General features: G+C 34.1%; 13 protein-coding genes, 2 long non-coding RNA genes, 1 other non-coding gene and 2 pseudogenes across 17 annotated transcripts in view; 13 read left to right on the top strand and 5 right to left on the bottom strand.

Annotated features, from left to right (window-relative positions):
• LOC108991005 (protein S-acyltransferase 24) overlaps positions 1–5903 on the top strand; it is an 11181-nt gene extending 5278 nt beyond the window's left edge. Inside the window, exons 3-13 of the mRNA XM_018965146.2 lie at positions 277–389; positions 896–975; positions 1103–1266; positions 2308–2446; positions 2541–2640; positions 3334–3391; positions 3611–3688; positions 3776–3874; positions 4159–4237; positions 4342–4490; positions 5255–5903. Of these exons, the coding sequence (XP_018820691.1) occupies positions 277–389; positions 896–975; positions 1103–1266; positions 2308–2446; positions 2541–2640; positions 3334–3391; positions 3611–3688; positions 3776–3874; positions 4159–4237; positions 4342–4490; positions 5255–5683 (1488 nt within the window). The 3' untranslated portion in view covers positions 5684–5903. The remainder of the gene's footprint in view (positions 1–276; positions 390–895; positions 976–1102; positions 1267–2307; positions 2447–2540; positions 2641–3333; positions 3392–3610; positions 3689–3775; positions 3875–4158; positions 4238–4341; positions 4491–5254) is intronic.
• Positions 5904–24826: 18923 nt separating this feature from the next.
• Positions 24827–27492, bottom strand: LOC108991007. The gene is made up of 2 exons (XR_001996091.2): positions 26963–27492; positions 24827–25095 (listed from the first exon to the last, which is right to left on the bottom strand). It is a non-coding gene; the product is annotated as an uncharacterized LOC108991007 (long non-coding RNA).
• A 3827-nt stretch (positions 27493–31319) lies between these two features.
• On the top strand, positions 31320–32809 carry LOC108990998. The gene has a single exon (XM_018965141.2). It carries the CDS (start codon positions 31538–31540, stop codon positions 32594–32596), a length of 1059 nt encoding a protein of 352 aa, XP_018820686.2. The 5' UTR covers positions 31320–31537; the 3' UTR covers positions 32597–32809.
• A 3211-nt stretch (positions 32810–36020) lies between these two features.
• On the top strand, positions 36021–39193 carry LOC108990997 (heparanase-like protein 3). Its single transcript, XM_018965140.2, has 9 exons — positions 36021–36369; positions 36898–36934; positions 37042–37225; positions 37313–37461; positions 37669–37899; positions 37985–38174; positions 38268–38393; positions 38513–38612; positions 38697–39193. The coding sequence occupies exons 1-9, from the start codon at positions 36118–36120 to the stop codon at positions 39054–39056; spliced, it is 1629 nt and encodes a 542-aa protein (XP_018820685.1). The 5' UTR covers positions 36021–36117; the 3' UTR covers positions 39057–39193.
• Positions 39194–39553: 360 nt separating this feature from the next.
• Positions 39554–41899, bottom strand: LOC108990999 (annotated as a pseudogene).
• Positions 41900–45094: 3195 nt separating this feature from the next.
• LOC108995637 (protein SRG1-like) lies at positions 45095–46801 on the top strand. The gene is made up of 4 exons (XM_018971228.2): positions 45095–45363; positions 45651–45898; positions 46049–46376; positions 46565–46801. The coding sequence occupies exons 1-4, from the start codon at positions 45121–45123 to the stop codon at positions 46799–46801; spliced, it is 1056 nt and encodes a 351-aa protein (XP_018826773.1). The 5' UTR covers positions 45095–45120.
• A 3430-nt stretch (positions 46802–50231) lies between these two features.
• Positions 50232–51595, top strand: LOC108995642. Its single transcript, XR_001996894.2, has 2 exons — positions 50232–51041; positions 51147–51595. It is a non-coding gene; the product is annotated as an uncharacterized LOC108995642 (long non-coding RNA).
• A 5208-nt stretch (positions 51596–56803) lies between these two features.
• On the top strand, positions 56804–61336 carry LOC108995641 (annotated as a pseudogene).
• A 1668-nt stretch (positions 61337–63004) lies between these two features.
• On the top strand, positions 63005–64824 carry LOC108995600 (protein SRG1-like). Its single transcript, XM_035689308.1, has 4 exons — positions 63005–63400; positions 63601–63848; positions 63946–64273; positions 64357–64824. Exons 1-4 carry the CDS (start codon positions 63134–63136, stop codon positions 64591–64593), a joined length of 1080 nt encoding a protein of 359 aa, XP_035545201.1. The 5' UTR covers positions 63005–63133; the 3' UTR covers positions 64594–64824.
• Positions 64825–65271: 447 nt separating this feature from the next.
• On the top strand, positions 65272–67347 carry LOC108995640 (protein SRG1-like). The gene is made up of 4 exons (XM_018971230.2): positions 65272–65589; positions 65967–66214; positions 66579–66906; positions 67022–67347. The coding sequence occupies exons 1-4, from the start codon at positions 65386–65388 to the stop codon at positions 67256–67258; spliced, it is 1017 nt and encodes a 338-aa protein (XP_018826775.1). The 5' UTR covers positions 65272–65385; the 3' UTR covers positions 67259–67347.
• Positions 66141–72317, bottom strand: LOC108995599 (arogenate dehydrogenase 1, chloroplastic-like). Its single transcript, XM_035689304.1, is given in 4 exon segments — positions 66141–66222; positions 68778–69674; positions 69677–69776; positions 71998–72317. Coding segments are annotated over 4 exon segments (1329 nt in total). The 3' UTR covers positions 66141–66210.
• A 16573-nt stretch (positions 72318–88890) lies between these two features.
• LOC108995636 (protein SRG1-like) lies at positions 88891–91581 on the top strand. Its single transcript, XM_018971227.2, has 4 exons — positions 88891–89177; positions 90207–90454; positions 90679–91006; positions 91156–91581. The coding sequence occupies exons 1-4, from the start codon at positions 88917–88919 to the stop codon at positions 91390–91392; spliced, it is 1074 nt and encodes a 357-aa protein (XP_018826772.1). The 5' UTR covers positions 88891–88916; the 3' UTR covers positions 91393–91581.
• A 1668-nt stretch (positions 91582–93249) lies between these two features.
• LOC108995635 (protein SRG1-like) lies at positions 93250–95158 on the top strand. The gene is made up of 4 exons (XM_018971226.2): positions 93250–93645; positions 93846–94093; positions 94191–94518; positions 94602–95158. Exons 1-4 carry the CDS (start codon positions 93379–93381, stop codon positions 94836–94838), a joined length of 1080 nt encoding a protein of 359 aa, XP_018826771.1. The 5' UTR covers positions 93250–93378; the 3' UTR covers positions 94839–95158.
• A 4732-nt stretch (positions 95159–99890) lies between these two features.
• Positions 99891–101948, top strand: LOC108995639 (protein SRG1-like). Its single transcript, XM_018971229.2, has 4 exons — positions 99891–100218; positions 100585–100832; positions 101177–101504; positions 101623–101948. Exons 1-4 carry the CDS (start codon positions 100015–100017, stop codon positions 101857–101859), a joined length of 1017 nt encoding a protein of 338 aa, XP_018826774.1. The 5' UTR covers positions 99891–100014; the 3' UTR covers positions 101860–101948.
• Positions 101949–103045: 1097 nt separating this feature from the next.
• Positions 103046–105944, bottom strand: LOC108995634 (arogenate dehydrogenase 1, chloroplastic-like). Its single transcript, XM_018971225.2, has 2 exons — positions 104763–105944; positions 103046–104298 (listed from the first exon to the last, which is right to left on the bottom strand). Exons 1-2 carry the CDS (start codon positions 105860–105862, stop codon positions 103335–103337), a joined length of 2064 nt encoding a protein of 687 aa, XP_018826770.1. The 5' UTR covers positions 105863–105944; the 3' UTR covers positions 103046–103334.
• Positions 105945–115835: 9891 nt separating this feature from the next.
• Positions 115836–122227, bottom strand: LOC108995630 (pyrophosphate-energized vacuolar membrane proton pump-like). The gene is made up of 8 exons (XM_018971220.2): positions 121846–122227; positions 118993–119567; positions 118527–118906; positions 118088–118174; positions 117666–117996; positions 116699–117109; positions 116506–116565; positions 115836–116402 (listed from the first exon to the last, which is right to left on the bottom strand). Exons 1-8 carry the CDS (start codon positions 122102–122104, stop codon positions 116199–116201), a joined length of 2307 nt encoding a protein of 768 aa, XP_018826765.1. The 5' UTR covers positions 122105–122227; the 3' UTR covers positions 115836–116198.
• Positions 122228–133522: 11295 nt separating this feature from the next.
• Positions 133523–137345, top strand: LOC108995667. 2 transcript variants are annotated; one of them, XM_018971271.2, is made up of 4 exons: positions 133523–133809; positions 135681–135736; positions 135981–136278; positions 136695–137345. In XM_018971271.2, the coding sequence occupies exons 1-4, from the start codon at positions 133740–133742 to the stop codon at positions 137006–137008; spliced, it is 738 nt and encodes a 245-aa protein (XP_018826816.1). In that variant the 5' UTR covers positions 133523–133739; the 3' UTR covers positions 137009–137345. The 2 variants fall into 2 exon arrangements, with proteins under 2 accessions (XP_018826816.1, XP_018826818.1); XM_018971273.2 differs by having other exon boundaries at positions 133525–133809; positions 135693–135736.
• Positions 137346–140188: 2843 nt separating this feature from the next.
• Positions 140189–140262, top strand: TRNAR-UCG. Its single transcript has one exon. It is a non-coding gene; the product is annotated as a tRNA-Arg (tRNA).
• The last annotated feature ends 3917 nt before the right edge of the window (positions 140263–144179 follow it).

The following is a 144179-nucleotide window of genomic DNA, read 5'->3' as shown; positions in this document are numbered from 1 at the left end:
ATGGAAGGATAAACTAGGATAATCATCTGTTTAAGTTACTTATATGTTAAGTTTCATTTCGATTATACTTGTTGGTATGTGCTGTCAAGGACTCTTAGGATATGTGTTTTATATGTAACAACAATTAGAAGAGTAAATGACTGTTGTTTCTTGTATTATAGTTTGGATGATATCCCATGTTCTCAGTTTTATTACTATTAGATGTTATGTTTAAGGCCTGGAAATTTTCTTGACAGCGCATATCAAGTATGTTCTTCATTGTTGACTTGATTGCAGGCAACACATGTTGCAGCTCAATATGGTCAGACAGCCTTTCTCTATTACATTGTTTCGAAATGGAATGCTGACCCCGATATTCCTGATAATGATGGAAGAAGTCCTTTACACTGGTACGAGAATTTTCATTGTTACTTTCTTTGTCTTTTTGCCAAAAATTAAAATCTTTGAATGTTGTGGTCCACGTTCAATTACACTAATGTAATGGTTCACTTAATTTGTGAATGTCATATAGAAACTTCTAGGTTGATTATAGGTTTGGATCCCTATTGACTGGGATAGAACTATACTTTTCCTCCTGTTTTTGGGTGTTGTTGACATCCGATCAATCATGCATCCTTCTTCTCTAGTGTTAACCCATTGAGTTTCTTATGTTGGATTTACCATATATGAAATATGTTTTCTCAATACCATCATTCTTTCTGTTCATGGCTGATGTGCTGTGATGCAACAAGACATTATGTGGGCAACACGGTTGATAAGTTTGGCGTATGGTACTTTAACCTTAATTTGTAGTCCTTGCTTAATCAACTTAAATGTTTCCCATGTCAAGAGAGTTGTGTACTTTCTTATTTATTTAGAGATCGGAAGAATTTATCATTTTATTGGTCAATTTTAGGGCTGCTTATAAAGGTTTTGCAGACTGTATACGCCTTCTTTTATTCCTGGATGCTTACAGGGGCCGCCAAGATAAAGAGGGTAAGTTTTATGATGATTATAAAGTTTCTCCCAGATAAAACTTTCTCTAGTAGATAAGAGGAGCAAAATATACTCTGGCAAATCAATAATTACACTTGCTACTTTTGTTTTCTCTTTGTAATTTCAGGTTGCACTCCTCTCCATTGGGCTGCTATCAGGGGTAACTTAGAGGCATGCACGGTGTTAGTACAGGCTGGCAAGAAGGAAGACTTAGTGGTGACTGATAACACTGGACTGACGCCAGCCCAGCTTGCTTCTGATAAGAATCACAGACACGTTGCATTTTTCCTTGTAGGTGCTCAATAACCAAAAACATTTTTAAATTGGTTAGTAATGATACTTTGACAAATAGTTTCATCCTCGATATGTTTCTTACCAGAGCTGAGGTTTTCAATCTCATCCTCAATCTGTGGCTGAATTGAAGTCCTTTTCACAAGTGTTATAATTTGGCACATTTTCTGTCTGATGCTCTTCTTGGTGTTTGTGGGTCCTGAATTGCATTAAAAGACTCTCCAGAAAGCTAAACTGTCTTGGGTTTTCAGTAAGAATTCTAGTTTTGAGTGCATGAGCGAGGGTATTTTAATACTTTTATGGTTGTCTATACCATGTTGGTGCTATAAACACTTTAGTACTCGGCCTTAATGTGCTACACATCTTGAATGATTTTGTCTCTGAGCTGGTGTCTATGGGAAGTGCACTTGAAAAATTTAAAGTTAATGGAGCTCTTTTCATTCGTAGTTATTATTTATACCGCCGATGATTAAACATCCAAATTAATGGTCCTATATGTTTGCAACAATCTTCCTTTGTTAGTTTGCCGACTCTAGCTATCTTACCTTTCTTATTTTGGATTTTGGGGTCATTTAAAAGCATTCTTTCTGATTGAGCAAAAAAAAAAAAAAAAAAATGACTTTTGGGTCATTCAAAGAGCTTTAGCTATGGAATTGTGAAATACTTAAAACTAGAGTGTATGCTGCATATTTTGGACCTTCTGTTTCAAAGATCTGTCATCATTGCCAGACACCACCACTCTTCTCTCCGTTGTTGTATAGGTAGCTATTGATGCATCTCGTTGAAGTCTCTACTTCAACACTAAAATTTATCACTTTTGAGTTTTGTTTGATTAATCTTAAATCTTAAGTTAGCTTGACTTTGTCTTTATAGATTGTACCTTTACTCTGTCTTTTGAGTTAGCTTAGTGTTCCTTTCTTTTGGTGATTTCTTGAAAAGTATTTAGAGTATTTTCATGAATTGCCTGCAATTTGGCTGATTACATCTTCTATGTTCTGATGAAAAAGGAAGAAGCTTTATGTCTCATGCATTATTTTGCAGGGAAATGCTAGACGGCTCCTTGACAAACGTTGTGATGGTAATGGCCGCCTTGGAAAAATTTCAAAATTAGGACTTGCGCCCATACTGTGGTGTTTAATATTCGTGCTGTTGGTGACCTATACTCATTCTGTCATCATCGGTATTTGCACTGATCTTTGTGTCAAAAAATTAATACTACTGTTCTCATATCATGATTATACTAACCATGGTTTATTTCTTCACTGTGGCTGCAGTATCAAATCTGCCAAAATTGACTGCTGGCTCTGGTCTTTTTGCATGGCTGGGTGTTTTCCTAGCAACTGCTGGGCTAGTTATGTTTTATAGGTGTAGCGGGTATGTTAGTGCTAGAAAATGACATTGGAGCTATTAGACCGGTTGCATCAAGTATCAATTGTTGATGCTGCTCTTTTTAATTCCTTTTATTCCCATGCTTATTGTACATCCTTAAGTTCCTAATCTTATTTATGCTTAGTTTTAGAACATCTCTCTTTCTCTCTCTCTCTGCCAATTATCTTTCTTTCAGCCAATTGTTTCTTTGGTCAATGAATGTGGAATTTAATTGCCCATTGTCCTTTTTTGTCTTATACACAATGATTGGCAATATCTCTGTCCTAAAGACTATTTGCTGAAATTGGCATTCAATGGTGGCTGTGCAACATCATACTCAAATTCTATTTTCTGTGGTGAATTTTCTGTGTATGATGGACCCAAGATAATGAATTAACTTGGCATTAACTATAAAATGTTTCTGCCCATCCTGTAATCATAACTAAAGTTTTGATGTCCACGCCAGATATCATAACTAAAGTTTTGATGTCCACGCCAGATATCATAACTGACCATTTATTTTTTTTGATAAGTATATAACTGAACATCTACTAACATGCAACTGCACCTATATATGTAACCAATGGTGATGTGCTGATAGAATGAGTATTTGTTGTGTATTTATGCAAGCATTTTAGAAAGGAAAGATGCATGGTTTATGTCATTAATTTTTGGTTGATCTTTCCTTTTCCTTTGCAGCAAGGATCCTGGTTACATCAGAATGAATGTGCATGATGCACAAAATATGAAAGACGATGTGTGTATTTTTCTTCTCTCTTTCAGGCTTATTTGCTTTGTATCTGCCACTGATTCAGTCACATTTATATCATTGTTGGTGCTTCTTTGGCCCATAAATTTTATAGGTCGTTCTCTTTGCATTTTCTTCAGCATTGTATTTTTATTTTTCGATGAGAATATTTTTTTAAATATAGTTTCTTACAAATATGTGGATTCCTTTATGTTTATTTTTTGCTAGGAACCATTGTTGAAGATAGAGATAAATAACCCTGCTTTGCTAGCTGGAAATTGGTCTCAGCTCTGTGCAACGTGCAAGGTGCAACTCTTGCTGACTTTGTTAGCCTTTGTGACACTTGTGACCGTGACCATTTCTTAACCTGATCTCCCTTTTCACTGTCATTAGATTGTCAGGCCTCTCCGTGCAAAGCATTGTTCCACTTGTGATCGTTGTGTTGAGCAATTTGACCATCACTGCCCTTGGGTATCCAATTGCATTGGCAAGGTGCTTTGACATTGATCAGTCATTGAGTTCCATGTTTGTCCTTCCATTGGGATTTTTCTGATCAGCTCATTAGCTCGATTTATGAGTAGGGGATTTCTTATCATGGGATTCTGTCCCCATGTCACTGCTTAATGTGATGCATGCAAGAATGATGAAGATTTTTACTAAATCTTAGTATTGTGCTTTTGATTGTCACAGTTATTTTTCCTTTGTGTGGGCATGCAGTTGTCCTCCTTATTGATGAACTTTGTCTGATTTAATTATTTATCCATTTCTGGTTCCAGAAAAACAAGTGGGATTTCTTTTTGTTCCTTGTTCTAGAAGTTTCGGCCATGTTGATTACTGGTGCAGTTACTCTTACAAGTATGTGTATGACTTGGTTTAAGGCTTGAAGTTGTCTTGAAGTTACTTTTTCCAGATTCTTTCTTAGCGTATTCTGCAGAAAGAAAATAATTTGATGCTTGCAGGACTTTTGACCGATCCAGTTGCCCCTGATTCTTTTGGAGCTTGGATCAATTATGTTGGCACAAATCATGTCGGTGCCATGTCATTTCTGATTGTGGAGTTCTTCCTCTTCTTTGGTGTGGCAGTTTTAACATTAGTACAAGCTTCTCAGGTATGTCGTTTATAGGATCCTATTTTCATTACTACTTACCAATGGTGGTGCTTCTGTATTACTGGTTTTAACATATTTCCAACGAGTTCTAGCTCTAATTGCATTTCCACCTCCATAAGTAGTAGGGCAAAACTTATGGGCTTAAAGACCATTGGGTGTGTTTGACTTGCCAATAATTTTTTATCTTACTATTTTAAATGACCATGTCATTTTCTTACACTCACGCCCGCACACGCATAAGCTCAGCGCAGAGTTCAACATTAAAAACATAACAACATTCTTCTTCACTTGAACAAAAGAAGACCTTTCTCTTAGTTTCCTCCCAGCTTTTCTTTGTTTAGATATAGTCTGGTAAGTGATTATGACGTCTCTCTCTCTGAAAAGTAGAAAGTGCTGTACCTAAATAGATATGATATTAGTTCTAGAGGAGTTTCTTTCATATACATCCTGTGTACGTGGGCTTCACCTATTGCATTTGATGAATAAAATTTTTACTTATAAAAAAAAAATGATATTAGTTCTAGAGGAGTGCCAGAGCCACAAAGAGAATACACAAAAGTAATCCCATGAATTGATATGGCTTCATTTGATCTGTTAGATCTACTTTACAATAAATGTAACGTTATAATTTGATAGCCACATCAAGTCACGTCATTTGTGTAAAATTACTTTTGTATAATTCTTTTGTGAATAGAGTATTTCCCTTAGTTCTATGCTTCGTTTTGTAAGCAATTGGTATTGAATCCTTTGTTCTTGTGCTGCAGATATCGCGCAACATTACAACGAATGAAATGGCAAATGTAATGCGCTATAGCTACCTTCGAGGCCCAGGTGGTCGGTTCAGAAACCCCTATGATCACGGGATGAGGAAGAACTGTTCAGATTTTTTGATCAATGGCTACAACGAAGATGTAGAGTACATTGAAGAGTCAACTCATTCTGAGGGGATTGGAATGGTGCATATGACAAGGAATTCTAACGCACAAAATGGGGATGCGGTTTCCCATCAAACAAATGGCAATGGCCATGTTGTCATCAATGTAAATTCTACGAACAGCAAAGCCCATCATGGCCATGTTCATTCTTCTCATTGCAGCCATAATAATCATGGAAAAGCTAAAACGGATGGCATCCCCGTGGGTTTGGGTCTTGGTCTTGGACGGACCAGTACACGCACTGTTGTAGGCTCATGATGTTGATGGTAAGCCTGCATAATTCTGAAATTTGTGTTTGTATTATAAGTATACACCAGGTTATAGATTCTGTAATTCAATTTATTGTTGCCCGTTTTGCCATGGATATAAATAATTTTAGAAGTGGATCCTCAATTACACCTGAGCATGTTTGGTTGATTTGAACGTATAGCATTTGTTAATGAGACATTCTTCCAATTCAAAAATTTTGTTCATACGAGGCACATATTTGTCACCATGCAGTTTGATTTGCATGATTCTGTGAGGGACTTGATGTTTCAATAATTCACAAGGGTGCATTTGACCTTATTTATGAATATAATGGGTCCCATAAATTATAATAAATAGTAGTTCTATACTATTTCTTCAATAATATTATTCCAGACAGTCGACACGTGCCATAATAAATAGTAGTTCTATATAATGGGTCCCGGCAACTGTCATCACCACGGCCAGGAACTGCGGGCGTTTGGAACGGAGGAAAATCAAAAGGGAAAGATGTGTGGTTTCTTGATGATGAACTTGGAGGACTTGGTAGTTCTGGATTTGATTAATTAGTAGGTGGATCATGATCATGACTTGGTAAATGAGGCGGAAAAATGCTATTTGAAGGAGTTTGAGAGTAATTCGGATCATAGTCTAAAACGAGAAAATAGAAAATAGATTCTAGAATTAAATTTGAGAAAATAGATGAATATAATGTCATATCTTTCAATTAGAAATTTGGTGTTATAATTCTTAATTGTGTATATCGTTTGGATTGAAAAAGTCAGAATATTAGATTCGGTTGATGAAAGTCCAAAGCTTTATTTGCCTTATTATTTGTGCCCTAATCTCATTTTAAATACGTGCTTTACGAATAATTTTCAGATTCTTGTCATATTATAATTTGATCTTTTCTTTTAATAGTTTTAAAATCTAACATAAAGTTATACATATTAACTTAAGATAAATTTAGTTTTATGGAATTTTTTTTGGCTATAACACTTCTAAATATATGTGAAAGGAAAATGCTACTATTCCCGTTGAAATTTATCATTGGTATTTATTTATTTATTTTTATTTTTACTTAATGATTAAGAAAATATTTTTTAATAATATTGTGATTTTTTTAAAAATATTTAAAAATGTTAAAAAATACATGTAAAAAAAAGTAAAAAAAAAAAAAAAAACACAAAACAACTAGCGGGAGCTCCCTATGAGAGTAGCACCGCATATATATATATAAAACCATATAAATTGATCAAGAGATCATCAGGAAACAAAAATTAAATTAGAAATTATTATAATATTGATAATCTTGAACCGCGGTATCGGTAATTAAGTGTTGGCCTGGGACTTGGGAGCATATCATGATCATGTTAAAGCGTAAGATTATTGATGATTGGGGCATAACTCACAAGAAATTCAAAAAAAAAAAAAACTCAATAAAAAACGGAGAAAATTCAATTAAGGAACCAAGTAGTAGTCTCTAATTATATAAGGAATATAATCGACGATATTACTCGTACATTCGTGAACTTATGGAAACTAAGAAACAAAGATTAAATAGCAAAATAAAAATACTGAAACCTAGACTGTAGGCCTGCACACTGTCCAACCCGTATTGGTTTTGGACCCCAAAAATAAAAAAAGAAAAAAAATAGAGAGAGAGAGAAGCACTGACCTGACTTTAGTTGGGTCAACCCGTCTGCCAATTTAGAACTTAAAATTTGAAACCAATCTCCCAATTTCTTTTCCAAATCCTAAACATTCATTCCTCCCATCTCATCCCTCATTTCTTCTGCACTGTAAAAACAATCTCCTTTCCCTTTAGCTTCTGTTGCTGCGCTTTGAATGGTCGAGTGAATTTATGGGGCTTACTGTGGAGGACTTCTTGAACGAGTGCCAGAAGTCTGCGTTGACGCCCGCATCTTCCTCTCCCTTCTCCAGAATAGCTTCGCCTCCTCCCCTTCCAAACTCGTTGTCGATTAGTTCTTCCACTCTTTCCATTTTCGTATCGTCAACATTCTCCTTGATGGGGATGAGTTGGGTTGCGTGATATTTTTCTTCGGGCTACCAAAATGTTTTAAGGTGAGCTTTGTCGACTAATCAGCCAGCTTGTGATGAATTTCTGGTTGCTTGGTGGACGAGGGCTACGTTATTGGGTCGTGGGGAAGTGAAGCGAAGTGAGTTTCTGGTTGCTTGGTGGACGAGGTACTCCTATATTTTTCTTATTTTCTCTCTATTTGAGGCTGTGCTTGTTGCTTGTTGGAGTTGACGGGGAAGATAAATGGAGTCGACAATGAGGACGAACGGAGTTGATGGCAATGATGGTGATGATAGAGAGAAATTGGGAGGGATGACAGCTAGGGTTTGAGATTTGGGGAGGGATGGAAGACAGTTTGAGATTTGGGGAGTTTTAGTCGGATCGAAATTGACAGTTAGCTGGTTTGACCTGCAAATTAGTGCAACCCGCTTTTATCGGTCCGGTCGGTTGGTACGGACGGTGTGGGTTGACGGCTTTTCTCTGCACAGCCCTACTAGACTGTACCAAATATATATTATTACAGAGCAGCTAGCTAGAGACCGAGCATGTCTCTTATTAGTAACATACACCACTAACCTACAAGCACATTAATGCATTAAACTCTGCAACAGAGATGAATTCAAAGCCCTTGGCTTGCATATATGTTGCATGCACCAAATAAACGTCCCTTAATATTCCTGCTAATTCATTTTAAAACACCTCAAAGCAGACTCATCATTATACCACGAACAAGAAGTTCTTTGTGCATCTTCCCAAACTCTCCGTCTTACAATCATGACCTTTCCTTAAATTGATGTAGCAGTAAGCTCGGGAAACATCAAATTTGTTGGGGTACCAACACGTGCCAGTTTCTCCAGCTCCTTCCTTCCCAACAACCGTCACCGCCACCATGAACTTGGGGTAATTGAAAGCTGGGAGGAAAAGTAAAGGGAAAAGATGTGTGGTTGAATTAGATGGTAAGGAAAGTGGAGGTGGAGTAGTACTAGTACTTGGTGGAGTAGTACTCGATGAAGGAGGTGGATGAGGGCTTGCTTCAGGAGATTTTGGTGGGCTTGATGGAGAAGGTGTTGGGGTATATCTGGAGACTGGTTTTGGAGTTGAAAAAGTGTTTGCTGAAGTTGGCTCGAGCCAAGGTTCGCTCGACATCTCTGGACAAACCGCTCAAGCAAAGGCAAGTTAGAGAGAGTTCGCTTGAGTCCCGCTCGACACTCCGCTTGAGATAGATGCAAACCCTAGTGTTTGCTCGACACTCCGCTCGAGCCAATGTTCATTTGGCTGTTCGCTTGAGTCGCGCTCGACAGTACGCTAGAGCGAAGTACGCATTTTTTGACAGATTAGGATTTCCAGCGCCACTCACTATATATATGTCATATTAGACTTGTGTTGGACAGTTTTAAGCATATTTTGAGAGAAAACAATTGTCTTGTGAGTGCATATTATGTGAGAGAACAAAAAGCCCTAGAGAATGTGAGTTGAGATTGAGTGCTTGTAATCTCCTCTGGTTAATAAAGATTTCTGTAGCTCCTGTGGACGTAGGCAATTTGCCAAACCACGTAAATACTGTGTCATGTTCTTGATTGTGTTGCTTTTATTTTATTTGTCATCGTTGGTGTGTGTACTTTGCATAGTATTTCACAACAGAAGGCGAATGAATAATGCTACTTGAAGGAGGAATAATAGTTGGAGTACTTAGTGGAGATGGTGGAGGAATGCTTTCTGAAGGAGTAACTGGACTAATTGACAGTGGAGATGGCGAAGGAATGCTTTCTGAAGGAGTAGTAACTGGACTAATTGATAGTGGAGATGGCGGATGAGTGTTTTCTGAAGGAGGAATAGCTGAAGTTTGTAGAGATGGAGAATGAGTATTGCTTTCTGAATGAGTTGCTATACTACTTAGTGGAGGAGAAGGATGAATGCTTTCTGAAGGAGTAGTGTACGTACCTGGACTTAGTGCAGATGGCGGAAGAAGGCTTTCAGAAGGAGGAGGAATTAATATTGGAATTATTGTTGGAGAAAGCGTATTATTTGGAGCAGGAAGAACAGGAGGTGGTGGTGGTGGTGAGGGTAAATCTTGACAATTAGGAGATGTTTTTGAAGCAAGTTCACAATACTGCTTCAATAGAGAATAATAGAATGGTCATGTATGGCCGAAATCATTGAAGACACAATCATGGTCAAATTGTAAAATAACATAACAAGAAGAAGGACCTATAGGGCCGCGGCCTTCGGGTGTATACAGTGATGTTAATCTCTCTGGTAAACACATACGTAGCATCAGCATGATCCGATGTTTTGATACACCTTTCAAGCATTTCAGGGTCAGATGGCCCCAAGCACTTTTTGCAGACATGGGGAACAACAGTACTAGAAGCTGGAAGAACATCTTGTGAATAATATTGTCGAGCTGCATGTATTTCATGTATAGTTGTACTGAAGAAGAATGCAAAAAGACAAATATTCATGAATAGCACATCGTGATGAATAATGACTGCCATTAATATTTCTTGACTTTTTTCTCAGAACTTGTAAGCACGTACAAATTATAATGTAATCAACACTAGTACTACTACTACTGCTGCTGCTGCAAAGTCTTAGAGTAAAATAGAGAAAGCAGAGTTTGAATATTCAAAGCTATATTACTTAAAGTGTTCTGATGTGATCTATATATAGTACACAGGTATAACAAATTACATTTGATGCGGAAGTATTTAAAAATTAAATATGAACAAGATAAGAATCCCAAGAATCACGGCTTTGCTTCTTTCACTCTGCACGGCAATTGAGGAATTTGTTTTGTTGAAGACTCGGGTGCTCCAGGTTGTTTTGCTGAACTGCTTGTTGCAGTTCCGTTTGACTCGGTTGCTTGAAGTTGTTTTGCTGAATTGCTTGTTGCAGTTCCGTTTGATGCTCCAATACGCCCCCTCAACCAAATGGGCAGCTCTTGCACATGCAGGTTGTGTCGTAATAAATTAAATCGAGCAGCAGCCAGTGGCTTGGTAAGAAGGTCTGCAAGTTGGTCTTTGGTGGACAAAAACGACACATAGAGTTTCTTCTGTAAAACTTGATCTCGTGCATAATGAAAGTCAATTTCAATATGTTTGGTTCTGGCATGGAACATGGGGTTTGAAGACAGGTAAGTTGCTCCAATATTGTCACACCATAGCTGCGGACAGTGAGGGAGCTTGAGGTCAAGATCATGTAGTAGGGACTGCAACCATTGAATTTCTGCAGCAGTGTTGGAAAGTGCTTTATACTCAGATTCTGTACTGCTGCGTGCAACCGTTTTCTGTTGCTTACAACTCCAGGAGATCAAATTGTTTCCATGAAAAATACAATAAGCTCCAACACTTCTCCTATCATCATTATCTGCCGCCCAGTCGGCATCACTAAAACCATGAAGTGAGTGAGTAGAGCTGCTGGAAAAACGAAGACCAAAGGAGATTGTTTGTTTGAGATAACGCAAAATCCGCTTCACAGCTAGCCAATGGGGCACCTTGGGGTTATGCATAAATTTACTAACTCGATGGACAGAGAAGGCAATATCAGGCCGTGTAAATCCCAGGTAATGAAGTGCACCGACAGTGCTTCGATAGAGTTGCGGGTCTTCAAAATCACTTCCCTCGAATTTTGAAAGTTGGCAATTAGTGGACATCGGTGTGGAGCACGGTTTGACCTTGTCCATTTGGACCCTGCAGAGAAGATCAGCAATATACTTCCTTTGTGTGAGAATGAGATCGGATCCATCATACAATATTTCGATGCCAAGAAAGAAGGATAATTCACCCAAGTCCTTAACTGGAAGAGCATGAGTCAATTGAGTGATAAAATTAGTAATTGCTGCGATGCTAGAACCTGTAACAATGATGTCGTCCACGTAAATAAGAACTACCAAATAAATAGGACCTTGGTTAAATATGTAGAGGGATGTGTCTGCCTTGGATCCGCGAAAGCCATAATGCTGCAATTTTTCCGTTAGTTTTGAAAACCAAGCACGAGGTGCTTGACGAAGGCCGTAGAGACTTTTACGTAAGCGACAAACATGATGTGGAAAATCTGGGTGTTGGAACCCTTGAGGCTGCTGCATATATACTTCGTCATGGAGGTCGCCATGGAAGAAAGCGTTTTGAATGTCAAGTTGGCGAAAAGGCCAACCTTTGGATGTTGCTAGAGATAAAACAAGGCGAACAGTGCTCGGTTTTACCACTAGGCTGAACGTTTTCGAGAAATCGACACCAGCTTGTTGGTGGTACCCCTTGGCAACCAGGCGAGCTTTGAAGCGTTCGATATGGCCATTTGCATGGGTTTTGATGCGATATACCCATTTATTTCCCACAAGATTTTGATGAGGTGTTGGTGGAACTAAATCCCAAGTTCCATTTTTGATCAATGCATTGAACTCGTGGTTCATTGCATCACGCCAAGAAGCATGCTTGGATGCTTCAGTAAACGAAGTTGGTTCTTTGAATGGTGAGGTACAATCTGCGAGTAAGCATGTTGGTAAGGGATACCTGACTAAGCCGACGAAGGGAAGCTTTGGCTTTAGATTGTTGGTTTGGGAACGGGGTTATGATGCGCCGAGGTGCAGCTAGAGGATCTGTTGAAATATCTGAAGCACAAGTGGGAAGTTGAGCTGGAGCAGTGGGGATATCTGTGATCTCGACTTCCGGTAGACAAGTAGTTGGGTCCTGATCAAGGGCTGTTGACAGTGGATCAAAGGAACAAGAACTATTACCTGCAGAAGGGGTGAGTGGGCGTGGAAGTGAAGGAGTTAAAGACAAAGGCAATGAAGCATTAGGCAGTGGAATGAAGGTACGGGTGGATTTGCAATTTTTATAAGGAAAGAATGACTCATAAAAAACAACATGCCGGGATACAAATATTTTTCCTGTAGATAAATCGAGACACTTGTAGCCTTGATGTTAGAGACTATAACCAATAAAAATACACGTTTTCGACCGAAAATCAATTTTATGCTTATTATAAGGGCGTAAATTTGGCCAGCAAGCACACCCAAAAATTCGCATAAAATTGTAGTGAGGTTTTTGTTGATAGGCTTTTTCAAAAGGAGATTGATTTTGCAAGATTTTGGTAGGCAAACGATTGATAATGTAAGTGGCAGCCTGGAAGGCATCTTCCCAAAAGGATGTAGGTAGGTGAGAGTGGGCTAACAACGTAAGACCCATTTCCACGATTTGACGGTGGCGACGCTCAACAGAACCCATTTGTTCATGTGTATATGGACAAGAGAGACGATGTTGGATGCCAGAGTTTTTAAAGTAAGCATTTAGTCGACGATACTCGCCACCCCAATCAGTTTGAATTTTTTTTATTTGGGTCTCAAAATGGCGTTCAACATATTTTTGAAATTGAAGAAAAATGGCTTCAACATCATATTTGCGTTTTAATGGAAACAACCAAATAAATTTAGTATAATCATCCAAAAAACAAATATAGTAACGAGAACCATAACTGGAAATAACCGAACTGGGTCCCCAGACATCAGAATAAATTAGTTCCAAAGGCTTTGTAGAAACATTAGGAGAAGATGAAAAAGGTAAATTATGGCTTTTAGCCATCTCACATTCAGGACAGACAGGTTGTCTTTTATTGTATCCAACAGGAATTTTATTAGCATGCAGCACATGATTGACAGTGCGAAAAGAGGCATGGCCTAAGCGACGATGCCAATCAGAAATAGAAACACGAACACCAATGAAAGCGGTAGAAATAGTGCGTTGGAGAGGCTGGGAAAAGCAATACAGCCCATCCTTGCTATGGCCTTTATGCAGGATGTTCCCCGAGTAGTCCTTAATCAGAAAAAAAGAATTGTGAAACTCAAAATAAACATTATTATCTTGAGTAAATTTTTGAACGGAGAGTAGATTTTTTGTGATTTGTGGAACAACAAGAATTTGATCAAGCACAAAATATTTTGAAGGGGTGGGAAGAGAGGCAGTGCCTGTGTGTGTAATAGTCAAACCTGATCCATCACCAACTTGTATTTGATCGGTACCAACATACTCGTCCGTTCGGAGATTGAGATTATGCAGATTATTTGTTAGGTGGTGAGTAGCGCCAGTGTTAGCATGCCATTCTTGATCAGATACTTGCTGAGGTTGGCCAGTAGAGAGATTTGCTTGTGCAGGTTGACGTTGTGGGGGAGGTAGAAAATGAGGATCGTACCGTTTGTAGCATCGAGATGCTGTGTGACCTAGTTTTTCACAAAGTTGGCACCAGAGATTAGATGGGGATGGAGGACGAAAAGGAGAATTACCTCGGCCTGAACCACAGTTACGCCCCCTGCCACGGAAAGGTTGAGAGCTACGTCCTCGGAAGTTGTTGAAGGAGGGAGACTTAGCGGCAACATGAGCAGAGGCAATTATAGAGGGAACCGTTTGAGAGTGCTGCTGAATACGGGCCTCACATGTGAGCAACATTGAGTAGAAATCTTCTAATGGCATAGTGGTGTCACGAGCAGACACAGTGGTGACAAGAGAGTCATATTCAGGTCCAAGACCAGCAAGAATATATGTAATAATGTCATCACATGTTAAGGGATGACCAGCAAGAGCGAGATCATCAGCCAAGCGCTTAATATGCAGAAAGTATTCACTATCCGTCTGGGTGGTTTTACGTGCATTGGAAAGTTGGGAGCGCACATGAATGGATTGAGCTCGTGAGTGGGAAGCAAAGGCAGAGGTAAGGGCCTTCCAAACTGCATGTGAGGAAGTGCAATGTGCAACTTGTGCAAGAACTTCATCAGTGAGAGAAGCATTGATGCAGCTTAGAATTAAATTATCCTGAATTTCCCATGTGTCAAACATAGGATTTGGAGAGCAGGTGCCATCAGCAGCACGTAATTCTTGTGGTGGTGGTTTGAGAGTGCCATCCACATAACCAAAAACTTTTTGGCCTTTCAAGTAAGGAAGCATAGTAGCTTTCCAAGTGAGGTAATTGTGACGGCTAAGTTTGGTGATATTAAGAGAGGAAGTGGGACTGAAGAGAGGAAGAGTGGAAGTAGACATGGTGAATAGAGGAAAACAAAGATGTGGGATCGTTAGGCTGATACCATGTAAAGTCTTAGAGTAAAATAGAGAAAGCAGAGTTTGAATATTCAAAGCTATATTACTTAAAGTGTTCTGATGTGATCTATATATAGTACATAGGTATAACAAATTACATTTGATGCGGAAGTATTTAAAAATTAAATATGAACAAGATAAGAATCCCAAGAATCACGGCTTTGCTTCTTTCACTCTGCACGGCAATTGAGGAATTTGTTTTGCTGAAGACTCGGGTGCTCCAGGTTGTTTTGCTGAACTGCTTGTTGCAGTTCCGTTTAACTCGGTTGCTTGAAGTTGTTTTGCTGAACTGCTTGTTGCAGTTCCGTTTGATGCTCCAATACATGCCAATATTAATATATATATATATATATATATATTCGAGTACTTTATAATAATTTGTGTATGAGTGCAACTGTTGTTCAAATTTCAAAGTTATAAGTACCACATGAAATACAGCGATCGAAGCTTAATTTTAGTAACTGATCGTAGCTAATATTATCAATTTGAAAGTTAGATATAATTGCCAATAATTAGTGCATATATATATATATATATATAAATGCGTCAAAGGGAGGTAGGTAAAAACCATGTTAATTATCTCAATTTGAATTTTGATTTTATTTCTGTTAGATAATAATAATAATATCAAACAGTGCTTATCTAAAATTAAAAGGCCTATTATATCTTTATTTATATAAAGTGGCTATGAAATTCTTGTTTTAACAGATTTTATTATTTTTTCGTTAAAGTTAATGTCGTCAGACTAATTCGATCTGTGGTCTGGGTTACTCTTATCCACTTTTTTGAAATCGTTCTTTCAACTTCCATAATTTTGCCTCAAATAAAGTTCAATGAACAAATTCTCCCAACAGAGACAAGGTTACAAGAACCAATTTTGCTAAACGTTAATGGTAGAAGCAGATTCTTTCAACAAAATTAGAAAAAGCTAGCTTCTGCAAGATTCGTGCTCTCATTCCTCTATTTTCCTTTTAAGTTTCCCTTCAACCAAACAAAGCATATGGGGAAAGAAAGGAGGAGGAGAGGGAGAATGAGAAAAAGCGTACCAGAGAAGCCTGAGCTAGCTCATCCAGTTTTGACAAAGGCCGAATATCTTTGCGCTCCTTGGGCTCATGTTTGTGAAGTTCGAACCCTCGCAACTTTTTCAGCGGAGTCTTCATGGCTTCTATATCCTCCTATCCCTGTAACGAAAAAACAACTCACTCAATCAAAGCGTCTCTCTTTTTTTGTTCCTGTATTTCTCCGTGAGCCCTGAGAATTTTCTGGTATTAGAAAGCCTATGAAGAAGAAGAAGAAGAAGAAGAAAGAAGCTCGAAATGGAAGGAGAATTTCCTCTTCAACTCCATTCAAAATATTACATCAGGAACAAAGAGAAGACCACCACAGATTTTTAATTATTATATTAACAATCCCTTAATTTTTATTAACCGCTAATACGACCCATTCCTTAGAGCATTCACATCCGATTCCTTAAATTTTTTCTTAAATTTTAGCTAAAAAGGACACTCTCTATAATTTTATCCTAAATTTTACTCATTTTTAAAAAACCTTCTACATCCCATTCCCTATCCTTTCTCTATTCTATTAAAATAATATTCTTCTATTATTTCTTTATTACTTTTTTCTCTCACTTCCATTTTCAAACTTAACTTCTTAATATTTTTTCTTATGTTTTGAACTATTATTATAGTGAATATTTTAAACAAAAATTTAAATTATTTTTTTAAGGGTTTAATAATATTTTTAAAATTATTATTTTTATATTTTAGTAATTATTTAAATTATTTTTAAAAATATTATTTAAAAGTATAATAAATATAAGAATAAGAGAAAATGTAGTTGATTGAAAAAAGAATTTATTTTATTTATTTGAATAAAATATTAATAAAAAATGATTTAGGGGATGAATAGTAGTTCCCTATATTTAGGGAATCACTGTTCATTTCTTAAATCAAAATTCTAAAATAGGAAATGGGATGGGAGGAGGTTTTTGAGCTTTTCCCTAAATTTTTCTTTATAATTTAGAAATAATAGTGATATAGGGAATGAGATGGGGATGCTCTTAGCACTACTTTGAATGCAATGTCATTAAAAAAGCAATTATAAAACTTTCTTTTTGTGTAACCAATTATTTTATTTTTAAAAAAGCATTTAGCCTTGTAAACAAAATTTAAAGTTAAAATTTCCAATGTCATTATTTAAGTCCGTTTGTTTTTGCATATGAGATGAAATGAAATTAGATGTGTTAAAGTAAAAGTTGAAAACAATATTATTATATTATATTTTTTAATATTATTTTTGTTTGGAGATTTTAATTAGTTGAATCATTTATTTTATTTTGTGTGAAAATTTAAAAAATTTATTATGATTATATGATATGAGAATGATTATCTTAACAATTTTAATTTACAATTTAACACTATTCAAATTGAAAATAATATATTCAATGCATTTAAAGTGCTAGGGCATATGTTGAATTGGACGATAATACTGGAAAGCTAGCTGCTACTATGTTTGGTGAAGTAGCAGAAGAGGCATTTGGTTGTTCAGAAGAGGCATTTGTTGCAACTCCAAATCAAAATGGGCTACTAATACCAAAATAATGTGCAAGGAATATTTTTTTAGATACAGGAGAGAAAGTCGTATTGTAATCGATTTCTTCTTTTTGAGTGCATCCCTTAGCAACAAGTCTTGCCTTGTATCTCTCAATGTTGTCCAATGAGTCTTTCTTTGTCTTAAAAACCCATTTACATCCAATGACTTTTGCACCATTAGGCAACTCAACATGATCCTAGACTTCGTTACTCTTCATAGAATTTATCTATTCCTTCATGACATTATACTATAATTCTGATCATTTGCAACTCAAGGCTTGTGAAAAGGACAGGATTATTTTCGACTCCAATGTTGTAGTCAGATTCTTGCAGATACACAATATAATCTTTCAGAATTGCTGATCTCTTTGGTCTAATAGATCTTCTTAATGTTGTACCATCATCTTATTGAGAAGTATGTGGTTCAACTCGTTGTTTAAAAGTTTTTGGCAACTCTTAAACTACCTAATATACTAGAATGTCGTTAGCAGCTTGTGGAACTTTAATGATTGGTTGTTCAACGCCAATTTATAGTTGAAGGGTGCTGTGAACAATAACCGATCTATCACTTGAGGTGGAAGGTTGAGATTCTGAATGATCATTCTCTGAAACTATGTTCCTGGTTTGATCGCTTCTACTGATCAAGACATTTTCAAGAAACTTTATTTTTCTTGATTCCACAATCCTAGTGTTGTAAGATAGACAATAAAATCTGTAACATTTCGACTTTCAGCATATCCAATGAAATATACACTAATGGTCCTTGGGTTCAGTTTCTTCTCTTGTGAATTATAAATTCTCATTTCAGACGGGCATCTCCAAAAGTGCATATGTCGCAAACTCGATTTCCAACATTTCCATAATTTAAATGGCGTTTTAGGAATAGTCTTGGTTGGAACTCGGTTTAATATATGTACTGCCATCTTAAGTGCTTCAACCCATAAGGATTTAGGAAGATTGAAACTGTTAAGCATACTCCGCACCATATGCAATAATATTCGGTTTCTTCTTTCTGCTCCATCATTCTGGTCCAGTGAATCGGGCATGGTGTATTGAGCAACAATCCTATGCTCTTGAAGAAACTTTGCGAATGGCCTAGGTGCGTGTCCATCCTCTGTGTATCTACCATAATATTCTCTACTTCTATCTGATCTCACGATCTTAATTGCTTGTCGCATTGTTTCTCTACTTCAACCTTAAAGATATTAAAGACATCTGATACTTCGTTTTTGTTATGGAGCATGTAGAGATACATATATTTGGAGTAATCATCTAGAAAAGAGATGAAGTATCTCTAACTATGTGAGTCCATGTCTGGACTACATATATCAGTATGTATGATCTCTAATATATTCGAACTCTTATTGGCATATTTATTTGACTTGTTAGTCTGTTTTCCCTTTATGCAGTCCACACAAGTCTCAAAATCAGTAAAATTTAGAGTATTAAATTCTCATTCATTTACTAATCTTTTAATTCTTTCTATGGAGATATGACCAAATCTCCAGTGCCATAATTTAGAGGAATTCTCATTAGTAACACATCTTTTAGTGCTAGTGTGAACATGCATTGAATCATAAGTGACATTGTTTTATAAATTAATGCAGTAAATACCATCAGACAAAATATCATTCCTAACACAATTAGATTTATAAAATAAACTGAAAGATATTTCTAAAAAATTAAAGGAATATCCAAAACATACAAGCCTTGAAACTGAAATCAAGTTTCTAGAAAAACTTGGAGTATAAAAGGTATTTTCTAACTCTAAAACAAAACCACTACTTAAAGTTAAATAACATGTTCCTATAGCTTCCACATGCAAGCCCATCTTGTTTCATGATAAGATACTTTGCTCACTGCCAACTAACTTCTTTAGGTTTTGCAAATTCTTTGTCTGCAAGACATTTTTGAAATTTGACGCATTCATTCTTCATGTGTCCCTTCTTTGTATAAAAGAAACACTTGGAATCTTTATTGATATTAGTTTGAGGAGATATTGTACATTTCTCTTTCTGATTGACTTGAGATTTGCCCTTCCACGCATTGTCAGGATTGCACTTTCTCCCAGTTCCATCACGAGTCTCCCTTCTTCTTGAACACACATGGTCATGAGTTCATTGATTTACCATTTATCCTTATATGTGTTGCATGAGATTTTGAAGGGTCTGTACTGGTGCAGAATGGTGTTCAGGATGTAGTGCACCAGGAAGGATTCCGACATTTCAACCTTGAGTTTCTTCAATTGAGCCACATTGTCCCTCATTTGCATGATGTGCTCGCGCACACCTTTCACATTGGTGAGCCTTAGGAATGAGAATTTCATAATTAGGGTGCTTGCTAGTGCCTTGTCTGAAGTGACAAATTGATTATCAATGACTTTCAGCAAGTATCGAACCTTTTCATTCTGATCAACAGAACTACAAATACTAACAGAAATTTTAGTCTTAATGAATATCATGCTGAGGCGATTAGATCGCTCCCATCATTCATAAAGCGTGATGTCCGCTAGTGAGTACTGTGGTTCATTTTTCCTAATAACATAATCTATGTCCATCTATCCTAAATACCAAGATAGAGATAAAACGAGGCTCTGATACCAAATGCAAGCTTAATAATGATTCTATACGCATAATTAAACACTTAAAAAGAATCGAAAACTGAAATACTCAATAAACTGTACTTTTGACCATTGATGCTTGTTCACACTCAGACGTTGTTTCTCTCTCGTTTTGGCACTTCCAAAACTCTACTCACTTTATTTAGATGGTGTAAGACTGAATGAGATTGAGTGATTGAGTTTGGAGACCAAACTGTAGTATTTATAGCCAAGCTTCCATCAAGCTTTTAGTGGCTACGTGTCAAGTGTTCCACAGTTTCAGTTGATCATGGGAAATGTTGTAACTACTCTATGAATGTGGTGGAGACTTGGAGGGAAATTGTGGACCACTTCAAGAGCTCCCAAAAAAAAGAGGAGCTTGAGACCCGTTCCTACCAATGGTTCTCTGTGAGAAACGGTCAACAAAAGGTCCACCAAATTTCTTGTCGTTTTCTGGGAAAAAAATCCAAGTTATACTCACAACCCTAACCTGACCAAACCAGGGGTTTACCCTAACCGGACCAGATGTAATCACTGTTTGTCTCTGACACATACTCTCTCTAGTGTTTTTTTGCCTTTGATTTTAGGAAACTTCTTTAGCATTAATGGAGATGTTTAGGGTGAGCTCTGTTGAGAGCACCATGTGGTTGTGCTGTCTTATGGAAGCTTTGACGATGGAGACTGTTCTTACTACTAGGAAGCCTCTTGTTTGCCTTCTCATAATAGTATAGTTTTCTTTTCTTTTTTGGCATGACTTGTTTCCACTTAACTGTTTTTTTCTCCTGATATATATTGCTATGTTTTTGTCCCTTTCTTCTTAACAGAGAATTATTGTATGCAACTTAAATTTTCATCCTTCTGTTCTGCTTTTAAAGTTTTCGTTCTTGTTTAATCTAGATATAGCTTTGTATGTTTGGTATTCACGTTCCACTCCTTTTCCCTAATTATTGGTTGAGCAAATCTAAGCAAGGATTTGTTGAGAAATTGAAATTCTAGCTTTCTTTCCTTGGTGATTACGTATTATGCTTTTATCCTAAGTTTTGATTGGTTTATTTTGGCTATAATGGGAGATTTTTCAGATCCTTAGATTCGTATTTGAGTTATTTTCTAAATGTTGGAAGTATTTAATATGTTAGCTTTCTTGTTTTTTCTTTTCTATAATTCTATAATAGAATTCCGCATTATATATTTCTAACTAAATTGAACCATTCTATGAACCATTCTAATTTTATAATGTATGCTGGTGGTTATAGAATTCTTCTGTTATTCCTCAGTAGGCCACACTGATTTTTGTTTTACTAGGGTTAAGCATGGATTACTTTAGTTATTGATCATGACTTCTCTTTCCCAGTTTTGAACAATCCTTCTCACTTTGGCAATTTTAGTGCTTCCCATATATGTTGTCTCCTATATGTTTGAGATATCTCAAGTATCACACTGCGATTTTATACCTTTTCGAACAAAGGGAAATGGCCTCAGAAGAAAAATGAAGGCCTAAGAGTTGGATGGTTAATTTTTATTGGGCACTGCACTATGTGTGTTTTCCTGGATGGGAATTGAGCATCTTTTTCTGGGCGAGCATATTTTTCTAGGCATACATCGAAATTACATTTGCATTTGTTACTCTTTATTTTTTGAGGGTTGCTAGAGATATAAAATAATCCCACAAAGGGATCTCACACACTGATGTGACACACTGTTAGTATGCCATGTCTCCTCTCTCTCTCTCTCTCTCTCTCTCTCTCTCTCTCTCTCTCTCTCTCTCTCTCTCTCTCTCATGTCTTTCCCTTCCTCCCCCTTGCCCTCTTCGTTTCCCAACCCCTCACTAACGTCACCGCTGCAACCTCTCACCAACGTCATTGCCGAATCTTCCTTGCCCCTCACCGACTTCACTGCCACACCCCTCACCTTCCTCGATCCTCGCTGACGTTTTCCTTCACTGCAGCCCAGTCATCTTCCTCGCCTCTGTCACCATCACTTACGTCGAAACGTTGTCGTTGCTGCTACACCCCTCCCCCCTCACTGATAGGTACGAGACCTCTCTCTCTCTCTCTCTCTCTTCTCTCGGTCGGGTTGAGGGGGTGGGGAGGGGTTGAAAAGGGAGAGGAGGGGTGAGGCATAGGGAGAAGGAGAGAAAAAAAGAAGAAAAAAAAGAAAGGGGAGACATGGCATACTGGTAGTGTGTCACATCAGTGTGTGAGATCCTTTTGTGAGATTCCTGTGTGTATATAGTATGTTTCTTATTTTTATTTTTTGCAAAATGGGCACCTTCTTCACTAATTCCAACCTCGGTCGTGCTTTGTTTTCTCTTTTTAACGATAGGGGAGACTCTGAAAAATGGGAAAACTATATTGAAAAACGTTGGTTTGTGTTGTTGTTCCCTCCTGTAATATACTTCTATTAAAATTGCCCTCATACTTTATCTATACCTTTACTTGAAGATGTAAAATGTCCCTTTAGATAAGCCCTCTGCTGCATGATATAAGCGGTGGTATTTGTTTATTTATTTGTTTTTTGCATCTCTTACAAGCTGTCTCGTGACCTTACCTATGGATTTTTCAAACTCGACCACTACTGAATGAGTTTAGTGCTTTGCCAAAATTGACTGCAACAAATGAGAGGTAATATTTATCATGCCACATGTACTTTTAATATTTGTACTTGTGGGTACTATCAATGAAGTTTCTGCTTGCTACTTTCTGAAGGTTTCCTTTAGAAGAACTTCACATGAGAAGGCAACGTACTGATGTGGAGAACAAAGATGATAGTGAAACAGAAAATGACCAGGATGATGAAGATGATGATGCTAATGATCAGCATGATGATGCAAGCGACAAGGACTTCTCAGGTGAGGAAGGAGAGGATGAAGGAGACCCTGAGGATGATCCTGAGGCCAAAGGCAATGGAGGAATTAGTAATGATGAGGATGAGGATGAGGATGAGGATGATGATGATGATGGTGAGGATGAAGAATATAGTGGGGACGGGGATGGGGATGGGGAAGAAGATGATGAAGAGGATGAAGAAGAGGTTCCCCAGCCACCTTCAAAGACAAAAATGCTGTGGACAACCGGGATGCTTCCTCGCCTCGGCCTCGCATCCGACGTGGCAAAAAAACAAAATGGCGTCGTTTGCTTTTTATCCTGGGTTTGGGTCTTCCAGGGTCCTCGTTTGTTCGATCCATTTTCATTTTCCATACTTTCTCTTCTCCGAAACACGATTACCTTTCATCTTCTCTGAATCGCTCTGTCTTCTTCTTCTCCATCCCTAGATTTCTTTTTCTCCAAGCTGCAACCTCACCTCTCTTTTCTTCTCCGAAACAAACCAGGGGTTAGTGTTTCAGGGCTTTCTTCTCCATCACATTCATCGATTTGTCTCCATCAACCCACAAACGAACCCACGAACCTCGTTTGGCCTTCTCACTTCTATGCCCAATTTGCAGTATACCCAATGGCACATAGTGCAGCCCAGGATATTTTTCCTGTTATTCCTGGAGACACAGATTATCGAATATTTTCCCAAGATTATGGCAACATTCCTGGGCTGGATATCATCTTTCTCCTTGGTGGTTATTTTTATCATACCTCTTATGATACAATGGAGAGACTATTATCCGGAAGCATCCATGCACGTGGAGAAAATTTGTTCAACCTAATTAAGGCCTTCACCAATTCTTCTAAGCTACAGAATACCCATGATAGAGAATCTTTTGCCACTACTTCCAATGAATATACAGACGAACGGGCTATTTTCTTTGATTACTTAACATGGTTCATGATATTCTATTCAAGAAGAGTTGTTGTGGTACTTCACAGTATTCTTGTTGCCATCTTCCTTAGTGTTCCCTTCATTCTGTGTTTACTGTATTTTGGATTGCGTTCTTGATTTGCAATCTTATGTGATTTTACAAGAGGAATGCTGTTCCATTTTGCTTGGATTATACTTGCAATTATTTTCCCAATTCTTCGGCTACCTTCAAAGCCAATAATTTTTCTAATCTCTTGAATTTGTGAACCCTGTACAATCTCTATGCAAACTGACAGCAAACAAACGTGGATCCTCCTCCCTCGACGACGACCGCAACAACCAAAGGAAATGGAAGAGAAGCTCTCGCACGAACGTCCCAGCCACAGACCACCTGGAAAAGAGAAGCTTGGGATCGAGAGAGGCTCAGACAAAAATGGAGACCCATTTTATTTCATTTTCCGCTTTCTTGGTTTGTTTTTGCTTCTTTTTTTTTTAAAATTAAAAAAAGCTGACGTGGCCATGCGGGGACGCAACCCCAGTTGTCCCTAGAAGAACTGAGAAGAGGAAGTAGCAATTAAGTAGATCTTTATTCTTTCCCATTCGAGTCATTGCAGATCTGTGTAGGGCGCAGGGTAGAATTTATCGTTCTCATTGGATATCTATTCTGGTGTCGAGTATGTTACGATTCACGAATGGTTTGTACATTTACATTGTTCTTTCTTGTGGGAAATGAATTGCTATTCATGTATTTTGGTGAAAGTTGGAACTTTCATCTGGGTGCGTAAATGCCACATTGCTATGGGTCTGTTTTGCAGTGATGCATCAATTTAACCAGGTTCGCGCACCTCGAGATAGAGTGTGTTTCTAATTAGTGCTCAGTTGTCAAAGGGCAGGCTTGGAATGCACCCTAGGTTCAGACATTCTGGGGTTGGATTTTCATGCTGGTGGTTCCTCAGGACCACCTCGTACACGGGTCGGAACCTTCCCATGTTTTTTTTTGTTAACTTGTGAAACTTTGACGTCGCCTCGCAATATAACAAAGAAACGTTTATCATTGATAATCCCATCAACTGGGAAAAGAACAATGATAAATAATAATAACTATAAGGGATGATGAACGCCAATAATCAATAAGGAGAAACAACCAAAGTAAGTGAATTTCTTCATCGAGTTTAAAAGAAAAGCTGGTGACATTATATAAAATATGGATTTATTACAAACTTGGAGAGTTTCAAACTTTCTGGAGTATGCTGCTTCAGCCTTCGGGGGGCGAGAACAGCCATTCCTTTAAGGTGTCCGAGTCCAAGCTTTGCTTCATCACCAGGAGATCTTTCACATCACTGGCAGCTAATAATCTTTGCCTGGGATAACGTGCAAAACATGCAATAATGCATTATTAATACAGGTAAAGTCACTCATCATTTTGAAAGTAATATCTACAGATGGGGGAGATTGTGGCAAATGTAACTAAAGCATGGAATGCAAGTTTCAACTACCTGTATTTGTTTCATAGAACAAGATTATAATTGACAACGAGATAAATCACTCAACAACCATACATTAATGTTGAGTCTGTTGGCCTTCTCTTTCCCACAATGAAAAAAAAGTACAAAACATGCAATCATCTCACATATTACTATTTCAGTTACCTCAGATGAATAGAAATATATAAAAGATATATAATAAGTTCATTCATTAAGTTATACATTTCAAACAAAGTAGGGTATCTAGACGTGGTACAAACACCCAGGCGCCCCTAGGTTGGTTGCAACATAAAAGTTGGTCGAGATCCAAGGATTTGATACCATTTTCTGCTGAAGGAATGGGTCGTAGGGGATGATTAGATAACCGAAATCAAGGCGAGCAGTAAAGGATTAACAAGGGTTATTTTGAACAAGGACCTGTCATTGGTCATAACAGAGAGAAATGCATACAAAGGCATGGAAAAGTGATTGTTGGCATACAATGTTGCAACTAAAGCATTTGGAACCATTGAATGGCTATTGCCCAGATGCAGATGAAAACTCTGTATCAAGAATGGATTACACTTGCTGAGATCTGAAACTACAGCTAAGAAAGTCTGCAAGTCCTCAAAGGCTATTAAAACTAGAACTAATATGGGCTCACACACAAAGCTCTAAGATCAGCATTAGACAAAGGAATTCATGACATTCATGAAAATGAAAATGAAATAGGAGACTAAACACAAGGCAAACATTACATACTTATAGGTCACCAGGAGACTAAATACAGGTCAAGCATTATGTACTTATAGGTCACAGTATTGCATTATATTCACAATGTAGGAATATGATTACGCCGGCACATTAACATAATCCGTTGGCAGAAAAATAACATCAGAACTGACTTACATGTGCAAACGGGAATTGATTGTCCGAGACACCTATAATTGAGAAATGAAGCTTGTGTAGAAGAAAAAGGTGGAAGAATTAGACCCAGTGAATAAACAGAGCAAGGATAATGGGTCACAGACTCACAAGACCAATGATGAAAGCTTGAAAAATATTGCCATAGATGAAAAGTTAATGACAACTATATCAAAGAGACTACAACCGCCAAAGATGTAAATCACGGCATTCAAGAGGTGGTTCAAACATTTCGTTTATGGGCACTTGGCATACCATACTAAACTTAACTCAACTAAACCTTGATCCCAACTAATTGGGGTCGGCTTTTCCAATAGTCAGATTACTTGCGCATACCATACTAGACTCAGCTAAACCTTGATTCCAACTAATTGGGGTCGGTTTTCATGTTCATAAGATGGAATAACAGTTTGTTGCTGGATATGAAGCAACCGCGACCCTCTATCTGGGTCTCCAGACCAGCAATGCAGAAAATATATGATACTAAAGCATGACATAGACGAAGTCACCTGGGCATGTCATATAAATGAAAATAAGATGTATACAAATATCAAGACTTCCTGCTACAATATTGAGTTGTCATATACAGGATAATATGTGAATATGCTTGAAGATTTCGGTTTTCACTCCCCATATCCATTTCCCAACCTGTTTTAGAAACCATAGCAATCTTAAAATCGCAGTCTACAAATTTTATCAAACAAAAAGATCTCCATCCACAGGCAAAGAAACAAATACCCACAAATTCAACCAGGAGGAAGATAAATCACCACATGAAAAGCCACAAAACGAGAAATTAACACCCAAACAAGAAAAGTAACAGAAAAGAAAAATCGCTCACTACTGCAGCTCCCGAACTTGGACTTGTCCGGGCCGTCGAAGAGGTGGTTCTTCCTGGAACGGGGCCAGAACATCGGTGACAGGGCCCGTGTCTGGAAGCCGCAGATTAACCTTGACCTCCATGAATAAGCTGCTCCAGTTCCGAGCAAATACAAATAAAGGAAAAAGAAAGAAAAGATATTGACTGCTATATTGGGGGGCCTTTTTTAGATTATTGGGAGGAAAGGCCGATGCGGTGGGGGACGGAAGGGTCTTTGGAGTGGCGGTCGAGCTGATGGAGAAGAGTGGCTGCTCCAGTGGCTGCGGCGGCGGCAGTGGTGGCGGCGGCTGGGGCATGTTTGCGGGCTTCGTCGAGCTCTTCCTTGTCTTCGATCTGGAGTTGGATCTTGCTGGGCTTTCTTCTCAGCATTTTGGGAACGTAAGAAAGAAATGGCACTACCTTCTGTTATCTGACCCGAGTACTCGTTTAGTTTTCCTCCAACCTTTACATTCACTTTCCTCTTGCTGATAGGGTTTTCTCTTTCTCTTTCTCTTTTCTTTTTTTTTTTTTTTTCGCTGGCAGTATTAATGGCATTAAAAAGATAACGATCTTAGATTTAGTTTAGCTAAATCTAATTTCAAACTTAATCTAATATTTAAATATTTAATTTTTAAAATTTTAAATTTATATAAATTTAAAATTTCTTTATACGTGATATTCATAATTTTTTTTAACTTAACACATCTTTATATGTGAAATTCACAATTTTTTTCAACTTTATATAAAATTACTAAACTCATTTTAACATCCAAACACATTTTAAACAATACGTTTAGAACTTAAAATCATCTCAATTCATCTCAACTCATCATTACAATCTTTTTAAATTTCAATATAAAATATAATAAATAATTTAATTTTTTCAAATCTCAAAATAATAATAATATTAAAAAATAATATTCTAACAATATTTTATCATCTCAATTCAATTCAACTCAGTTCAACATCCAAATGTAACCTAGTTTAAATGGACCACACATAACTATTTCTATTACTCAACTCATTACTATTTATAAAGAATTGAGATCATCTTAACATCTAAACGCAAGTTAACAACATTGGCATCCAATTATGCAAATTTTTATTAAAATCTAATTAGGAAATGGGTATCTTATACTGTGCATAATCTAGTTCTTTTGCATTCCATATTGGGGTATATATAAATTTGAGTTATCTATAAAATTAGTTTAGAAGATAGATAGGCTACAATATTCAATAACGATAAATGTTTTGGCTATTAAAATTTTTTACAAAAATAAACTCATAAACTCACATGTGTTTAACTAGAACGTCATATCATAACATTATTTTTACTATAAAATAGATTTAACGTATCACGTAAAATCATGTCAACTTGTGAGTTTACTTTTATAAAATCACTTTGTACATTTCTCTTCAATAAATTTGTTGGCATACCATGGCTCCAATTTGTTTAACTATTCTAATGCAAATCAGTTTTACCTCATCTTGTGCATATTTTTCCTTATTAGCTGTTTTAAATCATCCATTGCCTGCTTTAAGATATTAATGATTTTTTTTTTGAGCAAGATATTAATGATTATAATCATAAATATATAATTAAATGTCAGATTTGATCAAGATCAAGGTTGGGCAATGATTGGAGGTTGGGCAATGATTGGTCCAAACCTCGATCCGCTTGTACCATTTGAATGTTTGACAATTCAAGATTGGGATTTAGTTTGGGTTGAGATAGTAATATTGGCCTCCCTATTGGTGTTTGATTTTGTTTTGGGTTTGAATTGTTTGCTCTCTCTTTTCGTCTCTCTCGGATGAATCGTTTAGCTAGCTTACCCACCGATCTCCTGCATGGTAGATGCAATCACAAGATCGACCACCCACCACCTTGGGGCGGAATGGAGGGGGTTGGCCCCAAGTGTCAACCAAGAGAAGGGGCAAAGGGGCGGGGTGATCATCCCAAAATCTATCCACCGAGTGCAGGTAGCACCCTGAATATTATCACAACCAGATTCATGAACAGTGAATTAATTACAACTTTCTATTTTATTTATATTCATTGTTTATTTGTTTTATGAACAGTGAATTAATGACATATTGGAAAAAAACATGAGAGGGAGGGGCAATCTAGTGGTGAAGCTAGTGAGCCGAAGAAGTCAATATTGATCGAGCGAGAGATCATTATAGAAGAACTTCGTGATTTTTTTCTAGGAAGGAAGGAGCCTGTCTTCCATAATTAGCAATAAAGGATAGGGCCCGATCTGTGAGCAGAGGGGGTGGCCTATCCTGATATGGTCAATGAGTTTTATTAGACCATATCAGAGATGGTGGCTGATGAGGACTCCTTCAAGTTCGTTATTTAGGGAGTCGGTATTAATATATCAGCAAACAATATTGCTAAGTCTCTAGGGTTCTCTCGTGTGGTAGGTTCTTACCTTGCACAGCACCCGGCGGTAGGGATAGATGGTAAAGATGCCATCGAGGATGAGGCTCCAGTAAATGACGGTCCAGCGTATGATTAGATTCGTTTGTTGATGCATGACGATTCAGCTCCTCCATATGATAGCAGCAAGGTGATCAAAGAGATTGATTGTTGAGCCTTTTTTGCATGCTGAATTTGATTGTCTTACACAATATCAATCTAAGGAAACACAAAAATGAATTTCTGCATCGAACGAGTTCAATTTATGTTACGGATAGCACAAGAAGAGCCGATTGATCTCCCTCTATACTTCCTCATCTGCATCCGATCTGAGTCACGGTATTTGAGTGGAGGTAGTCTATTGTATGCATTGATGATCTCCAACTTTCTAATTAATTCAGGAGTTGATGTGCTATTGACAGAGTGGATGAAACCACAGATTGAGCCACTTAACAAGATCACTTTTAGCAAGAGCGATGGTCATTTGCAGTTGCTCGCATTAATGTTGCAGCGGCACACGGTATTGGCATGGAGCGCGATCCAGCTTCTATGGATGTTGGTGTAGATACAGAGGTTGCAGCAACTACTAATAGGGAGATGCGATTCCTACTCGATGAGCATCTCATACTTTTGATCCAGGACATGAAGAGGATTATGTAGAGGATCACTGCGCCCATCATGATTTGACTGCAAGAGATTGAGGGACTCATTACTGTGATGCAGGAGGACCTGGATAATCTTACACATTTGTGTTATTTTGTATCAATCTTCTTGTTTTGTATCGAACATTGTCACTTTAATTTCTATATCGTTTTTATTTATTTTTATATATAATTAGCTTGTTTGTTATCAAAAATCAATTTTCTTATTTTACTTACCAAATTGCAATATAAAAAATGAAATTCCCTCGAAGGGAATTTCTTTTAATTGAAAATTTTTATTTACCATAAAAAAACCTTTAATTAATTTTTAAATTAATTATATAAATTTTCTAGGACGACATATATGATACATTTTAATTTACCATAAATAATAAATCCGTATAAGTAAATTTTTCATCTTTTAAAATGATAATTAATGGACTCAAATAATATTTATTTTTAAATTATTTGAATGTATTTCAATAAATTTCTATGAGCATTCAAACAGTTTATAAATCCGTTGGAATGTAAAATTACCATTCGAATGAGATAGCAAGCATCCCCCATCAAGTTTATTTATAACTTCTCACCAAAAAAATTGTTGAATGATTGGCTCTACATTTGAATAGAAAATTCCATACCGTTGAACGGTTTCAAGTTTTGCTCGAATGAAAACCATGCATTCGAAAGATTTCCAACTTTCCCCCATCATAGTTGCGTATAATTTTCTACCACGAATATTATTCAAACAGTTATGTCAACATTTAAATGTGAAATATCATACCTTTTGAACAAGTTTGGGAATGTTCGAACGGTTTTCTTTTTTGAGACGCTATATTTCATCCCAAAAATTCTAATTCAAAATGATATTTTATCTATTCAAATTTGTAAAAAACTGCTTCCAATTTTTGAGACAAAATTTAATTTTTGTCTCAAATAACTATTTTTAGGAATGAAATTTAATTTGTCCTTAAAAATCAAATTTCTTGCAGTGATACATGAACTTACACTTGAATATCAATAACTAAATTTGGTTAGAAGTAATCTTCGGGTCCCTTTCTGATCTCTTTTAAGCCCCATCCCAATTCGAATGAATTCATATTCTATGCTGCAGGCTCAAAGATTCTCAAATGGTATATGCATACATGCAGATCGACGATCTCGCATGGCTTCCCTCGTTCAAGAACAGTTGCACATCTGCATTTGCATGAACATGATTTTAAGTGATTTTCCGACAGTTCTATATAAGGTTTTCACCGCAAGTTATATATTCACAAAGAGTTGTGGAAATTTGTACAAGCAATGGGCGTACTAGATTGTTGAAAGAATACAAACTATATTGAAATATTGTGATACTTTAGTTGGACGTGTTTTGGGATAAAATACATGGAAGAATAACATTTCTCTTAACCCAAATAAAATGGATCTTTGAAGCATAAAACATCAGTTTTCCTGTCTCCGAAGTACTATAAATTCCTCTCTCAGTCTCCCTGCCATATGCCACAAGAAATATTCCCCCATTGCATCCCTCTCAAAACCAGTATTCACACCACAGGTTTTTCCACTTCCATTAGTACCGTGGCACCGAAATCACAAAAGAATACTGCTCCAATGCTCCTCATTCTTGCATTCTTGGTTGTATGGGTACTGACGTGCCAAGCCCAGCTGCCACCACTATCTGGGTTACTCCCGTCTCTGGTGACATTTCCGGGGCAGACCAGAGAGTGCTGGTCACCTCTTGCTAATATATCAGGATGTCCAGAGGAAATTTCTGGCTCACTTGTCAATGGCCAATTCAGCATTACAGGGCCAGTTTGTTGCAAGGCCATCATGGAGATTCCAGATAATTGCTGGAGTAAGATTATTCCCTTCAATCCAGTCTTCCCTACATTGATCAGAAACTCTTGTGCTAGAGGTGCAGCAGTTGATCCAGCACCTAAACGAATTGAACATGTCCAGGCCAGAAAGCCATCTGTTTCAGGGCTTTTACCTTTGCAACCTGTAAATAGAGCTATGAGGCAGTGCTGGTCTTCTCTTGCAAACGTCCCAGGTTGTCTTGTGGAGATTTTAAATTCGCTTTTTACCGGTGAAATTGGTGCTTATGGCGCCGCATGTTGCGAAGCCATTACTCGGATTAGTGACAGTTGCTGGACTCAACTGTTCCCGTTTAACCCATTTTTCCCTTCATTGGTTATAGACTCTTGTGCAGCTGGTTCTTCACCTACAAGAATAGGTCCGAACATGGCAGCCAAGCACTCTTCGCCAGGGCCATCGACATTACCTTTCCTAGGACTGTCACCTGCAGGGCAGTCTGGGCAAGACATTGCGCGGTGCTGGTCCTCTCTTTCGAGCGTAGAAGGTTGCGTTTCTGATATATATGGGTCACTTTCGAGGGGCCAGTTTAGAGGTATTGGTACTGCCTGTTGCAGAGCCATCACTGATGTCAATGACATTTGCTGGCCACAGATGTTTCCTTTCAACCCACTTTTCCCTCCATTGCTCTATAGTAATTGTGCATCGATTGGTGGGGAAGCACGAGCACCTACTGGAATTTGAACCTCCATGACACTAGGAGGCTAAGAGCTGTATTAGGATCACAGTCTTTCTTTCTTTTTCCTCTGTGTCTCCCCTCTCAGTTTATTGAGGAAGATGTTTCCTTGAGTGCGCTGTTCAGGTTTTGTCATCCGAATCTAATAAAATGAACAGATTGCAGTGAGCATTCTAGTAGTTGCATGTCATTCTCGGTATATATGAAGCTTAATTAAATTGCTGAAATTGCAGTGTTGCATGCGTGTGCATAGTTTACTGCATGGTGCGTTTATATCAAAGAATCACGTCTAGAAATGACTCACAGAGACAATCCTGGCCACTCGGGATTCATGTCATGATCATCAGCCTTCTGGCCTGACCGTCACCGACTCACCGGGTCACGACTGCTGGTGTACATCTATGGTCGTGAAAGATCACAAATTACATAATACTCTGAGAACTTAGTATAGTGGATGTGGAGAAGAAGGAAGACAAATGAAAATCAAGGAGAAGTATTGAAATTAGTAGCTCAATCAAAAATGGAGAAAACTCATGAGTAGAAAGCATTAGAGAGAGAGCGAAAAAATGTATGAAGTGGAGACTCTGAAGGAAAAATTAAAAAAAAAAAAAGGTTAAATGTTGATATATTCTTTAAAGAAAGATATATATTTAATGAGTTAGTCTACATAGAGTCCCAAATGGAGACTATTCATGCAAGTCCATACAGTTATGTTTAAAAAAAAATTTAAATTAAAATAATATCTCACTCAGGACTGTAAATAGAATTTATCATATTTAATTTGACTTTTAAAAAACTTTTAGGACCAAACTCTTAAAGCTTCTAAGAAAAAATAAAGCCATGTGAGGAATTTATTTTTTATTTTTTATTCAAATATTCTATGTTCAGTTATCTTTGCGTATTGTTTTGCGCATTCTACTAATGTGATTGCAATGTCATTTTCGTTTAATATAGAATAATTATTTTGATCAATTACATCAATAAAATATATAAAAAAATCTAAAAAAATGACTATACCTAATCGAACTCTTTTTTATTTTCACAACGCAAAGTAATATATTTTAGTATGGTTGGTTTAGGTTTACATTTACATACAAAGATGGCTGGAATAAGGTCCAACAAAAATACAGGGTTGGGCCTCATGGATAAAAAAGAAATGGGCCAAGTAACACAAATTCTAGCGAAACTGAGTCGAGACTCAAAACCACATAAAGCTCATGTATCTGAAAACGAAGGAAGAAGAAAATGTTGCTCCCGAGCCCAAACCACTCAAAGTTTAGGCCCTATCCCGAAAAGGGATTACAAGAACTACACCACAAAACCAGTGCCTCCCCATGTCCAAACGAGGTTACTGAAATAAAATTAAGTCCTATAATTATCGAGTTAGAGTCGAATCTCTCACGCTTATTCCATTAATATTCCTCGATTTGGTGACCTTTATATATATATATATATCTATATTTAGAAAAAGATATTTATAATCGTAAATTGTGTAAATGACACTTAATCGTTTTGAAAAATGTAAATAAAATATAGAATCTACATGAAAAAAATTAATTTTTTAATAATAGATCATATTATTTTTCAAAACGATTACGCAGCGTTTACATAATTTACAATTATACGTAAAATTAATTTATTTATTTATGTCAATGAAAACAAGGTTTGATCGGCTTTATTCGGCCATAAATCATTGGTCTATTTCATGTGAGAAATATGGGATATAATTAAGGGTAGAAAGGGTCAAATCAAAAGGTGATGAATATGTAAGACAAAGATTAGGGTAATTATCCAAATCTTGAGAAGTCCCATTTTGTCTTATTTAATGGTTGTTACCTAATAATATGGTACATAGGTACTACTGCATGCATGGCCTTTTCAAAGAAGATCAAGTCCAATGAATATGATGGTGGGGACCTTTATCGATTGCTACATTTAATGTGTTATTGTCAAATTACGTATACATGTAGTTCTCAATATTTCCCCCATTAAGCAATTATGTCGACAGGTAATTCACTTTCATGTAAAGACGCCATTAAAGCTAGCTAGCTGCTGCAAACTGCAGTTTCTACGAACTAAGCCTCAAGACCAATGTCCCACCACCGTATATATCTATTAGAAATAAGGAGAATTCATAAAAATAAATTCATAAATTGTGACTTGATATAATAGTACGTTAAAAATGCTTTATATGCATCCATTTGGTGGTGCCATGCATGGTCGACATGGTCGGGTTCAAATTTCCTTTAATGAGTAGTGATATACTAACAACTCATCTATAATTTGTCTGCTATTTTTTTATAAAATATAATTTTTTCAAATTTTAGATACATCAAATCAAAACCAAAAAGTAAAATCAAATTTGAAAAAAATATTATTTTATTCAATAATAGTTTCCTTCAATATCTTGATCAATCAAGATGTTTACAAAAATAAAATAAAAAATACCAATTTTATTCCAAAGTTAATCTATTGATCATTTGGAATCAATTACTTCTCGTGCTTATCACATGAATTTAATAGTAATGATCGAGATCACTTAAAAAAAATATATCCCGCAGATTATTCGAATTTAGAAATCTAAAATATAATATAACTGAAAAACTGAAGCATTGCCGTCCAAATTGGCAGGATTAATGCATGGAGTTTTCACTTGTAAACACTATCCATCGATCAGTAAAGGATAATAATAATAATAATAATAATAATAATAATAATAAGGAGAGATGAGGATAATAATTTTAGAAGATCAGTGAAGGGGATTCGAATTGGGGAATTAGTTCTGCATGTCATAAAATATATAAGAGAAATAATTGGATATGGAAATTAGTTGTATTTTGTTATTGAAATTGTTAAACTTTCTAATCACAGGATGATCATAAGCGTACTTAGAATATATATATATATATATATATATATATAGGTAGGTTGGAATTCAACTAAATTTCACCAAAATAGAAGAGAAGACCTTCCCAAGTAATATATATAATCTCTCTGAAAATGACTAAGATAAGGATCCCTAGCTAACGAGAATGATGCCAAGTTATCATATCTAATGAGAAATTCTGATGAGAGAATAATGCGAATTGAGATGATTAGTAATATTATTTTTTATATTTATATGTAAAATAGTTAAAAGATCTTCAAAATGTAAAATTTTTTTTTTTTTTATTATTTCTTTTTCTCCCTCTTTTCATCTTTCTCTTTTTTTTATTACTTTTCTCCTTACTCTTTTGTTTATTTATTTAGTTTTTAAATAAAATAAACAAGAAATTGGGATAAATTGTGGGATGACCAGCCCTCTTAAAAAGGGATTAGATAAAATAAAAATAAAAAGTAGAATGTATCATCTGATTATTTTAGATAAGAATATAGATAAACCATTGAAATGTTGTTAAGAGTCGCGATAAATGTCATTTCAGTGTGCTTATAAATATCTTGCCCGTCTTTTACATTCTTGGTCGACTCCATTTACTAAAACCTCGAGTGACACTTCAAACGGTTCTTTAACTTTTTGTTTCATCTGAGAATGAGTTCTCCGGTTTTGCTTGTGTGGATTGGAATTTGGATGTGTGTGTTTAGTCACAGCGCCATCATTCCTGTGAGCACTCAGAGCGTTGTGGGTGGAGATGAGAGTGCTGAGGGGACTGTTTTTGTTGATAGCGAAACAATCATCGGGAGGACTGATCAAGATTTTGTCTGTGCAACCTTGGATTGGTGGCCTCCTGAGAAATGTGATTATGGAACATGCAGCTGGGGTCATGCCTCTCTGCTCAATCTGGTATCCTTGTGTTTAATTTATACACTTTTTTTTGTCTTGAATTGCATAACTAGCATGTTTGTACGAGCAAAGTGCGATGTTTGATCTTTGCAAAGAGTAATGCGCGTGAATCTTTCATGGTTTGTGGTCTTTTGTAATGTTTCTCTGTTTCTTCTTCTCCTTAATTTAATCCGTTGCCGTTGCCATTGCTGCTGAGTTTCATTCTCTGTTTGATATTGGGATTACATTACATGATAATAACTACGTTTCTTCTATCTTCAATTCTTGTACAGCATCTGTTTGACGTGCAGGCCTACTGTTTTTGTATGTTTGGTTTTAGTTCCTTTTTCTAATACAACACGTCCAATTCTTTTACTGGACGAATGCATATCCACAGATTCAAAGGGCCGGGAAAGATGTTACTTGTCTTTTAGTTGAAGAATATAAATTTTTGATGCAGAAATGTTCATTTATTTCGAGTCAAAAGCGTGTTCTTATTAAATATGAGGAGATCTTGTCCAAATTTTCATTAATCTTTTTCATGTGCAGAATCTGAGCAACAATATTCTATCAAATGCCATAAAAGGTGAGAATACCTTAACATTTGGTGATTTGTCTTTTTATTAATTATGATCATGTATTTCTCTAATCTTTCTGATGGAGTCTAAGATTTACCTTTCAATCATGCTGCAGCCTTTTCCCCCTTGAAACTTAGACTAGGTGGCAGTATGCAAGATCAACTCGTATATGATACAGAAGATAACCAGCAACCTTGTCTTCCTTTTGTTCAAAATTCCTCAGCCATGTTTAATTTCTCTCATGGTTGCTTACCCATGCCTAGATGGGATGAATTAAATGCTTTCTTCAAGAAAACTGGGTACATAACCAGAATTTTTCAATCTTGTTTCCCTCGTAATTTCATTTCTACTAGATGAACGGCCTAAGATCCCATGGTTTGTTTCAGGGCTAAGATTATTTTCGGGTTGAATGCTCTCTCTGGAAAAACTCAACAGCCTGATGGATCTTCGACGGGAGCTTGGGATCACAACAATGCTGAATCTTTCATGCGTTATACTGTCAGCAAGAACTACACCATTCATGGATGGGAGCTGGGTAAGAATAATATTTATTCTTATTTGTTATTTAAATATGTTCTATCCATGCTGAAACACATAAAAGAATGTTTGATGTTCTGTTTTGTGTTCTTTATTTCTTCAGTCATAATATTTTCCAGCTTTAGTACTAATCTGGAAATTGTCTTCGATATTATATTTTCTGGGAGTAGATCATGGGGATATAACTTACCTATTTCCTGGACAGGAAATGAATTGTGTGGGGAAGGAGTCGGAACAAAAGTTCTAGCAGATCAGTATGCTTTGGACACTATAGCTTTGGAGGACTTAGTCCAAAGAGTTTACAAGGGAATTAAACCCATGCCACTAATCCTAGCACCGGGAGGATTCTTTGACGAGAAATGGTTTATGGATTTCATAGACAAGACGACCCCAACTTTGGGTGCCGTCACCCACCACTTATACAATCTGGGGGCAGGTATCTTAGCTCGATCAAACTGATTTTTTGCACATCTTTTGGGTTCCGAATTCTTCAACTTAAAAATTGTTATCTGAAATTACAGGAGTTGATAAGAACCTTGTTAACAAGATTCTGGATCCGTCCTACCTCGACCGCGCGCATGATACATTTAAGAATCTCCTTGACATCCTCAAGATTTATTCAACTAGAGCAGTTGCATGGGTTGGAGAGTCAGGGGGGGCTTACAACAGTGGCCATCATCTTGTCACAAATGCATTTGTGTTTAGTTTCTGGTAATTGACTATGATCTAGAAGTAAAATATCAGGTTTTTTTTTATAATCGATTCTACTTTTAAGCATTTTGTTACTTTGGATGTGATAATCAGGTATTTGGATCAGCTAGGAATGTCATCAGCTCATGACACAAAAACTTACTGCAGACAGACTTTGATTGGCGGAAACTATGGTTTACTCAACACTACTACCTTTGAACCAAATCCAGACTACTACAGGTTGGAGTATTTTCAATTTTAACAGAACATAGAGTCTAAATGCAAGGACGTGTGTTGATACTTTCTGAACTCCTACTAAGAACCTTTTTTTTTTCTGTTTGATGCTCTCTTCATTACAGTGCTCTTCTTTGGCACCGATTAATGGGAAGAAATGTTCTTCCAACTAGATTTTCTGGAACAAAGAAAATACGTGCTTATGCTCACTGCTCAAGAGTTTCTGTAAGTTCCATCCGTATTTCATAATAAAAAACAGGTAAAGATGTTCTATTTTTTGTGATCTGATGAGGGTTCTTCATTATGCAGAAAGGAATCACGTTATTACTAATCAACCTAGACAAGAGCACCACTGTGTATGCCAATGTAGCCTTCAATAGTACTGGGATCTTGAAACAGGAGCACAAGTCTCATAAAAGAAAAACTATTCTGCTGCCTCCACCTTATAAAGGCAGAAATATAAGAGAGGAGTTCCATCTAACACCAAAAGATGGGGATCTACACAGCCAAACTGTCCTTCTAAATGGTAATATTTTAGCTGTAAATTCTGATGGGGACATACCTCCATTTGTGCCTGTATATGTAAATTCATCAACCTCAATAGAGGTAGCTCCATACTCTATTGTATTTGCACACCTACCAAATGCTGATGTCCCTGCTTGTAGGTGATCAAATAAGATAGGGAACAGAAAGGCAATGATTTATTCTTTTTTCTTAATGAAGTTAAGTTTTTATTTTTATTTTTATTTTTTTGCCTTGTTAATTTTAATTAATATGAAAGTTTTTTTCTTTCTTGTTCAGAAAAATACTCTTGTTTCTTCCTTCCCCCCCCCCCCCAAGATTCTAATCCAGAAATGAAGTTATTACAAGGGGTAGTAAATAAACAAATCACTGTATTGCTATCTCTATCCATCACAAAACAGTTTCACAATTTTGTCCAGATACTAGAGAGAGAGGCACTTGATCAAATTATTCTGTAAAGGATTTGTACAGTAAAAGTTAGGGGGATGCTTGTAATGAAAAATCTGGATCTGATGAAGTTTAAACAAGTACCATATTGCATTGAGTCGAAATTACTTCAATTTGGATGCTTCGTTAAAATAAAAAAACCCAAATAACAGAGACAAAGTCAATCAATCTTTTGCCAATTGCCACCCCAGAGTTTTTTTTTTTTTTTTTCAACATCAAAACTGTGCCGTGCACTACAAAATATAAACCCGGGTCCTGATCAGTTTAAACAACACTGGTAAACCTAACTCTGAGCCGAACTCACATCAAACTGGAGGGGATTTGCATTTGCAGAATCCTCTCGAACAGCAGCTACTCAGGTTAGCATATCACATTGACCCATTATTTGTTTCATTTCTAAAACATGGTCTTGTAAAAGTTACACAGCCTATCACCTTGCCAGTTCAAGTTCAAAAAGACTACCTGCCCCCAACTGTAAACATCCGAAACGTTAACATATATCTACTCCCCAATTAGAAGCAGCATAACAAAACCTTTCTCATTGTCATGAATTAGGTCTTACAGCTTGACGAATTTACCCGAAGACTTCATTCACATTAGTCATATATCTCAAGGATATCTTGAAGTGTGCGGAGCTACATATTTATTAAGCAACAAGAGTGCTGGCAGTCGTCGACTCGTATTTCCAGACAGGTGGAAGCTTCTGTCTTTTTGTAGTAGGGAGCGAGCCTGTGAATCCTGCTCTCAACAAGAATCAACCAGAACTTTGAATCCTTATCCTTCCTGTTCCTCTTCAGATGCTTACGGATGGAGACTGCCTTCTTGATAAGATAATACAGATCCTCTGGAGTTTCGGGTGCAAGGCCGTGAGCCTTGAGAATACGGAGGATCTTGCTTCCAGTAACGCTCTTGACCTGAGCGATACCGTGAGAGTCTCGAAGAATCACACCAATCTGGGACGGAGTCAGACCCTTTTTCGCAAAGTTGCACATGTTCTCCTCCACATCATGGAAAGAGATCTTAAGCCAACACTCGCGGAGTTCTCTCGATAAGTTTTGATAGGATGGACTAAAATGATAGTATTTATCTTATTATTAAGTTGTAATTTTGAATGAATGTAAATTATTTATTAAGTTTATCTATAACAATATTAAATTTATCTAAGAGATATTAGAGGTTATTTAGATAAGTCAAAGTGAAAAAATCGAGTCCAAAGAATCTGTATTTATCCAGAGAAGATGTTGATCTGAAATCTGTTATTACAGTGAAAAGTTATCACAAAATGTCAGTATTACGTCAGGAGATGACTTCGAAACCGTCAACAAATTCCTGCTGCAGATTAAACTCTTATCAGATTTGTTTCGTCAGCAGAATCATACTACAATTGGAATTGATTTTCAGATTGTTTATTTAAGGAATCATATTGGTTAGGATCAACAGAGATTCAGGTCTGCATATTTTCTAAAGTACTTTCCAGTACATATTTTGGTGAGAAAATTCATTGAAAAATTTTCATACTGTTTCTATCAGAGAGTGGTACTAGAGTGTGAGAAAATTCTCAAGAGAATTTCTAGTGTTTTATCTCTCTTTTTGAGTATGTGCATACTCCGTGTCGAAATTGAGGTGATCGAGTTCAGCCACTAGAGTTTCAGGGGAAAAGTCAATGTTTAAAGATCATTAGAGGTTCTGGCTACTACTGCGATAGAAGACAAATTGATCATTTGTCTGGTCAAGTAAGAGTGTCAATTGACAAAGGTTTTGTAATTGAACTTTACTTATAATTGATTTTCAAATAATAAAATTAATTTTTTTGGGTTTGGTTGTCCCGTAAGGTTTTATCTTTAAATAGTTCTTTAAAGAGTTTTCATTCGATACCAATCTTGATTTTACGCACTTCGTTTATTTTATGTATTTTATTGTTTATTAAATTAATTACATGTTTGACGACTAATCAATTTGTTGAGTGAATTGGTAGATATTCTCGCTGCGTTACAGGGGTACTTGGATAATTTCAATTGATATCAGAACGTGGTTCACTCATCCGAGTGTGATTCGTGTCCCTGTAGATCATGTCATCGTCATTATATATCCCGTCACACTTTGATGAGGAAAACTATGTTTATTAGAAAGTTCGTATGAAGGTTTTTCTAAAGTCTTTAGATGAACTTGTGTGACATTAATTGATAGGACTATTTGCATTTCATTTTATTAGTCTAGAACATACATTTTATTTTTCTGTTTTTAATTTATGTTTCTGTTTTCAGTTTTTAAATAAGAAAAATAATATAATTTTTTTTATTTGTTTCTAATTTTTTGGGAAATATATGCTTGATATGTCAAAGTTTTGAGTACATGTATTCTCACAAAATAAAATTTTGAATTAATGCATCTCTCTACTTTGTGCAGTTCATTTTGTGCATACTAATCTTTTAGGTCATCTTAACAAAATTCATTTACAAAGTACTGTGAGAAACTTGTGTGTATGCACCTTATAATTAAGTTTCATATTTATTATTGAGATGCTCACCATAGAGAGAGTTCATGTTTTGAATTGACTAATACTAGTTGAACCTAGTACAATAATAAAGAGATATTCATTTGCCAAACATAAATAGTTGATCCATATAGAAAAAGTTGGTGTTATATCATTACGGAAAAATACAAACACCATACACGGATCTATCCCTTAAGTCTTTATAGAAATAATCATGGCTCAAATCATTGTAAAAAAAGATGAGCAACAAAAATGAACATGAAAGAGATTGTGCAAACTAATGTTTGGAGGAGATACTCATATATCTAGGCTCTAGCATAAAGTTTGATTTTTGAGGTAAGTGATAAACTTTTGAGAGCATCTATAAGAAGAAAATACTCATGAATAATATTATGAAAAATATATTGAAGAGAAAAAGAAATCAAGAGTTATTTTTTAATATAAGTTTGTTCACTCATACACTGATATGAATTTTGACATTGATGATCTTATGAGGTGTGAACGTCCATGGTGATTGTTGTAAATAAGAGTGTATTTTATTGAATTTTTGTGAATGATACTATGTTTGAAATAAGATGCATTTAGGCATGTTACTTGCTCCATTGTTTATATATATAAAAATAAAAATTTTGTTAAATTTTTTATTTATTTATTTTGGTTTATATAAAATAAATTTGTAAATATAAAATATATTGAGGTATGGGTCAATGTTGGGCGCTCTTTTACATTTACTACATAAGTCCTAGTGGTGGGTCTCTGTTTTGCTTCTAAATCCCAGGGGGATTCTATCGAGTAACCCATGCACGCAATAGTCACCTAAGTGATTTAAGTGTTTTAGCCTCACACGAGTATATGCTCAGGACTTACCCTCGATATTATTTCCTTTTCACTTGCGGGAACTCATCTATATACACGACACTCTCCATTCTCAAGGCCTATCCCACTTCACACTTATCGGTTTTGTGCTTCTCGTGATTAAGACACATAACAAATAATTCTAATCTACATTTATTCATCACAGTAAAGTTTCTATCTCAATTAAATCATTCTTCTTCTCAAAGTCTAGGGTTCGGCGTATATTTATGGAGATTGGGTTGTTAATTTAGTTATGTGAAGTTGGGTCTTAGATTTTGGTTAGGTTGAGTAGACATTTACACATGATTATATGAAACTATATTATGCATGTATTGAAGATGATTTTTGGTGGGTTATGGGATTATTCATGTCAGTTTTAAACTAATGTCCACCAAGTGTTTGTTTTTATGTCTCAACCAAGCTATTTCATTCATTTTGTCATGATTTTACTTACATTCATGCTCATACATCAGGTGCATTTAATCTATGAAAAGTTTAGACATATGAGAGTTGTTTATTATGTCTTTCTTAGTGTCTTCATCTCCGCTCACATAAATGGTATTTACTATTTATTATCCTATGAGTCTTGTTAGATTAGTGTAAAAAATAGAGAGATTTAAATGTGTTGTTAAGGAGGAGTTGAGCTGAGGGAGAGTTGAATGAGTAAGTGAAGTAAGTGTATTGCTGAAAAGAAAAAAAAAAAAAAAGAAAAAAAAAGAAAAAAAAAGGAGAGATTGAGGGGGAGCAGCAAAATATTGAGGGGGAGAACTAAATACTGAACATGATTATTGATGATGACTAGAACACTATTTTAGTAGATTTACATTACGTCTAAACCTTTAATTTTGTTGATACTAATTTCAAAAAGTATTCTATGTCATTTCTTCTCATTACTGTATTAAGATTTTCTTTACGAGATTTTGGTTTACTGGTTGTTTTTGTCTCAGATACATACTACATTCATCAAATTAGTTTTGTCATCAATCCGCCAAAGATGGAGATTGTAGATGCAAGAAATTCCTCAAATTGACTTTATCACCAATCTATCAAAGGGGGAGATTGTAGATGTAAAAGTTTGGCTAGGACTAGGTGACTAAATAGATAAGTTTTGATAGGATTAGGTGACTAAAATGATAGAGTTTATCCTATCATTAAGTTGGTAATTTTATATGAATGTAAATTATTTATTGACTTTATCTATAACAATATTAAATTTATCTAGGAGGTATTAGAGATTGTTTAAATAAGTCATAAGTAGAAAAATCGAGTCCCAAAGAATCTGCACTTATCCGGAGAAGAGGTTGATCTAAAATCTGTTACTGCAGTGAAGAGTTATCACAAAATGTTAGCATTCCTTCAGGAGATGACTTCGCGACCGTCAGCAGAGTCCTACTGCGGATCAAACTCTTATCAGATTTGTTTCGTCAGCAAGATCCTACTGCACTTGTAATTGATTTTCAGATTGTTTATTTAAGGGATCCTATTAGTTAGGATCAGTAGAGATTCAGATCTACATATTTTCTAGAACATTTTCCAATGCATATTTTGATGAGAAAATTCTCCTTATTTTTCTTAGAGAGTGGTACTAAAGTGTGAGAAAATTCTCAAGAGAAAATTTCTAGTGTTTTATCTCTCTTTTTGAGTGCTGCATACTCCGTGTCGGAGTTGAGGTGATCGAGTTCAGCCACTGGAGTTTCAGGAGAAAAGTCAATGTTTGAATATCATCAAAAATTCTAGCTGCTATTGCAGTAGAAGACAAATGAGTCATTTGTTCATCAAGTAAGAGTATCAATTGATAAAGGTTTTGTAATTGAATTTTATTTGTAATTTATTTTCAAATAATAAAATTAATTTTTCTGGATTTGGTTACTCCGTATGGTTTTACTTTTAAAGAGTTTTTTAAAGGGTTTCTTTTTTATACTAATCTTGGTTTTATACACATAATTTATTTTATGTATTTAATTATTTATTAAATTAATTGTATGCTTGATGATTAACCAATTTATTAAATGAATTAATAAATATTTTCGTTACGTTACATAAATACTTGGATAATTTCATCTTTTATGGCAAAGCTGAGGCTGAGATAGCCTTAACCACGATTAGTCCAAGAAAGTAACGACCAATCGACATATCCATCGTCATTCGACAGCCAGAAAAGCACCTTTTGGGATTCTTAATTCTTGTACAGCACCGTTGACCTCAACAAACACAATATTTTGTTATCTTGCCACCTCAGAGTTCATTCGGCAGAATAGTCCAAGAAAGCAAAGACCAATCGACATATACATCGCCATTCGACAGCCAGAAAAGCACCTTTTGGTATTCTTAATTCTTATATATACAGCACCGTCCTCAACAAACACAATATTCTGTTATCATTATAGCTCTCACCGGCAATTCAAAGACTGTTTCATGGCCGGGACTTTGCTTTCTGCTGAGGCTCTGTCGGCACTGCACAAGAGTGTGGAAGAAATGTCCGTCGACGGCGACTCCCCACCACCACAGTTTATTGTCAAAGAAAGCAGTAGTATTGTTTCTACTTATTCTTCTCCCTCAGTTCCTATTCCAATCATTGACATAAGCCTCCTCTCCTCACAAGATTCAGAAGAGCTCCAGAAACTCAGATCAGCTCTCAGCTCAGGGGGTTGCTTCCAGGTTTCCTGATTTTATTTTATTTTTTCCCTTTTCACTCCTATTCCCTGATATTCTAACAGAAACTAGTAACATGTTTGCTAGCTTGTACTGGATAGAAAAACTAAAAGGCATTAATGTTTTAAGTACATACGTTTATTGGATGTGATAATATCTTGAGATCCTTTGAGAAAATCAGACGAGGTTTTATTGCTGTCTTGTCTAAATCAGGATCATGCTCATCCTTACATAGCTAGCATCTTAATGAGATCTCAAAACATAGTTGAAATTATTATGTGTTTGATCCTCAGGCAATAGGTCATGGGATTCCAAATTCATTTCTTGACAAGTTCCGAGCGGTTGTAAAGCAGTTCTTTGCACTGCCATTAGAAGAAAAGCAAAAGTATTCCCGAGCAGCTGATGAGGTTGAAGGATATGGGCATGACATGGTATTTTCAGAGAAGCAGATTCTTGACTGGTGTAGTCGCCTATTTCTTAAAGTCTTCCCGGAAGATGAAAGAAGGATGAATCTTTGGCCACAAACTCCAAATGACTTCAGGTTAATATGTTTTGTGTGTGCGTGTTTGCGCATAAATTATGACATTGTGAAACTCTATATAGGCTAATTTCTAATTAAACGGGAAAGATCTATCTCTCAATTAAGTTGACTAGTGAGCTTTGACTTGAATTGTTTTTCTTTTTTTGGCAGGGAGATGTTAGATGACTATGCTTCAAAAATAAAGGGAATTACTAATATTATCTTGAAGGCCATGGCAAAGTCACTGAACTTGGAAGAGAACAGCTTCTTGAGCCAGTGTGGAGACCGACCAATAATACAAGCAAGGTTTAATTTTTATCCTCCTTGTCCAAGACCAGATACTGTTCTTGGTGTTAAAGCTCATGCAGATGGATCGTCAATAACAGTTCTGTTGCAAGATGAAGAGGTAGAAGGACTTCAAATTCTCGAAGATGGAAAATGGATTAAGGTTCCTGTAATTCCTCATGCTCTCGTTGTAAATCTTGGTGAACAAATGCAGGTATGTTTAAAGTCAGCTTAATACTGGTGACATGATTTCATTTCAGATTAGCAAATTAATGAATTGAGTACATATAAATATTCCTAGCTATCCAAGGAGATCACAGGGAGACAGAATCTAGAACAGCTAGCCTTTAAGTAAATCGAAAATGGTTGTGAATAAATGAAGTCGTGCATGCATGCTTGCAGATAATGAGCAACGGAATATTCAAGAGCCCACTGCATAGGGTACTGACTAACTCCGACAAGCTGAGGATATCGGTGGCTCTGTTTAATTGGCCGGAGCTGGATAAAGAGATTGGACCTGTGGATCAATTGATAGACGAGAAAAGGCCTAAGCTATATAGAGATGTGACAAACTTCAATGTTATCAACTTAGAATGTTATCAGAAAGGGAAAAGAGCAATTGAGGAGGTAAAAATTTAATTTTTACTTCCTATATATATATATATATATATATATGTACGTACGTATGTATGTATATGGCCTATCCACTGATCTGCTGTTTGGAGCAAGGTGGTGATGAGACTTTTTATGATATTCTGATCATGCTTGTTCATGATTAGTTAAAATAAACCATGTATATTTAGTGGAGTAGTAGTAGTAGTACTCATGTAAAACAAATGTCAGACATGCATTCGCGCTTAATTGGCATTATTAATTTATGAACTTTCATATATGATAGTACGCTCGATCGTCATGTTCTTCCATAACGATCTCTCACAACAAATTAATCATCATGTGTGATTTAACAATGCATAATGATCTCCCTTAATGCTCAAATCCTCAATGCGATCTTCATCCGGGCCATGCATGCATGTGCGCATGTCGTCGCGCGTGTAGTTCAACATCTCCATATGACGTTATAATTAGCTTCATTTTAATACCATTTATAACGTTGCACGAAAAATATTAAACACACCACGATCATCTATCTATAGTACTAATTCTAAAAGGTTTATATATATATATATATATATAAAGTTAATGTTACAAATAAATTAAGCTAGCTCACATAATTTAGTCATATAAATATATATTAATTTACCCAAGTACCCTTGTATTGTATTACCACGTTCTACCAATTCAATTAACAAATAATTGGTTAGTGATTAATAATGAAATAATTTGATAATCATTCAAATATATAAGTAAATAAAGTATGTTACACCAAATTTGATTAGGAATGGAAACTCTTTAAAAAACTTTTTAAATGTAAAACCTTACAGGGCAACCAAACAAAAAATAATAATTTTATTATTTGAAAATCAGTTACAAGCAATTCTCAATTACAAAACCTTTGTTAATTGACTCTCTTACTTGATCCGACAAACGACTCGCTTGCCTTTATCGCAATAGCAGACAGAACCTCTAACAATTTTCAAACATTGACTTTTCTCCTGAAATTTCAGTGGCTAAATCACGATCACTCTATCTCCAACATAGAGCATGATCATACTCAATGAGTGAAAAATAACTAGAAAATTCTTAAGAGATTTTTCTTACACTTAAGCACTCGGAAAGACTCTCCAAAATCTCCAAGGCCAAAATCTCTATAGATCCTAACCAGTAAGATCTCTTAAATAAACAATCTGATAGGAATTTGACTCGGAGTAGAACTCTGTTGACAAAACAAAGCTAATAGGAGTTTGAGTCACACTCGGAAAGGCTCTCCAAAATCTTCAAGGCTAAGATCTCTATAGATCCTAACTAGTAAGATCTCTTAAATAAACAATTTAATAGGAATTTGACTCGCAATAGAACTCTATTGACAAAACAAATCTAATAGGAGTTTGAGTCACACTCGGGAAGACTCTCCAAAATCTCCAAAGCCAAAATCTCTATAGATCCTAACTAGTAAGATCTCTTAAATAAACAATCTGATAGAGATTTGACAGCTTGCAGTAGAACTCTATTGACGAAACAAATCTAATAAGAGTTTGAATCACAGTGAAATTTTGTTGACAAATTCTTCTGACGGATTTTTCTAGCGCCTAATACTTATCTTCTCAGCAATGGTAGTTTCATATTCAAATTTTTCTCTAGATAAAATCTATCTTTTGGAACTTGACTTCTACACTTTTGACTTATTTAAAATACTTCCTAACAACCTCTAGATAAAATCAAAATAACTATAGATAAAGTCAAAGTGTTTTACATTCATCCAAATTACAAAACAAAAGATAAGATAAACTCTATTATCTTATTCGTCATATCCAAACTTATCAATCTAGTCACCTAGTTCTAACCAAATTTTTGCTTCTACAATATATATATATATATATATATATATATAAATATATATATATATATATAATGAGGTTGGACTTGGCACTCATTAATGAAGTTTAATCATTATACTCATTTATTTCTTATACCTTAATGATCTCTAATTAGTACATGATACAATATAAAGGGAGTGCATGATCATCATGAGTATGGTAAAGAATCAAAGATCGATGCTTATATATATAGTACCGTCAAGTGCCGATCGAATTAAAAGCTCCCCATGCAGCTTACTAAATTATATATTTGGGCTTTATATATAATGATTTTAAGAAACAGGGCCATGCAGCTAGTAGCTATAATTTTAAGAATTTGAGTTTTTTATTAATCTTTTTGAAGCATAAACAATATAAAGGCCGTGACACGTACTGTTTTATGTACGTAAGTTATTAACATCGTGACCATATATATAGCATTGTGGCACTCCTGCGTGACATGTAACACGTACCTCGCTCTATCAGTACTAGAGATGATCATCAGAGAAGTAAACGAAGAGAAGATCGAATGCATGAATAGCTGGTTAATTGCTTTGATTTATATATCTTACATTATTGATCTGCCCATACTATATATAGCTCTATAGGGCCAACAAGCTGTTCTGTCTTTTAATTTGTTTTCTTAATTATTTTACGAACACATAAATATATATGTATTATTCTTTTATATATGAAACGTGCATCTGTAAGATATAATTGCCAAAGTTCTCCTAGTTAGTAATTTCATTTATTAATAATAAAAACATAAACCAGAGAAAGACTTGGGCTAAACCGAATGGACTGGGTTGGCCCATCCCCAACATTTATTAACAGAGGCCACGCGCGCAGTTCAAGAATATTTTCTTTTTGATCTATAGATTGTTAAGGAAATTTAAAAAAAAAAAATGAAAATTATGAACAGTACTTGAGTCGACTGATCATCAGGATATTCGATGATCCCGATTTGAGACTTGTGAATATTTATGTATGTATCACATATATAATATATATATATATGTATATTTTAGTAAAGTACTTTTTAATAGACTTGATCCACCACAAATTGATATAATTTTATAAAATTTATTAGATCTATTTTATAATAAAAATAATTTTATAATCTAACGTATGACTTCAAATTATATTAATTGATCTACTGTTTGTTTATGATCAATCCCGATAATGCACACACTCACGTACATATATAAACATATTTGTACAAACACGCGTGTGATTAAAAAAAATATTATAACGAAGTACTTAAAGGCCGGCAAGCTTTGGATCTATTCATCTTAATTTCTTCTTGGTGTATCATTATTATTATATTAATCCCCTACAAAATTATAAACAGGATAAACCAAACATATATATGATCACGATATATATATATATATAATATATATATAGCATGCATCTTGCTGGACCTATATCTATTCTTATTATATAAGCGGCTATCGAGCTGCTACAGGAATGAACAGTAAATTCTAATCCATCCGTTTTTTCGTCCGTTTTTTTGTATTTTACCGGTTTTGATCTTTACAAGTATTTTTATTTTTACTTTTTTCCTTTCCGAGACGCTCTCTCTGCCATTATTCTTCGATTTTAACTCTCTCTGTCTTTTTTTCCCTTACCGAAACGCTCTCTCTTCTCTCTTCTCTCTGTCTGCATCTGCGTCGTCCTTTTTCTCTCTCTGTGCATTGCTCCCAACTACGACTCTCTCGTTCACATGTTCACAGTTGCTCTTCACCTCTCTCTGTCTATTTGACCATCACCGATCGGTAGGGAAATGGAAGCAGCAGAAGCAGGGTTCATATGGATCAGAGAAACAGTTCCAAAGGTCTTCAAAATCGTGAGCGCGAGACTGCCACGGAGAGATCTCTTCTCTCTACTCCTCAGCCCATGGGTTTGCCGCTCTTTTGTCTCCTTTCCCTCTGTTTAGTAATTTTTTGTTTGCTCGTGTTTTTTTTTTTTATTCTTTCTTTATAGTGAAAATTATATCGGTATGTGTTCTTTGGATTTTCGTTTTACAAAGTGTAGATTTTTCTGAAATGTGTTTCTTGTTTGTATGGGGCAACTGGTGGTCAGATCTTTGTTAGAGGGAAAGCTGGAGAGCGATTTGCTGTTAGAAACTCTCTTGCTCAAGCAGTAGTGGAGGGCACTGGAGATCATTGTTGTGAGTACATGACTGGTGGTTGTGTGGTTGTTCTTGGAAAGCGAGAAATGCCTCTATAGCTGGCATATTTTTATTTATACCGAAGCAAATTGAAGATGATGGGATTTGAATCTAAATTTAACTTGTGGCAGAGTGGGTAGAAATGTAGCTGCTGGAATGACTGGGGGTTTGAGTATGAAAGAAACCCATCTGAGTCGCGGCTAACCGAGTTGAACATCAAGTGCTGGACCAAGTACTAAGCCTCTCTCTCTCTCTCTCTCTCTCTCTCTCTTCCCTTTTCAGGTTTTTCTGTATACATGTATTTATTTTTTGTGTGGGTGCATGTGTGTAAAAATAGATGGGGTTGCTCGCCAGGATAGTACCAGCTTAAGTTTGATGTAGAGGAAACATGCTATTTGTTGAGAGGGAAGGTGAAGGCATACCCAAAAGGCTCGTCATCTGAGTTTGTAGAGTTTGGTGCCGGAGACCTTGTGACCATCCAAAAAGGGGACTTAGTTGCACTTGGGACGTGTCTGTTGCTGTGGACAAACACTACAAACACTACAAATTCGAATCAAATTCTTCATCATCTTGAACTTCTTCTTAATAAGTAGTACTACTCCGATTATTATTTACCTTCTGATCTATTCATCAACATATTATTCTTTGAAAAGAAAAAAAAAATTTATATTTACGTGTCTTTGTCTGTTTTTTAGATTTTTTTTTTTCTTCTGCATAGTGTTATGTCTTTAGTCAAAGTTATGTGAACACATGCAATTAGTCAATACATGTCCCCATTCATACTAATCTACTTTACGTGTTTAAATAAAGTATTTAATGTTCCCTTGACCGGTCAACGCAGCTGAACAAAAGAGTACCTTCATTTGTAGGGAATGATTTAGACACCTCCTTTGTTGTTTTTATCGGAGCGCGCGAGCGTTTTAACTTCTCTAAACCCCGTTTGGTTCAAAAGAAAAAGAAAAAGAAAAAGAATTAAGCTTCGACAACCTTATCTTCAAGGCTTACAGCATTTTTTTTTCCGGCAAAAGCATTAATTATATATTGCTTGTGTGTTTGGTAATTAATGACGTCCGTTCCATGATAATTTCCATATTTGAATCCTTACAAATTCATTTCACTTACATTTAAGGTTGCTTTTCTCAGATTTTATGACATCATGCATTTTTAACCAAAAAAAAGAAAAGAAAATACAGCTTCTGCATTGATCTGCATAAAGTCCTCTTCACAGGATCAGCTCTTATCAAGCTGCATAATTTCTAAGCTTTTTATTGACCGACCCCAACATGACAAGGGATCATTCTCTTGTTTTCAATATATCTGTTTTTAGATCAGGTACTTATATATATTATTCTCATGTTTTCATGTTTTTAGTTCTCAATAGATGAATCTTAAATTGTAGGGTTAGCATAATTAGGTCACCAATATGGTACCTAGAAAAGATTGATAAATATTAATATATCGATATATATATATATATATATAATGTGATTTCAGTTACCAAACAACATATAACAAAACATAGGGTGTGGAATGGCTGTGGATCAAAACTGTGGAAATGTCGATGGAAAAAGTAATATATTTGTTTTTGTATGAGTAGCTGGATGATGGATGGATGTCTATTCTGTAATGTAATTTAATTGATGTGATGGATGGCTCAGTATATAATGCATGCTGATGTGATGGATGGCTCAGTATTTAATTGATCAGCGTCCTTTTTATAATGATTTCTGGCCGTTCTCTTCTTCTTCTTCAAACCTTTTTCAACTGAATTAGCTAAGGCAGAAAATAAATACTAATCCTTATAATTATGAACGTTGCTACGTACACAGAATAGTTTTATCGAAATTTTTTATTGAACACTATAAATTTTTTTTTAATTTTTTTATCTTTTCTTTCATTACTTTTTTAACCTATTTAAATATATATTTTTTTAAAAAAATCACATATTTATTTAAAAACACTTACTTAATTATTAAGTAAAAAAAAATTAAAAAAAAAATTAAAAAAATTTCAGTAAAGGATTTCGTCTTGTTTGTTTTGAAAAAATATCTCATCTCATCTAATCATTACAATTTTCTTAACTTCTAATATAAAATAAAATAAACAATTCAATTTTTTCAAATTTTAAAATAAAAATAATATTAAAAAATATATTTTAATAATATTTTATTTTATTTTTTAATTTTAATTTTATTTCATCTCATCTTATCTTCAATTTTATCTTATCTCTAAAAATAAACGAGACATTAGTGTTTTCCAATAATTATATGCTGATCTTTGGAAAGTAATTATATAGTAATAAGTAATAATCATGGAGCATATTTTACTTCTTGTGTTTTTACAATTTGAATAAGTTTTTTTTTATTATTATTTTTAAGAGGAGTGAAAAATATTTAATACATGACAGAGAGTAGGTGCAAATATTCAATGAAAAGAACAGCACGTCTAGCTATAGCCTGGCCCATGACTACTGTTTTTTCTCAGAAATGAACAAGGAAATGGGCCCATGCATATAAAAACGAACATTAGTTGTGTTGAATTATTTGCGTTAAGAATGATTATTTATCAAAAAAATAAATTTATTTTAAAAAATATATAATTTTTATAATAAATAATTAATTATAAATAAATAATTTTTTTATAGTGATACATACAAGTAAAATTGATATTGAAAGAAAATTGATATTAAAAGAGAACTACGTACAGATCATATATAAATTCCTTGAAGATAAACTTTTTCCCCCCAGTCGTACTCAACATACGTAAACTTGAGTTATAGTGCAAATATGATCACGTCCACCCAATTAAGATCAACATGATCATGCTACTAAGCAGCTGAGATAATACAGATATTAATGAGTGTAAACTTATATCAAACTTCTCTTGCGTATATATTACCATGATTATTGCAGTTATCTTATTTATAATTTCTTATTATGCAGTTATGTTATTTATAATTCTTAACTATCTATATATAATTAAGGAAATATAATTTTTTTTATGATGTGATTATGTTATTTATATTTCTTAACTATCTATGTATAGTTAAGAAAATATAACTTTTATTTATAATGATGTTGTTTTTTTTTTCTTCTCTATTGGGCAAACGTCCCTTGGACGTTTCATTACTACTAGTATATATATATATATATATATATATATATATATATATATATAGTTCTTACCAATAATCGTGGATAGGCAAATGGACAAGATTATACAATGAAGAATTGAATAAAATATTGATCAAGAACAGGTCCGATCAACTATATATCAAGGTTAGGTGAGCCGTATACCAAGTATTTTTAAAAGAAAAAGAACTCATGATCATGATCATGATCAAGATCATCAATTCGTTGAGTTTCAAAGCAATTTCTGGTGACGATCATACATGCAGGTTATATATATATATAATACATCTACGCGCACGGCTTATACAAGAGTCAGTAGTACTAGTACTAATTAGTCATATATATATATACCCGGCCATTATATTTATTATGAACATTAATTAATAAAGCAATATGCATGGAGATCATATATTGAAATCGTAACAGTACTCCTGACTATACATTATATATTATGAGTACGTACTTCATGATACTATATATATATATATATATAGATTAAATTAAGTAATTATATATCTGTACAAAGTCAGATATATATATATATATATATATAGATAGTTCTCCAGTACCATTAAATCCTAGTATATGTATAAGGCTCTATCTCTTGTACCAAGTCTCCAAAAAACAATTATATATATATATATATATATGCAATTTTATATTTAGGACTTAATTGCAAAAATTATTAGAATAATAATTTTCTTAATTATTTTTACAAACTGAGGTTATTGTTTTCAACTTTCACAGCAGTGATATCTGAGAATAAAAAAAAAATCGTGATTCAATACCACACAGTTCGGAGATATTCATGATGATCACAAATTAAAAGCCGAAAATATGTCAAATTACTTCAAAGATTAGATCTCATGCATTATAATAATATTAATAATAATAATAAAACACAGAAAACTCGATCCGCTTGATCATCTTGTTGGAAGATTATGAAACCAAAAAAAAACAGAGATAATATATATAATCATTGATCATTAGGCCGGCACTCTTGAATCTCATGCGGTTGCTGTCTTCTCCCTCTCTCGATCGTTTTGTCTTCAACGAATGGGGGGACATATCACATATAATATATATATATATATATATATATATATATATATATATGTATATACACACACACACACAAACAGAAAGGCCATCAGTACATCTGGAAAATCTGAATCGGTTTGGAAAGGATAGGGAAATTAGTTGGCAGGCATCTTCCAAAACCTACCTGCAAGGAAAAGGACTTCTCATGCATGCGGATCAATCTTCATCCTATCTCTAGCAACCTCCATCTTCCAAAACATATATCACCTTCATCTCTTTTTTTTCGTCTCCTTATATATTTATAATACTCATGATGGGTCAAAACAATTAGGATCCGAATTTTATACAAAATAAAAAATACATATCATTAACAAGTTATATAAAAAGGCTTGCTTCGTTATCAATCAATTTCATGTTTTCAACCCCATAACTAATCAAATAAGAGATCAAGACAAATGAAATGGATAGAGGGTCTGAGACATATCCCGACATTTTGGGCATTAAAAATATGTTTTGTCGGTTATCTTTTATCCAATTGCCATTGTTTTCGTCTCTCGAAACACGGAGTTCGATTCCTTGACCCGGTTGTCTAGGGGAACAAAGAGCATTGAAAAATACTCCAATGTCGGGGTGTAATTAGTTTGGTGCGGTCCAGTTTTGGATAAGATTTAGGATCGAATCGATATGTACTGTTTTGTATTTTTCAAAACCGATTACACCCCGATTATCCTCCTAAACCAGTACTTCCGATTTTACAGGTTTCCGGTCATGTCCGGTCTAATTTTTTGATTTTTTTAAATGTAAAAAATATATAATAAAATATTACTTCTTATGATAAAATGTTATTGATAATTTAATATATATATATATATATTATGTTTAAAGTATATGATCAATTATAAAAATATCATCTTAAACTTTTATTTTATAAATTATAACAATATTATCTTATATATAATTATATTAATAACATATGATCAAACAAATTACAATTGTTCATATTTGATATTAACATTTGATATTATTATTTATAAATTATAATATGAAATTATTTCATGTATGATATATAATTATATATATTATATATAAGAATTTAATATATAATTATATATTATATATATAAATATTTTGTATAATATATAAAATTAATTTTTATATATATTTCAACCAGTCCAGTTCGGTCCAGTCCAGTCCCGAAAACTATGGAACCGAAACCGGACCGGATCCGGCCGGTTTTCATGAAATAGGAACCGGTTCCGGACTGGACCAGTTCAAAACGGACCGGACCAGTTCAAAACGGACCAACCAGTCCGGACCTATTTTTCGGTTTCCCGATTTAAATTTACACCCCTACCAATGCCTTTAAAATCACGTGCCTTTTTTATTTTATTTATTATTAACCTTGCAATTTACAAACCGATCCTTGCTCTATAACTATTATAAATTATTGTATAATAGTTTATAAACCTCGTCATGGCCAGACTGTTAGAAGACATTGGTCAAGCTACAGCTCGTATTGTACAAGCTTCATCAGAATAACTACAAGTCGTTTTATATAACTGTCTCCAGCATTCTTTTGTTTATTCTTCTAGTATATTCCTATGTAAATATTCCCTAGCTAGCAGTAGGTAATACCGTGGCTTTGTATAGTTAGTTAGGATTTTCCCATTTTGTATAAAGTGGCCATTTCTGGCACATGCAATGTACACAACAGAATCAATAGAAGAGAAAAGCTTTCTTCTCCATCGACCTGCTCTCTGCAAACTTTTATTCTTTTCTATTTTCTTACATGGTATCAGAGAGCCATTGAGAGCTCATTTTCATGGAGAACACCAACCATCTTCCACCACCCACCTCTTCTCACTCTCATTCAGACAAATCCACAAACACCTCGTCCCACTACCTTAATCTCAATGATCCATCCAATCCCTTCCGCTTAGACCATGGTGATAACCCAGCTCTTACTCTGGTTTCTGATCCCCTCACCACTGACAACTATGAGACTTGGTCTCGTGCTATGCGTCGTGCACTTCGCGCAAAGAATAAACTGGGATTTATTACTGGTTCCATTCTTAAGCCCACTGATATTTTGGATCCCTTACTCGAGCTATGGGAACGTTGCAATGACATGCTCGTTTCCTGACTTCAGAACTCAATCAGCCCCTCTATCAAGTCTAGTGTCATTTTTATGGATAATGCCATGGAAATATGGTTAGACCTTCAAGACCAATTCTCTCAACAGAACGGTCCACGTAGATATCAACTCAAGAAAGCCTTAGCTAGCCTTTTACAAGACCATGACTCAATCAGCATCTACTATGGTAAATTAAAAACCCTCTGGGATGAGCTTTTAATTTATGACCCTCTACCTGTTTGTAACTGTGGCTCAATGAAACAATTATTAGATCGCTATCAGAGGGATTGTGTACTCCAATTTCTCATGGGGTTACATGAATCTTACTCTCAAGCTCGGGACTAAATCATGTTGTTAGACCCATTACCACCTCTTACCAAGGTGTTTTCCCTCATCCAGCAGCAAGAAAGACACCATCTCATGATTCAACCTCCCATTCCAAATTTTGAATCCATAGCCTTCGCCACTCAAAGACCTTTTTACTCTCCCAAGTTTAATCCAAAAACTAATCCTTCTTTCAAGAAAGACAGGCCATATTGCACTCATTGCAAGATCAATGGCCATACCATGGACAAATGCTTTAAACTTGGTAAAGTAGAAATTCCTATCTACACCCAATGCCACTTATCTTGTCACATAGCTAAAAGGTGCTATTAACTGCACGGTTACCCCCCAGGCCATAAATTCTTTTCCAAACCTCAAAACTCCAATCCTCTTGCAAATCAGGTTGCAATTTCTCTTGACTCTGCCTCAGAAAGTGTTAGTGATGAAAATGTGGGTTTAACCAAGCTACAATACCAGCAACTCCTCACTTTGCTCCAACAAAAGGCTCCCTCCATTGTGGCTTCCGCTCTCCACTCCAACATGCAGCCTTCAACTTCATCTTCTAAGATGTCTGGTACATCTATTTGCCTCAGCACACACACACAGTTCACTAACTTCTTCATTTTCACCTTGGATTCTCGACACAAGTGCCACATACCACATGGTTTGTAGCACCTCATTTTTTACCACAATCACCTCACCTGTCTCATATTCAGTCACACTCCCAAATGGGATTTTAGCTAATGCCACTCATATTGGTACCACTCACTTAACCAGTACCATTGTTTTGACATATGTTCTTTGTGTCCCCTCTTTCTCCTTCAATTTAATTTCTGCCACAAAGTTGGCCACCTCTCTAAATTGTTGCTTGTTTTTCTTCTCAAATTATTGTTTTATTCAGGACCTACTTTATTGGACAACGATTGGGAAGGGTGAACTAAGAAATGGCCTCTACGATCTGCTCTGCTCAGACATCTCTCCCTCAGCACTGACCAGTTTTCTCTCCCATTACTCACACCAAGATATTTCAACTTTTCACACTACCACAAATGATGTAACTAGTTCTGACCTATGGCATTGTCGCCTTGGTCATTTATCTTTTTCTAGGTTAAAATTAATTTCTGACCTTATTGTCAAGAACCACATTTCAAATATTAATGACAAGCCTTGCAACATTTGTCCATTGGCAAAACTTCATCGCCTCCCTTTTCAAGAACGTTCTCATGTCTCTACTAGAATTTTTGAAATTATACATTGTGATCTTTGGGGACCTTGTCCCACAATTGCACATTATGGTTCTAAACATTTTCTAACCATAGTTGATGATTTTTCCAAAACCACTTGATTGTATTTACTTGCCAACAAAGCTGAGACCAGAAAATGCATTGAATCATTTTACAATTTAGTGGACACACAATTTGGAGTTAAGATTAAAATTTTAAGAAGTGATAATGATGTTGAATTTCAGATGAGAGATTTCTTTAATAAAAATGGTATTATTCACCATAGAAGTTGTATTGAAACCCCTCAACAAAATGGTGTTGTTGAGAGGAAACATCAACATTTACTTAATGTTGCTCGTGCACTTAGGTTTCAACATCAACATCAACATCAACATTTGCATGGCTGTCCCTTCTGTTGAAGAAATGTCGATCAAGGGCGATGAACCTCTACCTGAGTACATCGTTAAATATTCCACCTTTGGATCTATCGAGTCTTCTCCCTCTTTAGGTTCCATTCCCATTATCAATATCGGTCTCTTCTCTTCCCTATCTCCATCACATGATCATCATCCTAAACAAGTTGAGGATGAACTTAAGAAACTAAGATCTGCTCTAAGCTCAGGAGGATGCTTCCAGGTTATATATATGATCAGTTTTATCTGTCTAATTCACTTCAATTTCTTTTCTTGGATGTACAAGTTTTACATCTTTCTAATTCTTTTGATCAGAAAGATAGCCCCTTTTTTTGTTTTTTGCTAATTTACTCCACCTAGATCCCTTGCATTTCTTGCTTTATCTAAACGGCTGTTGCAAGTACAGGCTTCATTTAGTTAGGTAGATGAGATGAGATGAGATACTATATTTTGTTGAAAGTTGAATAAAATATTATTATAATATTATTTTTATTTTGAGATTTGAAAAAGTTAAGCTATTTATTATATTTTGTATGGAAGTTTGGAAAAATTGTAATAATTACATAAAATGAGATGAGATAATTTAATTTTATATAGTCAAACCAACCCTTACTGTAGATGTCGGTCCATATTTACCCAATAATGCTACCAAACCACTTTCAAATTCCTGTAAAGTTTTTCATCCTCTCTCTCTCTCTCTGGTTTTTCCTTTTTTTTTTTTTTTTGTTTCTGGTATGAACAGTGAGCAGATTCATTCCATGGCTTCTCATGGATCACCCTTCCCACCTTTCCTTTATGAGGGGCGCTTCTAGCCGGTCCAGTTGCATTTAGTATAAAAACAGCCCTCCACTAATTATATGCCATATCAGATATTACACATAATAGAGACAAGGTACACCCATAGAGAATCACAACCTCACATAGCCCTCTTTCACAATTTTCTCCCTTTTGATACTCAGTCCATCTCGTAGCTCACGTATACACGACGCCCACAGTTCTTACTCCCACGATTCTAACGCCCACCTGAGTCCTCAGTCCATCTCTTGCCGACGCCAACCTCTCATTCTAACGCCCACAGTTCCGACACCCACCTCAATCCTCAGTCTTCAACAAAATCATGCTCAAAACTACTCCACTAAACGAAAATCATGCTCAGCAGCCAAAAGCATGCTCCACTCAACGAAAATCAAAGAAGAAGATGAGAGAAATAAGAGAGATTACTTATTGTTTTGTCGTGAAATTATGGGGTCGTTTCACCACTACCATTGCGAGATGGGTTCTGTCGCGAAATAAGATGAGAGCTCGCTGGGCCGAGAGGGGCGGGTCGTTTCACCACCACTAGTGTCGCGAGATGGGGCGGCCGTCACAGAAAGAGGGTGGGCTGAGAGGGGCTTCGATTTTTTTTTTTTTTGGGTGAGGTCACACAAAAGAGAGGGGGGCACAGGGGGGAGATGAGAGGGTATCGTATCTCTTCATCGTATGCATCTCGGTCACACAGGTTTAACTTCTATCCACCTTGCTCCAAACCAGGTTCTTGGCGTCAAACCTCATACAGATAGGTCAGGAATTACAGTTCTCTTGCAAGATGGAGAAGTAGAAGGTCTTCAAGTTTTCATGGAAGACAGATGGGTTAGAGTTCCTATAATTCCCGATGCTCTTCTTGTGAACCTCGGTGATCAAATGCAGGTAATTAAATTAATTTCTTCTTCCTTCCAAATTAATGTTATTGCATGTAATTATATTCTGCTAATTAATTATCATGACTTTTAATGATATTTCACTGAACATGCATATATGCGTATTTTTTTCAAATTAAATAACGTGGTTGCATGCAGATAATGAGCAACGGGATATTCAAGAGTCCGATGCACAGGGTGGTGACCAACACAGAAAAGATGAGATTATCAGTGGCAACATTCAGTGAGCCAGAGCCACATAGAGAGATTGGCCCCGTGGACCTCCTAATAGACGAGAAGAGGCCGAGGTTGTATAGAAATGTGAAGAATTATGGTGCTATCAACTACGAGTGCTTTCAAAAAGGGACGGTTGCTCTTGAAACTGTAAGAGTTTAAGTATGCATGCATCTGGAATTAGCTAGCTAGCTAGCAGCTGGGAATTTCATTGGCATAAAAACCAGCTTCAAGGATAATGTACGTACGTACCATTAATCAAGCTGTGGCTAAATTTGGAATGTTACAAATTACCTTCTTTAGAATAAGTTTTACACGAGAGTAATATTAAATAAAGTCATTGATTTTTTAGGTATTGTGTAATCATAAAATGCGTAAACGTTATACAGTCATTTTAAAAAATAATAAGATCTACTTTAAAAAAATTAATTTTTTTTTTAATTTTCAGAGCGACAAAGATCTTTCTTTTTAATCTATTTTGTTGTAATCAGTATTATATATATAAGCAACTATGTATAAAACTTTATTTTTATTAATGCAGCAAACTTGCCAAGAAAAAAAATTATGTCAAATAATTAGTCTTTATAAACAATTTTAATAGCATATATAACGTCTTTAATCAGAGTATTATATTATGTCATCTATATTTTAAAATTGAGAAATGCTTTAACTACAAAAAAATAATAATAATAATAATTTCATAAAAGTAAATTTCATATGATCCGTTAGCTTTTATTATAAAATAAATTTATAGATTCATCAAATATTTTTGTGATTGCAATTCACTTTTCTTTGAGATTACCCTAAAAAGTGTTTCCATCCTCCAATATTTAATAAATGGATTTTATTCTTAGGACTCTTCACCACACAATATCAGCAAAATAGATCGACATACGTGGTTATCCACTGCATGTAAACCACGTCCATACATACATTGGCCACGTGCAGTCTAACCTGTCAACCCTAACACGTCTAGACTAATGCAAAGACGCAGACCAATTGTCTTCTTCCCTAATCGTAAAGATAACCATTGGCAAAAACGGAGGTCGTACGTTTCTTCTCTGATCAATAATACAGGCAGTACTCCGGCCAATAATACCAACACACGCATATTATATGTAGATATTTTGTACACACACGCCACCAACATATATAACAAGCTAAAAGGCCATAAAAACTTTGGAGCTATTCTTCAAAGAAAAAAGATCGATCTCGGTACAATCACATAACAGAGATCAGATCAACTCTTCCTTTCCAGATTGTTGCTTGTTGTGAGATCATGGAAAGAAGAAAAGAAATTAAGATATGTTTTTTCTTGGAAAGACCTGCATTAGTAGTACTACTGATCTTCATGATCAATCTGATCTGGTTGCTGTATTCGATCTCCCTCAATATCATTCTTTTTCTATGATTCATTAATGACTCAGACGAATCTACAAACCCAAGGCTACCTTATCTGGAAAACGAGCATACGGCCCGGAAAGGACAGGGCATTGCATGAAGTTGGTAGCTAGTGCGCGCATCTTCCGAAACCTACTCGAGAAAAACGAGTACTTCTGATCATCAAGCGCATATATCAATCTTGATCCTTAATTACATGCTATATAGATATATATATATATATCTAAAAATACATTTTACACATTTTTTATATCCAAAAAGCTTCTCATATCCATTTTTTGCAGAACTTAATTATATAATCATATTTCAAAATCTTTTAAAGAATTTTTCATATCCAAATATACAGTACCATATATATTGTACTCATTCTAACAGCACTTATTTACCCTCTGGCTTATTAATAAGGGTCCTATCAGGGGGTCGGTGGCCTTAAGGACCTGTTAATGAGCATTAATCACATCTCTAATACTAATTAATTTGAGCATTTAATGAGGACTATTAATGAGCACTTAAGAAAGAAAGACAGAACTGCAAAGCATTAAATGTTAAACTACATTAAATACAACTAATCAAATTCACATAACGCATTTGATATTTAAAGCCTTGGCATGCACTTTAATTTGCATTTTGGAGCCTACCTGAGTCTTGCTCTATATATTTAGACAATATTTGAGGTTGGAGACTGGAAACAGTACCACCAAAGTAAATCCAACACTACTTTTTCAGCTCAGGGGGCATTAAAGCAGAATGGCTCTCTCTTCTGTTAATGAAGCGATTGCACTCATGTCCAAGAGTGTTGAAGAAATGTCGATCAAGGGCGAAGAACCCCCTCTCGAGTTCATCGTTAAAGATTCCACCTTTGGATCTATTGAGTCTTCTGTATCCTTGGTTTCCATTCCCATCATCAATATCAGCCTCTTCTCTTCCCCATCTTCATCACATCTTGATCCCAAACAAGTTGAGGATGAACTTGACAAACTCAGATCAGCTCTGAGCTCTGCGGGATTCTTCCAGGTTAATTTTGAGTTTTGTCTTAGTTAACTTGAATCCTCTTATTTTCTTCTTTATAAGTAGTTAGGCGTAATAGCTTAGAGAGAGAGAATTTAGAAGAAATGAACAGAAGTTCGTTTTTCTTCATTGATTGCCCTTCTGCATCTAATAGATCTTTCCTTTTGTCTCCTTCCTTTTCTTTTGAATTTGTTTCAATGTTTCAGGCAATTGGTCATGGGATTTCAAGTTCATTTCTTGACAAAGTACGCGTAGTTACAAAACAATTCTTCGCTCTACCAATGGAAGAAAAGCAAAAGTACGCCCGAGCAGAGAACGAGGGTGAAGGGTATGGATATGATGTTGTAGTGTCAGAAAAGCAAGTTCTTGACTGGTCCTATCGCCTTGCTCTTAATGTATTTCCAGAAGACCAAAGAAGGCTTGAGCTTTGGCCCCAAAACCCAACTCACTTTGGGTACTTAACCCCCTCCTCTCATTTCATTTCTTTCTTTTTTCTTCTGAAATTTGCAGACCTGCTTTAATTGATATAGATTTATGAAATTTTCTTGCAGAGAGATCTTTCATGAATATGGAACAAGGATAAAGTCTGTGATGGAGCTTCTGTACAAGGCCATGGCAAAGTCATTGAAGTTGGAAGAGGATAGCTTCTCAAAACAATTTGGAGACCGTGCATTGATGCAAACCAGGTTTAACTACTATCCACCTTGTTCCAGACCCGATCAGGTTCTTGGCCTCAAACCTCATACAGATAAGTCAGGAATTACAGTGCTCTTGCAAGATGGAGAAGTAGAAGGTCTTCAAGTTTTCATAGAAGACAGATGGGTTAGAATCCCTTCAATCCCCGATGCTCTTCTTGTGAACCTTGGTGATCAAATGCAGGTAAATTTCTCCCAAATTTTGTAACTTTAATAATCCCCATCATCATTCAGACATAAGCATTTGTAACTCAATTCATTTTGCAGATAATGAGCAACGGGATATTCAAGAGTCCAGTGCACAGGGTTGTGACCAACTCAGAGAAGATGAGAGTATCAGTGGCAACGCTCAGTGAGCCAGAGCCAGAGCGAGAGATTGGACCTGTGGATTGCTTGATAGACGACAAGAAGCCGAGGTTGTATAGAAATGTGAAGAACTATGGAGCTATAAACTATGAGTGTTATCAGGAAGGGAAGATAGCTCTTGAAACAGTGAAGATTTAAGTATGTGGAAACCGGGAAACAAGAATAAAATCCAACAAGTTTAAACCTTGAATAAAATCCAATAAAAGTTTACTTCTTCCAATCCAATGTGTAAAAAGCTGCAACAAAGATTATCTCTTCCCCTCCCATCTTTGCTGCTCTGAACGTGGTATCCATGGCTTGGTCGAGAGGGAATTAGATCCCTACCATTGTAATGTTGCGATTATGATGGTTAGAAATGCCGGAAGTTTCACATATTTGAAGCAACTCAATGATCAACAAAGTAAGAAGTACGGAATTTTGGACCATAAAGCACTGCATTTGGTCAAGCAGTAAAATAAAATAGAAGAAAAACTAAGAAAATTGACCCTAAAAATAGAAGGCGAAAAATAAAAATCCTCTTGCCTTTTGAAAGCTATTCTAGCACCTGCTAGTCCAACTTCTCAATTTTATTTTTTATTTTTTTTTTAACATTGGACACCACCCAAATTTAGCTTTGACATTGGCAAATTTGGAGAGTGAAATGAGAATTTTATATTTTTTTTTGAAGTTTAAAATATTATGTTTTAATATTATTATTGTTTTATAATTTAAAAAATGTGTATTAAGATTTAAAAAGGTTAAATTGTTTATTATATTTTGCATGGAGATTTAAAAAATGTGTAATGATGAGATGAAATGAAAATAAAATTTTGTGTTTTGCCTTTAAGAACCACCCTTTGGATTTTGCCCTTTGAAATACATATTCTCTAGTGTTGAAGTCAGTCAGAAGAACAGAGCCTAAACATACAGCCTGCTTGATCACAAGGTGATATGGCCGAATATGTCCAAGAACTGGTCATCAATGGCGAAGAACTTCCAGAGAAATATATTCACAAGGATGGTGACGGTGGAGTCTTGGATGTTCCATTGATGGAGGTTCCTGTTGTCGATCTTAGCCTGCTCACTTCTTCGTTGACCAGCAGAGAGGAGCTGGAGAAACTTCGATCCGCTCTAAGCTCTTGGGGCTGCTTTCAGGTCTCACACCTTTTTCTTTTCTGTCATAAAATGGAAGCCTTCGTACCTAAATATATATATATATACACATATTGATCCTATTTTCTCCGTATATCATAGATCATAAAAACCATATTTCTAAACCAATACTAGCTCAAGAATTTCTGTATCCTGATGATTCATATACCCCAATATTATCATAAAAACAGTACTTCTAAGCTACAGTCAAATGAACATAGTTCTTTGACCTATATTTCAGGGCAATTTCAGATATCGATCCGGGGGGTGGGGGGGATTGTACTCATATGTTGTATGAGAGATTATTCGTATCTGTATATATCTTTTTTCTCTGAGTTCCAACCGTGTGCAAAGTATCTCAAAGGTTGATTGTGTTTCAGGCAATAAACCATGGCATAACAAGTTCATTCCTAGACGAACTTCGTGCAGTAACGAAACAATTTTTCGCACTTCCAGTGGGAGAGAAGCAAAAGTACTCCAGAGAAGTTGATGACATTGACGGGTATGGAAATGGCATGATCCTTTCAGCACAACAAATACCCGATTGGTCTGACCGCTTGTATCTTACTGTAAATCCAGAAGACCAGCGAAGGCTGAAGTTTTGGCCTGAAATTCCTCATGATTTTAGGTAACCATCTGCAAACAAATAACAGTTCAAGAAATTTCAGTTATTTAAATGAATGGCTGATGTTCATGATGACTGTTCATCCGTTCAAAGTATCAACAGTATTAAGAGAATAAATTGCTTTACCTAAACAATTATTCAAGTTTTACCTAAACAGGAATATATGCAAAAAAAACTTCTGACTTCAGAAAAGTGTGTTGGAAAAGGCATTATGTGAATACAAAGATGAAAGTTATATAATACAGTTTAGCTTATGTAGTATCTGTTCATCAACTTCATCTGCTTGGTTTCTTGATCCCACGTTTCAACAGTTAAAGAACAAGATGCATGTTGAATAATGTAATTTAATCATTCACAAACACTGCAGGGACCTTCTTCATGATTATACCTTCAAGATAAAACTGATTAATGAAGTAGTGCTTAAGGCCATGGCTAGGTCGCTGAACTTAGAGGATAACTGCTTTTTGGACCAATATGGAAAACGACCAACAATGACTGCAAGATTTAACTACTGCCCAAAATGTCCAAGGCCAGATCTCGTTCTTGGTGTCAAACCACATGCAGATGGATCGGCAATCACTATTCTCTTGCAAGACAAAGAAGTGGAAGGTCTTCAATTCCAGAAAGATAATCAATGGAATAAAGTTCCAATCATTCCTGAAGCTCTTCTCATTAATGTTGGTGATCAAGTAGAGGTAACTAGAATAGAGTAGTATTCAGCAAAAAAAAATATCAGCAAAACAACTAAGAGTAGCTTCTCAGGTTTGAAGTGCCTACTGGGCACACTAACTGGTTCTGTATCATATGCAGATAATGAGTAATGGAATATTCAAGAGCCCACTACATAGGGTGGTGACAAACTCAGAAAGGGAGAGGATTTCTTTGGCTGTTTTCTGTATTCCAGAATCAGAAAAAGAGATTGAACCGGTTGATGGGCTGGTCAACAAGTCACGGCCAAGATTATACAAGAAAGTAAAAAATTATGTAGATATCTACTTCCAGAACTACCAGCAAGGTAAGAGGCCAATTGATGCAGCAAAAATTTAATTTCTGTTATGAAAATCTTTAGTGGTTTGTAAGCAAAGATGATTGAAAGAATTTTTCGATGGACATAATGGCAACAGCTTTGTTATAGACCTTGTGTCTTACCATTTTATCGTGACCCCTTGGCCATTAAATGATAGAAGCGGGATGAATAGAGTTGAATGATGCTGATTTGATATATCTCAAGAAAAGAAGCCTTCCTTCCCCAGTAGAAAAAAGCGAACACAAGGGACAGGGGAGTACGTCCTCCTCCTCCCCCAACAGATAAAACTTGCATCCTCAGCCGGCTCATGTTTCACTGTCATAATCACACTCTCATTAGAACTTGTAGACATGAGAATGACTTGTTGCTGTGGTCTCAGTTTCATTTGGCTGAGCTACCCATCATTTTATCTTTCATCAAAAGCAGTACACCACTGAGGCACTGACGCATATCAACAGTTTGCAAGCAGGATTTATATCCTGAATGTTTGCCTAGTACCTTGATATCGTTCTTTTAATACAAACAAATGCTATGAAAACATTGGAAGAGGAATTTCTCTCAGCCCAATGCATGCTCAAAAGAAAGTTGATGCTTTATGTATAAGTTGATCTAATTTGATCTCTGTTTGACATTTACACACAAAAACTCAAGTAGAGAAGATATTCAAACTTGGCCCAAAAAAAAAAGAAGAACTAACCAGGACAAAGATAAGAACTTCATTCATGTCAGAGCTCACATCAGTATGAATAAGAAACATGTTGAAAGAGCACAACTCTTTCCTAACTTACACCTTAACAATTACTTGGATAACTGACACATCAACCAGATTCCAAAAAATTGAAACCTAAATGGAGGAACAACATATCCTCCAACAAACTAAAATAATCAAAACTTGAGGAAATCAATAAATTTTTGGCAGCTCTATCAAGACTCGTATTGTGCCTAACATTACAGGCCACAATGTCATCTCTAGCCGCCTCCAACCTTGATTCTTTCTTTACCTTCCCTTGTCCTTTTAGTGCCTCAAACTTCAATTAATCGCTTATTACTGGTGCATCCCTTTACCTAAGTTACACATAATTATGGAGGTTCCTGTTGTCGATATTTGTTTTAATTTGCTTCATAAAAGAGTGAATATAAGAAAAAACCAAGCCAATGGCTCCAGAAATTCTGAATGAGATTTCATCCGGCAACCAAATTTTACAAGAAACAAAAATCGAGAGGACAGTTCTAGACAATGGAGAGCAGGATAAGGGGCTAAACTAAAATTTCAAACCAGCTACTAAGAGCACACTATATTTGATAATAGAATGTTGAATCCTCAAATTGGATTTTATTTTCCAAATCTAGGTACCAGCAATGACACAACTAAGGATCTGAATATTGCACATAAAATCTCAAATAACTATATCAGCCACTAGTTACATGCAGGAAGCAATCTAGCAAAGCCAAAGTACTTGAACCTTAAAAATCTCAGGGTTCAAACTTCCAAACCATGCTTTTATTTAATTTTTTTAATTCATGAAGACGTACGAGTACCGCTTGCGAAATGGCAGGAACATGGAACTCAATTCTTTTGGACAGTCTCCAAAGAAGATGCCAATGCAGCACTGCTTTGAGATACTTGTGGCAACACTTGTCTTTCCCACGGAATTTGGAGCTTCTCTGCATTCTCAAACAGTTGCTCCGAAGAACACCATGTAACCGCCCAAAGAGCTGCTTCTTCAACAATTCAAAAGAATGGTCCAACCTCTCTAGCTGTTGCATCGCATTTACATTGTACATGAACAAGCCATAGTAAAGGTCAAAGCTATCCCCTGCAGTATTCTCCACCAAACTCAACAGTGTCTCGCAACCCTTTGTGTTAATTGGTGTTGACTCCAACCCTAACTTTTCCAAAACCCTTCCCATTGTGTGAGTGATGAACTGTGACCCTGCCGCATGCCAATCATGCTCTGCACAAGACATTTCCACCATTCGGCACCCTTCTCGTGCCAAAATATCAAGAAACCGGTCGCACCGTGATACTCTTGATTCCTGACTTCCAACCCTAACCCTATCATAAACAAAAGAAAGATCATTCCACCCATTTTTACCACTCTCGGGTCCAAACATAGGATGTGTGCAGAGAACATCAAAATATGGTGGCAGATTTTGAAGAAACAAACTTCTTGGAAATTCTTTCACAGAAAGTACATCCACAAACAGAGTACTCCTTTTCAATCTTTGAAGCGGCAATGACTTCAGAACTTTCTCAGTAGAAAGAATGGAAGTGAAAAGAAGAATCACTTCTGGATGCTCTTCACAAAGATCATCTGCATCAGAGAAGTAAGAAACCCCTAATTTTTTAGCTATATCAGAGTAGTCCGATCCAGAATACGCGAAAACCGTGTGCCCTTGGCGTGCAATGGTTTTTGCAAGGAACTGACCAAGTCACCAAAGTTTCCAAATCCAACTATTGCAATTTTTAGTTTCGAGTTGTCATCAAAGCGGTCGGAGAACTGGCCTTTGTAATATGGTTGAGCATTATCCCGAGACCTGAAAGTTTGAACTAAAAAGCTTGATGAAAAATCATTGTGAATATTGTATTTCTAGCATGACGCATGCGGCATGCCCATCCCCAAAGGACTTCAAGCCCACTATTTATCCATGCTGATGAGGGGTGTAAACTCAAATCAGAAAACTGGATCAGATCAGATCGAATCGGATCGATTTTATTAGTTTTGAATCGGTTCGGTTCGGAATCGATTTTTAAAATATAAAAATCGGCCGATTCTAATCCGGTTTCGGTTCCGGTTCTGGGATTTTTTGGACCGGACTGGACCGATTGATTAAAAAAAATAAAAAATAATATTTTTATATATAAATTTTATACAAAATATTTTATATATATTAAATATTAATATATATATATATATATATAAGTTTTATATATAATGTATAATTATAAATTTTTATGTGAAATTTTATATATAACATATATATTCATATATGAAATAATTTCTTCTTATAATTTATAAATTATTACATAAAATGTTAATACTAAATCACTAAAAGTTTATAACTAATACTAATATATAACTTATAACTATACCAATAGTCTAATATTAATACTATTATATAGTCTAATATATTAATAAAAGTATAAAACAGTTTTTTTTAAATCAATTTTTTTTTTTTATAAACAAATTTTTAATGACAAATTATGAAATTTACATTTTAAAAAAACCGAAAAACCGGACCGGACCGGAAACCGGTAAAACCGGAAGTACCGGTTTAAGAGAGTAACCGGTGCGTAATCGGTTTTAAAAAATACAAAACCGGTACATTCCGGTTCGGTCCTAAATTTTATCCAAAACCGGATCAGACCGGACCGATTACACCCCTAATGCTGATTGAACAAGTTTTGATGTAATCCCACCAATAGCCAAAGAAAAGGGGAAAACTTTTCACCACATGATCTCAGCGATTGCTAATTTGAACTACTAAAAAACAATAATAAAAAAAGGAACAAAATCTCAACCATCATCTACAAGCCCGTATTTAGTGCATTAGCATTGACTTCATCAAAATTATCTCTAAAATTTGATAAAAAGTACATAATTTTTATAAATCTAAAACTTTTCTAGCCATAACTTCACATTGAATTAGTCATTGAATTCATCAAAATAATAATATAATATTTTTTTTTAATAAAAATATTTTTATTTTTTTTCATATTTTACAATTACACAAATCATATGTTGATTAATAATTTAATTTGATTCTTACATTATTATTACAAGACGGTTGAAGATTAAACGTGAATAAAAAAGACCTTTAGAGATTAAAAGTGAATAAAAAATAGATTTGATGAATGAATAGTAGACCTTCAAATTTGAAGAAACCTATAAATTTACTGTAGCTCAAAGTTTCACATTTATCTATTTGATTAATCCAATGCAGTCCTATTTTGATGAAATTCATCAAATTTTACATTTGGTTAGGCTTTTGATGAAGCTAATACTAATGATCTTATGGCCTTTAACAGCATTGGCAATGGCCAAATCTAAAATTTGGTTAGAATCTCAATTTTTTATTATAGTATTAATTTTTAGTCAGGTAAATCTAATTATTTTAAAATTAAAATAATAATATTATATTATATTTTTTTTTGTAAATACAATTCATATATTTCTTAGATCTGCACGCTTTGTAAAAATAATGCGTCTACTATATCAATATTCGCAATCAATAGAATAAATAAAAAAAAATTGCTAGTGCATGTCATGCATGTTTTACCATTCAAAGTTCTAAAAGTCAATAAATATTAACAACACGGTCCATATAAATACAAACACAGTCCACAAAAATACCAACACAGTCCATATAAATACCACGTTCAGCAGGTTCAAGTATGATGCAACGGGAATCTCCAACAGATGCAACTTGTATGACCCATCCTTCTATTATTACAAATGTGATAGTTGTTCCTGATCTCTGTATTTGGGGATTCATGTATTTGAGGTATTCATGTACTTGGATATTCATTTACTAGGAAAGTTCATGTATTAGAGTAAATGTTAGATGAATTTACAAGCCTATAAATACCCATGTATGCATTGGTACAAAGTAAGCTACTTGAGAAGTAACTCACTTAGAAAAATTTCAGAAATAGTCTCTCCTCTCTTCCCTCTAGAATAGAATATCAGTTTTTCTCCTCCAACATGTCAGAATTAAAAGGAACTCCATACCAATTTTAAGTATTTACAAGTTTTACCTCACAACCAATACAGAAGAAGACAATGCAACACCATTTCGAGGCCAAGCATAACTGTCTTGCGAATTCTGCACCTTTTCAAACAATTGTTTCCTCACCACATTATGCAACTGGCCGAATAGCTCATTCTTCAACGCCTCGAAACTCAAATACAGCCTCTCCAACATCTCCAAAGCACTCTTATTGTATATGAATATCGCGTAATACAAATCAAAGCTGTCCTCGACCGTGTTCTCAACCAAGACCCTCCCAATCGTATGGGTAATAAACTGCGACCCCGCAGCGTGCTTGTCATGCTCCTCGCAGCACATCTCCACCATTCTACACCCTTCTCTCGCAAAAATATCGAGGAACTTCTCGCACCACGAAATCCTCGATTCTTCATCGCCAATTCAAACCTTTTCGTAAACAAAGGCACGTCCGTTCCAGTTGTGTCTAGCACTTTGGGGTCCAAACATTGGGTGAGAGCAAATCACATCAAAATCAGCAAGCAAAAGTTTGAGAAGTTTGTTTCTGGGAAACTCCTTGACAGAAAGAACGTCGATGAACAAGGTGTTACACTTGAGTCGCTAGAGAGGGAGGGAGCTGAGGACCCATTTAGTGGAGATTACAGACGTACAGAGCAAAATGACGTCTGGGTGTTCTTCGCAAAGGTCATGGGGGTCAGAAAAGAAGGAAATGTCGAGGGACTTGGCGGCGTCGGAGTAGTCAGAGCGAAAGTGGGCGAGTACGGTGTGGCCTCGGCGGACAAGGGTGGTTGCCAGCGGTGGTTGCCAGCAACTGCCCAAAGTTTCCGAAGCCAATGATGGCAATCTTGAGATACTGGCTGGAGTGGAAAAGAGCATGATGAGCAGCGAGCTTGAATTCATAGTCAAACGGCTGAGCAGCATCAAGGGCTCACCTGCAGAGTTCTTGGCGACGGCAAAGAGAGAAGATGGTAGCGTGGTGGTTGAAAATGGGCGTAGAGGGCAGAAAGGGAGAGAAGCTTTGGGCTATGTTAAGGGTAATGAAGGTGCTACATGCAGCTAGTGTAAAGGGTGGAGAGAGAGTTTTGGTGGACCTAAGAGAGATGACACTGAATGAATTGACCAGAGAGAGGTTGCAGGCGCACAGAAAGGCTCGTTCAGCTTCATTCTCCAATTGATCTCCGTGGAGCGACGGTGCAATGCAGAGCAAGCCGGTCACCGAGTGTTCGTTTTACGACTATATAAATGTCGTGACCTTAAAGGCAAAAAGATGAAGCAACTCAACTGACAGCCGCCTACAAAGTGGTGGGATCAGATGATAATAAATTATTAAATACGATGTTCTTCGGTACAGCCACGTGTGTATTGCTTTGGTTCGTGAATTACACTGGATTTATCTTTTGTAATAAAAATAATTTTATAATCAAATATATTACATCTCATCAATACACTTTATTTTATAATAGGTTTGGTTTTACAAAATATTTTATAATTAAAACTTTTTTTTATCTAAATTAACTAATAAAATATTACTTTAATTTTATTTATTTGTTCTCTAACTTATTTATTTCCTTTTTTGGTTCAAAAATATTATATATCTCTAAAAGCATCCTCAATGAATTAGCCAAAACTAAATGACACTTTTGATGAATGTAAGAAGAATTTGACTTTTGGCTATTCCATTCACATAAGTCTCCACACTGAAATAACTATTTTTTCATTATATAACAATAAAATAATATAAGATGAATTTGACTTTAGCTATTCATATCAAATTTTCATATTGGATTATCTATTTATTCATTATATAATAATGAGTAATTAATAATTAAAAAATTTTAATTTGGTGGAAAACTAATGCCGTGAAGTATCATATTCTTGGAGAGATAGCCCACAGGATTTTGGTCATCCCTATTAGTACCGTAGCCTCAAAGTCGGCCTTTAGTACCAAATGATGCATATTGGATCCATTCCAGAGTTTTTTGTCCCCTACCACTGTGGAGGCATTGATTTGCACGCAGAATTGGATTAAAGGGACTCAAATTCATATTCCGGATATTCTTGACTTTAATGGGGCAGACGAGGAGGAGGGTGGTGATCAGTCTAGATATGGTAATCGTTGATTTCATTTTATTATTTTGATTTTTTGTCATATTCATTTCATCAGTATTAATTTCAAATTTAATTGTTGTAGCCATGCATGATAAGACGTCTACATCCACTGCAGTATGACTTCATCATATTAGACCCTGACCCACCATTGTCATTTGACATAGGTTTGTACAATTTGTATTGTCCTTTAATTTTTTTCGCATTTATATAATTTTTTGTATCTAATTGTTTTTATAATCTTACTGTCATACGCACATCTCAAGCATTAAATTTCAATTCTAATTCCAAGCCAAAATTCAAATGATATATTCTCAATCTCACATCTTAAATCTTGATCCCCTTCTCATCTTGGTTAGTCAGATTTTAATTTGTAACTTTTTCATTTCTATTGGTTCTTTGTAATTTCAACTTTTGTTTATTGTTTATAATTCTAATTTATCTTCATATTCAATTGTTAATATTTCTGATTTTATGATCTCACGACTCACAGCAGGCAGCACTAAATTCTATTTCCACCCTTAGCCACCCGCCCCAAATCTCACGACTTCAGTGGCTGAATCACGATCTCTCTATCTCCAACATGGAGCACGATCACACTCAATGAGAGAAAAATAACTAAATAATTCTTAAGATAATTTTCTCACACATAAGTACTCGGAAAGACTCTCCAAAATCTCCAAAGCCGAAATCTCTATAGATCCAAACCAGTAAGATCTCTTAAATAAACAATCTGATAGGAATTTGACTCGCAGTAGAACTCTATTGACAAAACAAATCTGACAGGAGTTTGAGTCATACTCAGAAAGACTCTCCAAAATCGCCAAGGCCAAAATCTCTATATATCCTAACTAGTAAGATCTCTTAAATAAACAATCTGATAGGAATTTGACTCGCAGTAGAACTCTATTGACGAATCAAATCTAATAATAGTTTGAATCACAGTGAAACTTTACTGGCAAATTCTTCTGACGGATTTTGCTGGCACCTAATACTTATCTTCTCAACATTGGCAATTTTACATTCAAATTCTTCTCTAGATAAGATCTATTTTTTGGAACTTGACTTCTACACTTTTGACTTATTTAAAACACTTCCTAACAACTTCTAGATAAAATCGAAATAACCATAGATAAAGTCAAAGTGTTTTACATTCATTCAAATTTCAAAATAAAAGATAAGATAAACTCTATCATCTTATTCGTCATATCCAAACTTATCAACCTAGTCACCTAGTTCTAGCCAAAGTTTTGCATCTACAATATATATATATATATATATATATATATATATATAAATATATATATACTAGCAGTGGTAAACTTGCAAAGCACGTTTGCCACATCTGCCAAATTGAATAAAAAAATAAAGTGTAACTTCAAATATTAAAATAGTCTAATGTATAAGAATAAAATTATAATTTATTTATGTTCATCATTTATTATGAAGTTTAAATTATATTAAAAATTTAAATTAATTAGATAGTTTTTTTCTCTTAAAAATGTACAATAAAATTTCATCATTTATTTAATGATGAAAAATTAGTATTTTATAAATTAAAGTTAATTTTTAGTGTATGATATAATATTATTCTCTTAAAAATGTTCAGTAAAACTTTATCTTTTATTTAATGATGAAAAATTAGTATTTTATAAATTGAAATTAATTTTAAGTGTATGATAGAATATTTATATTTTAATTATCTATTTTATGTTAGTTTAAATCAATATTTAAACTTCTACCGTTAGATTAAATCTGAAGATTAAAGATGAAGGGTTGAAATTTAAAACTCAAAAACCAACATTTTTTTTCACTTTTCCTTTCTTCCTCTCTCTCATTCCCCACGCACGTTTGTCTAATTTAGTTAAATAAGAATATTATCATATTTAAATTATGTTAAAACTCTAATTATTTATATGGTTTTAATTTCTTAAAAATATTTAATAAAATTTTATCATTTATTTAATGATAGAATATTAGTATTTTATAAATTAAATTTGATAGTTTATGTATGATATGCTATTTATTTAGTTAATTAAGGATATTATCATACTTAAATTATGTTAAAGTTCTAATTATTTATATAGTTTTAATTTCTTAAAAATATTTAATAAAATTTCATCATTTATTTAATGATGAAAGATTGGTATTTTATAAATTAAATTTGATAGTTTATGTATAATATGCTATTTATATATTAATTATTTAAATTTCAAACTAGTTTAAATCATTGTTTAAATTTCTATTATTAAATCAAATCTAATGACTTAAAATGAAGGGTTGAGATTAATTTTTTAAAAATATTTAATAAAATTTCATCATCTATTTAATTTATTTCAATGTTTTTGATTAAGTTAATGTTTATGTATATTCAAATAAGTATTTTAATCTTTTACAATTAGACTATTTTGTTGTGATGATGTAGAGAGGGACGTGGATTGTGGTATAACGTCTCTGGCATTCACACGGACGAACCAAAAAAAAAACAAAAAAACCAAACAAATATGCAAAAAAAAAAAAAAAAAACTTCTTTACTGTTCATTACTGTTAATGAGTAATAAAAATATAGTTTCTTTTAAGTTATTGGAAGATATATATATATATATATATATATGTAATATAAATCTCTTGAAAAATGATTAAGTGAGGTTGGACTTGGCACTCATTAATGAAGTTTAATCATTATACTCATTTATTTCTTATACCTTAATGATTAGCTATAATTAGTACATGATCCAATATAATGGGAGTACATGATCATCATGAGTATGGTAAAGAATCAAAGATCGATGCTTATATATATAGTACCGTCAAGTGCCGATCCGATCGAATTAAAAGCTCCCCATATATGCAGCTTACTAAATTATATATTCGGGCTTTATATATAATGATTTTAAGAAACAGGGCCAGCTAGTAGCTATAATTTTAAGAATTTGAGTTTTTGATTAATCTTTTTGAAGCATAAACAATATAAAGGCCGTGACACGTGCTGTTTTATGTACGTAAGTTATTAAAAATGGCATTAGAACCGATCGATATATCTAGTAATTAATATCATGACCATATAGCATTGTGGCACTCATGCGTGACATGTAACACGTACCTCGCTCCATCAGTACTGGAGATGATCATCCGAGAAGTAAACGAAGAGAAGATCGAATGTATGAATAGCTGGTTAATTGCTTTGATTTATATATCTTACATTACTGATCTGCTTATACTGTTATTTTAAAGGGTGTGATCACCAAACGGTGTATCCCTTAGAATGAGATTTTCTAACATGGTGATGGTTCTCATAAGGGATGATGTTTAAGGAAGTGTCAATGGACACAATCTTTTGTTTTAGTCAAAAAGTTTTGTCACTTCTTAAGGTTGTGACCTTTGGGTTACCATTAGTTTACCAATGGTTGTGCCCTTTCACAATAGGATGTGTCACTCCTTAAGGTTGTAACTTTTGAGTTACCATTGGTTAACCAATGGACGTGCCATTTGCCAACCGATGCATGATGACCTATAAATAGGAGTTATTGGTGCACAAATTAAAACACTCAATTCCCTTTGTTCATTACCAACTTATGGGACAAATACCCTTACTGGAGTGTCACCATATTCTCATAATTCCACTTCCATTTGTTATTTATTTCTCTACAGTGGTATCAGGCTAGCTTCATGGTGGGTTGACTCTGCAACAACAAGATATATATGTAGGAACAAAGATATATTTGTCAAACTTGAAGATATATAAACAAATAGGAGAGCACATAGTGTATATGGGCAACAATACATACTGCGATGTCTTGGGGCAAGGTACATGTAAGTTCAAAGTGAATGGTTCCGTTATTTTACTTAGTGATGTTCTATATGTACCTAGTATTCGTAGGAATTTAGTATCAATGCTTGTACTAGATAAAAAAGGCTACACAGTTGAGTTTAAGTCTGAAACCGTTGTAATAAGTAAGGGCAATATATCAGTGAAAGGCGTGAAAGATCACAATATGTATATACTAAATGTTGATATTAATAAAATACCTATTTTTTAGTATTTGAATGTGTCTATAGATTGTGCATATTTATGGCATTTAAGATTAGGCCATATAAATAAAAATAAAATGATCAGAATGTGTAAAAGTGGATTAATACCACAAATAAACTCAGATAATTTTGATATATGTGAACCGTGTATCAAAGAAAAAATGAGTAGTAAATCTTTTTCAAAAAGTTGGAAATCCACGGCTTTATTAGAAATTATACATTCTGATGTTTGTGGACCTTTTAAAACAAAAACTCATAGAGGAATGGAGTACTTTATTACTTTCACTGATGATTATTCAAGATATGGGCATATCTACTCACTCAAGCATAAATCTGAAACAATTGAGAAATTTAAAGAATTTAAATTAGAAGTAGAAACTCAGTTGGATAGACCCATTAAAAGTTTGAATAATGATAGAGGAGGAGAATTTAAAGTTTTAGATAATTTCTGCAAATTGAATGGTATAAGACATATTTACACTATACCATATAAACCTCAACAAAAGGCATTGCATAAATGAGAAATAGAATTCTATTGGATATGGTGCTATCAAAGATGGCATATGCTGATCTACCAATACATTTTTGGGGTGAAGCATTATCGACTACTATATATATATTGAATAGAGTTGAAACTAAAGTGAAACCTCTTACACCTTACGAGTTATAGACGGGACATAAACCGGACTTAAGTAAGCTCAAAGTGTGGGGTTGTAAGGCACAAGTGTTTATCCCAATACCACTAAAGAATAAATTAAAAAGTAAAACCTGAGAATGCAAGTTTATTGGGTATGTGAAAACGGAAGTGGCTATAGATTTTATCATTCTGAACAACGATTGATAGAAAGTAGGGATGTCGTTTTCTTGGAAAATACGAATCTTATTACTTATGTTAATCAGATAGATTTATTAAATGATTTAAAGAATCAACAGATCTTTACAGAGTTTGACAATGAAAATTATGATATTATTCAAATCCAGAATAATAAAAATAAAAGAAAGTCAGATGAAAATAAATCTTCAGATATTGATGTTGGAGACAGTGGGAGTAAAAGATCCAGAAGACTATCAATATTATTTTAAGATTATTATGCACTAAATACCAGTTTGAAAATTTTAGATAATGATCTTGAAAATTTTTCTGAAGCAGTCAATAGTATTAATTCAGATAAATGGCTTGAGTCCATGAAAGATGAAATAGAATCAATAAATAAAAATAATATTTGGGAGTTAACAGATCTTCCAAAAGATAGAAAAGCTATTGGCTGTAAATGAGTTCTCAGAAGAAAATTTAAAATTGATGGTAGTTTGGAAATGTACAAAGTAAGGTTAGTGGCCAAGGGATATACTCAACAACAAGGTGTAGACTTTGTGGATATATATTCGCCTGTGGCGAAATTCACATTCGTAAGGATCATCATGTCCATTGTTGCCAGGATGAATTTAGAATTACATCAGTTAGATGTAAAAACAGATTTTCTGAATGGTGAATTAAAAGATTATATATTTATGATTCAACCAGAAGGATTCCAAATTAAAGGATATGAAGAGAAAGTCTACAGGTTGAGGAAGTCAATGTATGGACTTAAGCAATCTTCAAGATAGTGGTATTTGAAATTTCACCAAACCATTTTGGAAATGAGATATGAAATGAGTCCACTAGATCATTGTATATACATTTGGAAAAATGATAATAAATTAACGTTATTATCATTATATGTTGATGATATATTACTGGCAGGTAATTGTCTATATATGATGCATGAAATAAAAGAATTCTTGAAATCTAAATTTGAAATGAAAGACATGGGTGAAGCTGCCTATGTTCTTGGTATAAGAATTTCTAGAGATAAAAATTCAAATCTATTGTATTTAGATCAAGAAAAATATATAGAAAAAATGCTTAAAAGATTTGGTATGGAAAAATATAAATCTTTAAGTACGTCTATTTGCAAAGCTTATACTTTAAATAAAAGTATGTGTCCAAAAGATGAGGAGGAAATAAGTGAAATGCTTAAAGTTCCCTATGCTCAAGCTGTGGGAAGCCTCATATATGCAATGATAAGTACCAGACTAGATATTTGTCATACAGTAGGATTGGTAAGCAGATTTCAATCCATTCCAGGTAAAGAACATTGGCAAGCAGTGAAACGTATATTAAGATATTTACAAGATACCAAAAATTTGAAATTGTGCTTTAAAAACAGTGATCTAGAATTAATCGACTATAGTGATGCTGATTTTGGAAGTGATATAGATAATAGAAAATCTATAACTGGATATATATTTTTATTTGGTGGAACAACAGTTTCTTAGTTAAGTAAGAAACATGGTTGTGTTGCTAAGTCTACTATGGAAGCAGAGTATATTGCTTGTAGTACTGCAGTGAGTAATGTGGTGTGGATAAAACACTTTGTTGAAAGCTTAAATTTGGGTACATCCACAGAACTAATCAATGTGTTTTGTGATAATCAGTCTGTCATTTCTTTAATAAAAAGTGGAACATAGAGTTTCAAGGGAAAACACATTTATGTGCATTATCACTATATTTTAAATATAGTGGAAAGAGGTGAGGTCAAGATGAATTTTGTTTCCTCGACCGAGATAGTAGCAGATCCAATGACTAAAGGTTTATCTCTGGAAAAATTCAGAAAACATGTGACTAGAATATGATTGAGAGAAACTTAGGTGAAACAATCTCTTGGTCAACATGCATAACTCAGCAAATTCTGGAGACGCCTAAAAAATTGCAGTTATGGTGATACCAAAATGAAAATTTTGGTCATTTGTAAAGTCACTGATAAGGTAATCAATAAAAACCTCAGGAAAGACCTTAGGATGAGTACTTGACGAAATTTCAGTGCAGGTTGATTAACCAAGTAAAAGGTTAATCATGGTAAAGTTGCTGGTAAGGTGATTAAGGAAAAACTCAGGTAAGTAAGTATTTAACGAAAATTCAGTGTCATTCACTAAAGTTTTAGTGAAATGTAATTTGATTACCTAAGTAAAAGGTTAATCATTTGCAAAGTCGTTGATAAGGTGATTAGAGAAAACCTCAGGAATAGCCTCTAAAGGAAGTACTTAATGAAAATTCAGTGCAGATCGATACATGTGTTATGTATTCGACTGAAGTCGTCAATTGTGACAGGGGAATGAATAATTGATCCAATCACGAGATATGAATTATTAATCTAGTCACAGAGAATTGATACCGTTCACTATATTTTTTTTTTAGTTAAATGAAGTCACTTCTAATTTGTGATCAGTGAGAGCCGATATGGTAAAGGGTGCGGTCAAATAAGGTAATGACAAAAAAAACGTGCGCACATAGAGGCTTGTCATGCTCTGACGCCGATCTGCAAGAGTAGCAGATGAGAGTTGAGTAGTGGAAAGCTTATATTGGTACCAAGGTAAAATACTCAACTGGATCATCACCGTTTTGTGTGATCAAGTGGGAGATGTTATTCTAAAGGGTGTGATCATCAAACAGTGTATTTCTTGGAATGATATTCTCTAACATGGTGATGGTTCCCATAAGGGTTGATATTTAAGGAAGTGTCAATAGACACAACCTTTTGATTTAGTCAAAAGGTTGTGTCATTTCTTAAGGTTGTAACCTTTGGGTTACCATTGGTTGTGCCCTTTCACAATAGGATGTGTTGTGACATTTGGATTACTATTGGTTAACCAATAGATATGTCATTTGCCAACCGGTGCATGATGGCCTATAAATAAGGATCATTGGTGCACAAATTAAAACACTCAATTCCATTTACTTATCACCAACTTGTGGAACAAATACCCTCACAGGAGTGTCACCATATTCTCATAATTCCGCTTCCATTTGTTATTTATTTCTCTACACATACTATATATCTCTCTATAGGGCCAACAAGCTGTGCTGTTTTTTAATTTGTTTTCTTCACAATGTTAAAGTACTCAATAAAACTTAACTGGAATTGTTATTACTCACGCCAAATTTAAATTTGTTGATGATATAATATAAACAGAATCATATAAAATATGAAAAACGTGTGTTTTTTTTATATATCTTATACGAATTAATTAATATTTTTATCAATAATCCATGCACTAATTAAATGTATCTTAATTCAATGAGAGAAACTGAATATTATATGTGAATCATATAAAAGAAAATTAATCCATTAAAAACTTCAAATTAAATAATGATACTTTACGAAAACATAAATATATATGTACTATTCTTTCATATGAAACGTACATCTGTAAGAAATTATTGCCAAAGTTGCTCATAGTTAGTAATTTCATTTATTAATTAAAAAGAAACATAAACCAGACGGAGACTTGGGCTAAACCCCAACATTTATTAACAGAGGCCACGCGCGCAGTCCAAGAATAATTTCTTTATGATCTACAGATTGTCGATGAAATTCAAGGAAAAAAAAATAAACAGATGAAAATTATGAACAGTACTTGAGCTTACTGACCATCAGGATATTCGATGATTCCGATTTGGGACTTGTGGTGAATATTTATGTATGTATCATATACATATATATAAGTATATATGAGTAAAGTACTCCTCAATGGACCTGGCCACGCACTTGATCACACGTAAGTACTCTATACATATATATATACATATATACAGAAAATTGTTATAAATATAAATAGATTATATAGAATAAACTCATAAATTAATGTAATTTTATAAAATTTGTTAGATCTATTTTATAATAAAAATAATTTTACAATTTAATATTTCACATTAAATCATATTAATTTGTAGATTTATTTTTATATGATATTTTTGTGATTAAAGTATTTTCTATATATGTGAAGCTAGTTAGCTCCACTCTTACGTTAATGGGTGACAATATTTTATATATATATATATATATAACTATATATATATATATTTATGTATAGACATTGCTGCTGAGCTGGTCGATTGTTTATGATCAAATCAATCTTCTGTTCCACACAGCCATCTACAGAGGCAATTGAGGAATGTCTGAAGGAGATAGAACCGAGAGTGACTGAGGTGATGAATACAGAGCTACAGAAGGAATTTACTAAGATTGAGGTGGAGGAAGCGCTAAAACATATGGGATCTCTGAAATCCCCTGGTCCTGACGGATATGGCGCTTGTTTTTATCAAGCCTATTGGAGCATAGTGGGAGAGGAGGTTAGTAGTGCAGTGTTGAATTTCCTTAATGGGGAGCGAGATTTGAATGAAGATGTGAATAATACTTTTTTAGCTTTGATCCCAAAAGTCAAAAACCCATCTGCACCAAGTGATTACCGTCCTATAAGCCTTTGTAATGTGTTTTACAAGCTTGCATCAAAGATTCTTGCAAATAGACTGAAAAAGATATTGCCTGCCATCATTTCCAGCAACCAAAGTGCTTTCATTCCGGGAAGGCTAATAACGGATAATGTAATGATAGCTTATGAGTCCTTGCATACGATGAAAACTAGACAAAAAGGTAGAGTTGGCAGTATGGCTCTTAAACTAGACATGTCAAAAGCATATGATAGGATAGAGTGGAGATATTTGGAGGGAATTATGAGAAAAATGGGATTTGGAGATAGATGGGTATCTCTGATTATGAGGTGCACTACATCAGTGTCTTACTCAATCCTGATCAATGGGGAGCCCGGGAAGATGTTGAAGCCTACGAGGGGGATAAGACAAGGAGATCCCATTTCCCCTTATTTATTTATCCTTTGTGCTGAAGGATTGAGTTCGATGATTAACGCAGCGGATGCTAGAGGAGAAATAAGAGGAGTGAATGTATCAAGAGGGGGAACTAGAATCAGCCACCTACTATTTGCTGACGACTGTGTAATCTTTGGAAGAGCAAAGGTAGAGGAGTGGATGAGAATAAAAAAAATATTGGAAAAGTATGAGCAAGCTTCGGGTCAGAGTCTCAATATGCAAAAAACTTCAATGTTCTTTAGCTCAAATACCGCTGGTGTTTCTAAAGCAATTATTAAGAGGGCAGCTGGGGTGTCCATATGTGGCAGCTATGAAAGATATCTTGGGCTACCAGCCATGGTGGGCAGATCAAGATACAATACCTTTAGAAGTGTGAAGGAAAGAGTGTGGACAAAATTGAGTAGCTGGAAGAACTCATTCCTTTCACAAGCTGGAAAAGAGGTTTTATTAAAAGCTGTAGTGCAAGCTATCCCTACATTTCCTATGAGTGTTTTCAGACTTCCACAAAAACTGTGTAAGGAGCTAGCTTCCCTTTTGACAAGATTTTGGTGGGGCCATAAACAAAATGAAAAGAAGATTCAATGGAGGAGTTGGTCTAACATGGAAGCTTCTAAATGCAATGGAGGTCTGGGATTCCGAGATTTTGAGTGCTTTAATAAGGCAATACTTGCAAAGCAATGCTGGAGATTGCTAAAACAATCGGAGTCCTTGGTGACAAAGGTTATGAAAGACAAGTATTTTAAGAAGGTAGGTATGGTTGATGCAAATCTTGGGTATGGGGCATCCTTTATATGGAGAAGCTTGTGGTCTTCAATGGGGCTACTGAAAAAGGGGCTCTTGTGGAGAGTGGGAAATGGCAGCAACATAAGAATTTGGGGGGATAAATGGCTACCAACTCAATCTTCTCATAGAGTTCAATCATTGATTAAAAATCTGTCTGCTGATGCTAAAGTGCAGCAACTCATTGATGCTGAAGAAGGAGTGTGGAAAAAGAACCTTATTTTTTATACTTTCGATAGGGAGGAGGCTGAAATCATATGTGGTATCCCATTGAGCAAATGGGGTTCAACAGATAGAGTGGTGTGGGGGGAATCCAAAGATGGAAAGTTCTCAGTCAAGAGTGCTTATCACCTAGAACATGAAGTTATGAGAAAGAGGAAAGGGGAAACATCAAAGGGAAGTAGTGCCGGGAATGTATGGAAGATGATGTGGGGGTTGAATTTCCCAAACGTGGTGAAGCACTTCTTGTGGAGGGCAGCTCATAACTTGTTACCTACAAAACAAAATCTATATAAGAAACAAATCACTGAGTCTGATATATGCCCAATCTGTGAGAGGGAAACGGAGACAATATTGCATGCGGTGTGGAGCTGCCCAGCTGCATCAGATGTGTGGTCTGAAGGCAATAGTCCAGTGCATAAATGGGGTGTTTCAGAGCTTGAATTTGTAGAACTGTGGGGAAAGCTTAATGCTAATCTGAAGATAGATGAAGTGGAATTGGTAGCTTGTATCATGAGGAAGTTATGGATGAGAAGAAACACTCTATTATTTGAAAAAAAATTTGATCACCCGAAAGATATCATTCGTGCTGCTGTGCAAGGACTAGAGGAATACAAGATGGCCCAGGACCAGCTACAGACAAATCAGATGAGAAGTAATACTGACAGGAGGATGACTAAATGGGAAAAACTAGGTGGATCAGTGATAAAAGCTAACTGGGATGCTGCCGTGGATGCAAAGAACAATTGTGTTGGAATAGGCGTGGTGGTTAGGGACTCAAACGGGGATGTTCTGGCTTGCCTATGCACAAGATTTACTCACAATAGTAATCCATACGTAGCTGAAGCTCTCGGATTAAGGAGGGCAGTAACCTTTTGTAGTGAAATGGGTTTTTCTGATGTTTTGTTAGAAGGAGACTCCTTATTAATAGTGAATGCTACAAAAAGTGGGGAAGAAATAGGGGTTGATTATGGTTGTATAATTGATGATGTGAGGAGAGTTATGAATGAGAGAATGAATTGGGATGTACGATTTGTGTATAGAGAGGCAAACAACATTGCACACAAACTTGCAAGATTAGCCTTCAATGTTGGAGAGGAGAAGGTTTGGATGGAGGACTGTCCTGTGGTAATAGCTAGTGATATTATGATGAAAAAATTATGTAATGACTGACTCTTGTTGTTAATGAAAGTTGTATTATGTTCAAAAAAAAAAAAAAATATTCAAGCATCCCAATAAGGCACACACTCACATACATATATAAACATATTTGTACAAACACGCGCGTGATAAAAAAATATTATAACAAAGTTTATAAAGGCCGGCAAGCTTTGGATCTATTCATCTTAATTTCTTCTTGGTGTATCATTATTATATTAATCTCCTGCAAAATTATAAACAGGGTAAACCAAACATATATATTAATATGAGATATATATATTATATATAGCATGTGTATATATATATGTCATTTTATATTTAGGACTTAATTGCAAAAATTATTAGTATAATAATTTTCTTAATTAATTTTACAAACTGAGGTTATTGTTTTCAACTTTCACAGCAACAATACTGATCAGAATAATAATAATAATTATTGTTAGATGGAGGGGCGCCCACGTGGGGCTGACCCCCTCCTGCAATATAACGCATTAAGCCATGCGTTATTGCTTTTTAATAACATAATTGAAGGCCGGCCTTTAAGGCTAGTCATGTATAGTTCTTAATTGTATTTTGGCACCATCTGATACATAAAAGAAAACTCTCTCTCTTTTTGTTCTCTCTTGATAAAATATTTAGGCTGTAGATTTGTTAAGTGTTACTCTAATTTTATACTACGTAGTACACTTTCGCCACTAATAGAAAAAGCTTGAGATTTATCAATCTGAAAAAACTTGTAGAATAATTTTATAAGCTGAACTTGAGGTACTTTTTCTGCTATGCATTCTAATAATAATAATAATAATAATAAATCATGATTCAATTCCACACAGTTGATAGATATTCATGATGATCACAAATTAAAAGAAGTTATTAACCGAAAATATGTCAAATTACTTCAAAGATTAGATCTCATGCATTATAATAAAAAATAAAAAAAATAAAACACAGAAAACTCGATCCGCTTGATCATCTTGTTGGAAGATTATGAAACCCAAAAAAAAAAAAAAAGGAGATAATATTATTATTGATTAGGCCGGCACTCTTGAAGCTCATGCGGTTGCTGTCTTCTCCCTCTCTCGATCGTTTTGTTTTCAACGAATGGGGACATATCACATATAACATATGTATATATATGTATATATATACACACACTAGTACAAGAGCAATGTGCCAAAGTTTGCCTAATTTAGTGAAATGGTTATTTTTAAGAAATAATGTGATTTTTATAAAAAAAAAATATAGAATTCAATTAATAATTTAATGCATAGACATAAAAATGTAAGTTATAACAAATATTTTTGTGTAATAATTGTTAAGTATTAGATAATAATTACATGTATGTATAGATTATAAGATTAAAACATTAGCTAAAACAGTAACATAGTCTCATAGATAGTTATGATATCAATAGTTTTAGCAAAGTTGTTTGTGATAAATTTAATACAACTTCAACAAAAACATTAGTTTAAACGGAAGATTATGATTATGTAAAGATTTAGATTTATTACTAAGAATCAAATTATCTATAATTTAAATAAAAAAGGAAACAAACATAACAAAATAACATATCAAATAAAAAACTATCAAGAAAAGGAAAACTATAAAAGAATAGATCAATATCACATATGAGAATTCTTAAATAAAATATTTACCAAAATTTATTTGTTCTTCAAAGCAAGTAGTGAATAAAATTATAAGCATGGACCAACTTATTATATTTTTTAGCATATTTGTTTTTATATTTTTTAGCAATAACAATAACAATACATATTATAACATTTGATTAGCTCAATAACAATAACAATACATATTATAACATTTGATTAACTGACATTTTTGAATTTCAGAGTTATGCTAATAATTAACTATTTTTTATTTAAGTATTCACAGGAACTGCATGAGCCTTTTTATTGGATAGAGACTTTTATGAAATCATATTCTCCTTATTAATTGATAATTTAGTGATTATATATATTCCTAATGAAGATGTTAAAAGTTTAATTGCCTTAAAATATTGATAAAGAAGAAGTATTGATAAAGCAGCTAATTGCTTTAAAATATTCTCTCTTTATTTCATCGACCTGCTTTCTTGGCCATTGAAAATTAATCACCAAATATAACCATAGAAAATAATAAGTATTGCAGTAATAAAAATAAAAAAGAAAAGGTAGAAAATAATATACTTAAAATCATATACACGTAGATGATCAAACAAATAAACGAGAAATGAAGAAATGACAAATAAAATTAAAAAGCAAAATTTTTTTCTCAGAAAAATCACATGTAAAGAATATCAATATGCAAAAGGAAAAGGCTCATAGATAATCTGAATCGGTTTGGAAAGGATAGGAAAATTAGTTGGCAGGCATCTTCCAAAACCTACCTGCAAAGAAAGGACTTCTCATGCATGCGGATCGGATCAATCTTCATCCTATCTGTAGCTACCTCCATCTTCCAAAACATATATCACCTTCATCTCTATTTTTTTCGTCTCCTTATATATTTATAATACTCATGATGGTTCAAAACAATTAGGAACCGAATTTTATACAAAATACATATATCATTAACAAGTTATATAAAAAGGCTTGCTTCGTTATCAATCAATTTCATGTTTTCAACCCCATAACTAATCAAATAAGAGATCAAGACAAATGAAATGGATAGATCAGGGTCTGAGACATATCCCGACATTTTGGGCATTTATAATATGTTTTGTCGGTTATCTTCTATCCAATTGCCATTGTTTTCGTCTCTCGAAACCCGGAGTTCGATTCCTTGATCCGGTTGTCTAGGGGGAACAAAGAGCATTGAAAAATACTCCAATGACTTTAAAATCACGTGCCTTTTTTATTTATTTATTTATTATTAACCTTGCAATTTACAAACCGATCCTTGCTTTATAACTATTATAAATTATTGTATAGTAGTTTAAAAACCTCATCATGGCCGGACAGCAGAGCATGGCTCAGGCTCTCCCTTCTGTTGAAGAAATGTCGATCAAGGGCGATGAACCTCCACCTGAGTACATCGTTAAAGATTCCACCTTTGGATCTATCGAGTCTTCTCCCTCTTTGGGTTCCATTCCCATTATCAATATCGGTCTCTTCTCTTCCCTATCTCCATCACATGATCATCATCCTAAACAAGTTGAGGATGAACTTCAGAAACTAAGATCTGCTCTAAGCTCAGGAGGATGCTTCCAGGTTATATATATATATATAATCAGTTTTTTCTGTCTAATTAACTTTAATTTCTTTTCTTGGACGTACAAGTTTTAGACCAGTCTACTTCTTTGGATCATAAAGATAGATTTTTTTTTTTTTTATGCTAATTTTCAACGCCTAGATCCGTTGCTTTATCCAAACGGCTACTGCAAATACAGGCCCTCGTTTAGTTAGACAGATAGATCAGATGTAAAATTAAATAAAATATTATTATAATATTATTTTTATTTTAAAATTTAAAAAAATTAATTATATAAAAATTTAAAAAAATTAGAACGATTATTAACCCTTACACCAATAATGATATCAAATCACTTGCAAATTCCTGTACAGTTTTTCATCCTCTCTCTCTTGTGTTTTCCTTTTTTTTTTTCTTTTTTTTTTTTTCGGTTTCTGGTATGAACAGTGAGCAGATTCTCCCTGGCTTCTCATGAATCACCCTTCCCACCTTTCGTTTATTGTGGAAGATGATCGTTTGGTTGACTTGTAGGGGTAGCTGCTTCGCTTTTTTGGGTTAAAGAAGTAGTTCGATCTTGCTGCTTTTGAATGCGGGCTTAAGCCCATTCTACTGAAATTAAACTATAGCCCATTCAGCTTGATTGTCCAAGTTCACCTTTCTTTTCTGCCCAATCAGTCCAGGCCTGTTTACCTCTTTTTGCCTTGGCCCAGTTCTTCGCTTACTTTCTAGAGCCCAAACATCTTGTTCAATCTTTTGGATCTAAAACTTTTCCTGGGCCGTGCAACCTTTCGGCCTGGTTTCATTTCGGGTCAGTTTATAAACGGCACAACTTCATTTCTGTCCAGTTTTCTCCTTTCAGCCCCGACTCCATAACTTTCGGCCCAATTGGACTATCTCAAGTCCGATTTGGACGACTTTGGGTTTGATTGATAAAATCTTGAAAAGGAATGAACCGATGTTCGTTTTTCTTCATTTATATGTAAGCCCTTCTGCTCTGCATGCCTCTTAATAAAACTAACCTTTTCTTGTGAATTGTTTCCAAGTTTCAGGCAATAGGTCACGGGATTTCAAGTTCATTTCTTGACAAGGTACGTGAAGTTGCAAAGCAATTCTTCGCTCTACCGGCAGAAGAGAAGCACAAGTACTCTCGAGCAGTCAATGAGTCTGAAGGCTATGGAAACGATGTTGTTGTGTCAGAAAAGCAAGTTCTTGACTGGTCCTATCGCCTTACTCTCAGGGTGTTTCCTGAAGACCTAAGAAAGCTTCATCTTTGGCCCCAAAATCCAACTGACTTTGGGTACTTACCCTCTTTATCATGATGACATCTTTGGTATAACATGAGTATCGAAGACACTGTTGAGCCTGATGATCTATCTATGAAGCTTGGTTGTATTTATAGCTAGCAGCCCAATTTGGGCTTCACCCGTTGTTTTAAAATGATATATATATATATATATATATATATATAATAACGTGATTAATTTGAAAGAGATTAATTTCTTATATATATTTTTGGTGTAGAGAGATGTTACATGAATATGGAACAAGGACAAAGTCTGTGATCGATCTTCTGTTCAAGGCCATGGCAAAGTCACTGAAGTTGGAAGAGGATAGCTTCTCGAAACAATTTGGAGACCGCGTACTGATGCAAACCAGGTTCAACTTCTATCCACCTTGCTCCAGACCCGATCAGGTTCTTGGCGTCAAACCTCATACAGATAGGTCAGGAATTACAGTTCTCTTGCAAGATGGAGAAGTAGAAGGTCTTCAAGTTTTCATGGAAGACAGATGGGTTAGAGTTCCTATAATTCCCGATGCTCTTCTTGTGAACCTCGGTGATCAAATGCAGGTAATTAAATTAATTTCTTCTTCCTTCCAAATTAATGTTATTGCATGTAATTATATTCTGCTAATTAATTATCATGACTTTTAATGATATTTCACTGAACATGCATATATGCGTATTTTTTTCAAATTAAATAACGTGGTTGCATGCAGATAATGAGCAACGGGATATTCAAGAGTCCGATGCACAGGGTGGTGACCAACACAGAAAAGATGAGATTATCAGTGGCAACATTCAGTGAGCCAGAGCCACATAGAGAGATTGGCCCCGTGGACCTCCTAATAGACGAGAAGAGGCCGAGGTTGTATAGAAATGTGAAGAATTATGGTGCTATCAACTACGAGTGCTTTCAAAAAGGGACGGTTGCTCTTGAAACTGTAAGAGTTTAAGTATGCATGCATCTGGAATTAGCTAGCTAGCTAGCAGCTGGGAATTTCATTGGCATAAAAACCAGCTTCAAGGATAATGTACGTACGTACCATTAATCAAGCTGTGGCTAAATTTGGAATGTTACAAATTACCTTCTTTAGAATAAGTTTTACACGAGAGTAATATTAAATAAAGTCATTGATTTTTTAGGTATTGTGTAATCATAAAATGCGTAAACGTTATACAGTCATTTTAAAAAATAATAAGATCTACTTTAAAAAAATTAATTTTTTTTTTAATTTTCAGAGCGACAAAGATCTTTCTTTTTAATCTATTTTGTTGTAATCAGTATTATATATATAAGCAACTATGTATAAAACTTTATTTTTATTAATGCAGCAAACTTGCCAAGAAAAAAAATTATGTCAAATAATTAGTCTTTATAAACAATTTTAATAGCATATATAACGTCTTTAATCAGAGTATTATATTATGTCATCTATATTTTAAAATTGAGAAATGCTTTAACTACAAAAAAATAATAATAATAATAATTTCATAAAAGTAAATTTCATATGATCCGTTAGCTTTTATTATAAAATAAATTTATAGATTCATCAAATATTTTTGTGATTGCAATTCACTTTTCTTTGAGATTACCCTAAAAAGTGTTTCCATCCTCCAATATTTAATAAATGGATTTTATTCTTAGGACTCTTCACCACACAATATCAGCAAAATAGATCGACATACGTGGTTATCCACTGCATGTAAACCACGTCCATACATACATTGGCCACGTGCAGTCTAACCTGTCAACCCTAACACGTCTAGACTAATGCAAAGACGCAGACCAATTGTCTTCTTCCCTAATCGTAAAGATAACCATTGGCAAAAACGGAGGTCGTACGTTTCTTCTCTGATCAATAATACAGGCAGTACTCCGGCCAATAATACCAACACACGCATATTATATGTAGATATTTTGTACACACACGCCACCAACATATATAACAAGCTAAAAGGCCATAAAAACTTTGGAGCTATTCTTCAAAGAAAAAAGATCGATCTCGGTACAATCACATAACAGAGATCAGATCAACTCTTCCTTTCCAGATTGTTGCTTGTTGTGAGATCATGGAAAGAAGAAAAGAAATTAAGATATGTTTTTTCTTGGAAAGACCTGCATTAGTAGTACTACTGATCTTCATGATCAATCTGATCTGGTTGCTGTATTCGATCTCCCTCAATATCATTCTTTTTCTATGATTCATTAATGACTCAGACGAATCTACAAACCCAAGGCTACCTTATCTGGAAAACGAGCATACGGCCCGGAAAGGACAGGGCATTGCATGAAGTTGGTAGCTAGTGCGCGCATCTTCCGAAACCTACTCGAGAAAAACGAGTACTTCTGATCATCAAGCGCATATATCAATCTTGATCCTTAATTACATGCTATATAGATATATATATATATATCTAAAAATACATTTTACACATTTTTTATATCCAAAAAGCTTCTCATATCCATTTTTTGCAGAACTTAATTATATAATCATATTTCAAAATCTTTTAAAGAATTTTTCATATCCAAATATACAGTACCATATATATTGTACTCATTCTAACAGCACTTATTTACCCTCTGGCTTATTAATAAGGGTCCTATCAGGGGGTCGGTGGCCTTAAGGACCTGTTAATGAGCATTAATCACATCTCTAATACTAATTAATTTGAGCATTTAATGAGGACTATTAATGAGCACTTAAGAAAGAAAGACAGAACTGCAAAGCATTAAATGTTAAACTACATTAAATACAACTAATCAAATTCACATAACGCATTTGATATTTAAAGCCTTGGCATGCACTTTAATTTGCATTTTGGAGCCTACCTGAGTCTTGCTCTATATATTTAGACAATATTTGAGGTTGGAGACTGGAAACAGTACCACCAAAGTAAATCCAACACTACTTTTTCAGCTCAGGGGGCATTAAAGCAGAATGGCTCTCTCTTCTGTTAATGAAGCGATTGCACTCATGTCCAAGAGTGTTGAAGAAATGTCGATCAAGGGCGAAGAACCCCCTCTCGAGTTCATCGTTAAAGATTCCACCTTTGGATCTATTGAGTCTTCTGTATCCTTGGTTTCCATTCCCATCATCAATATCAGCCTCTTCTCTTCCCCATCTTCATCACATCTTGATCCCAAACAAGTTGAGGATGAACTTGACAAACTCAGATCAGCTCTGAGCTCTGCGGGATTCTTCCAGGTTAATTTTGAGTTTTGTCTTAGTTAACTTGAATCCTCTTATTTTCTTCTTTATAAGTAGTTAGGCGTAATAGCTTAGAGAGAGAGAATTTAGAAGAAATGAACAGAAGTTCGTTTTTCTTCATTGATTGCCCTTCTGCATCTAATAGATCTTTCCTTTTGTCTCCTTCCTTTTCTTTTGAATTTGTTTCAATGTTTCAGGCAATTGGTCATGGGATTTCAAGTTCATTTCTTGACAAAGTACGCGTAGTTACAAAACAATTCTTCGCTCTACCAATGGAAGAAAAGCAAAAGTACGCCCGAGCAGAGAACGAGGGTGAAGGGTATGGATATGATGTTGTAGTGTCAGAAAAGCAAGTTCTTGACTGGTCCTATCGCCTTGCTCTTAATGTATTTCCAGAAGACCAAAGAAGGCTTGAGCTTTGGCCCCAAAACCCAACTCACTTTGGGTACTTAACCCCCTCCTCTCATTTCATTTCTTTCTTTTTTCTTCTGAAATTTGCAGACCTGCTTTAATTGATATAGATTTATGAAATTTTCTTGCAGAGAGATCTTTCATGAATATGGAACAAGGATAAAGTCTGTGATGGAGCTTCTGTACAAGGCCATGGCAAAGTCATTGAAGTTGGAAGAGGATAGCTTCTCAAAACAATTTGGAGACCGTGCATTGATGCAAACCAGGTTTAACTACTATCCACCTTGTTCCAGACCCGATCAGGTTCTTGGCCTCAAACCTCATACAGATAAGTCAGGAATTACAGTGCTCTTGCAAGATGGAGAAGTAGAAGGTCTTCAAGTTTTCATAGAAGACAGATGGGTTAGAATCCCTTCAATCCCCGATGCTCTTCTTGTGAACCTTGGTGATCAAATGCAGGTAAATTTCTCCCAAATTTTGTAACTTTAATAATCCCCATCATCATTCAGACATAAGCATTTGTAACTCAATTCATTTTGCAGATAATGAGCAACGGGATATTCAAGAGTCCAGTGCACAGGGTTGTGACCAACTCAGAGAAGATGAGAGTATCAGTGGCAACGCTCAGTGAGCCAGAGCCAGAGCGAGAGATTGGACCTGTGGATTGCTTGATAGACGACAAGAAGCCGAGGTTGTATAGAAATGTGAAGAACTATGGAGCTATAAACTATGAGTGTTATCAGGAAGGGAAGATAGCTCTTGAAACAGTGAAGATTTAAGTATGTGGAAACCGGGAAACAAGAATAAAATCCAACAAGTTTAAACCTTGAATAAAATCCAATAAAAGTTTACTTCTTCCAATCCAATGTGTAAAAAGCTGCAACAAAGATTATCTCTTCCCCTCCCATATTTGCTGCTCTGAACGTGGTATCCATGGCTTGGTCGAGAGGGAATTAGATCCCTACCATTGTAATGTTGCGACTATGATGGTTAGAATTGCCGGAAGTTTCTGTTGGAGTTAAAATGAAAATGTAGAGCAAAAAACAGAGAAAATGAAGGGAAAACTCAATCCTGTAATATGTAGGATTGATTCTGGAAATTTCTTGTCTTTTAAATTTCTTCGTTACGGACTATATAAACACACAGATACAAACAAGGCATTAAATGGAAATATGAGTCCCGATACATGTAAATTAAATATAACAAGCTAAATATAGCAAAGCATAAAACAGAACATGCACAGCAGTAATTATGAAAATTACATCAACTTTAATACTCCTCCTTGATGTATTTTTCAGATACATCAAGCATCATTCGAAGAAATTGAAACTTGACTCTAGGAAGTGATTTAATAAATATATCAGCCATCTGTTCTTCACTGGTACAATATTTCAGATTAACTTCACCATTTGCTTCAGCTTCCCTAAAAAAATAATACTTGATTGAAATGTGCTTTGTTCTACTATAATAAACAGGATTCTTATTCATAGCTATGGCTGACTTGTTGTCACAAAATACATCAACTGGTCCTGGTTGTTTCTCACCCATGTCCTCCAGAAGTTTCCTTAGCCAAATAGCTTGACTAACAGCCCTGCAGCAACCACATACTCAGCTTCAGCTGTTGATTAAGCAACTGTTAGTTGCTTCCTTAAACCCCATGAAAAAACTCCTGCTCCCAGATTAAAACAAATGCCTGAGGTGCTTCTCATGTCATCAAGTGATCCTGCCCAATCACTATCTGTAAAACCTGTTAACTTGGGCTATGAGCATGGCTTGTACCAAATTCCCAAGTCTATGGTTCCTTGCACATATCTAAGAACCCTCTTAGCTGCTCCAAGATGAATTTGACTTGGACTTTGCATAAACCTGGACAACAAACTAGAAGCAAACATCAAATCTGGCCGAGTAGCAGTTAGATACAACAAGCTGCCAATTAGACTTCTATAAGTGCCTGCATCAACCTTCTTTGCTCCATCTTCCTTTTTGAGTTTCTCATTAGCAATAAGAGGTGTAGCCACAAGTTTGCATCGAAACATTTGAAACTTTTTCAACATATCTTCAAAATACTTTTTCTGTGAAATAAAAATTTCACCTTCTTGATGAACTTCCATTCCAAGAAATAGTGCATAAGTCCCAAGATCTCAAAAGTGCTCATCATATCTCTTTTGAATTCTTCCATCATCTCTATATTGTTTCCGTTAAAAATTAAATCATCAACATATAGAGAGACAAGCAAAATACCTCCACTTTTGGCTTTGACATAGAGTGTAGGCTCACTCTTACTTTTGCTGAATACTTTTTCATTGAAATAACTGTTAATTCTACCATACCAAGCCCTTGGAGCTTATTTAAGCCCATATAGAGCTTTCCTTAATCGAAGCAATTTGTCTTCTTTTTCTATGAAACCCTCTGGCTGATCAACATATATTTCTTCTTCTAAAACTCCATTCAAGAAGGCTGATTTGACATCAAGTTGAAAAATCTTCCAACTATTTTGAGCTGCAAGTGCACAAATGGTTCGAATGGTATCCAACCTTGCAACTGGTACAAAGGTCTTATTATAGTCAATACCAGGCTACTATGAATAGCCTTTAGCCACAAGTCTTGCCTTGCATTTCTTCAAAGAATCAACAGAATTAAGCTTCCTTTTGTAGATCCACTTAACCCCAATAATGTCCTTTTTGTCAGGAAAGTCTACCAACTCCCATATTTTGTTCTTTTCAATCATTCTAATCTCCTCCTCCATTGCATCAATCCAAACTTTGTCTTTCATAGCTTCATCAAAACTTTGAGGCCCAACTGAAACAAAGTTGCATGATTCATAAATTTCAGCCAAAGGTCTTAACCTTCTTGTGGGGATTCAGGTGAGGACATTGCAATTGAAGGAGATACTGGTTCAGCTCTTGGTGTTACCACTGGACTAACATTTTCTTTATCTTTTATTGCTTCTCTTCTTCCATTCTGATCTTCAGAATTTAATGGCATTGTTTCCAACACTACTGGTATAGAAACAGATTCAGTATTTATCTTTTCTTCATCCCAATTCCAGCAAGCATTTTCATTGAATTCAACATCTCGACTGGTTACAAGTTGCTTTGAATCCAAATTATAAATTCTATATCCCTTGGACTAAGAACTGTAACCCAGAAAGACTACTTTTTCAGATTTCTCTTCAAGCTTGTGCATTTTCTGTGGTGGTACATGAATATAACACATACACCCAAAAATCTTTAAGTGACCTGCAGTAGGTTTTTGACCACTCCAAGCTTCTATTGGAGTTTGATTTGGCACAGCCTTTATTGGACATCTATTGAGCAAATAGACTGATGTGTTAACAGCCTTTGCCCAAAATCTTTTTGGAAGTCCCTTCTCAAGTATCATGGATCTTGCCATTTCCATCATAGTCCTATTCTTTTTTTCTGAAACTCCATTCTGCTGAAGAGTATAGGCAACTGTAAGTTGATGTTCAAGCCATTCTTCTTCACAAAACTCATCAAACTTTTTTGAGTTGAATTTTGTTCCTCTGTCACTCCTCAATATCTTTATCTTGCTGTCACTTTGGTTTTCAACCAGGAGTTTGTACTTCTTAAAGATGCCAAAAACTTCAGACTTTTCTTTAAAAAAGTAAACCCATGTCATTCTTGAGAAATCATCAATAAACAATATAAAATACCTGTTTTGACTCTGAGAATGAGTTCTCATTGGACCACACATATCAGTGTGAACAAATTCCAATACCTTTTTAGCTCTCCGTGCTTCACCCTTAGGAAAAGGTTGTCTGTGTTGCTTCCCTAACATGCAACCCTCACATACAGACATACTAGAATCAAGTAGCGGCAGATTACTGATCATATTCTTTTGATTCAAAACTCTCAAGGCATTAAGATTATAGTGACCAAACCTTCCATGCCAAAGGGTTGTATCATCAAACTTAGCAACCATAACTTTTTGATATTGCCATTGTATGGGAAAATTCTTACAATTTCCCATTTTAATTTCTGCCACAACCTGCTAATGATGTTTTAAATCACAAATGGTACACACTTATTTCTCAAAAAATAAAGAGTATCCATTTTGCATCATTTGACCAACACTCAATAAACTTTGATCAAGACTTGGAACTAAAAGAACATCATTAATAAATCTAGTTCCTTTCTTAGTTTCCAAGGTGATTGTGCATTTTCCTTTTGATTCTACTAAATCACGATTTCCAAGCTTCACTTTTACTTTGACAGATCTATCAATCTTTGAAAACATACCTTCATTTGGAGTCACGTGATTGCTGCAGCCACTATCAAGGAACCATTCTTCACTTTTCTGGTCAACAGTGGCTTGACATGCATAAAACAATTGCTCCTCCTTTTCTTCTGTGTAGTTGGATTGCTGATTTTTATTCTTGAATCTACAATCTTTTTCAACATGGCCAAATTTCTTGCAATTATTGCATTGAGGCTTCCCTTGACGATGACAATCCTTTTTAAGATGATTATTCTTTTTACAAATACCACAAGGAGGAAAATCTTATTTCAAGTTTCTTTTTCTTTGAGAACTTTCTCCTCCTTTTGTTCCACTTTTGTACGTTTTTTTAAAATCTCTTGGTTTCTGGTTTTTCAAGTTAACCTTAGGCTGAAATGCATTCTCTAAAGAACCTTCACCTCTTCTATCAATTCTTTGTTCATGGGTATATAAGGATCCCATTAATTCAGTAACAGAAAGAGTAGAAAGGTCTCTAGTCTCTTCAATAGCAGCAACCATATGGTCATATTTCTCTGTGAGACTAATAAGAATTTTTTGAACTATTCTTGCATCTGTTATTTCTTCTACATAAACTCTCATCTGATTTATGATCTCAATAAGCCTAGAACAATAGTCTTTTATATTTTCAGACTCTTTCATTTTCAGATTCTCAAGTTCTCTTCTTAAACCTTGAAACTTAATGGTTTTAACTTTGAGATTACTTTGAAACTCTTGTTGCAGGATCTCCCAGGCTTGCTTTGAAGTCGTGGCCCTCATCAATCTTGGAAAGATAGCTTCACTGAAAGCTTGATGTAGAGTAAACAAAGTTTTAGCATCTCTTTGTTTGTCTTTCTTGTTTTGGTTTGTTTCAGGGGTTCCTTCTGTAATAACAGTGACCCAATTTTCTACCACATCCCAAAGATCAAGTGACATGAAGAGAGTCCTCATTTTGATACTCCAATAGTCATAGTTTTCTCCACTGAATATTGGAATAGTAGAAGAAGAACTAGGTGCTATCATATCGTCCTTTTTCATATCGAAAAAGCTCTGATGCCAATTATTGGAGTTAAAATGAAAATGAAGAGCAAAAAACAGATAAAATGAAGGGAAAACTCAATCCTCTAATCTGTATGATTGATTCTCTAAATTCCTTGTCCTTTAAACTTCTTGGTTACAGACTATATAGACACACAGATACACACAAGGCATTAAATGGGAATATGAGTCCCGATACATGTAAATTAAATATAACAAGCTAAATATAACAAAACATAAAACAGAATATGCACAGCAATAATTATAAAAATTACATCTACTTTAATAGTTTCACATATTTGAAGCAACTCCAGCATCAACAAGGTAAGAAGTAAGGAATGTTGGACCATAAAGCACTTGCATTTGGTCAAGCAGTAAAATAAAATAGAAGAAAAACTACCCTTCCTTTTAGAAGAAAATTGACCCTAAAAAAAATTTGAAAAAAAAAAAAAAAAAAAAAACATTTTCTTGCCTTCGAAACTTCGTGTCCAACTACCATGCGCCACCCAAATTTTTATTACAGAACTTTTTTTTTTTTTTTTTAATCATTGGACGCCACCCAAATTTAGCTTGACAAAAAGAACCACCCTTTGGATTTTGCCCTTCGAAATACATATTCTCTAGTGTCGAAGTCGGTCAGAAGAACAGAGCCTAAACATACAGCCTGCTTCATCACAAGGTGATATGGCCGAATCTGTCCAAGAACTGCTCATTAATGGCGAAGAACTTCCAGAGAAATATATTCACAAGGATGGTGACGGTGGAGTCTTGGATGTTCCATTGATGGAGGTTCCTGTTGTCGATCTTAGCCTGCTCGCTTCTTCGTTAACCAGCAGAGAGGAGCTGGAGAAACTTCGATCCGCTCTAAGCTCTTGGGGCTGCTTTCAGGTCTCACACCTTTTTCTTTTCTGTCATACTATGGAAGCCTTCGTATCTAAATATATATATATATTGATCCTATTTTCTCCGTATATCATAGATCATAATAAAAACCATATTTCTAATTTTCTAAACCAATACTAGCTCAAGAATCTCTGTATCCTGATTATTCATATGCCCCAATGTTATAATAAAAACAGTACTTCAAAGCTACAGTCAAATGAACAAAGTTCTTTGACCTATATTTCAGGCCAATTTCAGAGATCCGGGGGGGAATTGTACTCATATGTTGTATGAGAGATTATTCGTATCTGTATATATATTTTTTCTGAGTTCCAACCGTGTGCAAAGTATCAAAGGTTGATTGTGTTTCAGGCAATAAACCATGGTATAACAAGTTCATTCCTAGACAAAGTTCGTGAAGTGACGAAACAATTTTTCGCACTTCCAGTGGGAGAGAAGCAAAAATACTCCAGAGAAGTTGATGAAATTGAAGGGTATGGAAATGACATGATCCTTTCAGCACAACAAATACTCGATTGGTCTGACCGCTTGTATCTTACTGTAAATCCAGAAGACCAGCGAAGGCTGAAGTTTTGGCCTGAAATTCCTCAAGATTTTAGGTAACCATCTGCAAACAAATAACAGTCAGTTATTTAAATGAATGGCTGATGTTCATGATGACTGTTCATCCGTTCAAAGTATCAACAGTATTAAGAGAATAAATTGCTTTACCTAAACAATTATTCAAGTTTTACCTAAACAGGAATATATGCAAAAAAAACTTCTGACTTCAGAAAAGTGTGATAGAAAAGGCAGTATGTGAATACAAAGATGAAAGTTATATCATACAGTTTAGCTTAGGTAGTATCTGTTCATAAACTTCGTCTGCTTGGTTTCTTGATCCCAACAGTCAGAGCAAGATGCATGTTGAATAATGTAATTTAATCATTCACAAACACTGCAGGGACCTTCTTCATGATTATACCTTCAAGATAAAAATGATTAATGAAGTAGTGCTTAAGGCCATGGCTAGGTCGCTGAACTTAGAGGATAACTGCTTTTTGGACCAATATGGAAAACGACCAACAATGACTGCAAGATTTAACTACTACCCAAAATGTCCAAGGCCAGATCTCGTTCTAGGTGTCAAACCACATGCAGATGGATCGGCAATCACTATTCTCTTGCAAGACAAAGAAGTGGAAGGTCTTCAATTCCAGAAAGATAATCAATGGAATAAAGTTCCAATCATTCCTGAAGCTCTTCTCATTAATGTTGGTGATCAAGTAGAGGTAACTAGAATAGAGTAGTATTCAGCTGAAAAAAAAAATATCAGCAAAATAACTAAGAGTAGCTTCTCAGGTTTGAAGTGCCTACTGGGCACACTAACTGGTTCTGTATTATATGCAGATAATGAGTAATGGAATATTCGAGAGCCCAGTACATAGGGTGGTGACAAACTCGGAAAGGGAGAGGATTTCTTTGGCTGTTTTCTGTATTCCAGAACCAGAAAAAGAGATTCAACCGGTTGATGGGCTGGTCAACAAGTCACGGCCAAGATTATACAAGAAAGTAAAAAATTATGTAGATATCTACTTCCAGAACTACCAGCAAGGTAAGAGGCCAATTGATGCAGCCAAAATTTAATTTGTGTTATGAAAATCTTTAGTGGTTTGTAATCAAAGATGATTGAAAGAATTTTTCAATGCACATAATGGCAACACAGCTTGGTTATAGACCTTGTGTCTTACCATTTTATCGTGACCCCTTGGCCATTAAATGGTAGAAGATGGATGAATAGAGTTGAATGATGCTGATTTGATATATCTCAAGAAAAGAAGCCTTCCTTCCACAATAGTAAAAAGCGAACACAAGGGACGGGGGAGTACGTCCTCCCCCAACAGATAAAACTTGCATCCACAACCGACCCATGTTTCACTGTCATAATCACACTCTCATTAGAACTTGTAGACATGAGAATGACTTGTTGCTGTGGTCTCAGTTTCATTTGCCTGAGCCACCCATCATTTTATCTTTCATCAAAAGCAGTACACCACTGAGGCACTGAAGCATATCAACTACCTTCTGTTTGCAAGCAGGATTTATATCCTGAATGTTTGCCTAGTACCTTGATATCGTTCTTTTAATACAAATAAATGCTATGAAAACATTGGAAGAGGAATTTCTCTCAGCCCAATGCATGCTCAAAAGAAAACTCAAGTAGAGAAGATATTCAAACTTGGCCCAAAAAAAAGAACTAACCAGGACAAAGCTAAGAACTTCATTCATGTCAGAGCTTACATCAGTATGAATAAGAAACATGTTGAAAGAGCACAACTCTTTCCTAACTTACACCTTAACAATTACTTGGATAACTGACACATCAACCAGTTTCCAAAAAGTTGAAACCTAAATGGAGGAACAACCAAATATCCTCCAACAAACAAAAATAATCAAAACTTGAGGAAATCAATAAATTTTTGGCAGCTCTATCAAGACTCATATCGTGCCTAACATTACAGGCCACAATGTCATCTCTAGCCGCCTCCAACCTTGATTCTTTCTTTACCTTCCCTTGTCCTTTTAGTGCCTCAAACTTCAATTAATCGCTTATTACTGGTGCATCCCTTTACCTAAGTTACACATAATTATGGAGGTTCCTGTTGTCGATATTTGTTTTAATTTGCTTCATAAAAGAGTGTGAATATAAGAAAAAACCAAGCCAATGGCTCCAGAAATTCTGAATGAGATTTCATCCGGCAACCAAATTTTACAAGAAACAAAAATCGAGAGGACAGGTCTAGACAATGGAGAGCAGGATAAGGGGCAAAACTAAAATTTCAAACCAGCTACTAACAGCACACTATATTTGATAATAGAATGTTGAATCCTCAAATTGGATTTTATTTTCCAAATCTAGGTACCAGCAATGACACAACTAAGGATCTGAATATTGCATATAAAATCTCAAATAACTATATCTACCTCTAGTTACATGCAAAGCCAAAGTGCTTGAACCTTAAAAATCTCAGGGTTCAAACTTCCGAACCATGCTTTTATTTAATTTTTTTAATCCAAGAAGACGTACGAGTACCGCTTGCCAAATGGCTGGAACATGGAACTCAATTGTTTTGGACAGTCTCCAAAGAAGATGCCAATGCGGCACTGCTTTGAGATACTTGTGGCAACACTTGTCTTTCCCACGAAATTTGGAGCTTCTCTGCATTCCCAAACAGTTGCTTCCGAAGAACACCATGTAACCGCCCAAAGAGCTGCTTCTTCAACAATTCAAAAGAATGGTCCAACCTCTCTAGCTGTTCCATCGCATTTACATTGTACATGAACAAGCCATAGTAAAGGTCAAAGCTATCCCCTGCAGTATTCTCCACCAAACTCAACAGTGTCTCGTAACCCTTTGTGTTAATTGGTGTTGACTCCAACCCTAACTTTTCCAAAACCCTTCCCATTGTGTGAGTGATGAACTGTGACCCTGACGCATGCCAATCATGCTCTGCACAAGACATTTCCACCATTCGGCACCCTTCTCGTGCAAAAATATCAAGAAACTGGTCGCACCGCGATACTCTTGATTCCTGACTTCCAATCCTAACCCTATCATAAACAAAAGAAAGATCATTCCACCCATTTTTACCACTCTCGGGTCCAAACATAGGATGTGTGCAGAGAACATCAAAATATGGTGGCAGATTTTGAAGAAACAAACTTCTTGGAAATTCTTTCACAGAAAGTACATCCACAAACAGAGTACTCCTTTTCAATCTTTGAAGCGGCAATGACTTCAGAACTTTCTCAGCAGAAAGAATGGAAGTACAAAGAAGAATCACTTCTGGATGCTCTTCACAAAGATCATCTGCATCAGAGAAGTAAGAAACCCCTAATTTTTTAGCTCTATCAGAGTAGTCCGATCTAGAATACGCCAAAACCGTGTGCCCTTGGCGTACAATGGTCTTTGCAAGGAACTGACCAAAGTTTCCAAATCCAACTATTGCAATTTTTAGTTTCAAGTTGTCATCAAAGCGCTCAGAGATCTGCCCTTTGTACTCGTATGGTTGAGCATCCTGAGACCTGAAAGTTTGAACTAAAACCTGATGAAAAATCATTGTGAGTATTGTGTTTCTAGCATGACTCATGCCCATCCCCAAAGGACTTCAAGCCCACTATTTGTCCATGTTGATTGACCAAGTTTTGATGTAATCCCACCAATAGCCAAAGAAAAGGGGAAAACTTTTCACCGCATGATCTCAGCGATTGCTAATTTGAACTTTGAACACTAAAAAACAATAATAATAATAATAATAATAAAAAGGAACAAAATCTCAACCATCATCTACAAGCCCGTATTTATGGCCTTTGAACTTCCTAATGCTGAAAAGATCAGATTTACACCAGACTTACTCGAAGCAACTTCTCTCCAAATTTAACACCAAAGAAAGCGACTGATTAAATAACCCAAAATCGACTTTAACGCGAAACTGATTGTCAGAATTAAAAGGAACTCCATACCAATTTGAAGTATTTACGAGTTTTACCTCACAACCAATGCAGAAGAAGACAATGCAGCACCATTTCCAGGCCAAGCGTAACTGTCCTGCACCTTCTCAAACAATTGTTTCCTCACCACATTATGCAACCGGCCGAAGAGTTCATTCCTCAACGCCCCGAAAGCCAAATCCAACCTCTCCAACATCTCCAAAGCGCTCTTATTGTATATGAATAGCGCGTAATACAAATCAAAGCTGTCCTCGGCCGTGTTCTCAACCAAATCCAACAAGGCCTCATACCCCTTGGTATTAATAGCCGTGGACTCCAAGTTGAACAGCTCCAAGACCCTCCCAACCGTATGGGTAATAAACTGCGACCCCGCCGCGTGCTTGTCGTGCTCCTCGCAGCACATCTCCACCATTCTACACCCTTCTCTCGCGAAAATATCAAGGAACTTCTCGCACCGCGAAATCCTCGATTCTTCATTGCCAATTCGAACCTTTTCGTAAACAAAGGCACGTCCGTTCCAGTTGTGTCTAGCGCTTTGGGGTCCGAACATTGGGTGAGAGCAAATCACATCGAAATCGGAGGGCAAAAGTTCGAGAAGTATGTCTCTGGGAAACTCCTTGACAGAAAGAACGTCGACGAACAAGGTGCTACGCTTGAGTCGCTGGAGAGGGAGGGAGCTGACGACCCATTCGGTGGAGATTACAGACGTACAGAGCAGAATGACTTCTGGGTGTTCTTCACAAAGGTCGTGGGGGTCGGAAAAGAAGGAAACGCCGAGGGACTTGGCGGCGTCGGAGTAGTCAGAGCGAGAGTGGGCGAGTACGGTGTGGCCTTGGCGGACGAGGGTGGTTGCCAGGAACTGCCCGAAGTTTCCGAAGCCAATGATGGCAATCTTGAGATGCTGGCAGGAGTGGAGATGAGCATGATGAGCGGCGAGCTTGAATTCATAGTCAAACGGCTGAGGAGTGTCGAAGGCTCGCACGCAGAGTTCTCGGCGATGGCGAAGAGAGAAGATGGCAGCGTGGTTGTTGGAAGTGATAGAGTGGCGCAGAGGGCAGAAACGGGGAGAAGCTTTGGGCTGTGTTGAGGGTAATAAAGGTGCTGCATGCAGCTGGTGTAAAGGGTTGAGAGAGAGCATTGGTGGAGCTAACTGCTAAGAGAGGCGACACCTACTCTATTGACCAGAGAGAGGCTGCAGGCGCACAGAAAGGGTCGTTCAGTTTCATTCCAAGCTCCAATTGAACTCATATTTATTTAATTTATTGTTTGGACTTTAGTTATTGATTGTATAGATCTGATAAGCGAAATGATTTGTATAAATTTTAAATAGATAAATTTTATATAAATTTTTATTAAAAAGATAAATTTTATTTTAAAAAATTATAAAAATATAAAAAATAACATTTATAATTGTAAGTGTATAAATATTACGTAGTCGTTTTAAAAAAAATTAATAAATATAAGATTTATATGAAAAAAATTAATTTTTTAATAATAAATTTTATTCTTTTTTAAAATAATTATATAACATTTATACATTTCATAATTATATATAATATTATTTAAAAAAATTATTTTTTATTAATAAAAATTATTTTTTTATATAAAATTTATATAAAATTTATCTATTTAAAATTTATACTTAATATTACTTATATGATTATTAAGTGTATTTTTTTTTTCATGATTTTTTTCCGCATTTCAATAAGTTTATAGAAGTCACTATTCAACACATGACTCTGCCTCTTTTATAAAAAAAAAAAAAATATATATATATATATATATATATGTGGTGTCGTGGTGATGAAGCAACTCGACTGACAACAGCCTACAAAGTGGGTCAGATGATAATAAATACGATGTTTTCTTTTCCTACCCTCTCAACCGTATCCAAAATAAATAATTCTATAATAAAAGAGATGGATACAGCCACGTGCTGCAGCTTTGGTTCGTCAATTACGCTCGATTTATTTTGTAATAAAAATACTTTTATAATCAATTATATTACATCTCATCAATACACTTTATTTTATAGGTTTGATTTTAATGAATTTTTTTATAATTAAAACTTTTTGTTTTGCCTAAATTAACTTAACTCTTGCTATTAATAATTTTGCATTATCTTTTAATTCAAATAAGAGAATATACCATGTGATAGATATTTTATTATGCGCATATACATACATATATATAGATTTTGTTATTTATTATTTTCACACACTATATATTATATTATATTATATTTTTTATTTATTTTATTATTCTTAAACTTATATAATTCTTCTACTCATAATCTATATATCATATATTATTTGGTAAAAAAAATAAAAAAAAAAGTTATGTAGAATATATAGAGATGATGAATAAATTTATATATATAAATAGACACACATATGAAGTAACAACTAATTTAAGGATTATCAAAAAAAAAAAAAAAACTAATTTAAGGATTAAATTAATTTATTGTAGAGATAAAGCGAAGTAGAGAGAGAGTAAAAAGTAGAGTGGAATAGTGAGAAATAAAAAAAAATAAAATAAAAAATGGGTAATTGAAAATAAGGAATGAATACCATTGTTGGCAGTGCCTTTATTTCCCCAGAATGAATCACGTGGTGTAAAAGCAGTGTTTATAGCAACAAAGATGTCCTTCTCAACGGAGCATGGGGGTCCTGGCTTGTTGCATCCTCTTACAGTGTTGATGGTAGCTTCTCTATTTTTATTTTTATCTTTATTTTTAAATTTAAAGAATATATCTTTAAAATCATTCATATTGATTTATTTATCTTATTTTTATTCATAGTTATAAACAGTATTTTCTAAAATTTGAAGAAGCATTATTTTAGTCTTCAAACATTAAAAATAATGTTCTCTCTATCCAAACAACTCTCTCACGCGTATTTTCTTGGAAAGTCTTCATCGTTCCTCTCTCTGCACTCTTCTCTTTGACACCAACATTTCTCTTGAAAGTCTCCCTCCTTTCTCTCTCTTCTCTTTGCTCTGCTACACCATTGCCTAAAGCAAAGCTCAAGTGCACCACGGGGTTGTTCCTTCATCAACAACGACATCTTCTCTCGCCTGATACTCGATTTCGTGCAACTGTTTAGAAACCCTAGAGAAAGTGATTTCGTGCAAGCCACTTGTTTTGATTTCACAAATAGTTTTGTATAATTTCCCTTCATATGAAATGTGTGATTTTTCCTAATTATAGTTTTTTTAAAGATTTTTTGTGTGATTTTCTCTGATATTGAACCAAGAATAAAGATATATAGAGTAGTGTAATTTGGTTCTTGGGTTTTTTAGATTGTACATACTACTTATTTCTCGTTAAAAAAAAAAAAACCTCATGAGTTTATATGATGTTTCTAAAAATTTTGGATTTGCTTTTTGTAGTTTGCAAATGAGAATGTATGCTAATTACCTACACTGATTGGTATGATTTGTTTATGTTCTCTGCCCTTTTATTGTCAAAATAAAGAAAATTACTCTATATAATGTGTCTATCATGAGAATGTGGCTTTTTAGATCCTCCTCAAGCAAAACACAGCCTTAGTTTCATGTGGGGTTGGTTGGTTTATCTCTTAGATTGTGGTGGGAGATAGCCTTTTGCTTACCTATTTTTCTTGTTTTTACTTATTCTAATTCAAATTGATCAAAAGAACGGTTCTATAAATGTGACGTGAGAAATCAAGTAATAGTGTTTCGTGGATGGCATAATATCGCACAAAAACATATTGTTTTCCTTTAGGGTAATATGAATAATGATCTCTTCTTTCAACAAAGTGATTCGGAGTGTATATGTATCAAACCATTAAGTCAGCAGATATGCATGCCTTTAAACCAAATTGATCAAAAGAACAGTTCTGTTTATGTATGCCTTTAGACAGATTCACACAAATAAAACGAAGGCATATGTATGTTTTTCCCATGTGCATTGCATACATACTCTGTTTTTTTCATGTATTTATTTTTTTATGTATGGGCTACTGTGGAGCTGCTGCTGTAGAGCTGCTACTATATAGATGCTGCTGTAGAGTTGGTTGACATATGGAGCTGCCAAGTCCAACTTTATATAGTTTAAGTTGTATTAAAATCTAAGTTTGTGGATTTTCTATTAAGTTGATTTTGGTACATGAGGTTTAAGGATAAATCTGTATGAAATTCTTTTTGGTTGGAAGTTGAATGTGTATGGAATTTATTTTGGAGCAGTCGAATTTGTATGCAATTTATTTGGGGAGTTGAATTTGTATGGAATTACATTATATTAAGTTGTGAATTTGTATGAAATTTATTGGACTTGGAGTTGAATTTATTTGAGTTGGATGGTCTATTGAATTTTTTTGCCTTCGAGTAGTGTAATTTGACTTGAATTTATTGGACCATCCCGATTAAAATAGACCATCTAAGTGCTTAAAATAAACCATCCAGATTTATAAGGAAAAAAATTTTAAAAATAATGAATTTTTATTATTATTTGATTTAAATATGCATAATCCAACGTGGGATAAGTTCTTCATATGCAAAATTAATATTCAAAAGATATGATTTTGCATGTGAAGATGCATAAACCACTACCAATGCTCTTAAATATAAATCGAACTCAACTGTTTTTAAAAGTGTGATTGTTTTCAAGAATTCTAGTCATTTTTTAGAAGAGTTCTACTCAAATTCAGTTTGATGAAGTGTTTTGAAACTTGACACGTTTGGACATTGAAAGTGTTTCATCTCATTTCATCTCATCATTATAATTATTCTACATTCTCACATAAAATATAATAAACAACTCAATTTTTTCAAATTTTAAAATAATAATAATATTAAAAAATAATATTCTAATAAGATTTTATTTTAACATTTTTTAATTGTCTAGGTCGTTCCTATATAGTTTCTATTTACACCTTTTAAAAGAATTATACTCAAAATCAGATTGAGGAAGTGTTTGCAGGTTTGTAGCGAATAGGATGGCTACTATAGTGAGACTCAAGTAGAGAAATCACATCTGGTTGCTCCCTTCTACCTTTTTATACTCTTTAAAAATAAAATATTTTCTTTATTTTATAATAGGTTTGATTTTAAATTTTTTTTTTTATAATTAAAACATTTTTTTATCTAAATTAACTAATAAAATATTACTTTAATTTTATTCATTTGTTCTCTAACTTATTTATGTCTTTTTTTTGGTTCAAAAATATTATATATCTCTTGCTATTAATAAGTTTGCATTATCTTTGAATTCAAATAAGAGAATATTCCATTTGATAGATATTTTATAATGCGCATATACATACAATATATATATATATAAATATATATATTATTGTTTAAAATATATATATCATACATTATTTGGGAAGAGAAAAAAAAATATAAAAAAAATGTGATGTGTAGTGTGTAGGAATGATAAATAAAATTTTTCATATATATATATATATATATATATATCTATTTTATTATAATAAGTGGCTATCTAACTATGAAAAGTAATTTTTGTTATTTTTTCATTAACTTTTGTTATTTTTCCATTAAGTCCATTAAGTCTTGTTTTACCAAAAGACTATTAAAATTCTTGATCATTTGACGTGTAGCTTCATTGTAGAATTTAATTAATGATCTTGTTTTACCAAAAGGTCCTTAATAGTCCCATGGTATACATGAATTGACGTCTTTTTTTCATGTTATTTTTGTTGATAGTATACTAATTTTCCTTCTTTTTGTTTCAATTTTTTTATTTTTAAAAAAATTAAAATGACTTTACTCTTTAAAACAGAAACGCTTTAGAGCATTCTCATTATAAAATTCAACTTTAAGTAAATTTAACTAGTAAAATACATAAAACACTCAATATATAATATTAATTATTAATGTAATTAGAATATAATTAATATTAATATTAATATTAATTTCGCATGAATGAATCACGTGGTGGAAAAGCAAAGCGGTGTTCGATAGCAACAAAAATGTCCTTCTCATGAACCATCATGGGGTATTGGTTTGTTGCAACAACTCAACTGTTTTTATAAAAGATATTTTATAAAAATAAATTCATAAATTATATATTTATTTATAAATTTATTTTTATATAGATATAATACTTCTCACTTATACGAATTAAAAGTTGCCAATCTATATATAGGGCGAACAACTGTTGTCAAAATTTGATTGGGCATAGAGATTATTTATACAGAATTTTTTGTTCACTTTTAAAAATTATTTTTCCTCTTATGTGAAATTAATGGAGAAAATCGTGGGAATCTCACTTTTATATCCTATGTTCTCTATTATTGCCTGAATCAAAATTTCCATACATTTTACAAAAAGGGCATTATTCATGAGGCCAAACTCTTGTGTAGTATTTTATTCATTATCACGAGGAAGAAATAAAAAATAAATTTACAAAAAGGGCATTTTAGTCCCTAGGAAAGGAACATTCATTCACTGGTACAGAGCGAAGCAACAATCATGTCATTTCCTTAATTTTGTCCCCTTCAATCATTGTCCTGTCTCTATCATTTCTCCACTGGAGAAATGCTAGGGATCCGGGATCCCGAACATTTCTGCGAAACATTTTTTTGAGAAAGTCATAATATAATAAATAAAATTATATTATATAATAAATATGTCATAATATAATAATATAAAATTATATTTTGAGAAAGACAAAATATTTATAAATTTTTAAATTAATAATAGATATTATTTATTTTTAATATATTCATAATATTTTCCACCCAATAATTAAAAATACTTTTCAATAATTGATGGGATCCACTTGATCTAATCTTCAAAAAGTTAAAACCATCACATTTCATCTCATTATCCAAATACACGCTTTTTTACAAACCATCTCATCTCATCTTAACTAAAAAATCTCACTATTATTTAAAATATCTCATCTCATCTTAACTACGTAACCAAACTACATCATCTCATCTTACACTGTTAGAAATATTAGATCAAAGTACATAGAGGAAGCGATATTACCTCATCGTAAATATATAGAATCTAGTGCGGTTGTTCCACAGAATCTTCGTTGTCGTCGTCGTCATCGTCGTCGTTCATCCGAAATCTCCCGTATCGATGGTAGAATATGCTACATGGCAATACCAGAGCAACACTCATATATTTCACAGCCTAAATGCCGAGATTAGAAAGAACCATTTGAGAGAGAGATTTCTTGTTTGTGATGCAAGTGTCATCCAAAGGTTACATAGCCCCTCTAAGTGTAACCCCCCGGCTGGTCCTTAATGGCCAGTCATCAAGTCTCATAAAGTGGTTTAATAACCAATTCATAACCACTAAGAGAAGGTGAATGGGTGTCTACTATGGATGCCCTTTTCTTACATACACAAAATCAAACTATTTTATCTTGTCTCATATAATCATTACAACTTTTTCAAACTCTCACACAATATAAAATAAATAATTTAACTTTTTCAAATTCTAAAACAAAAATTATATTATAACAATATTTTATTCAATTTTCAATCAAACATCTCATCTAATTTCATCTTGAACTATATAACCAAACGAGGCGGTTTTGCCTAATCAGCACTTTATGCTCCATTTCTCTTCCCCTCCCTCACAACTTCTCTTTCTTTGAAAATGGAAATTATGTTATAACTATCAATAATTGGAGCTTAAGAAAAAATAGCAATCGGAGGTGGTATCTTTCTCTTTTTTTCTTTCCTCTTTTTTCATTATCTTAATTTCATGCCCATGAATAAAATAGACGACTCATCCACTGCTCCACTAAAAGAAACCACAATATATATGCATCATTTCCTGAAATAAACAAGTTGAAGATAATGACCTTTATTGGGGACATGGTTAGAGACATTCTCGATAGATTGTTTGATGAATTTATCGTGATCAGGAGTGGTAGCACACCTACACCTACACCTACCCCAGCGCCTCCTCTAGAAGCTGGAGCGGGGAAAAAATGTAGGTTGGTGTGGGCCCAAAGCCTCTCACAGAACCCCCAACTAGTATGTCAATCAACAGAGACGAAGTCAGAGGTAGACTGATATTTGGCAAAGGATATTCTCCCATATACGGAAGGGTTTGATATATTAGTTTGGTGGAAGACCAATGCCGTGAAGTATCCCGTTCTTGGAGAGATAGCCGTAGTATTTTGACCATCCCTATTAGCATTGTAGTCTCATAGTCAACCTTTAGTACCGGAAGGCACAAATTGGATCAATTCTGGAGTTCTTTGTCTCCTACCACTGTGGAGGCATTGATTTGCACGCAGAATTGAATCAAATAGACTCAAATTCATGTTTCAGATATTCCTGACTTCAATGAGGCCGACGAGGAGGAGGGTGGTGATAAGCTTGGATATGGTAATCGTTGATTTATTTTATTTATATTTATTTTATCAGTATTAATTTCAAATTTAATTGTTGTAGCCATGCATAATACGACATCTACCTACACTGCAGTATGACTTCACCATATTGCATCCTGATCCACCATTAACATTTGCCATATGTTTGTACAATTTGTATTGTCCCTTAAATTTTTTTCGTATTTATATAATTTTTTGTATCTAATTGCTTTTATAATCTTACTATCGTATGCGCACCTCAAGCCTCAAATTTCAATCCTAATTCCAAGATGAGATTCAAATGATATACTATCAATGTCGCATCTTGAATCTTGATCCCCATTTCATATTGGTTAGTCATATTTTAATTTGTAATTTTTTCATTTCTAATGGTACTTTGTAATTTTAATTTTTGTTTCTTGTTTATAATTCTAATTTATCTTCCTTTTCAATTGTTAATATTTCAGATTTTATGATCTCACAACTCAAAGTAGGCAACACTAAATTCTATTTCCACCATTGGCCACCCACCCCAAATGCCAAAGTCAAAGTTCAAACTGCTCACTTTTATCATTTAAGTTCAATTGTATTTAGATTTTACATATTCAATTCTTTGTAATATTGATACAATGTCCCTTTTATATTTATAATTTTGTAATTATTTTCTCTTAATTTGTATTATTGTAATAGTTTAGTTGTTATAGTTTTATTATAAATTGTATTATTGTAAATTGTAATAGATTAAGAGTTAGGACTTAGTATTAGTAATACTTTATTTTCTCTTAATTTGTATTTTTTATTGTAAATTCAATACATTGTTTATTGCTATTTAATAATTATATATATTTTTTTGTTTATTGTTGGCTCTAAATGGCCAAAAAACAGCTTCTAGGCCCATAGCCTATTTGGGGGTGCGGTGGGCAGACGGATAGAGTATCCGCCTCCACACCCCGATACCTGGACAAGGTATCCCACCCCTGCAACATGGGGCAGGTGTCAGGGGTGAAAACCCCACCCTCGTCCCATGCGGGACGAGATTGGCCCCACACTATACGGTGCGGGTAGCACCCCTAGGCAAAAAGCCTTTAGCTTTTTAATAGTGTAAAAAAAATCAAAAAACTGATTATATTAGACCAGGTTTGATCCAATTTGTAAGTGGTCCGGTGCGGTACCGGTTCAGAATAAATATTTATAATTTTTTATATTATATTATATATATTGTATGCTAAATTCTAGTTTTTGTAATGAATTGGTCCGGTATCAATTTTTAAATTTTCAAACAAGTGTATACCGGTTCAGTTTTAAAAATGTACAAAACCGGATAGAACTGAACCGATTACACTCTAGCTTCTTTAGTTGTAACTTATGTGCATAAATAAGCAATGACATCTCCAAGTTGATATGTTTGAAGTTTATGGTCGAAAGAGTCTAGATTTCTCCAATAATTTGATTTTATAATTCTCGAACATATTTGTTGCAAGACCTATTATTTGACCTCAGAACGTATTCTTTAATCATATTCCTGTATTAGAATCATCAATCATTAGAAGTTACGTTTTCATTATTTTCTCCGTAAGAAATAGTTGAAATTTCTTTCAGTATCGCATAAAAAAAGACCAAACAAAAATTAGAACATTTCCGTGATCCATGCAAAAACTCATAGCTCCTTATCAATCCAACTCTCGAGTCTGCTTTCATGGTTTCAATGGATCTACAATTTCCTAAGCTCTAATACCAATAGATGCATCTCAAACTAGATGGGAAAAAGAATTTACAACAATAGGGCATGTGATTGGATTGAACCCTAAAATCCTCCTTTCAAACTTTTACTGGGGAGTCGCCTTAAAATATTTACTAGTATCGTCAACGATAATGATGTCTACTTGACTAATGAGTCGGGCTACTCTACTGCACAGAGTCAAGTTACCGCTCCTTCACTTTTTAGTTTTTTTTTTTATTTTTCTTTTCACATTTTTTAAATATATTTAAATATTTTAAAAAAATTTAATACACTTAAAATCATTTCCTTAATCACTAAGTAAAAAATAAAATAAAATAAAATTTTTTGACAAGCAGTCAAATTGAGTGGTACAATTGGGAGGACAAAGTAGTTTTTTCCCTTGCCTGATATGGTACACCTATTCGTTATCTTTCTAACTATTATTATTTTATCATAGAAAAGGAAATATCAAAAGAAAGGAAAAGGACGCTCAATCCCCCACTTTCTCAATCTTTTTTGTGATCTTTCATTCTAGGGGCCCGCTTCCGCCCCGCCCTGCATAGAGAGGGACTAGTAGGGGCGGGTGGTGGGATGACCCCAGTGGAGCCCCGCCCACTAAATCTCACATTGCTTACAGGTAACTATTGTATTACCTTGACCTCATATATAAAGGTTGGCCTAGGAGGCCCTAGGCCAAGGCAATCCAAACTCTAACTTCAGTGAATTTAATTTTTTTTTTATATTTATAAATTTTAATTTATTATTTAAATTATATTATAATTTGAATCTAAAAAAATATTTTGAGACTAAAAAATTTTTTTTAAACATAATGTGGTGCCTAGACGGAGAGCGGGGCGGATGGGATTTTTTTCCCCGCCCCCCGGCACTGGGGCGAGAGACCCCACCACTGCCTCCCGAGGGCGGGAGGCGGGGGAAAAACCCCCAAACCCCACATGGTGAGGGCTGGGGTGCGGGGGAGGGTACCCCCCGCCCCGCACCATGCGGGTATCACCCCTACTTCATTCACACCAGAGTTTTCACCAAAATTCTATCTAAATAAATAAAACAGGAAAGAAGCAATAATCTGTCTCACTATGAAGCATAATGAATAACATAGCAGAGTTCCAACTCATGTTAAGATTGAACACTACCACATCATCGTTATCATCATCATCGTCATCAACCTTCCTGAAAAGGAGAAATTTTCTCTGCCGGTCCCACTCTGAGGGAGAGATTTTTTTCAAAAGCTAAAATGTTCTAGACACTGGGTTATAATTTTTGCAAGGGAAAATACCAAGAGAAAGAAGAATCGGCAGAGAATGATATGCATGCGCCATTGGAAGACAAAAGGTGTAAGATGAAGATCATAACAGAAGGGTCAAATGATCAAATCATCCCCCAACCCTTGTGTTTTTTTCTCATCCTCTTGTTTCAGATCTTAAAGAGAAGGCCACCATGTGTAGCAAAGAAGCGAGCAAACACGAGCGATTCGACCGCCATTAACTTGATAAGAATGTTAAGAGATGGTCCAGATGTATCCTTGAGTGGGTCCCCAATAGTATCACCAATAACAGCTGCCTTGTGTGGATCTGATCCTTTTGGACCAAGGGTTTTTGCATGCTCTGAAGCACCAGCCTATCATTGAAATCCAGAACATAAGCTATACTATAAAGCAATAGAGCTCAATGGCCAGCTTGTCAAGAAAAGAATTACAAGTGACAAATCAAAAATGTTTTACCTCAATATACTTCTTTGCATTGTCCCAGGCGCCACCAGTGTTGGATGCAGAGATAGCAATCTGTCAATGAAGACAGGTAAGAACATGAATGCCAAATCATATGACTGCAACCACACCTTTGTGACCGTAAATAAAACTACCTTGTGATTTTTGATTGAAAAGGTATGCTACCTAGATTGCTACTTAGCATTACCTGAACACCAGAAACAAGGGATCCGGCAAGGACACCAGAGAGAGTCTCCACACCAAAAAGGATACCAACAATAAGGGGTGTGAGCATGACAAGGGCACCAGGTGGGATCATCTCTTTGATGGAAGCATCAGTGGAGATCTTAACACAGGTAGCATAGTCAGGCTTGGCAGTGCCCTCCATGAGACCTGGGATGGTATTGAATTGCCTGCGCACTTCCTCAACCATCTTCAGAGCTGCACTTCCCACGCTCTTCATCGTCATGGCAGAGAACCAGTAAGGAAGCATTGCTCCCACAAGCAAACCGATGAACACTTTCGGAGACAATACGTTAACTGTTGAGATTCCAGCACGGCTCACAAAAGCACCAAAGAGGGCCAGGGAAACCAGAGCAGCTGAACCAATTGCGAAGCCCTAGAATAAAAGCACAAATTAACGGTTCTGAATTGGATTAAAAACTAGCTTTGGGTTATGCAATAATGTATTTTGATCGTGTAGTTTGCCCACCTCGATCTTGGACTTGTACTTGATAAAATCTAATGCTTCTCACAAAATATTAGTGCAGAGAAAAAAAATAATTCCTAAGCATCAAAACAGGACAAGGCAAAAGCCAGCGCTCAGGTAGTTCTCCCATTTCTCAAGTTATGTGAACTGCTTATAGATTGGTCCCAGTGAAAAATCAAGGAAAACCACCAGTCAAGTGTCAGCATATCAATATCCCACAGAGTGCACCCACCCGTATATTAATTATTAACATGCTTTTGGAAACCAATAAATAAAAAAAGGAAAAGAGCATGCTTCTATAAAAAGTTCACCCCACCCCAAAAATGAAACTCCAAGAAACAAACAAGTCAAGTGTGGACAACGGTCTCCCACCCCAACCAAAATGAAGCAGGGGATAAAGACCAGCACCTTACACATACTAGTAAATGAAAATGGAGTCGTGTAGGGTTTGAGAGACTTTTCAAACCTTTCCGATAGCAGCAGTGGTGTTCCCTGCAGCATCAAGGGCATCAGTCCTCTCTCGGATCCTGTGGCTCATGCCAGCCATCTCAGCAATGCCTCCAGCATTATCACTGATTGGACCATATGCATCAATGGCCAATCCAGTAGCTATGGTACTCAGCATTCCTAGGGCAGCCATAGCAATACCATACATAGCAGCAAAGCTGAAACTAACATAGATGCTAACAGCAATTGCAAAGATAGGAACAATGACCGATTTGTAGCCCAATGCAAGGCCAAAAATGACATTAGTAGCAGCTCCAGTCCGGCAGGAATCAGCAACATCTTGAACAGGACTGCAAGAAATAATGTAAAGCAAGAGTTACTTTAGAAAATCGTTAAACAAAAATAGAAAGGAGAATACCTAAATGCTGCCAAGACTAGTACCTGTATGCATTGCTAGTGTAATACTCAGTTACAAATCCAATAATAAGCCCAGCCCACAAACCAACAGCGACGCACAAGGACACTTGCCTGCATATACAAAACAAAGATAACATGTCTGAAGGGTGCTTGGATGTCCCAAATAACCAAAACAAGTCCTATAAACATATTCAACTAAAGCAGAAAACATAAAGCTGCAAAATGCTTCCTCATTTGATGCAAATGGAGTACCAAAACAACCAATGCAAACGCTACACCCTCCATCCCCCATATAAGCGTCTTGGTTTGAAAGGGCATGATGATTAATGAAAATTAGAATGTCTAATGAACTTTCTAAAAATGCCTTTAATTCTATATTAGAATTGGGCATGACTTTGAATGCGAAATTTGCTCACCCCCCCCCCCCTCCCAAAAAAAAAAAACACGAGTCAATAAAGCTTACCAATTCTTCACAACTTTCTGAGTTCCAAAGTTGAAGATGGTGAAGGAAGATGGGAGTGCAATCCAACTAACAATTGCAACCCCAACGGTCATCAAAATAGTGGAAATGATGAGCTGCCTCTTCAATGCTGGCTCAATTTCTTTCACGTCCTTGATTTCAAAGAAATCCGTTGCAAATAAAGTGGTGATCAAACAAACAAGGATACCCACAGAACTAACAATGAGAGGGTATAGCATTGCAGTAAAGTCGTGATTGATCCCAAAAGAGGAGATAGATGCAACAACCAGGGCAGCGCAGGTGGACTCAGCATATGAGCCAAAAAGATCAGATCCCATACCAGCTATATCCCCAACATTATCACCAACATTATCAGCTATGACCTGACAAAATAGAAGTCATTCAAATATAGAACAGGAAAAGAGCCAGTTAAGAAACTAAAAAATTTCCGTGAAGCAGAGATCCTTACAGCTGGATTTCTAGGGTCATCTTCAGGAATGTTCCTTTCAACCTTGCCAACAAGATCAGCACCAACATCAGCAGCTTTAGTATAGATACCCCCACCAACTCTGCCGAACAGAGCCATAGAAGATCCACCAAGACCATAACCAGTTATAGACTCAAAGAGGCCCCCCCAATCATCGCCATAGTACAGCTTAAAGAGATTGATGGTAATGTGAAGCACCAAAAGACCATTGGCAGCAAGGAGAAAGCCCATGACTGCACCTGATCTGAAAGCAATAATAAATGCCTTTCCAACACCCTTTCTTGCCTCCAAGGTGGTTCTGGCATTTGCATAGGTAGCAATTTTCATCCCGAGGAAGCCAGAAACCACTGAAGTGAAAGCACCAAGCATGAATGATACAGTACTGAAGATGGCAGTCGCAAGAGCAGGCTTGCACAGCTTGGTTGCATCATACGTGCAAGGCTGGTTGCTTGTGCTAAAACCCTCCACAGAGCCAAGGAAAAGGAATATCAATGCAGCAAAAGCCACCATGAAAATACCAACATACCTATACTCCGTAAATAGGAAGGAGGTTGCTCCTGTAATATCCAGGCACCAAAAATTAGGCCTTGTTTGGATAATGAGTTGATCTCAACTCATCTCATCTAATCTAATCATTACAACTTTCTCAAATTTCCAAACAAAATACAATAAACAATTCAACTTTTTCAAATCCCAAAACAAAAATAATATTAAAAACTAATATTCTAATAATATTTTATTCAACTTTTATCTCAACTCACTATCCAAACCACCCCTTTGTGATCCCCAAGGCACTTTTAAAAAGATTGGGGAAGAAGTTTGGAAACAAGGAAAACGAGAAAATTACCATGCCACGATCACAACGAATATAACGACAACAGAAAGTGCAGTTGATAAAATGGAATCTCCACATATGTAACATGCTGAAGGCAAAAACAATACCATCTTCACACAAATATGATGGTAACTTCAACCATTTTTCATTTCATGGGCTTGATAGCAACTTAAAGCAGAGATAAATCTTGTCAAGACTCAAGGCCCATGCAACAAGTTGAATGATGCTAGAAATCAATGATGATTCAATCATAAGACAAAATTAGGAGAAACAATTAAATCTCAAACATTATATACATCCTCAATTTTTTATTAACACCAAGGAATGTTTACTCATCTATAGTAACATTCAGAGGCTGAGGAATATTGGATCTTAAGCATTCTATCCTTCGTAAAACTTAAATGTACAAGAAAGGGACCTATGAAGTATCAGACCCACTAAATATATTCTAAATATCGAATATCAATATTTTCTCTTTTTTAGATAAGTAAAATAGATATTTTCTCTATACCCTAGGAATAGCAGAAGAAGTCCCTCGTAGTCGTATCAAATTGTTTAAACTCATCCAGAATAAACTGCCACAATGGCCCTCAAATGAAGTGCCCCCTCCAGGACAGGATATAAGACCACCAAAAATGCTAATTTCATGTTACAATGATTTAGAGGTTATCTTCAAATACGTGAACATGATAAAGAACTCCAAACAAAATGTGAAAATAGCATCTCATTGTCCATGCAATAAGGACATGTCAAACAAATTACAAATAATTAAAATTAAGAAAAGGAGAAATAATTTTAAAAGAGGAAAGTCGAGGACATTATCTACTTAAACAACAGGCATTAAACCCTCAGACAGTGTGCGATTAAAGGTATCTATGGTTAAAGTGATCAAGTCAATAAAGGCTTATAAAGCAGGCGACATGATAAGTACATCCAACCACTATTAGTTCAGACTTCTCCAAATCTAGCAATGTGAATGAAGCTGTCAAAAGGTGGCTAATCAGCACATTTACCCTTCATAAGGTAATTGCCATTCTCCCCATGTGGGAGAAGTTTAATTATTCTGTACACCCAGTGTAGAACTACTTCCTTTCACCAGTGTTGTGGACCCCACCTATGGGAGACAATGTCAGGGAATACTACAACGAGTGTATTGAATAATTTATCATACGGGGAATGAGGGAAATGCAAAGAGATTGAGATAGATATGTTTGAATATCTCACGAAAACAACCACAGAACATAGCATTAAAGTTCAACAATGACAAAGAGTCCAAAGTCTAGTGTGATTTGGCACATGTATTAGCATAAATAAATCATTAGTATTCTATACATGCATGAGAGAGAGTGTGCAAGATCGAACCCAGGCCCTCACATATTCAACGAATAAAGAATAATAAACAGTAAAGAGATCAATGAACTTGACAGCGCATAAACAATAAGATACGATAACAATGAGAATTAATATTGATCAGAAAGCATAGTATTAAATTTCTCAGTGGGGCCAGATTCCAGAAACATGAGATATGATAACAATGAGAATCAAACATTAAACCATATAATGGGAAAAAAACACACGAATTAAACATGCTATGATCATCATTTCTTACTCAACAGTCAACACCACTCCATTAAGTTATTAATATACTTTCCAAGAGAGAGAATAAATAAACAAACATTGTTGCTTTCTTTCAAACACAAACCCTAGTGACAGAATACCGACAAGGCGTCATAAATCAAAATAAAACGCTTTGAATGGAAGAAATTAATTCCAAGACGTAATCTCAAAGCATACAAATCCGGGAAAAAAAAATCAGCAAACAAAAATAACTAGAGATCTAATAAAAAGTCCCCGGAAAAGAGAAGGAAAAGCTCAGAAAACAGAAAGAGAACTGAATAAAAAAGAAATCGAGTGTTTTGAAGTGCAAGCTCAGAGAACAGAAAGTGAGCTGATTAAAAAATAAATTGAGTTTTGGAAGTTGAAGAACAGAAATGAAAAACCTTCGGAGATGGCGTTCTGGATGTCAGCGCACTTTAGGACGACGCTGTGATCGTTGAGGCCATCCTCTTCCTCGATGAGGTATTCGGCGTAGCCATTCTTGCCGGAGCCACTGTTGGCACCAGCGGAGTCAAGGCCTCCCGGGGAGAGCTTGACTCGGGAGACGATGAGCCACTGGAGCAGCGCGAAGGCAATTGCCACCAACGAACACGCCGGAATCAGAATCTCCGTCCCGATTGCTGGCAAGAGCGTCTCACCCATGGCCAAACAGACGCAATTTTAAACAAACAAACAAACAAACAAAGCCACAAACGGAGATTGAGGAGAGTTTCTGGGGAACGAATGAAATGAAATAAGAAAGGAGGACGAAGCTCGCAACGGAGGAAGGCATTATATATAGATACACACACAGAGAGAGATAGAGAGAGGATATCGGAGGGTAAGAAAAATATTCGATTTTTAATAATATTTTTGGAATATGTCTGCATATTAATTATAAATATATATATATATATATATATTAATTCATCAATATTTTCTAAATAAAAAGAGTGTTACTGCCAACCATACCATGCTGTCCAACCGAACAGTTAATTTTAGACATCCAAAACTAACACGGTTTCTTTTCTTTTTTTATTTCTACATCTAACAAACACCACAGATCCATTTACTTTACCAAAAAAAATAAACTATTTTTAGCATTTTTTTTTTTAACATTAAAATTGATATATAGTAGTAGTTCTTACAATATCCTCTTTATACATCAAATAAATGACCTAAAACTTTTATAATGACCGATTCTTTTGACTCGATTTCACGTGAATTTTTTTCAAAAAATCACGTGTACAATAATTATTCACAATCTTTAATAAAATTAGAAAATGCTAGTTGAATATATTAAAGTGACCGATAAAAGTGGTTGATTATTTTATTTTTTATTTTTTTATTTAATAGTTAAAAAAGTAAATGTTAATGAATTTGTATTTTTTTTATTTTTTAAAAATATTTAAAAATATATAAAAAATAATTAAATAAAAAAACACATTTATATTTATCGATTAAATTATCGACTCCTGTAGCACCACCCAATAAAATTTTAGTATCCAAACATTCATATCGAGTAGAATGTAAATTTTTTGTACACGTATAAAAATGTTTGTTAAATATTTATTTTTTTTAACTGAAAATGCACCTTATCTATCAAAATCTTAGCATGTGGTTCAAAAAATGGAAGAATGATATTTTGTTTAGAATTATTATTATTATATTATTTTAGGAGAGGAATAACAATCGCATACCAAATAAATATCAAATCATGTGTTCCTACACCCACCTTCCTAAGTTTGGTAGATTCATAAAACATCCACATCAATCTTAATAATATCTTGACGTGGTCCCTTTATCTCACTACGACATGCTGCTTAAAAAATTAAAATAAGAAAAAATTTTATAGGGAAGAATTATATTATATATTTTTATTTAATTAATATGTAATTTATTATTTTATTTTTATTTTAATGTTTAAATATATATAAATATAATAATAAAAATAACAAATTATATATTAATTAGATGTATATATAATAAAAATAATATATCATATATTGATTAGGTGGATATACGTTGTATAAGTTACTTATTTCTCAAAAATAATATATCAAAAATTAAATTGCCAAAAAAGGTTTATTGTTTATTGTTTTTGTTTTTTATTCAAATCTACCAAAATACCATGTTATCAACAAAACAACCTGGTAGAAACGACATCGTCCTTTTAAGAACCTTATCAACACACGACGTGGTCATGTGGAAAGGATGACTTGTGTCCCGTGATGTTGAGAATTTCGTAAATGTTTTTGTCGTCTACGTTTTTTGTGCGTGAGGCTGAGGTGGCAGTTTATTCGGATAACTCTCACAAGGCGTATGTTAGACGCTTGCATTACGTGTCCGAATCGGCTTCTTCTCCACTATTATTTATTTTATTTTAATAATCTTTTTATATAAAATTAAAATTCTCTTCCTCTTTTCAACCTTTCTTTTTCTTTATTTTATTTTTTTTCTCAGGGTGATTTTGTGAATAATGTAAGTCCGTATGATACGTAAATAATTTCATTTCATCACATCTTATTTTATTTCATTATTAAATTTTTTATAAAAATTATATTAAATAATTCAAATTTTTTAAATTTTAAAATAATAATAATATTAAAATAATATTTTAATAATATTTATTTAAATTTTAATTTTAATTTAAAATCGTCTCGTCTCACCTCACCTCACCTCACCGCCTTCGTGATACTTGTAAAGGTGGCCCACAAGTTATATTCTGATTATCGCTAGCGTTACATCACCGTAGAAAAGATTCTCATATTCGAGTTGAATAAAAAATAAAATATTCAAAGATTCCTGTTTCAATAATACATCAAAGAATGCTATAAAAATATATTTTAGTTTAAATTTTCTAAAGTTGCATTCGAATAAAATGAATTTGGATTTATATTTAAATTTTAAATTAATCATTAAGTCTAAGGCAGGTTTGGAGCACAAGATAAAATATAAAATTTTCATCTCATCTCATCTCATCATTACACCTTTTTCAAATCTCTATATAAAATATATTAAACAATTCAACTTTTTTAAATCTCAATACACATTTTTCAAATCCTAAAACAATAATAATATTAAAGCATAATATTTTAAATTTCAAAACAAAACACAAAATTTTCATCCCACCTTCCAAACTTACCTTAAGACTCTTAAGATTTTAAAACTTTAAGGAAAATATTATATATATTTATAATTTTACTTACATAATAATACGTGCTAATGTGTCCGCCGTTGAAAATGACGAAAATTTAAAATTTAAAATTTAAAATTTAAAATTTGATATTCTAAATTTCAAATTAAAAAGGAGAATACACATAAAATCGTATGGGCATATTATTCAATTTTTAAATCTTGTTTAGTTTTTGTAGAAATCTAAATATAGATTTTAATATATGATTCAGATAGGAGATCTGGATTATAAAAGCCTAACGCACCATAAATTATATTCAATCCTTAAAATGTTATTTTCACCGGTTTTTTACAAGCGCATGGTATAGTTGGTCCATGAAAAATTATTGAACAAAACTTTCATTTCTAAGCTTTATGCTAACTGTGGATTTCATAATTCATTATCTCAGATTCTCAATGGTGGATATGGTATCTAGACTTTAGAATTAAAAGCTTGTTTTAAATACTTTATTTTAAAAATTTTTATACCCAATTAAAATGTCACGTATATTTAAATTTATAATAAAAATAATTTTATAATTTAATATATGTTAATTTATAAAACATTTTTTTAATAGACATATCATGTCATAATGAAATCGTGCGAGTACGCGAGTAGAGGCTTCTTTTTTACCAGTCAATGTGTGTGTTCAACTTGGAATGCCTCGAGCTTTATAGAAAGCTGTAAACTTGTCTGAGAAGTTACACAAAAGTGCTTTTCATAGCCTGGTTTAAAAACTCGAAAGTGTTCGTTTGGCAAAGCAAAAGTAACAAGTCTTCTGGACTCGTTTATTTTTATTTTCATCTCCATTTCATTTTATATAATTATATCAAATTATTCTAATTTTTTTAAAATTTTTAAATAAAATTAATATTAAAAAAATATAATCAAAATAAGTAAAACAGTGTCTGTTTTGACGAATCTTCTGGGAGTATGAGTATTTGTTCCCTACTCTTCTTCTGAAATGACTCGATGAAGATAGACACTGTGAAAAATGAGTTTGGTAGCATCAACCTTATCATAAATATGTTTGATGACTAAAGATTTTGTGAGAAGTAAAATACTGGAATAAAATTAGAGATTCTAATAATATTTTTTTTAATATTTAACTTTGATTTTATCTTATCTCATCTGTGAAAATAAACGAGACAAATTAAACTTTTTTAAACACTACCTAATTTACGAGTAAATTAGGCTTTTCAAAAGTTTTAGGGACTTTAGAGATCAAGCCCTATCAATATATGCAAACATTGCTTGCATGCAGGGTGATAAAAGAACTTGAGTCTTGCTAGGGGAGAGTGGCCCCAACTATTTCTACCGAAAAAATGTAAAATGTAAAATGTATTTTTATTTTTTTGTTTTTTAGGCAATTTTTAAATTTTTTTAAACATTTAGAAAAATTCACAAACTCATTTAAAAATACTTCCTTAACAATTAAAAAAAATTAAATTAGTAGTTTTTGTCATCCTTGATGGATGCATCAGTTCTCAAAGAACTTTATTAGCATTAAACCGTAAACTATAAAGAATAATATAGATATAGTCTCAGAGTGTTTAAATTATATATATTTATTTTAAAAAATAAATATTTTACGCGAATTCAAGATTTATTCAATTATTTTTTTTAATACTCTAAAAGCAAATATCGTTTCAATAAGCCTAATATTATACAGTTTAGGACTTGTTTGAATTCGCAAGTCATCTCAGCTCATTTCAACTCATCTCACTACTATTCATTACTATTCAGCAACTTTAACTCACAAATCTCACTACTATTTACAACTTATCTAATTATTATTCACAATTCATCTCAACTCATCTCAGCTCATCTCAAATCATCTCAAGTCATCTTCGAATCCAAACATCCCCTAGACAATTTATATGACATTAATATTGGTGTAGACACAGTATATAGTAAGAAATTTCAACGGCGGAGTGAAAGGATAAGACTTGCTGAGAAAAAAGAAGAAGGATAAGACCTTTTTTATTAGAAAAAAAGAAAAGAAAAAGAAAGATAAGACTTTTCTGTCCTGGGTGGGTCAGTGGTCAGAGCGTGGGTCCGTCCCTAATCTTACGGCATTGTGCCTTTAATTTGTGGGTCCGGCTACGTTTAGATGTTTATATACTGATATGAATTGTGAATGGATCTCGTTAAGATATATTTAAATTTTTAAAATTTTTTTTTATGAGTATTAATTCGAGATGAGTTAAATTTTTTAATTTTATTTATTTAGTGATTAAAAAATTATTTTTTTAATAATATTATGAATATTTTTTTAATATTTAATGATATAAAAATAATTTTTTTTTATCCTTATCGGACTGTCTCGTGCTACACCGTCGGTGCGGTGGATGTAGCACTGCTCGTTAAATTAATACAACGTGGGACACAACATTCCAGAACCACTTGTTTCGTAGAATGTTGTTATTATCTCTTGACAGCAGCATTCGCGGTTTCAAATTACAGACTCGTCATTTCTTAAGCAGCTACGTAGTACGTACAAGTGGATCTGGTGGGGGCGAGTTGCCTTTAATTTGGGCTAAAAGCTAAGCAACTTCTCATTATATATTGACAATGGCATCCAATGCCAGGCCGCTTACGTTTAATCGTGATATGTCAAATTTATCGCGCCAAAAATTTTTTAGAATATAGAATTTTACTATTGCCTTTTAACTTCTTTAATATTTAGAAAGAAAAGTTGATCGTTCATTTAACAAAGTTATCTGCTGAGCTTTTGACGTGTAACTTCCGTATAATTTAATGAATGATCATATTTTATCAAAATGTCATTAAGATTCTTAATCATTTGACATGTAACTTTATTGTAGAATTTAATAAAAGATTATATTTTACCAAAAAGTCTTTAATAAACTCGTGGTTAGATACTTTGTTGAAGTTTATATTTTTCTTTAATCTTGATTTCTTGTTTTTCTCTAATCTTATATTTTTTTTTTCTAGACAAATAAGTAACTGATTTTTTAATTTATTTTTTATTTAAATTATTATGTCAAGTGTACTCTGAGACTAATGCACTCAGGACCGTTCCCTAATGTGTATACACACACAGAGGAAGGCTTATAACCAAGACTCATGAATTCTTTAACTTTTGATAATTTTATAGTCACACGAAATCACACTAAATTATTACAATTTAAATAATTAAATAAGAAATTTTAATTATAAATCGGTATAGATAAAACATTTTGTGCATATTTGAGATTACGGTAGAAAATATAACTTATAATTTTAGGACTTATAACTTAAATTATAAGTTCAACTATTAAACAATTATTTATTATTTGGTATATATGTGTTTAAAACAATTTCAAACGTGTTATATTTGTTTGGAAACAAATTGAAAAAGTTATTTTTAATATAAAACAACGATTATTTGATTTTTTTTTTATAGATCATGACCATATTTTTAAAAGTTTGAAAGTTGTATGGGTATTTTCACCCATTGACAATCTTTTTAAAATTCGAATTACGTTCCACATTATGCAAAAAAACACGTTTGAGGAAAAACATAAAAAATGTACTTTTTAAATTATTTGAGATTAAAAAGTACTTTAATATGTAATACTCAAACAATTTAATTTTCTATTAAATAGTTTTTAAGATTATTTAAACATTTTTTAAAACTCATAACGTAACCCCAATTAGAGCCTTAATAAAATGTTTATATGACATAATTTAATTTAAAAGTTTAAGTCTTATAAATTATATTTTATCATTTAAGCAATATTGAGAATATAATAACTCTAATTAAATATATAAGAATTATAATTTTAAAACATCCTATAACAAATTTATAGATATATCTATGTTATTATCATATCCAGTATCATAGAAGAAGGTAAGATAAGCATGACATGACGTGTTAGCACAAAGAATTTAATTGACAAAAGTGGACGGTTCCTTTGGCAAAGTAATCCTCCACCGTCGAATTTTAAAATCGATATATTTTGAATCATTTATATCAATGAGTTCAGTTGAATTGATTTTGGTTATCATTCAGAGATTGAATTATCTAAATTTTCAAATATTAAATTTAAAAATAATAATTCTTATTATAAACCTTTTAGGTAAAATAATTATATATATATATATAAATAAATCATGCAAGTTTCCTACCTAGAGCCAGCTACTCTGTCGCCGTCCGTTCAAAGTTACTGTCCATTTATTTTTTGTTTTGTTTTTTTTATCATTTCTCTTTTCACAAATTTTTAATATATTTAAATATTTTAAAAAAATAAAAAATATTTTAATACATTTAAAATTACTTACTTAATTACTAAATAAATAAATAACAAACGGTCAGATGGAGCGATAACCTCGGAGGGCAAAGTAGTTTTTACTTCCTACCTACATACGGAAGTGACCAATCCACCTTTTAAATTTTTGTTAATTTCTTTTTAAAGCTTTTGGTTGTGTTTGAATGTTGAAGTGAGTTGAGTTGAGTTGAGTTGATAAAATATTATTAGAATATTATTTTTTAATATTATTATTATTTTAAAATTTAAAAAAATTGAATTGTTTATTATATTTTATATTAAAATTTGAAAAAGTTGTAATAATGAGTTGAGATAAGTTGAGATGAGTTTAGACCCGACAACAAAAAAAACAAAATATAAAAATAACTTATTTGGATAATTATGAAAAAATAAAAAATAAATAAATATATATTGAAAAAAATGGATATTTTTAATTTTATATTAAAATGAAGCTAGGGAATACTTATCCTTAACACAATGCATAGAAATAATGTAAAACAATATTATTTTTATAAGTTATTTTATAAAAATATATCTTAAAGATGATTATTTTATTTATTTGTCTCAATATATCTAAAAGTAAAAATAACAAGTGTGGTCTCCACGGACCATGGACTTTTGTGTCTTGATTGGCAGTAGTTGTAACTTGTTATCCTTGGCACGATGCATAAAAATAATGTAAAAGCAACTATAGCGTCTTGTTAGTTGTTATTCATGTAAGATTAGGTTTTTATTTGTTTTGTCACGGAATTTTGAACTACACCTAGTCGTATGCAAATCAAACTTAAAGACTATATTTTATATAGCATTTAGCTATTATTATGCATTCAATGTTACATATTAATCCTCTCAAAAATTTATACTATTATTATTATTATTATTATTTACTTATTGTAATTAAAAAAAAAACAAAACAAAAAAACAGTCCAAAATGTATTGCTCTTAGAGGAGTATGGGAAAATTGTCTACTATGACTGGGGAAGAAATCAAAGGTTCCACCATAAAAAATAAAATCTTTAGTGTGTTAGTCCCGGATGTATCTGACATAATGATTTAAATAAAAAGAAAAATTGAAAAAGGTAGTAGCTTATTTGTCTAGGTAAAAAAAATACAAGATTAAAGAAAGATAAAAAATCAAGATTAAAAAAAATCTAAAGTTCAACAAAGTATCTAACCGTGGAGCTATTAATGACCTTTTGGTAAAATATGATTATTCATTAAATTCTACAATGAAACTACACGTCAGGGGTCTTAGGACATTTTGGTAAAACATGATCCTTTATTAAATTTTACAAAGAAATTACATGTCAAATGATCAAAAGTTTTAAGGGTCTTTTGATAAAACATGACTTAACGGAAAAATAACTTTTTTATATGAAGATAAATGATTTAGCCACAAAAGAATTTCATAAAAATAAATTTATAAATTAATGAGACTTGATATGACACATCAGATTGTAAAATAAATATAATGTATCATATGAAACTATACAAGTTTATATGTTTATATTTTGTGATTTTTTTTTTTGGGTGTCTGCAACGCTTATCCTATCTAAATGTGATACGGAATACTAACTAATTTGTTAAACGAAACCCACAATGTGCTTATATTTAATCAGAAACATATGAAATTAAAAAACAATGATGGAATAGCAAAATGTTATACGCTACAATGTTCGACTTTATAAAGACAGTTCGAAAATGAAAATGACTCGTCGAGTTTGAAAGCAATGTCGATAGATTGTTTTGAACGGTTTCTTCATGCTCACTTTTATTGGTCGGCTTCATGCACATTTTGGGCCACCTGATTTCGAACCCAAATTTAGGCATATGGGCCACCTTATTAGGCCTTTATAAAAAAAAAAACCCCCCGATAAAACTTAGATAATTTTATAAACTGACGTTGATTCATGTGATTTATTAAATTTATTTTTTTAGACACAAACAAACAAAGCTCGTGTAGTCTTTTTTGAACACAAACAATTTTTGTTGTACCACTTACAAGGTCTCCTCTTAGAGCACTTTCATTGGATTAGTTAAAGTTAAAATACATTTTTGATGAATGTAAGATGAATTTAGCATTTAACTATTACATTCACATAATTTTCTACATTGGAATAACTATTTTTTCATTATATGACAATGAAATAATATAAGATAAATTTAACTTTGACTATTCATATCAAATCTCCACATTAGATTATCCATTTATTCATTATATAGTAATGAGTAATTAATAATTTTGAAAATTTTTTAATTTTTTTAATTATGAATTTATTTTATTTTATCATATTTTACTATTTATAATATTATATATTAATTAGTAATTGTATTCTAATTATATTTTTTCAATTGTCATTTAAAATGGAGAGATAAATAATTGATATTAAAAAGAGAGAGAATAAAAGAATATAAAATAGATTTGATGCATGAATAATTTCTTTCAAATTTGAAAATTATTTTAGATATTACTGTAGCTATATTCTAAATATTTGGAATATAGCTATTTCAATGTGAACTATTTTATGACTTAATAGCTAAATTCTCATTGGATTAGCTTTTTAGCTAATCCAATTAGAATGCTCTAGGTAGATTTGTATAATTACTCATTTAAAAAATGAGGAGTCGTCCAAAGTTATAAAAAATTTACGTAAAAGTAATTTCATAAACTAACGTCGATTTATGTGATTTATTAGATTTATTTTATAATAAAAATAACTTTATAATATGATGAATCATATAAAACTAAATCAATTTGTTAGATTATTTTTGTGTATTTTTATTTTTTATAACTAGAGTATTTCTCTTATACAATTTGTAAGGTCCCCTCCTCCCCATATATCCCAGCCATTGGAGGAGCCTATGATAATGCCACGAAGAAGACGACTTCGATGGAGTGGAGCTGGAAGCCTGGAATATACATAGACCTCTGAATTTAAACGAGAGAGGAACAAAATGAGAGCTGAGGTATACATAGACATTTAAACAATTGTAACGATATACTTTTATAACTCTTTTCTAACTATTTTATGACTCATTTTATTATAAATCAATATAATAAAGTTATTTTATTAGAAATGTTTTCGTTTTTATATAATTACCATGCATTTAAAATGAATGTATATATATAAAATACTTGTCCAAAAAAATAAATGTATAAAATAATTATAAATCTATCAACTTGCTATGAAAAATGAAGGATAGTGTATATAGTTTCAAGGGTGGAACCAAAAACCAAAGAAAAATGCTTATTGCAATTGCGTGGGGGAGTTAGCGTGCAATCGTGGCCTATCTGAAAAATGAAACAGTTTCATTTTATTGGCAAAACATGTCGTTTTGGCAAAACACCCCTTTCTCCCATTCTGATTGTTTTTCCTTCACTCTGAAGCTTCTTTTCCTTTTTTCCATAAAGAAAACTTCATTTCCAATCACCATGCCCTTCTTCATCTTTGCAGTTCCAAAAACTTCATTCTTGTCTTCTGCCTTCTTTGCAATCTGAACCTTTGCTGCCCTGCCAAGATGCAAGACTATATATACAATACTTGAGTTTTGCATTTTCCATATGCAGCAAGCTTCCGTGCCTGCAAATCATAAGTAAAAATATTTAGATAACTCCCATAGTATTCAAATGTAAAGGGAATAAGATATAAACGACAACCAATTTCTCGTCCTAAAACTAGATCTACACTTTGCCTCTTCTAGCATGTCATGACTGGAGCTCGTTGGGAAATATCAATGTTAAACAATCAATAAAGAAAATTGAAAAAAAAAAAAATACCACGATGTGCCGAAGTATGGGTTTACGAACCGAGTGAGAGGAAGAGAACAAATCAATTGGTACATATCGTTCACAAATTTTGCAATCAATCGGTTCTTTGCTTGTGAAGAAGAGTCATAGAAAGCTACTTTGATTTTTCGTCGTTCAATTCTTTGCTTGAAGAAGAGTCATAGAAAGCCATGAAATATAAAAAGAGAATTTTACATGAGCATGGAATAAAAAAAAGAGTGAAAATATTTTCGCTTATTTGCTTAAAACTAGTGAAAAATGGAGGAAAAAAAGAAAAACGTCTAGTTTATAGAAGAAATTCGGAAGGCTCTATTCCTAAATCTATCATCTTAATATATATTCTTTTAATTTAGTTGAGGTGGCACCGACTGCACAGCAATTGCAAGCAGCCGACTCTCTTTAGAAAAACTGAAACCAAAAGCATGGGCAAAAAAAGTGAGCCGCATGAAAAAATAATATGAATTCCACTTTTTGAGACTCGTATGCCAATAAATTAATAACCAGAAATGTTTTGGTTTCGAATTTGTATCTCAAATGAAAATTTTTTTTAATTTAGTAATTAAAGAAAATTTTTTAAATAATTTTTTAAATTTTTTATTTTTTAAAAATATTTATAATAATTAAAATATATATATAAAAAAATAAAATAAAATATACCAATATTCGAGACGGTTCCTTGCACCACTTTTTGGGTTCCCAACTTCCCGTAGCATAGCTCATAACTTAAAGAGAAAGGGTGGGGTTTGTATTTGACACGTGCTCCCTATCTTAAAGCGAGGATGACGTGGGCGGGTGTTAGCAAACACTCTCTCAGTCGCACGTTTTTTTTTTCTTTCTGCCAAAAATTGCCCTCCCTCTCTCTCTGACAGCTCTGAATTTCGTGACCGTACGTACGTACACACCAGCACTGCTCCAACACCGCCAAGCCAGAGAGAGAGAGAGAGAGAGAGATACCACAAAATCGAAACCAGTATTTTTGCTGGTCTATCTCAGCCGCTACCTCTCTTTTGCTGCTTTTACTGTTAATTATATAATTTTGTTGTTGTTGTCGTCGTCGTTGTTATGGGGAAGAAAAAGAGAATTCCAAATCAGAGCGACACCCAACCTCCCATTTCGCGTTCTCCTTCTTCGGGTAGGTTTCTTTCCTTTCTCTTTCTTTCTTTCTTTCTTTTTGACAGCACTTGGATGGCTGCGTTTGGTTCCTGAGAAATAATGCTGGAAAAGTCCTTGAATTTCTTGAAAGTTTTACAACTTTTATCAGGCGCAAATTTAGTTGAGGTCTTTTTGTTTTTCGTTTTCATTTTCACTTGTTTCCCAGAAAGAAAAAGATGAGGAAATATGTTGGTCCGATTCCGATGGGGGTTTTAGGGGTTTTTTTAGGGCTTCACGATCTATGTGCTTATTTGTCTCATCGTTTTAGTCTCTCTTAATAAATGAGGTTCCACTGGTTTTTGATCAATGGGGATTTTGTTTTTCTTTGGCTTTCTTTATTTTTTCAGCGTAATGGAAGTACCAACTAGAAGCTGTTAATTGAAGCAATTAGTATATTGATGGAAAACTACGTTTTATTGATTCATTTCATAACTGGTGCTATAGAAATCGGCCCACTATTTTGCGTAGGGATTTGGACAATAAAGAAAGGTCAATTTATTCGGGCATTTCATTTTTTTTTTCTTTTTGAAAAAATAAGTCGAATTACTTTGAGCTGTTCAGAGTCCAGACGCACTCAAAATATGTTTTTAAATTTTCAAAAGTTCGAAAGAAGGAAACTCTCGATGGTGCTTTCTGAGCAAATAAGCTCCATTTCTATTGCAGCCAAACCACCTTATCTGCTGTTTTGTACTTTTAAAGGCATAGCTATTTCGCACTGGCTTATTAATCTTCTTTGGCTATAATTGGAACTACACAGGCTCCAGCATAATCTCACATTGTCCCCTGACCATTCTCATGTTACGTATAAATATAGCATTTTTGCACGCTACTTTTCCTGGTCCTTCCTCGAGGATTTGAAATAAAAATTCTCCTATCTTTGTTTTTCTTTCCAACCATTTGACATGATAATCAACAATTAAGCTACGCAAAAACTCTAGGTGACTATTCTTTGGTATTTGGTTAATGCTCCTTCCACTTGCCAATGCTGCTACTTCTGTTATTAGATAATTGATGGAGTTTTGCCCTTGTATTTTGATTTTAGAGTCCTTGTATAGAGAGTCCTTGTTCATTACTCAAATTACTGGCCCTGCATATTTCCACTCTCATGTTGTGACTTGGTGATTGGTTTTTGCTTTTGACATGGAGCTACTAGGCTTATTTTGGGGCAATTGCAAATTTCGTTAACGTCATCTTTACCTGTTGGTCACAATTCATTTGCTGTGCCCCATATTTTTTGGGTGGTCAAAGTTGTTAGTTTTTGTTCCTGTTATTAGTAGTTAGGTGTTACTCTTGTATTCAACCTATGTACTTGGGTCATGCCTATAATCTTTTACGATATATCCTGATTACCTTTTAAATTTTTTTTTGTTCCTGTTTTGTATTCTATACCACATGAAGAATGGAATTAATCTGAAATTTAAATTTGGTGAAGAAGCCACTGTCTTGATCTTGGGGTTGGTGGCCTATTGAGCTTGGAAGAGGAAAAACATTATATACAATGAACCAAAGAATCTGATATGGACAATGCTAGGGATGTGCACCCCAAATATGCACACTAGTGCAAATGAGTTTTTTTGTTTTTTTTTTAAGTATTTTTTAAACATTCTTAACCATTTAGAGAATAAAAAATATAAATTCACTAATAGTCATTTCTTTAACCATTAAGGAATATATATATATATATATATATTTATATATGAGTGGGCACATTTGGTGGGCATATTTGGGAGTCATACTATCATTTTCCATCTGATATTAGCTGGCAGTTTGCTTGTTTTTTTCTCAACTGTTAATCACATATTATCTTAGATATAAGAAAATGGAGTGCAAATGATCATTGTTTTCCTGTAGGTAATATTGCAGATACCATGCCTTGCTCCTCAGGGACGGAATTAATGTCAGAAGAGGTTAACTCTCTCTCTCTCTCTGTTTCTTTTTTAAATGTAATTACCAATTCCAGGTTTTAACCTTTTTACACTGTTTCCTTCCTCTCATGTTAATACTGGAGATTGATTCCACGAGACAGTTTTGGCTTTGATGACAATTAGGATACAGAGATTCTACTTCTACACTATTACTTAACAGCATTTTCTATTTCCCCCCTTTTCATTCATGCATAGTTTTCTCATTATATTCTTATCTGTTTTGCAGAAACCTTTGCTTTCTGTTGATGCCAGTGAACTAAATACTCTCTCACCTGTCTGGGATGTTAAGGATAATTCTATGAAGCTACTAAATGCCCATCCTGCTACTGCACATCATCATCAGAATCTTGGTCGTTCTATATTTTTGAAGCATTCTCGTTATCACTATGGCCATCAGTACTTTCGGCGCAATTCAGCTAGTCATACCAATGCATCTTCTCGGGGCAAAGGTGCTTTTTCACGCGATGAGAGACTGTCCTTCAAGTTGGCCACTCAATGTAACCCACAGACTGGATATCATTCAGGTTCATTTTTATTTTAGTTGTTAATTCTGTTCGATTTTACCATGTTTCTATTTCTTTTGAAGGAAGTCACATCAAGGAAAAAACATTTGTTCCACTTGATGAGGTGTCCGGCTTTATATGATACTGGTGCTTAAAAAAATATTATCACTGCCAAACTAATGCTCTATGTGATGAATGGTATACATGTAGCCAGTTAATCTTCAAGAAAACAAAAGTTATATTCCTTTGTGATGGGATTACTACAGTTTCCGCCTTTTACAGTTTCAGAAGCTAATAAAAAAAAAAAAAAACAAAAGTCAGATTATCCCTGTGCTTGAAACATGAAAAAAAAGTTCTGTGAAAAGATCTTGTTTGGACTTACATTTTCCATTACTATCAATAATCTAAAGTGACTTCATTTTCCAATATTATTCCAGAAATTAGGGGGAAGGAAATTTGCAGGCCAGAAAGACTTCGGTCCAGCTCCTTGGTAATGGATGCAGCAGCATCATCAGATGCAGTGAAGATGGTATGTGGGCTTTGTCAGACGCCATTGAGACGAAAACCTTATTTTCTTGGAAGTACACTGTCTTCTGGCGAACTATCTGTGGTGGCAGTTTTAGTTTGTGGTCATGTTTATCACGCAGAATGCTTAGAGCAGAAAACATGCCTTGAAGATAGACGTGACCCGCCCTGCCCATTATGTCTGGGATTGCCGCCCAAAGAAGACAACTCGGGAGGACAGGAATAACTGTAGAATATATTCTACTTTACACCAATGAAACTGATTATCTGGAGCAGGCGATACAGACTTAGATCAGCAGATGGAAAACTTGGATGGAAATATAACCAGTTGGGCTTTTAAATTTGGCCATACGTTCTATTGCAACTATAGTAGTTTACAAAGTGTTGAAGTCCTATATATTTCAGTAACTAGGACTTATTGCAAGATCATCAATAGGAAGATCATAGGGATGAGCTTATGTTGTTGAAGAGACGGATGTTATAGATCACCTGTTTGCCTTTTTTTTCATGGAGGCACAGCAAATAATGTGATTTGAAATAGTTTCTAACATCTTCTTCCCCTACTAGTAGTACCCTGTATTCTATGTGAAAAGGACACCGAAATTGATCATGTCTTGGTTAGCAGTAGATGTCCAACACTGCAACCTCGAAACGAATGTGGCGGTCCCGCCGCGAAGATGATTGTTGAAACAATACATTGACAAGATTTTCAGAGACCCCAACAATGGATTTGGCTGGACTGGATTAAGCAGCTTCCGGATTATCAGTGCGTGGCAGTACAGGCGGAGTCAACAACAGCAGGACCAATGCTGGAATTGGCAGAAGTTGGTGCTGCAGCTCTACACAATGCAACAGGCAGAGCGGCAATAGCATGATGGGTTGCAGCAGAGGGGATGAAGTTGGCAATAGAAGGAACAGTTTCAGCTAGTTTTATTCCATTGGGCCTTCAAGTAATGATTAATAACTCACTGCAAATAGAACTTGCAAAAGTCCTGCAATCACCAGCCAATCATCAATCACTATCCAACATACAAAGTACAGAAACTCATCGTCCCCATCTTATTAAAAAGCAACAAGACTTTATTATTCAGAAAATACTTTATTATATCCAAATTCCACATTTCAGCAAATTTCAGTTTGAGATCATCAAACAGGGTTTCAAGATTGATATCTACTGCATCATGTGCCACTCCTACAGTATATGACCTCGTTCCATCCTGATCATTTTAATTAATAAAAGCTTTCTTCCCCTTGCCATTGTAAATTGTAATCTTGATCTCCAATCACCAGTTTTCCATCCTTATCTATTGTCATTGTCTACATTCTCTGCTTAGTGAAGGTAATAATGACCACATATACGAAGGCCAATCATGCCCATACTTGGTGTGCAAGAAGGTTAAAATCTCTTCATTTTGTCTACAAAAGGGTGCAGTGAAATGGGAGGACATGACCACACTCTCCACAATACATACAATGCTCTTTTCAAATGGATTTGAATTCAAGATGAAATTCAATGATCAATAATGGAAAAATCCTATTACCATGGTGAATAACATACTGAGAATACATCCATTTCTCCACTTAAAATAATAGTAATATCCTCAACATTGAATCTCAGAGTCAATGTTGGATTCGAAGATGACTTGAGATGAGCTGAGATGAGTTGAGATGGATTGTGAATAGTAATGAGATGAGTTGTGAATAGTAGTGAGATTTGTGAGTTAAAGTTGCTGAATAGTAATGAATAGTAGTGAGATGAGTTGAGATGAGTTGAGATGAGCTGAGATGACTTGCGAATCCAAACAAGCTCGTGAAAGCAAACACCAATAAATGATGTCCTTCTAAATCACCACCAACAATAGGTGAAAGTGACCTCGTTTGTTTTTGCAGATGTGAGAAATTAAGATTAAAATTAAAAGTTGAATAAAATATTAATAGACTATATTTTTTTAATATTCTTTTTATTTTAATATTTGAAAAAATTAAATTGTTTATTTTATTTTGTATATAAATTTAAGAAAGTTGTAATGATTATATGAGATGAGTTGAGAATGGTTGTAAAAACAAACGAGGCCATTGTCTTTAAAGAGTTACTAGAAATCTTGCCTTAGTTGCTTTTCTTCATTTATTCCATCCTTTTAGATCAAACACTAAATCAACCAAAACCCATTTTTACGAAAGCCAAGCAAAGCATAAAAAACAGTCTCTAAAAGAGGAAGGCATATTCCAATGATGATGGGTCATATATGTGACCCTCAAATTGTTTATCATAAATATATGAGTAATTCTATCTACAATCGTGAAGTGCGTAAACGTTATGTAATCGTTTTGATAAACAGTGAGATCTATTATTAAAAAATTAATTTTTTTCATGTGAGTCTTAATATTTTATTTATTTTTTTCAAAACGATTACATAACGGTTGCACAAATCATGATTGCAAATATATATTTTTTTAAATATATATACCCATAATAAGTAGAGAGGCCAAAGATCTTCGTTGTGGACAGTTCTCCTTCAAACAGTCTCCCAGTTCGACATAATCTACATTTTCCGACACGGACCAAACTAAACTATCTTACATCATTGATCACTCCATTTACGTGCGTTAATCTCAAGAAAAGATCAACATAAAGCCATAAAAGATCAGAACTTGATCCATTAACAGTACTTCACACATGGGATTGTAACGTCAATGATTAATGCAGTGCATTTCAACCAAGCAAGTGGGCTTACATAGTGCGAAGGCATCTATCTATTCATGACCCTATAAGAAAACTGAAAAAGTACCATGTTCTTGTCGAAGAGCATCTAATCATTGTTCTTATTATGTTATTTGAGAATATGCGCATAGAAATGATGAGAAACCATATTAATTAACTAAGACCGTGACAAAACACGTCAAGAAACAGAAGCAGTGAATCAGATTGCAAATCCCCAGATAAATCTATGTTAAAACGATGCCAGAAAAGCTATTGGTCTTTCTCAGGTGGTCAGCATGCAACGAAGTCAACCAATCCAAATGCCACCATCATCTAACCCATGAATCTTTGGTCCAAGGGTAGCCCCAGTGGGAGCTACCAGCAGTAAGAGTAGAGTTTTTCTTTATCCAAATCTCGAGTAACTACAAAAGATAATGATAAGTTTATTACCATCTTACTATTTTATAATGAATTTGAAATTTTTATTTTTTAATATTTTATTTTAAGTAGTTTTTTAACGTCCTTAATCATTAAAAGAAAATTAAAAAATAAATATTATTTTATTAATAATTACTTTTTTAACCATTAATTAAAAAAAATAAAAAAAAAAATAGTAAAAGAAGGATGGGAGGATAGTAATTATATATGGTGAATTATTTAAAAAATTAATATTACTTATATAATGTCCTCTTAAAAGAACAAACAGACCGCATAGCGCAGTGGATTAGCGCGTTTGACTTCGGATCAAAAGGTCGTGGGTTCGACTCCCACTGTGGTCGGTTACATCAATGTCTATTTGTTGTTTTTACTTTTTTCCTTTTTTGGTGTTTGCTATTTATGTATGCCTCTCTCTCTCTCTCTGTTGCCTCTTTTTTCCTACACGACTGGTCCTACAGATATTGAACCTCTGCTTAATAAAAGCAGGATTTGATGATGTTCAGAGCCACCGACTCCTCAGTCACCCTCATGAATTGTAACCCACACTATCCATATATATATCTGCCTATATTTAAAAGAGCGTATTATGTTACTATTTATTACTATTCATGATGAACAGTAAATCTAAATCAACTTTTTTTTTTTTTAATCTTATCTTATCTTATTAGTGTTCATCGACAGTATGATGAACGATGAATAATAAAGATTTTTTTTTTCTTTTTTTGTCCGTGTGAATGCCAATGTGCGACGTAATACCGCAATCGTGCATAGGGAATGAGAGAGGAAGAAAGAAAAAGTGAAAAAAATATTGATTTTTGAGTTTTAAATAATCAATAAAGAAGCTATTTTTTTTTTCTTCGCATGTTTTTTTCGCATATCCTATTACTGTTTATTATATCATACACTAAAAATCAACTTTAATTTATAAAATACTAATTTTTTAACATTAAATAAATGATGAAATTTTACTATACATTTTTAAGAGAAAAAAACTATCTAATTAATTTGAATTTTTAATATAATTTAAATTTCATAATAAATGATGAACATAAATAAATAATAATTTTATTCTTATACATTAGACTATTTTAATATTTGAAATTATACTTTATTTTTTTCTTCAATTTGACAGATGTGGCAAACGTGCTTTTTTTTATTAATTAGAAAATCTTACGCCATACAGGATTTTACACACGTACCACTAATTTCAAAATAATCAAGCCATTTATAAAATACTAATATTTCATCATTAAATAAATAATGAAATTTTGTTAAATATTTTTAAAAAAGTATAACTATATAAATAATTAGAGTTTTAACATAATTTAAATATGATAATATTCTTAATTAACTAAAGAGAACTGCTACAACTAATAAAAAAGTAACCTGAAAATGTGTCATGAATATGTATTTCATTTTTTTATTTTTCTTTTCTTTTTTTTCATGTATTTTTTTAATTATCATAAACATTTTTAAAAAAATAAAAAATTTACAACATCATTGGGTCAGGAGGGAATTGACAATCTATCTCTTCCCAAACAAAATTATTGAGTTCGAGGAAGAGATTAATAGATTCTTAGGTTTTCAGAAACTTTTATATATTTTTTAAAATATTATTTAAATATAAAATATTTTTTAATTTGTTAATCTAATCATTACAATTTTCTTAAATATAAATTTTTTAAATTTTAAAACAAAAACTACATTAAAAAATTATATTCCAATAATATTTTAACTTTTATAATATTTTTATTTTAACTTTTTTTCTCTCATTTTCTAAAATCAAATAAAACATCTTAATCCAAATAATTTTATATATTACTATTCACAAACCATGTCACTACTATTAATACATCGATCCAAATCATATCTAAGGATATGATGTCTACGTGTGTTGTTTTTTGAAAGATGAGGCTGCTGCTGGTACATTAAAATTTTTAAGATTTAAATCCAACCCTTCATTTTACCACTTCTTTTTTTTTTCTTCGGTTGGATTGCTTCGATTTATGCAGTGAAGTACTATCACTATCACAAAAATTCTCCACATCTCTTTTCACTTGTTAGGTGCAGAAATTGAGTTCATAAAAAATTCTCTATATACTATTTATTTTACTTATGATTACGTTTTTTTTTTTAATCCAAAACATATTTATATTTTACAAAATAAGTTATTTTTCAATCGGGCAAATGTGCCTCGCACATTGCCCGACCGCTAGTATATATATATATATGACATCTCATCACAAACACTCCCCTTTCTTCTTTCTAGTGGCATGGGCTAGCAATGTTAATGCAAGGCATCATCATCAAACTAGCTAATGTGACATGTTTCAACTGATCGAAGTAACAACTCAAATGAATATTGCTTAAATTATGTATGATATATTGATTGATTCGACTGAAAATGATAAAATTGACCGATCATATCGCAACTTAGAGCGATAATAAAATGATTCTTAGATAAGTAGATTTTATGACTTGAATTCCTCCATTGGTTTCTTTGGAGATCACTCAATACACATGCATGCATGCACCATTGATAGATACTTTGACTGTGGTCTCTTCGTGTGTGTGTGTGGATAGATAGATATATATATATATATATATTATTATGGGATTATAATTAAAATAGTTTTCAATATATAACCAAATCAAGCATCCAACATTTATATATATATATATATATAAGTGATAATCATAAAGAAACCTTAATTAGTGAGGTCATTATTTACATCAAACTTAATTAGATTCCTTCCTAACTACATGTCATGCTTTGATCAAGACAAAAGATACCCTCTTCAGTCTTCCGCATTTCCACTCGTTACCTTAAAATAGCAATAAGAAAAAAAAAAGAAAAGAAAAAAACAATAAAAAAATCAAATTACAAATATATGCTTTATTTGCCAGGGCAACAATAACCACTAATAAAATGGAATAAATATTGGTTTTACACAGAGATCTTAATAAAAAGAAAAATAAAATAGAAACTAAAGTAACTTAACATAGTACATTAAATTATAAAATATATTTTATTATAAAATAAATATAATGTAACACTATAAGTTACTTCAACATATAAATTCACAGAAATGATATTTATGATAGACTCCACTTTTTTTCAATAGGTGTGCGCAATGCTTGCATACTTCATGACGATATAACATTACTAATAAATTTATTTTTATAAAATTGTATAGATTTTACTGTTTAAAAAAAAGCTTACACATTTATTTTAGAATAATACTAGATACAAATTTTAAATAAACAAGTCACATACAAGTTTTTTATAAAAAAATAGATTATATTAATAAAAAATAATTTATTCACACTTTTTTATAAGAATTTGTATAAAATTTTCTGTTTAATATTTGTGTAAATAATTTTTCTTTATTTTATTTCCAGTGGACAGGCTTTGTTTTACCCTCCCCAGGCAGATTTGTCAACATCAACAAAAAGGAAATGATGAAAAAGAAAATGAGATCATCTCCGTTTGAAAAATGATAGGGTTATTATTTTTTTATTATTTATTTTTTTTATATTTGATTTTATTTAATAGGTAAAAAGTGATTATTAGTAAAATAATATATTTTTTTAATTTTTTTTAATGATTAAAGATGTTAAAAATAATAATAATAATAATAATAAAATAATAATAATCCTATCACCACCCTTTTAATTCCTACACTTTTATTATTATTATGTGCATTCCAAGCATTTGGTAGAGGTTGACAAGGTCTCTTTGCCAGCTCAATATATACTCTGATAGCCTATCATTCGCACCACCTGGGCCCCTAATCTCACTTATTGGAATTATTTGCCTATCTTTGCTCTCATGCCCCCCCACTTTTTCATATTTCTCTTTTCTTTCTCCTCTTGCCACTGTATTTAGATTATTATTATTATTACTATTATTATTATTTATCTATCTATTAAACGTTTTTCACATCACATGTCAAGATGCTCTCCGCAAGATGCTAAGGTGATGAGACAGAATTTGAAGTTATACGTATCTTGGGGGGGACTTTATCTTGTTTTACCAATTCTATTTTAGTGATTATATAAATATATATATATATATATATATATATTATAGAGAAGTGTTATAATTATAAAAAGATCTGAAAAATTGACATAGTTTCATATGATACGTAGATTTATTTTATAATAAAATAATTTTACAATCTAACATATTACATCAAACTACGCCAGTTTATATATATGTTTAAAAAGGTTAAAGCTTGAGCTTGCCGGTATGATT

Source organism: Juglans regia, chromosome 1 (assembly GCF_001411555.2).
Source record: "Juglans regia cultivar Chandler chromosome 1, Walnut 2.0, whole genome shotgun sequence".
Taxonomy (NCBI): Eukaryota; Viridiplantae; Streptophyta; class Magnoliopsida; order Fagales; family Juglandaceae; genus Juglans; species Juglans regia.
The sequence above is the reverse complement of the archived record's forward strand: the minus strand, read 5'-3'. Positions and strand labels throughout refer to the sequence as shown.

Coding starts and splice junctions, on each gene's coding strand:
- LOC108990998 (XM_018965141.2), top strand. CDS start 31,538: ATGCCACAAGAAATATTCCCCCATTGCATCCCTCTCAAAACCAGTATT.
- LOC108990997 (XM_018965140.2), top strand. CDS start 36,118: ATGAGTTCTCCGGTTTTGCTTGTGTGGATTGGAATTTGGATGTGTGTG. Junction 37,462..37,668: donor CATTCATGGATGGGAGCTGG/GTAAGAATAATA, acceptor TTTCCTGGACAG/GAAATGAATTGTGTGGGGAA. Junction 38,175..38,267: donor GCATTTGTGTTTAGTTTCTG/GTAATTGACTAT, acceptor TGTGATAATCAG/GTATTTGGATCAGCTAGGAA.
- LOC108995637 (XM_018971228.2), top strand. CDS start 45,121: ATGGCCGGGACTTTGCTTTCTGCTGAGGCTCTGTCGGCACTGCACAAG. Junction 45,364..45,650: donor GCTCAGGGGGTTGCTTCCAG/GTTTCCTGATTT, acceptor TTTGATCCTCAG/GCAATAGGTCATGGGATTCC. Junction 45,899..46,048: donor CAAACTCCAAATGACTTCAG/GTTAATATGTTT, acceptor TTTTTTTGGCAG/GGAGATGTTAGATGACTATG.
- LOC108995600 (XM_035689308.1), top strand. CDS start 63,134: ATGGCTCTCTCTTCTGTTAATGAAGCGATTGCACTCATGTCCAAGAGT. Junction 63,849..63,945: donor CAAAACCCAACTCACTTTGG/GTACTTAACCCC, acceptor ATTTTCTTGCAG/AGAGATCTTTCATGAATATG. Junction 64,274..64,356: donor ACCTTGGTGATCAAATGCAG/GTAAATTTCTCC, acceptor TTCATTTTGCAG/ATAATGAGCAACGGGATATT.
- LOC108995640 (XM_018971230.2), top strand. CDS start 65,386: ATGGCCGAATATGTCCAAGAACTGGTCATCAATGGCGAAGAACTTCCA. Junction 66,215..66,578: donor GAAATTCCTCATGATTTTAG/GTAACCATCTGC, acceptor CAAACACTGCAG/GGACCTTCTTCATGATTATA. Junction 66,907..67,021: donor ATGTTGGTGATCAAGTAGAG/GTAACTAGAATA, acceptor TATCATATGCAG/ATAATGAGTAATGGAATATT.
- LOC108995636 (XM_018971227.2), top strand. CDS start 88,917: ATGGCCGGACAGCAGAGCATGGCTCAGGCTCTCCCTTCTGTTGAAGAA. Junction 89,178..90,206: donor GCTCAGGAGGATGCTTCCAG/GTTATATATATA, acceptor TCCAAGTTTCAG/GCAATAGGTCACGGGATTTC. Junction 91,007..91,155: donor ACCTCGGTGATCAAATGCAG/GTAATTAAATTA, acceptor GGTTGCATGCAG/ATAATGAGCAACGGGATATT.
- LOC108995635 (XM_018971226.2), top strand. CDS start 93,379: ATGGCTCTCTCTTCTGTTAATGAAGCGATTGCACTCATGTCCAAGAGT. Junction 93,646..93,845: donor GCTCTGCGGGATTCTTCCAG/GTTAATTTTGAG, acceptor TCAATGTTTCAG/GCAATTGGTCATGGGATTTC. Junction 94,094..94,190: donor CAAAACCCAACTCACTTTGG/GTACTTAACCCC, acceptor ATTTTCTTGCAG/AGAGATCTTTCATGAATATG.
- LOC108995639 (XM_018971229.2), top strand. CDS start 100,015: ATGGCCGAATCTGTCCAAGAACTGCTCATTAATGGCGAAGAACTTCCA. Junction 100,219..100,584: donor GCTCTTGGGGCTGCTTTCAG/GTCTCACACCTT, acceptor ATTGTGTTTCAG/GCAATAAACCATGGTATAAC. Junction 101,505..101,622: donor ATGTTGGTGATCAAGTAGAG/GTAACTAGAATA, acceptor TATTATATGCAG/ATAATGAGTAATGGAATATT.
- LOC108995634 (XM_018971225.2), bottom strand. CDS start 105,862: ATGCTCTCTCTCAACCCTTTACACCAGCTGCATGCAGCACCTTTATTA. Junction 104,299..104,762: donor TCTTCTGCATTGGTTGTGAG/GTAAAACTCGTA, acceptor TCAAACTTTCAG/GTCTCAGGATGCTCAACCAT.
- LOC108995630 (XM_018971220.2), bottom strand. CDS start 122,104: ATGGGTGAGACGCTCTTGCCAGCAATCGGGACGGAGATTCTGATTCCG. Junction 119,568..121,845: donor CCAGAACGCCATCTCCGAAG/GTTTTTCATTTC, acceptor TGGATATTACAG/GAGCAACCTCCTTCCTATTT. Junction 116,566..116,698: donor CCCTTGTTTCTGGTGTTCAG/GTAATGCTAAGT, acceptor CTTCATTGACAG/ATTGCTATCTCTGCATCCAA.
- LOC108995667 (XM_018971271.2), top strand. CDS start 133,740: ATGGGGAAGAAAAAGAGAATTCCAAATCAGAGCGACACCCAACCTCCC. Junction 133,810..135,680: donor TTCGCGTTCTCCTTCTTCGG/GTAGGTTTCTTT, acceptor GTTTTCCTGTAG/GTAATATTGCAGATACCATG. Junction 136,279..136,694: donor ACAGACTGGATATCATTCAG/GTTCATTTTTAT, acceptor ATATTATTCCAG/AAATTAGGGGGAAGGAAATT.